At 42.8% G+C, this 144179-nt stretch overlaps 1 protein-coding gene across 1 annotated transcript; it reads right to left on the bottom strand.

Annotated features, from left to right (window-relative positions):
* Window positions 1-25101: 25101 nt before the first annotated feature.
* Window positions 25102-126232, bottom strand: LOC121859901 (chromobox protein homolog 2-like). The gene is made up of 6 exons (XM_042356859.1): window positions 126118-126232; window positions 125970-126013; window positions 125803-125868; window positions 62118-62193; window positions 28858-29631; window positions 25102-27617 (listed from the first exon to the last, which is right to left on the bottom strand). The coding sequence occupies exons 1-6, from the start codon at window positions 126184-126186 to the stop codon at window positions 27441-27443; spliced, it is 1206 nt and encodes a 401-aa protein (XP_042212793.1). The 5' UTR covers window positions 126187-126232; the 3' UTR covers window positions 25102-27440.
* Window positions 126233-144179: the final 17947 nt, after the last annotated feature.

The following is a 144179-nucleotide window of genomic DNA, read 5'->3' as shown; positions in this document are numbered from 1 at the left end:
AACCCTAGTCATAACCCTTAAAGGACGATGGTTAAAGATATCATACTTTGAGGATGATAGTTTATCTTATAATACCTTGAGGATGATGATTTAAAGTGGTTTAAGGATGATAGGTTAACTTTAGACTTTGAGGATGATGATTTAAGGATGATAGGATAACTTTAGACTTTGAGGATGATGATTTAAGGATGATAGGATAACTTTAGACTTTGAGGATGATGATTTAAGATGGTTTAAAGAGGATAGTTTAACAGCTAACTTATAATACTTTGAAGACGACGTTATAAACCATTGTAATGTAAGAACGTTTCAGGTTGGGGAATACCCTTAAGTGTACTCGGGGAAGAAATCTTAAGTGTAATAGTTAACCTTTATTATATACCACATTACCTTGATGATCCCGTGAAGAAAAGAAAAAAAATCACCTGATGATAAACCATCGTAATAACCTAACCTAACCTAACCTAACCTAGCCTAACCTAATGTAACCTAACCTAACCTAACTTAACCTAATCTAACCCTTCCCCAGGTAGCGTTAGGATGATTAATATTCTGGTGAAATAAGATGAAGGGGGGAGGGGAATTATCAGCGTAGAATAAAAATTTTGACTTCTTATGTATGTATAATTCTAGAGAGTTATGTCAGCGGAGTCGCCATTTTTTTATTTTGGGGGTGTGGGGGGAGGAGGATGTACGGGGTGGATGGGGGGGGGGAGGTGGAGGATGTACGGGGTGGAAGGGGGGAGGGGATCATTTGTCTCGCTCGTGCAGTGGGGAACAGGACTTGTCAACCGGCCATATGTTCCACACCACCGGACGTTCTCACAGTGACACTATGCACTAATTGCCTCCCCGATGAATAATTCACCAATAAAGGTGTAATTTACCATAAGGTGTACGGATACAAGTTATGCTAACGAAGTCAATATAATGATCAGCTGAGTTCGGTTCTATCCTTAGTCTCTATCCACTACTCCCCCTCCCCCATAGAGACGAGAGCTACCCCACCTTACCTTCCCCCACCCACCCCACTCCCCTCTAACACAAACACTGCACTCCCCGTCGCTATACCACCCCCACCCCCGCACTACACCTACGTTATACAATTTCACACCCATTACACCCTCACACTATAATTCTACCAAGGCACAACACCCTCCCCTATACACTCGCCTACATATCGTACAACAACACCCTAGTCTACACAGTACACGCACACTACACTCCCTATACAGACACAAAACACCCTCACATACGGTACACGACTATCCTCTCACAGTACATACACTCCCCTCCCCCACATGAAGCCAGATCCCTCCCTCTCCACATGAAGCCAGATCCCCCCCTTCCTCCCTCACACGAAGCCAATTACCTCCCCCACATGAAGCCACAAATCCCTCCCCCAGCAGCAGGAGTGAGAGAGAGAGAGATGGTCCCTTTTGTATTAATTATTTTAATAGCCGTCATCTTCACCTCAGGACCCCACTAATTGATACTTGGAATTACCAGTAAAAGACAGTAAGGGGGGGGGGGATGTAGGAGAGGAGGGAGAGAATGGAGAGAAACAGAGAGGTAGACGGTGAAGGAACAAGGACGAAGGGAGGTACACGGGTGATCATGTGTTACAGCGTTAAGAGATGATCGTAACCTGTGTGTGTGTGTGTGTGTCGTGTGTGTGTGTGTGTGTCGTGTGTGTGTGTGTGTGTGTGTTTTGTCACTCCTAATTTCCGCCTTTACCTGATCCGAATGATTTTTTTCCTTCGCTTGTGGATGGTGTTTTGTTTAGTGTTTCTTCTCAACTCTCAAGACAACCCACGGCTTATTAATGAACTTTTGATTTTTTTTTTCCCATCCTCATCTCCCTTTCCCCTTCCCCCCCATCATTTTCCCCATACTCTTCCTATCCATACCTCTCTCCCTCACTCCCCCCCATCCCTCTTTCCCCTCACTCCTCCATCAACCCCTATCCCCTTCCTAACGAGAAGTCCAATGAAACCTTATCATTCATCCAGCACGCCTCTTTACTCTTTGGTGGAGGCGGGGGCATCAGGAGGTCATCCCAGTCAATACTCCGTAAATAAATGCCCAAAACAAGTTCTTCTGCCTCGTTAATATATTATGAGCTGACCGAAGTATTTAAAAGGTACTGGTGTGGTATATAATATTTATTCAAGCAGCCGACAAGTCTCAGCTGCCAGGGACGAAGCAAGGAAGTGAGTGAGTGGAGGAGTTCAGTGGAAAGGTCAGCTGTCTCAAGACCCCACACCAAGCATATAACAAACGGGGCTTCATAAATGTTATCTGTGTTATTCGAATTCCACATATGAGTATATAATAGCATAATTACCTGTATCATTTTTATTACCGACATTATTTTACCATTATCCTTACTGCATCGTTGTTTCTATTACTACAATTATCGCTACTAGTCTTAGAAATATTGCCGTGGGAAATATTTCTCCTGAGAAACAGTGAGTGGGGGAGAGAGCAGCACTGAGTCTGACAGCACTGTGTTGTTCTGTTGTTCACTCGAGGGAGGAGGGGGTGAGGGGTGAAGGAGGAGAGGGGTGAAGGAGGAGGGGTGAGGGGTGAATGAGGAGGTGAGGGGTGAAGGAGGAGGGGTGAGGGGGTGAAGGAGGAGGCGGTGAGGGGTGAATGAGGAGGTGAGGGGTGAATGAGGGGGGGTGAGGGTGAATGAGGAGGGTGAGGGGTGAAGGAGGAGGGGGTGAGGGGTGAGGAGGGTTAGGAGGGGTGACGGGTGAAGTAGAAAGGGGAAGAGAGGGACGGTTAGTTGAGGGAAAAGGAAGGAGATATTAGGAATGGATGGAGGAGTGAGGGAAGATAGGGATGGATGGGAAGAGAGAGAGAGAAAGAAAGGATGTGGGAAATGGGAAAGAGAATGGAAGGAGTTGGTGGGGGGAGGGATGAAAGAGGATAGGCGAGGAGAAAAATGAGGGGAGGAAAAGGGAAAAAGATGAGAAAATGGAGGAAGAAAGAATACGAAGAAGATTAATGGAAAATGAGGGAGATAGAATGAGGAGAAAGAAGGAAACATCAAGATAATAGATGTCATTCTATCTCTAATGAAACTCAAGAGTGCAAAGCCGAGACACACCGAAGCATCATGAGGTGTTATGCATGTGTGGGTGAGGATGGCCAAACCTTTAGGCCAAATCTGCCACCCCAGGATAATCTAACCTTCAACTTTGTTTTCTCCACCAACAAATTAACCGATTGTAAGTGACTCGTGGAATTTGTGGTGTGTGTGTGTGTGTGTGTGTGTGTGTGTGTGTGTGTGTGTGTGGTGTGGTGTGGTATGGTGTGTGTGTGTGTGTGTTAAAGCCTCTTACCATAACGAAGCTTCTCGGACTCATTGTAACACACTTCTCATCACCAACCCCCATACCACACTTTTTGTATATTTATAGGAACATCACCGTACCTACACAGTATATTCCAGGGCGGAGACCAACCCAAGTACCCCTCCCACCTACCAGACAACACCACAGTAACATCTACTTACCAGACATCGAAGCCCATTTGTTTATGTATATGTGTCTGGGATTCTGAGTGTGTGCACGTGCGTGTGTGTTTACGTGTATGTTTTATCTTACAGATGAGGGGCTAGGGACGATTTCCCTAAACAGATGCCGCCTAACTCCACCCAACTATTACACGCATCGACAACAAACAACATACTACTCACAGAACACAAAGGTCCGTTTATTTGTGTACGTGAGAGACTGAGTGTGCGAGTGTTTTATCCGGGAGACAGTGTTCATAACAGGATACCCCTACAGTAAGGCCTCCTACCTTCGCCTCCGACACCAAAGCCTCACAGAGACAGAGAACCATTTGTTTATGTATATATGCAAGGTCGGGCGGGAGTAAGTGCAGAGTTGTGACCACTTAAGTCGAGTCTAAACGCCATAAAGCAGAGTTTTAATAACCTAAATAGGATCGACAACCCTCGTGGAAAATGAGAACAATGTTAAAGATGATTTTGAAGAGGATTTTAACACCCCCTGTAGTCTAAACATAATCTGCCAGGTTTTATTTTTTGACTACCATATGCATAAGGAATTTTTCTGAACACCTACATAACTTCCACTGTTCCAGTAAAACGTAAACGTGAGTATTGAACTACGTTTCGTTTTTCTTATTATTTTCCGCTAGATATGTTATTTTTCCATTCTTGTGAGTTTTCATTGTTAACTCGGTTATTCGAGAACTAAGAGCCGTTGTCACCCTTGACACCGTCCTTGTTAAGGTAGCCTAAAAGACAGGAGTGTTTGCTTTTGCTCGTTTCAGTTTAATTTGCATAAGCATAATTTTTAAGACGTGTCTTTCTCTTAACCGACAATAAACTTACGAAAGAATACTAATAATTACTGGATCTAAATGGGATTCAGGTCATTAGTTCGTCCAAGCCCCTTCGTTCTTCGGTAACTAAAGTTTTTTTTTTTCCAGCGAAAGGATTTTCTCCACATATTTTTCATAAGAGTCCTAGGTGGACGTACGATCGCCCAGCACTAAAGCACTTACGATCACTTCTTGGCCACCCTTGTGTGATGACTTCTTACACTGATATAATACGTGTTTTACTCTCATATATACCAGTGTTTTCCAGGCTAAGTGCAGGGTGGCAGAACAATTGCTGATCCCCTGCATTCAGCAACTAATGGGTTGTTTCAACCCCTGAGCAGGATGTTAGTCCACTGATAGTGCACGTATTTTATTGCTGAGTGTGCAAAGGTTAGTGGTAAAGGATGGAACCGTCCCAACTCCAGTCGGAAATCGAATCCGGAACCCTTCGACTGCGATGCGAATGTTTTACCAGTGAACTACTGAATCATTATACAGTATATATCCATCAGAACTTATATCTTGTCTAAGACAGAACAATATCTCAGGGTTGTCTACGTGTCTCTGTGTTTATAGTAGCAAAGAACCACACTGCGTGACATCCGCGCACATTACCAGTGAGAGCTATGTCCGGCGGTGTCCAATTAGGGCACACCTGCGTAGCCTGTCCCAAGTCTTGTTGTCCGGTCCCGCCTGTTGGTGGTCCACGACAATTAAGGCAGGTGTGTGTGTGAGGGGGGGGCGGTCAAAATGTATGGTGGAGAGGAGGAAGAGATTGTTTGCAGAGTGTATGCAGACATGGAAGGCAAACATGGTGGCATGAGTAGTCACGTGGGGAAAAGACGGGTCGGAGATTGTATACAGGAGATGGTGAAATAAAAGGCTAGATGGGGGAGGGGAATGAGAGGGAGGGGTTGATAGGGTAGCAATCACGGGAGGGAGTGGGGAGGCATGGCAGGTAGCGGCCTCTGGGGGGTGGTGGTGGTTCGCCAGGGGTGGGAGGAGGTGCATGACTGCGGTCCGCTACGCTCTGATTCACTCACCGGGCAACACTCCAGTACCTGATTTAGAGTAACAACATTCAGAGTACATTCACTCGTGTGGTCTAGTGTACAGTAGCCTGGACCAGCAACGAAAAATAAATATTAATATTGACAAGTATTTTCCACTCTTTAAAGTTTTTTCTATCCAAGTATCGTGATTTTATCATTTACCGATTAATTTTAGGCACCAAATTCATCTACAGCTTTTCAAGTGACGCCATCAAACTTCCGATCCGCCATTTTAAAGAACACCGTACACGTATTGCTGGAGGCCAGAAATATGATAATTTGCATCACCTACCAATGATGCTGTTATGTAATTACAAAGTATGAGAAGCGAGAGAGGAAACAACGACACTTGCTTTCTATAGTATCTGCTAGCCGTAAAAAACGATATTAACGGAATATTAGCGACATACATCACTTGTCCACGTGTGTGTTTTAACCATGTATGAAAGAGTAACATTTGTATAGGTAGTATTTTGAGCTATTTACCCATTCCAAATAATATTAAAAATTTGATGAGAGGTTATCTAGTCTTTTCCGAGCCGCATAACCTTCACTACTCACCGTTATTATGAAGACAACATATTCCATGGTGTAGTTTTCTCTAAAGCCATATTTTTTTTTTTGTGGTAAACAGAATTGAATCACAAAGTAAACACATGTTAAAATAGTAAAAAATATTCATGTATATATGGTACATATTCAAGAGTATCCACTACACTTGAATAATAAAGACACCAGTATAACAATATATTCTCTTGCCTTTTGGGGCCCTATGAAGTTCCACTTAGTCAGGCTGCTGCACCATCCATCATACTTTTTGCCGCAATTCAACAACAAAAATACGAGACTACACTAGGTTGTAATTATACCATGTTGGAAGATATATAAAATCAGTATAATAATATATTATTTTGCCCTTTTAGCCTAAGACAAAAGTTCATCAAACAGTTTATGTTATTTAACTTTAAAGTTTAACATTATCTTAGTTAAAATTATTTATATTCACAATCACAAGTAACATCACCAGCTACCATTATCACAACTCAACTAGACCTACATTTCATTAACTGGGGTAAAATTAACGCTGACGTCGCTGTGAAAGGAGATATAAACTTCTCTTATGCATTCAGTAACAAGTGGCTGCATGTAGGTCTTCAATTTGTCTGCAATGCCTCGGGCAGTTAATACTTAAAAGCAGACAAACTGTGACAGGGTAGGTAAAAGTGGTTATTTATCAACACATATTCCACTTGTTTTTTTCGAACTAGGTTGAGAACCTTGCCACTGTGCAACGATTTATCTGCAGACATAGCTTTTGTGAGTATTGAACGCTTTTAGAGCAATCAACTACTTTGGAAGTCATTAGTACTAGTAACGCTACGACTTGAAACAGGACTGTGTACAGGGCCTATGTTTATCAAACCTATGGCATCAGTGATACTCTATTGTTAAAATGTGGATATCTGCATCGGCCTAAACCCTAAAGATTAATTCTACACCAATTTATGTATCGACTGATTTTAAACAAAAGGCCGACGAGTAGATTATTATCCGAGATAAGGATAAAATTTTAAATGCAACAGCCGACAAAACTTGGCTCTACTTGTATATCCACGTTCAAGATTTATATGATAGCTTTGAGATTACATCCCTACATAAATATACTATAACCCAATAAAACTAAATCTGATTTCTTTTGACAGTAAGCCTTAGTTCAAACTGGGCATTTGATCAAACAGCGTTTAATCTACAAACGTACAGTACATATACACTAGTCATGCAAAAAGTTTCTTCTTTAAAAGAATATTAACGTAAGAGCCTTAGAGCCTATTAAAAAAATTCGCTCATCTCTCATCTCGCAAATTTGCCTTGACAACTCATCAGAACAGTAAGAATAAAGGGCAACAATTTATTTTCCTGCCGATGAAGATTACAATAGCCTATCGAATTCAAAACATACCTATCTCGATGCTTTTTATAATCTTACGATTAAAGCATCATCATACTTTCAATTTACGAATACATATACAGCATTCTACTGGAAAATAAATGAGGAGTAAAATAACATCAACGTTTATCGAAAAAAGCTGAATTGGTTATATTAAAAGCGTTTTATAAAGACTGTAATTATAATGAATAATCATCTTCGAAACATAATTCCCAGTAAGTACAGTGCTGGATTATGAACACTAATTTTCATAAGCTGTATCAGACCAAGTAACACTTAATATCATATCTCATACACGTGCACCTCATTATAGAAAAAAATATACTACTTATGTACAGTTCATGCGTGTTGCCTCATGAGATAATTTCATGGGTAAAATGCATATGCGAAATGTAAATTTAAATAAAAATAAGTGGAATTCCAATTTTGACTATGTTCTCTTGAATTTAAATTTAATCTTGGATAAAAATACAATAAATCTCCAGAGAGCATCATAACTTCCTGGGTATACTAACTAGATGGTTATCTAACAACACTAATATCTTTATGGAGGGTAGCTCATACAATAATGCACATATCCTGTACTTTTAATACAATTATTCTGTATTTCCTTGACACAGTGAAAACACTAAAAATATGCCCTTTCACTTTAAGAACGCGCCCAATGCAATCTGAACATTAAAAGGGAATTGCGTCCATACAACTGTATTATCTAGGCAAAATATTTAGAGAAGTCTGGGCACTGGTGAATATATTCGTAAACTCGTAGCTTGTAATGACAGCAGACAGGCTTTTTCGATACAGCAATTCTGTTTGCCACCGGAAAGTTTGACTGAATTTGTGAGCGGTAGTTTGGACACAGATATGAATAATGGTGCAATACTGCATAATTCGATTCTGTGTAAGTAATATTTCATGAAAGCGTAAAATTTTACCTCACCAAAGAACGACGCCTTACACCACGCGGATCAGTCCATTGTTATCTGTAATATTATCAACTAACGTTTCCCCTTTTTCAGCAATCATATATTGTAACAAATCAATGGACGCAAATATTATTAATCCTATACAAACCTAAATACCTGGCTTTCATTTATACTCCACCGACGAGATCAATGAAGCACGACTCTGCTGCTCAGACTGCAACGTGGTGAGCTTGATGGCGGAGGTTTGTTTATTATTTTGAGACAGAAGGCACGCAACGGGATGCTCAGAAACACATATGTACAGTCGCCCACAAAATACTCTCGACACGTTTAGTAGCATCTGGCAACTAAATACTGTAAGTTATTTTGATATTATTGCTTCGTTTATTACAAGTATAATGTAAACCATTGCTAAAATAATCAATCGTTTGATACTAATCACGGTGGCCTTTATATCCATATTTTACCGACACTGGGATACTCTATGGCGATCAAGCAGTCCTCATATCTGAGTTGGCGACCACAGTCTTCCACGCTAAACGTTTTCGAGCAGTTTTTTACCAATCCACTAAGGTTTTGTATCCCTGGGCGTTAACAGGTACTTCTAGACGTGTCGAAAATATTTTGTCGGCGACAGTACTTCTATGTGATAGGCTATAAAAAAAAGTTAATTTCGAATGCCTTTACAAAATCTAAAACTCCAGGCATTTGTAAGAGGTAGCTAAAGACTCTCTGACATCAGGGGTTATCGGTGATCCAATAATTGTCCCTAATGTCTTCATTTAACGTGTCTTGTAACTATATCTGATTTTTTTCCTGAAATCTTTTCATAATGTGAGTGACTGATTGTGCACATGTATGCATCTTATTAGCCATATTTTTTACATGCCTCGGTATCTGTTGCAGCTCATATGCTTGCCAGACAGCCTGGATGCCACTGAATGAATATACAGGTACTGAACTCTCTTAATATTTACCGTGTCCTTCAGTGCCTCCACATGACCCACTGTATAATATTTAGATCTCTCAACTAGTTTAAGCAACAATCGAGTACTCTTAACTTTTTGGAGGGCAGCCCCACACTTAGGTATTATATTCTAGCTAACGCCTGACGATTTTATTCAGTTGAAGGAAACTTTTGCCCATTAAAGGTTTAAAAGAAAGTGATACGACCACTTTGACTAGTTGGATTTAATGGTCGGTAATCTACTGAGATAATTAGGCTATGATTATGGAAACTGATCTCCGGAGAGAAAATTATGTATCATAGTGCATTTTATTACAATAAGTGTGAAGTTAAAAAAAATATTATTTGTTTTACGATAAGTTCCGAGGATAATTATTTACATACGAAGCCGGGTAACATTGTTTGTACACCAGCGAGACGCACCGATTAATGTGATGCTGCAAATTAAACTTACATTAAAATATACATTTACCTCATGGAACTTCCAGAACATGTAATCAAGAATGGGATACCACCTCAGAACTTTAGCAAGCTTCTCGAAATGCCGTTGTTTGCCAAGCCATTCTGAAGCATTTTAGTCTACTTTTCACACACTCAAGACTCCTATAGCTGGAGGACGATCCTTGCCAAGTGTTTCCTGTTACCTCAGTCATGAACAACTGGAGTTGGGAAGCCCCACAGATTTGCCGAGCAGATTTCGATCACAACTTTGTTTTAAATTTGACGCGTTTCCCTCCTCCAGCAATCCTTGGGTAATGAAGCATTATTTTAATGTAACTGCAGCGCAGTAGAGTATATTGTCATGCAAATAATACCAGAGATAACGAGATTGTTTCAGCTTCAGTCTCGGAGTTGTCGACTTACAACTGCTTCACAATAGGAATTTAAAACTGGCAAATCATGAGAGGCAAATGCACCAACATTTAAAGGACTTCTGACCACAGCGAGATTTGTAGTACAACAATGTCAGATTTTCAACGTAGCTAAAATGCAATTACCTGCATCACTATTGCATTTCTCGCAAAGGAACATGTCGACTCTTCACGTATACAGTAGGTTCAAATACAAACAAATCCCTTTTACAGTATATTAGTTCTGTTTATCTAATGCCTTGAACAATTGATACAGAAGTTACTGTAATTTCAATAACATCGTTCTTAATTACTTTTTCAATAAACCAGAGGAACTAAAATTAAATATTTTTCCTGAATTAACAAGGGTCGGATTCAAATTATAATAACATCGGGAATAAAATTAACTCTACTTCCTGGCTTAACAAGGGGTGGAAATGAGTGAATTATGGTCTCCAAATTTTATTGGAGACTGAAAGTGGTTACAACTACATCAAGGGAACATAACACTGGGGAGTCGCCGGGTTTCGGTTTCCACTTAACGAAGCCATATACAGGTACTTATAACAAAAATTAACCTTACATCGTTACGTAAACTTCGGCAGATTAGGTTACATCTGACTGATTCATTTGATTTTATAAATGGTTTAGTGACCACTCATAGCCACCATGAATAAAATATTTAAGGCAGTTATGGAAATTTAATATGATTATGCATTTTTTCATGCCCTGCACTTTCTTCTGTACAAAAAAAATAATAATAATACTGTTACCAGCCATTTTCAGATCACGCTGATTATTTTTTTAAATATTTTAATAAGGTACAAGCAATTCTCATATCGTCATGTTGGAATTACAGTATTGCGCAAATATTTACAATATGTACAATCAGGTCTTCCCTAATCCTAACTTACTACAGAAGTGGAAACTGTATCTATCAAAACGAAACCTGATCAAATTTGGCGAAACCTAACCTACCATAACCAAATCTAGCTTAATCTACCCAAGTTTAGCTTATCCTAACTTAATCAAAATTAGCCTAGCGTATCGTCGTATAAAATGCTTGCGTATATTATTTTCAAATATATACTTAAGAGTAGAAATCGACTGTCAAATTTAAAATCACACAGGATTTTAAAATCGTGTACAACAATACTTAAGAAAAAGGGGAAAAACTGTTCTTTTAAGATAAAAATCATACAACGGGAAAATTGGTTTTCCTTGCGCGATTGTGTGTGTGTGTGTGTGTGTGTGTGTGTGTGTGTGGTGGGGGGGGGGAGGCAAACATACTACATTACAGATGAGGATATTTTTTTTTCCGAAATTTAGTGAAATCCGTTTCCCGAAACTCAAAATTCTAGCCAGACACGAAATCTATTTATCTAGCGTCCCAATTAATTAGTATAGTTTGGTTAATCTTGAATTTCCCGAACGGATTTCAACGAATTTCGAGCATCTTCATCATTTTGGAATATTAAGAAAAAATCATAATGTTCGAATCTCAACATCATTCTTTACACTGCAGATACCGATAAAACAAACAATGATATACATGATCAATTCTCTACTAAATTGCAGTAATTATTCAACTCAAATTCTTGGCTACAGCCCTGCATATTCATGAAAGACGAACCAATAAATGGAAATGTTGGTGAACCTGCAAGTATTTTCCCTCTTGTTCAACTTGGCCATTGAGTGTTTACCAGACCCACGCGCGCACTATCACTCCAGGTGTAGCGCTCGCGGAGTATTTGCAGATTATTTTTTTAATTTTCATATCTGAATTGCAAATAGCGCTACTACACAACAAATTTCGGTGTCGCCTGAGCTAATTAAATTGATAATTGCCAGCATTATATCAGCTACAATTCTGTTTCTTCCTTCCTTTTCTATCTGGGTTACTTTTGTCAAAATAAAGAGGAGCCCCCTACATCTACATTCATGAGCTCTTATATATCAGATTCAACTGATTATATATGCATATATCAGTTGAATCTGAGTTTTTTGTTTTATGAAAAAGACTTTATCCCTCGACAGAGATAATGGGTAAACATAAGAAATATTGCTATAATAGTCGAGATAAGTTTATTTCTCTAGACACAGGGCCGCCATTTGCAATGACGTCACTAGTTTCAAACTCATCGCTGCAGTCGTAGGTAGTAGAAAGGGGTGGCCTCTTCAGACCCCAAATGCCACGTGCAGGTAAGTTTTAAGGGTGTTTTTTTATGGCCTAAGTCATGGACATTTCGTTAGTGAAGAAATTTGCCGTGAAAAGCAGCTTCAAACATAGGTTGGATGGATATATGAGCGATAGGGGTTAGGTGTAAATGGGACGACCCAGTATGTGCCAATAAACCCGCTGCAGTTTCCTCCATTCTTACTATATGTTCTTTTGAACGTAAAAAACTCCCATTTTCACATCAGCTTTGCTGTCATGTATTCTTACCTGGTAGATTTTTTTCAGTGCATTTACAGAGTATATCAGTACGAGATGGAGATACAAGTAAATTTAAAAGTAATGACATTATCTGGACTGTTTTGAGAATGCCTGATGCTAGGTAACATAACAGCATAGTGCTGTTATTGTTTTGATAATTCACTAATGAACCACTGGGTATATCATTTATATTAATTAATGGGTAAAATTTTACTATAACTACCACAAGTATTTTTATGTTTAGATTCGAGATGGGCTATAGGGGGTAAATGTTAAGTTTTGGTCATCCCTGTACTTAAACATGCAGACTATGTTTGTTTTTTCTAATGGTTTGCGATGTGTTATGAACGATTTAGACCTTCGTTTATATCGGGAATCACTAGTTTTGAGTTACTACCTCCCCTTACTGATGTATGTTAAGTTACCCTTATGACTCTCCAAACCCTAACCTAACCTATGATCTGTATTTTCTTATGTGACCGAAAAATGTTTTGCGAAAAAATTCTGTAGAGATAATGAGTCTTATTGTTTAAAGTACTTAATCCCGTAGTTAGAATCTTAAGGTTCCCCAGATGACCAAAACCAAAATAATGACAATAGTTTGGAATGTTTATACAGGGTGTCCCCAAAAAATGTGCTCACTCTTTGACTGCCCATTACTCATATATTTTTTGTTTTTGTTTCAGGTGCGACTGACCCTAAATAATGTTATTTTCTTTAATTTAACTCATTAGACTTGTATCTATGTCAATAAACACCTAAATCAAAACAAAAAATATATGAGTAATGGGCAGTCAAAGATTGAGCACATTTTTTTGGGACACCCTGTATTATGAAATTTGCTGTACGGGCAGCTAATACCCATTGAATTAGTTTATGTGCTTAGTAATATTTATGTATTCAAAATAGTATCCGTGTTGCACAATTAATTATCTAATATTTATTTATTGAGCCGATCAACCGAGAAGGTTGGATAAATGCAGCTGGCTGATTCTCGCTGGGAAGCGCACCTCAACCTGTGACGTCACAACCAATCGCAGAGCTTTTCAGTCACGTGACTTTTTAGCAAATTTAACCCTCATTTTTGACACTTTTTAGCCCAATTTATTTAAAAATATCATTACCATAGTGAATTTAAGCGTTTTCTTTACCCATTGACCTGCCATCTTACGAAAAAATTCCGACCGTCAACTCGTCCATTGTGATGGTGGCCCGTCTCCAACACACCACGAGGAGACAGGCTGGTGAGACTACTGCCAGAATTTTACGTGACTGCATTTCACGGTGCCACTTCCCTCCAGTATGATGGCTCAGATGTCTGAGAATATGAGTTAGTATATAATGTTGTTCAAAGGTCAATATAAACAAACTATGGGTACGAGTTAGCTTATCGACAACTTGGACACCTACAATGTTATAAAACTACTCGATGACACACACCATCCATGAGGTCAAAAGGCGTATCATTACTTCCAGCGAATATGCTTAATAATTATCTTCGCTAGGTGGCAGGTAAACTTGGAGAAACGGTTTTGTACGTTGCATGTAATTTGTTATTTCCAAGAAAATTAGACGTTTATCATGTATTTTAAAATATTACAGTGAACGCGAACATTAGCCTCATATTAAACATGTAACGATTATATCTATGTAGCGGCTAAATTAAATCCTGAGACTCTTTCATCCGATCACCTGAATCACTAGACTTCCAGGCACTCGGCTTCATTGATACCAGACCAGACCAAACTAGGATTCCGATAACTAAGCTCAATTATTTCAATTGGCAGACTATGCTCAAGATTTGGCGTTTTGCTTTTTAATGGAAAAATATTCAGTGCATGTGATTACAATGCGTTTTCAAGGGACTTCGTAAAAAATAGCTCAACTATACAATGTTTCCCAATGCGTCCACTGTGTGATATATAAATATTTCTTTTGCGTAATATAGTCAAATTTCATGTCAACACAAATGGCTATCATGCAACGAGGGAAAACGTGATTACACCCTCAACACTGAACTTCCGTAATGAATGAAATTAGTTTTATTATACGCTTTTCTCTCGTATTTCCAGTTTAATCCCATAATAATATATAAGTTGTAGTAAAACTAAGAACGATTTGTAGTAATTGGACAAAAATATGCAACGCGTACTCACGAGCAACCCTGCCGCGTCCTCCCTTCTCGACGTTACCAGAACAACTGTTGGTCAACACTCACCTGTCACCTGGTTTAAAGGTTTTGTAAATTGTGAATTTTTTTATTTAAAGAATATTTATAATAACACGTAAGGCTATTAACACTAAGTTCGGCATTTTTTTATTAGTAACTAAACCTAACTGATTGTAGAAAGAGATGGAAAATTACGGCGGTCAGTGCAGTGTTGAACTATCAACTCCACAATTTGAATATAAATCACTAATTATGACCGCTATCTGGAAAATTATGGAGCAACAATAATTTTATAATTATGTCTACGATTTCTATTTTTTGTTTTGTGTATTTCCAAGCGCATCAAGTAATGGTAAACTTATCGTACTCACAGGGTATTAATATTATAATATGGTATTAAGATGCATCGAAACAGAATTGACTACGGTAATATACACAAATATTATTTAAGCTTGAGTTTGTTACGTGCTCCTTTGTCGTCTTGCCGTCATTGTACGACTACTAACAACTATGGCGTTAAAACCAGCGCACGTTAAAAACTTTTAGCTAGGAATTAATGAGTCGGCGAAGTCCCAAAATAACGCAGACCAACCCAACTAAACCTAACTGGAAATGTTTGTTGTCCCCGTAATTTGTTTACTTCCCACGGTTGATTCCTGGAAAAATACGCGATTTTGTGGGATTTTTTCCCGGATCACCACAGCTTATTTGACCTGATGGAAAGGGGGGGGGGGTGGAAAATTAGGTTAAGTTATGTTATATTACGTTCGGTTTGATTAGCGTGGTTATCTACTGGTAAATTAACCCTAGTTGAAACTGAAAACGTAGGACAAACATAGGAGACAATTCTTACCTTTCGCAATGCTGCTCCGTGGAGTTCGCCTGCTAGCAACACTTCTGCTAGTATCCGTTGTCATAATTATTTTAAAATAGATTTGTTTTGTGACGCAATGCCTAGTAATTAGAGTTTCTACAAGATTATTTAACCAAGGCAATGGAAAATATACCAAGATCTATTTATTTTTATAATCTATGGGAGAACCAAGTTATACTGACAGACTACCACTTAATGATTGTTATTTAGTATAGGAGAGGCTCTCTATCATCCTAAAGTTACTGATGATTTACTGTATATAGGAGACCTTAGTCCAGGAGGGAACACAGGTCACTCACTCCTGGAGGCAAAGCCGAATAATCTGGAAAATTACTTAGATTCTGAAGCAATAGTGTCGTATTCATGTTTTGTTTTTGTTTTTCTCGGGACGAAGCTATGAAAACAAATTTGAATTTTTTCTCAATATGAAGCAATCAAGACATTTTTTTTTTATGAATTTCACATGCTGGGTTGATAAAAAAGGAAGTTTTCATTTCTTCTTAATGAGGAAATCACACGTTCTCAAAGTGAATTTTATTTATTCCAAAATTTGTATAAAGTCATCATCCTGTGCTATGTTGCTGAAATACAATGCAAAACTGTATGACGTACAAAAAAAATAGAACGAATGTCGCAAGTTGCACATTCACCCTCAGTAATCAGTTAATGGGACACAAAAACAACAAAGTACAGGAAAATATCTATTTACATAAGCATCATCATTAATTATAACCGTGAATCTATTATACAATTTGTACAGGACTTTGGCCAGTCACTTGCTCATAGTCATCAATAGATATCAAGAAAAATAGCATATACATTAACTCTATAATGAAGGAGAGAGAGAGAGAGAGAAAGAGGGAGAGAGAGAGAGAGAGGGGGAGAGGGACATTTAGCGTGCGTCTGTTTATTATTATTGTGTCGACGCAACCGGCTCAGATGATCCATCCCTTCGTCAACCAGTTTGCCATCCCACCTGTCGCGGCGGGGAAACAACTGACTCCAGGAGGTCAACTAGCGAGCCGTATCACATGTATTGTCCAGCTGTCTCGTGGTCATGAGTCCAAGTCGCCTGGAAGGAGTGATGGCTGCTTGTCGTAAGGTTCACACACGCGTACAGAGTTGCTCCTACACTTCCCATGCCTCCAGGACTAACATGTATAATGTCCTTGTGAAGCTAAACTGGCCATACTTTCATATTTCCAAGATGTGAGTATATGACACAACATAAGGGTTCTTCAACACTGCTCAAAAAATATCTATTAAATGTTACAAGCTCACATCACACCAAAAACTATTTAAATGACAGTTCTCACTTCTGTGTCTTGAGCTCATACCACTGTAAGAAGATATTGTACTGAAAATTAACAATCACGGGGTCAAATCATCCAACAAATGCAAGACGTTGAGAGGATATTTCCACCTTTTTGCTTAGAGATTACACCATGATAATATTCGCTGTTGTCTGACGCCCCACATCACCGCAAAATGCTGGGGGAAGATTGTTTATACTTTGTCTTCAGCTCACATACGGCAATAATGAACAATATGGCCAACTCTCATGTGAAAACCTTCACTCGGGAACACCTAGGAGGCGAGAACCTTATGGGATGTGACCCTCCAGTGACGTAGTCGGAAGGATACAGTGAACCCGGGTGATCTTTGTTGAACCCTGGACACAAGTCGTGAACAACTGAACTGTGGTCAGCCAACCTACGTCTTACCACAAGTTCACTTAATCAGGTCCTGCTTGAGCATGTTCACTAGGGTGTACTACAGAAGGTCCTGTTTGAGTGCAATCCAGGTTAGACTACATACAGCCACTCAAAATTCCTGCTTGGACCGTCACTATGGACACATACCGTACACTCGTCCCAGGTCCAACGTCCTACTAGGTACCGTCATTCCATATCTCGTGATACACAAGCCCCACTCCTTTCAGCCAGGCGCCAGGAACCTTACCACGCTGTATTATTCTTTATTATTGATTATTTAAGGCGTCACAACAACACGGTGGGGCGCTGGCTGGGTCGACACGCTCGAGCTGTCATGGTTATTAACTCATGTATTTTGTGGTTTCTTGTACTAAATCGATTCAGCTCAACCTCATGCACACAGTATAGCCCAAATAAGACATCCGTGCTATCCAGGTGAGCTGAGGAAGAGGCCAGCAGCATTCAGCCAGCTATATGGTGGTGTTGGGGGATTGCTAACATACATCCAGCTATTTTGTACGTGAACCAGGCCATCTTGTAACGTCTTGGGAACTGACTGACATCCTTAAGAGAGCCTGGATATTGTTATCCTGTATTCTGCCCGGCATCGAATAAGACCTGGGATATGTTAAATTGTATCCGGTCAGCTTCTAAGTGGACTTCATAACCGTGAACTCGCATTCAAATGGGTTATTAGTGAGTCAGAGAACTGTTTTAACTTCCAGCCATTCAGCTTCTAATGGGACTACGGAATTAATTATTTGCAAAGGTAGACAGGTGTGCACCAGGTAGTGGGAGGGTAAGTCCTACACCACTCCCGGGTGTTGGGTCACTGTCAGGGAGAAGTAGTTGGATGCAGCTCGAGCGAGTCTCCATGATCCACCAGCTCCACCACACTGGCGACGTGGCCACTACCACCATAAACTTGCTCTGAGGTCTATGTCAGAAACAGGTGGTACTTCTTTACACCGCCACACACACACACACACACACACACACACACACACAGTCGCCATCACTAAGATACTCACAGGAGACAAGCCAGACGCTCTCTGCATCAATATTTACATTCAATTTGTTCATATCGCTTCAACAGACAAAACTCTTAACACGAACGATATATTCAGCATACGCCTTCAGTCACTACTACAAGTACATACGTAAAATCTTCATGAACTCTTATTCACGTGGTTGTCACCTCTGCTCGTCTTCTGCAACATAACCGTGTATCCAAGACATTGGTATGTCAATCATAAGTTCTTTTGTTCAAGTGCCATCTACTAACAAAATAACATATACAGGCGATGCAAATAAACTATTCCAATTTTCATACATGGCTCACAGCTCTTGCCCGAAGCAATCACTCAACAATGACTGCTGTTTACACGCCATCTATTGACAGCAGCTCACACTTACAATGTCAACAATGAGGCGAGGAGATGTAACCAAGGGTCCCAAACTCTTACGCCGGAGGCAGTCACCATTTCTATCACTAACACTCGTTGCCATTCTGTCGCTCGAAACCATTCAACGTAATGAAAAGGGAGATAAAGAGATAGAAGAGGAAACAGGAAATAAATACGAGCGAGACAGGATAAGTTGGGATGGTGAAGGAGAGAAGAGAAGTGAGAGACAATGAGACAATGTAAGAAGAGAGGTAGGACCGACTGAGATAAGACAATGCTAGACAACAAACACTTGGAGGGACACTGATGAGAGAGAGACAGTACAGCAGATTAAGCCCCCCCCCCCACCAATAACTACTCTGCTTCACGATGTCTTACAATAAACAAGAAAGAAAACTAACAGCTGAGTGTGTGTGTATGTGCTGCACGGGCGGTGTGTGTGTGTGTGTATCACCCGTGTAAGGAATGCATGCTGTGTATGTACATATGTGTGTGTGTGTGTGTGATTTGTAGAATGTTACAACACGCGTTCTTCCTCCAGCCAAGCTACCGGTCACATCTCTCCTCCTCTACCGTTCCCCCCATCAAATTTAACTATCATAATAAAAATAGACAAAACTGAACCCATACAATAAAACCCCCCATAAAACTAAGGAACAAACAATCTTTGAAACTGTCAATCCTTACTCAATTATCTACTTACGTCCTCAACAATACGAAAAATAATGAAAAAAGTCGTTGAAAATTGCTTCGTCGATCATCTAAACCCCAATGATACATAATCCTACTACTGGTTCCTCGAGGCCTTTGTAGACAACTTCTCAAAGAATATGGTAAACAACCTTCACGATAAAACCAAAACGCGTCCTTAAATTCCTATAAAATTGGACAAAAAATAAAAGAAATTGCGATAGATATGACAGGAAAAAGGCAAAAGAAACGAGCATAAGAAAAGGGAAAACAGGAAACAGTGAATCCACTAGGAACGCCAATAACATGACCTCAACAAGCGCCCGGTGACAGAAGTTAATGGTGTAGGTGGGGGTGGGGAGGGGAGGGAAGGAAGGGAGGGAGTGGGACAGTCCTCGAGAAGTGAGATATTCAGGTGGGGCAGTAGCTGGTGGGCGGCATCTGCTGAATACCAGTCATGGCCGCCCACCCACCTGTAACACCTGTTGTCACCCTCTCCTTCTCCTCCAGCCCAAACAACAACACTTCTGCTGCTACCTGCGTTATGTGTGTCTTGACCACCTGTGGATACGTGTGTGCTCGTCAGACCAGGTGTGTGAGGCACGTGTGTAATGTGATTACGTGTTAGTCATCACCTGAGGACACGGTGATCACCTGTGTGTCACTCGTACTGCTCAGCTGTGGTGGTCACCTTTACGTCAACACGTGTAGACACGTGAGTGTATGTGACAGGTGAGTGTGTGTGTATACAGTATGTGTCAATATACGAGCAGGTATGGATATATGTGAATTATGAGCATCGTGTGAATGTGTGAATGTGCGTGAGTCAGCGTGAACACGTGTATGATGATCGGTAAGTGTAGCAGCAGACGACACACCCACCCACCAGGAGACAGAAACACTGAATGGCCTCACTGAGCTGCGACATAAACAACACACTTGGGTATAAGAAAGCCACAAGGAGCCCAAGGTAAACCAGGTGGCGTGGGGGAGGTACGGTGATGGCGTGGTCAGTAGCGAGCTGAGGAACACTGTCAAGGGGGAGGGAGACATCCAATTGTAAAAACAGTTCATGTCTTATGGGCACTGAGGGAGGGGAGCCATGTGCCCAGGCCCCCCCTCCTTCCACCTCATCACACCCCTGCTGGGTCCGCTACTGGGCGTGGGTGCAGTGCGAGGAGAGAGCAGGAGGCGTGTGGGCTCATCAGGAGGCAAGGATCAGTGATAGGTGTGTAGGCCAGGCAGTACCAGCCAGGCTCATGGCAGGAACCATCCGTGCATGACCACCAGTCCTCCGGCCACCACACGCTGACGAGGCGGCCCGACTCTCAGCCACCCAGGGTTTTCTGCAGACTGAGGGAGGGAGGGAAACCAATAACATATTTTGTGGGAATTTTCATTAAAGATGATTCCAGGGAGTTACTATCACACTTAACAGAGAGGGGAGGAGAGGGGGTGTCTTAAAGAAGGACTTTTCAGCAAGAAGGGAGGGAACACTTTCAGGGCAGGACCACGTAGGGTAAAACTTGAGGGAAGAATAATAATGAAGAGATCTTATGACCTAACAGTTGACCAGCTATTACAGGAAACAATAACTCCTAGAAGTTAGCTGAAGATGACATTTTAATGTATGTTTATGGGGATGAAAATCATCCGGTGTGTGTGTTGGAAGTGTGAAAAAGGAAAATCAAAAGTGCAGAGTTGCAACTAGTGCATCGGCAACCGTCTCTTGTACCTCATGAGCAGCCCCCGACACGCCCTCACCTCCCTCCCTCACACACCCACAACTTCAGGTGCATTGTCACATTTAAATCTGCCGCCTCTTCCTAACGGCTCCTTGATTCAAACTGCAGTGGCGGCGGCAATGCAAGTCACAGTGCAGGTCGGCGGTGGCGGCCTTGGGGGGTGTTCGCCTTGTATGGACAGGTGGCCACAGACGTGCCTTGTGTGTTGATGCGTCGCACACACCCGCAAGCAAACACACACTCCCTCAACCCAAACACCTCCCGCAATTAACAATAGATCCTGGTCATCATATTAAATTACTACTATTGTAATTTCATAGTTATTTACCTACCTGTACTCTTTTTTAAACCCAATGCACCTCGTGCCTCGCCACAACAAGTGGAGGTGTTGTGGCGTCCGGCCATCAATTATGGCAACCACCGTACCAATTACGACCTCCTCACACCGGTGACCCCGACACTCACTGACCAGGACGTAGCCAACACCAGGAACAAGAGCAGCAGCAGCAACAACAATAATTCCATACATCAAATGGTTCATTGTGGAGTCTTACCAAAGCATCAAAATGACGACTGTCTATTTGCTGCAAAATATTCTTTACTACTTTGCTTCTATTGTCCGACAAATGAAGTTAATGAGTCAAAACTTTTGACTTCTTTCAAGACACACTTATCACCTCTACCAGACCCAAGCACGAGCAGTAAAGAGTGGATGACAAGGTACTGGTGAGGGTGGGACGGATATCGGTGGGAGGACGAGGAGTGTCAGGATGGATGACTGAGAGTGGGTGGGTGAGTGAGGAGCGGGCGGGGAGCGGTGGGTGGGGGGTGCAGGGCGGGACACAAGGAGTGCCCCCACAAGATAAGCTAAAATTCAAACGCGAGTTGTGTGTACCCCGTGGCAGTACAGCCAAGCGCCCGCCACCAGCACCACCACCACCCTCGGCGACGCCCGCATCCAAACGACAAGGAACATACAAGACTGTAACAAGAAACCGCCCACAAACTTCCAATTTTCATACTAAATAAACACAAGTGAGGCTAGCGAAATCTTTAGGAGATAAGCCACTTGATTCAAATGAAGATAATTGCCATCAGGCAGATGGAGGAGTACAGAAAATTACTCTCAACAGTAGCCGAGGGCATGGGATAAATAACTGAGTAAATGGGGAGCTTAGCGCTAAGCACCTGACAGACATACAGACAGGTGGATAAGAGGCAGCATGTGGCGAGCTGGGCTGGAGGCCACGCCACTTCCTCTGATGGCTCAGCTCGGACGCTTCAACCCTCCCTCGTGTTCACCTGCACGGCCAAGACTGCATCACCACATCTCCAAGGCTTCTATCCTCACTCTCCCAAGATATGTATTCCCACTTCTCTGGAGGCGTTCCCACTTTCCTTGGGTTGTGTTCCACATTCCTTGGGGATACATTCCCAATTCTTCAGGGGTTACATTCCCAATATTCCTTCAGGGTTACATTCCCAATTCGTAAGCTATATTCCCAGTTTCCAAGGGGCTGCATTCGCAATTCCCCAAGATTGTAGTCAAGTTAGTCACCAGACACCACGTACAAACACGACTCAAGTAGCAGGAACACATGCTACTCCAAGGAACAAGGACACATATCACAGATGGGTTAGAATGTGGACCTACAATTTTAAAGGTACCACGATGTCCAACTTTTGTATCGAGGGGTGAGAGTCGGGCAGAGTGCAACAAAAACAAACCGTGAATCCTCTACCGTGTTTGTTTATACATGGGAAGGCTAAATCCTCTACGTTTAAAGAGCGAAGCATCAACACGAACCATGACTTGCCAAAACAAATCTTTCCACAATGAAGTTCACACAATAAATAATATGAATAAGTGTAACAACGTTTATTTACAGACAAAAATTGAATTACGAAAAATTGGCTGATAAAACTCAATCAAACAAATATAACCAATACAAATGAATTGTCCAAAAAATCAATATAAATTAATTATCTAAAATTGACCAATAAACCGTGGTAACTGAAAACAACCAATATAACCGAATTACCCCAAAAATTGTCTCCCTAAAAAAATGACTCAACCCAAACTTGCCTCATAAAACTGAATCAACCCAAAATATAAGATACCCCCTCCCCCCCCCCTCTTCGTCTTGCTGGTGGATATCTTAAAACACCAAAGTCCATCAGATGTCACTAAGTCCCTTCACCACTGATACTTCCCACCATAAACAAATGACTAGATTAAGGTTTTGATACACACATATAATGTATATATATATATATATAGGGTGTCCCAGAGAAATGTCCCACCCTGCCCCCCTCCCTCCTTGCCTGCTCTTTCCCTCCAACTTACAGTGTCTCAGGGAGGGAGGGAGGGAAGGAGGCGGAGAGCAGGCATAGAGGGAAGGAGCAGGCATGGAGGGAAGGAGCAGGCAGGGAGGGAAGGAGCAGGCAGGGACATTTTTCTAGGACACCCAAAATATAACACTAAATAAATACAACAGGTCTAAAGGCATAGACCAGACGTTCAATGGAAATCTCAACTTTCATAGCTAATACAAATGGCTTCAAGATGCCTCAGTTTAACTCTGTATATAGTTGTAATTTTGTTCCCCAGCTGACATAACAAAGTATTAGTGAAGATGGGATAAAAGTCAGATAAGGAAACCACAAAAGTTTACAAAATACAGCCAAAAATCCCGTTTTAATATCCAAACTACTTAAACTTTTGCATCAAGAATAATCAAATCACATCTTCAAAGAGAAAAGTCTGAACCTAATAGTGTACAGTGGTGCCAAGTGTTCGATACAGCTATTGTTGATGGGTCTAGTACAGTGGTGCCAAGTGTTCGATATAGCTATTGCTGATGGGTCTAGTACAGTGGTGCCAAGTGTTCGATATAGCTATTGTTGATGGGTCTAGTACAGTGCTACCAAGTGTTCGATACAGCTATTGTTGATGGGTCTAGTACAGTGGTGCCAAGTGTTCGATATAGCTATTGCTGATGGGTCTAGTACAGTGCTACCAAGTGTTCGATACAGCTATTGTTGATGGGTCTAGTACAGTGCCAAGTGTTCGATATAGCTATTGCTGATGGGTCTAGTACAGTCTAGATACAGCTATTGTTGATCGGTGGTGCCAAGTGTTCGATATAGCTATTGTTGATGGGTCTAGTACAGATGGGTCTAGTACACCAAGTGTTCGATTGTTGATGGGTCAGCTATTGTTGATGGGTCTAGTACAGTGGTGCCAAGTGTTCGATATAGCTATTGCTGATGGGTCTAGTAGCTAGTGCTACACCAAGTGTTCGATACAGCTATTGTTGATGGGTCTAGTACAGTGCTACCAAGTGTTCGATATAGCTATTGCTGATGGGTCTAGTACAGTGCTACCAAGTGTTCGATACAGCTATTGTTGATCGGTATGTAAACAGGACTAAGAGTGAATAGACGAGAGAAAATATAGAGAGTTAACTCTGCCTGTTAATTCTAGTCATCATGTATTATACAGTACTGAGAGCTGTAAAATACTGTAGTACCAAGTTTTCAAGAAGAAATATAATAGTCTTCTAAATACACTACTGTAATAATAATAACTGAATCCACACGTGTTTGTTACTCAATTATTGCAGTTTCAGTCATAGGTTACTGTACTGACATGAATCAAATCTCTCCCCTCTAAAGTAAAAGATGAAACTTGTATCTGAAGACAACCGGATACAAAGACATTTCCTAATTCACACAAGCGGGACACCTATACGTAAATTCATACAACACATTTATCTCTTACTTCATATTTGTAACCAATTTATACCTCATATATACAACATACACCTAGAGCTAATTTCATACATGTGACATACCTAAACCTTATTTCATACATGTACCATACACCTACATGTGGCATACACCAGTCTTACGTGGATACATTTACTATATGGTATATAATTATACTAACAAAAAATGCATCATATTTATGTACACACAAACGCAAAGACACATACTGTATTCAGCTCCCGTTTCCATGCACACACTTCACCTGGGAATGGCTCACTACTATAATAAAGTACATTTTGACTCAAGACACAGGTATTTCTTCCTTAAGCAATATTATATGAAGTTTTCCATTAAAATGCAATGCACTGACTTAGGTAAATATTAACACACATGAAGAGAGAAAAAAAACAAGAAAATTAAGCAGACGCCAACAGAAGAAATACAGTCATATATTCGTCACAAGAGTATAAAGCTCCTTATAAATCGTCATGTACAGTACAGTAAAAAGATAAATAGTTTCTCAGGTCACAGTCAAATGTCATGCAGTCACCAAGTGTCAATGGATATACAGAACATAAAAAAGTGGGATGCATATATAGATATATTATATATAATCTATTATCATGGACGAGGAGATAGCCAACTGTCAGATCTTGAGGCGAGGTGGCCCATGAATATCCCTCGGGGACTGACGTAGGGGTAGTGAAGCACAGAAATATATGGACATTCCGTGTGACAGCTGTGACGTGTAGACATCAACACAATGTGTGGACACCAGTACAGTTAAAGGCATCCACATGCAAAAGGCTTAGCCTGAGGGCTTTGTACCACGAGTTCCATGATGGATCATTAGGGTGTAGGAGGAATCCATTAAAAAACAAGAGGGCCACCTACTACCCATGAGGACCACAGTGACCTACCTCGCCCGCCTTCATGATCATCATTATCACTAACTGCATAAAGGGTGCCTTGTGACTCACGTCTAGCGGGTCGTCAAGGCATGGGGGAATCTGTTCCACCACCATTATACCAAACTTTCATCTCGATAGAGTTAGGGTGAGACAGTGGCATCATATTTTCATGGCTCTGTGACACACACCTAATCTTCTTATATGTAAATGACATAAAATAATTCAGAGAGTTTATCAGTTAGAACAATACTCTTTGAAATATGATATCCTCAACTCAGTCGAGACACTGGTTAACCTTTACTTGTTTACTCCCAGGGATGGTTGGGTAACATCAGTCTCTCGCAGGCTCTAGATAGTATCCACAAACACATTATCTGGAAACATAACTTACAACAGTGCTCACACGTGGGCCTTGTGAGTGCATTGTCACAAGTTCACAGAATATGATCACCATAATGGGTCTAACATAACCAGTGGGACCCACACCAAGTGAAGAATGGTAATCACGCTGTCATTTCGCAGACTGAACGACTCGCGTTTCTTCCAAATGTCATGTTTCCTCCTGACTACTGAGGAATGCCAACATTACACCTTGGGTGCTTGTTCTCCACATCTTCTGAATGTTTTGTCCATCCTGCATCATCCCAAGTGCTTCACCTGCAACACAATCTGAATGCTCACTCTTGCTGCTGTATCTTCATAATACACACTCAGTCATCAGAGAGCTTCCTCCTCTCTACAGTACAAGGCTGTCCACCTTTTCTAAACACAATACAAACTTTCTTAGCTACTTATGGACTGACTTTATCAGCATCCATATTTAATTTTTTGATATCTCCCATTTTCTATTTGTTTATCATAAAAATGACAGTCCAGTAGGTTGACAAAAAACACATATTTCACAGTGGAATAAGGACACTAGTACACAGCACGTTTTCTGTAAAGTAAAGCTGCTGGTCTTACATGCAGTCACAGTAGTTAGTTTCCCCATGGCGTGATTCACATGATTTCACTTCAGCATTGTTGAAGTTGGGGTTGATGAAATTTCCAGTACATTAACAAATTTAAGACTAACATAAATGGTCCCAGAACTGCTGTTAAATCATTAAGAATAAATGTAGATTGAACTCGCTTCTACACCCACAACCGAATTAAGTTAATAACAAATTTCTATTCTAGCCAATATACACATTTAATCTATGTATAGTTTTGCATGTACTTGAATCTTCCATTCAAGTACACTCTCAACTGCCAACCACCAATACTGGAAGACTATCTTTTGTTAATACTTTTGGCGTCTCAAAAAACACCAAGAAAAATCACTTCAGAATGCTGGGATGAGTTTATGCAGTAGCCAGAATTAAATCCTAAAAAAAAAAGGTAAAAAACTTATCAATCACTGATCACATCAGTGTTGGGGACGACGGACCAAGAGGGAAGGAAGGATGGCTGCCAGGGCTATGCAGGCCATCTGCACTTCACATACCAGTTTCTTTCTTCGCACTGAAATTATGCAAAACATTTCCAAGGGTATGCACAAAATACACTTAGCGAGTGATTCTTTCAAGTCGTAGGCTTGCTCCCAGCAACAAGGGGTTCCTAGAGGGCCACATCATTTGATGGACGACTGAGAATTCTGGTTCTCATCAGTGCCCTTGAAGAACCCCTGGCGTGTCTTACACTCCCGGATGGTGACGGTGATCAGGTTTGCGGTGACATCGGTGATGAAGATCTCATCTGCCAGAGGGTTCCTCTTGTACCAGTAGCTTGGGTCTGGTGCCACCAACACCTGCGGCACACACATAAAACATTTATTAATACCCAGAATTAAAAAAAATGCCTGCCTGCAGCCATAGATTATGCGACCTTAACAGTTAAAATATCATGTAAGAGCACAGAAAAAACACATCTATACTCTAAGAACATTTACATCTTTACTGCATGCAATGATAATAAAATAGCAAGTACAGTACCATCACTTAACGATAATATTTATAATTTGTGTAAAAGTTATATAAAAACTGAATACAAGCTACGATAAATGCGGTCGGAAACAACGATAGCATCATAAGTTATGTTTTTTTTTTATATAAAGTCAGTGAACTATTTCGCAAAATAGTCTTGAAGTGTTTAAAAGACTGGCAGTAAGACGAACATCAGTAACCTCTAGCAAACATCTGTCTTGTGCTGAACATTCGGTAGAAAAGTTGTGAGCATCAACTTTCCCATATTCAAGCTTAATCCCCATTTAAAACACAGTACATGAAGTAATAATCCCAGCACTTAGTTTTCCACTTTGGATGGTAAATGAAGAACGACAACTACTGACACACTCGTAATATAACACTAATGAGGTGAGGCGCCAACCATGATGCCGACGTCACGGTTCATAAATTCTCCCCCATTTCAAGAACGCATCTTAACACCGTCAGCAAATACACAAACACATGAAGAGATAAAGTGTTGACCTAACCCAACCTCGTGTGGCCTCCCAATTCATAAGGGGTCAATGCAATAATTCATACGTATGTGTGACTGACAATACCAGTTCTACACAATACCATTGTTACAGTGTCAGTACATTGTATCAGTGAGAGAGAGAGAACAACACCTACACTACTACCACCTAAAGAGTATTCCCATGTATTGTGAAATTGCCTCTGGGGGCTATCCAGTCTATTGTCTGTGTAAGCTTAAAGGAGATGTCCCTATATGAGTCGAGACCAACACCCCTAGCTGCATGATCCCCATTCCATTAATGAACCTTCCCTCCTGTCTCTTCCTCACACCTCAACTCTCTACTAAGTCTAACATAATTAGTAAAGGTAATGTTAACGTTGTAAGGCATCCGGAGAATAAGAATATATGTACTATAAGGGCAGAGGTTAGTTACAGGCTGGTGTTGGCGCCACGATGTTACCATATAATAAGTTCCCAGAGTAGAATGAAGACAATACTCAATAGATTAACGATAATTATTGTTGTCGGTAATTAAGAGAGATAAACATGATTAAACTGTAAATGCTTACTTCCTCCTCTTCCTCTTCATCCTCTTCTTCGCCTGCGTCCTCGCCAGTTTCCTCGACGCTCTCACTCTCGTACACACCAGCTTCATGATCTTCCTTGATAGCAGTTTCCGTAGAGTTTGTAACAGGTTCCTCAGCGTCACCGTTGAGGTGTGGGGAGTCAGGCACCTGAGGCGCTGATACGGGAGACTCAGTGGTCACCTTCCCCGCCGGAGATTCTGACGTGGGCGTAGTAGGAGGCGGACTCTTCGGGGTTTTGGGTGTCTGTGGCGCCGGCGACGTAGGGGCGGATGGGGTGCCTGTCGACTGCGGCGTTTTAGGCGACTTGTGTTGATCTTCTCGGGCGTGTGAGGGAGACTTGGGCGAGCTCAGCCGAGGCAACTTGGGCGGCGGACTGTCAGAACTATCCTTGACTATAGCAATACCGACTTTGCCATCGCGGAGTGGTTCTGCTTTACGTTTGCCGGGCAGGGGCGGCGAGACGGCAGGACTGGTAGGGGAGGAGGGGGTGGTGCTCGTGGTGGTTGTGGTAGTAGTGGTGGCTGTGGTTGTGGTGGTGGATGATGACGATGACGATGATGGTGAGGAGGAGGAGGTGGTGGTGGTAGTAGTTGTGGTGGTAGTGGTGGAGGCGGTGTCAACATCGGTGGTGTCGTCATAGTCCTCCTCCTCCTCGGTGCCTGTGTCGAGCTCCACCCGGCTGCTGCTGCTGCTACTGGTGCTACGCTCAGCCTCCCGCTCTGCCCCTTGAGCGGCCAAGGTGCTGCTCCTGCTCTCCTGCAATACAAGAACAACGCATATCAGTAAATGTAAGCTATCCCTCGTATTCTTCCTTAACGTTAACTAATTAAAGACAAACTATCCTCAATCTGCCTTCAGTGTTCTCCTGCAACACATCAGGTAAAAAACAAAACAATACTGTTCTTAGTGTTCTCTGGCAACTGTAATACAACGTCAGGAGTCACAAACTGATGAGTCTATCATACACAAAATTCACTCCACAAGAACGGCATCAGTTATCCCCTCAAATATGCAAATCCTTCCTATATTGGTAAAAAAAATATATGCAAAAACTATATCTGCATTTCAAAAATACATGAGGTAAATACGAATAATAGAAAAATTGACCTGCACACAAAAACCAGAATGTAAACATACATACAAAACAGACACATGCAAAAACACACGACTCAAACACAAAACAGGTGCAAGCACAGACAATAACACAAGCACGAGCACTAACAAAAACAGACACGTGCACACTACACACACAAAAAATGCACTGTTAACTCATAAGTCAAAATATATTTAACAAAATCTTTCTTCATATTCAGAGGCACGACAAGTAATCTCTCCCGCATGGTTACCAATCCCCCCGCATGTTCGTACCTATCTCTGATCTCCCGCAAGCAATGATGAGTCTCCCGCATGCTGCTGTGACCACAGTAAATAGTGAGGTGAGGTATACACCGGGTGGCGGCGCTCTGATCACCCACTGGCTGAAGCACGTCACGTGGACAAACAAAAGGATAACGTCAACACCTGGTGCCATCAATCAATAGAATACTTTCCCAGTGTGGAGGTCCTCAGACTAACAATAAATCCAAAGAAAAAATTTACAATATACAAAAAAAAAAAACCTAACTTGGCATAAATTGGAATGAAAAACATTAAATATAACCAAATTAATGAAATATGCTCATTCAAACCCTCTTGCCGTATAATAAAGGTGAATATTATTCTTATCATCGCCGATTATTTATTTGGCCTCAACATAGCTCAAAGTAGCCCGCGTTCACAATCCGTGTTCACTTGGCTTCTCATGCACTCCGAGTAATGTTATCCCACAAATCTTCAGAGATCATGAAGGGTGTGTTATCTTGCTTTCTAGACACTGCTTGTAACACTGGGTAATAATCACGGACGAGTCGGAATGTTTCGTCTTCAATGTTCACTTCATCGTGGGAGCGACAATTTTGGCGGGAGAAAACCTATAATTCAGAGCAGGGCGCGGGAAACTGGCGAGCCAATAAAATTGTGTAGCTGTTGGCTATTTTATGGTGTAAAGTGATTATAATGAGTGTACTAAATATATGTCTTGATCTTTCAGTGTACGAGATGAGATACAGAAGCTGAGTAGTGTATGATTAGTATTATACAGTTCTGAGCCTACACGAGTTAGCACCACTTGATTATACAATATATTGATAAAGTATATATATATATATATATATATATATATATATATATATATATATATATATATATATATATATATATATATATATATATGCCAACGACAGATATCTAATAGAAGGAAGAGAGGTGGGGGGTGGGGGAACGAGAGCCAAATCAAAGCCTTGTCATTATTCCCGGCGCTCGTAAATGTGCCTTTATGCATCACACAACAACATTAAACCCAAAATTCCCACCTTATACTTATCTCCACCATAAAATATCATCCATTGCTTAAATCACAATCACAAAATTATTTAAAAGGGCATAATACTCCTGATCCCTAACATCTACATGACAAACTGTAAAATACCCAGAGATTTGAAATATAAATTCTTGTCCTTGTCGGTTCAATCACACAGATTCGCAAAAAGGCGTAATCCTCATCATCTCCCAAAATCCACAATAGCAAACTGTAAAATAACCAGGAATTTGAAATATAAATTCTCGTGTGATGTCGGTGCCAAAAGCATGGGCAAATTATCCGAGGGAAAAGGCGGGAAAATGGTGCGTGTTGCGCGGGTGGCGGGCGTACGAAGCTTTGTGGGAGGGCGCGAGGCAGAGCGACACACGCGGCCAGGTTGAGTAAAGACTAGCTAGCGACAGCTGCACATCAGACCGGTCGAGACCTCAATCCCAATCCTTAATCCACCTTTTACTATCCCACTAATGATACAGCAACTTATTCACACGTCAACTTTGAATAATTTTAGAAATTCTGGTCAGATTTCGAGGTCGATTATCGTAAAATTATCGAGGAAATGCGTGTGGTCGAGCTCATGCGGGGAACAGTCGGGACTCGAAGCCAAGTGGGCGGAGATACGAACACTGAGCCAGCTGCCAGGCGAATGGGGCCGTACTGGTGTGATCACGAGGTAGCCTATCATTCCCGTATTTCTTTGTCCCACTCCCTCACCCACACTTGTGTTTCTCCACGCTTGCTATGACACACCAAATGGCCGAATAAACAAAGCGTTACAAGCAAGCAAGAACAGGGCGATGACGACGGACGGAACGAACCATAACGAAAAGAGGCGAAGGACAGCGATGAAAGCAGGACACGCACGCACGCACATACGGCTATGTACACACGCACATACACACCGCTTACCTTGGCGGGATGTCCTTCCATCTCTCCCCAGACTAACTCCCGTGCCCGCTCGCCCGCCTGCCTGCCTGCTTGCTTGCTTGCCTGCCCCCTACTTCTTGCGGTTCGCTCGCCTGCCTGTCTCTGCCTCCTCCTCCCCCTCGCCCCCACCCCCCCATTGCTTGTGCCTGCCCCCGTGCTTGTTTTCCCGGATATTCCCCCCCTGTCTCTACCCGCGGAGGGAGAGAAACTAACACCAACCTTATACACAATACCATAAACCCCCAGTAATTTCACGACCTAACACGATAACACAACAAAGAAACAATAACAATAAACCTGGAGAGAGAACCAAGTTAATCTGTGGTGTTGAAAACTGCATACGTAGGTACATTATCAAGAAAGGTAGAAGGGAGTAAGGGAGCTGTGACCACTTACACGGACACCCACTGGAAAATTGAACAAAATGGGAAAAAAAGTCGTATTAAAACCCTTGCTGTTTAAACGGATGGGTAAATAAGTGGTGGCAGTAACAGTAGCGGTAATAGTGGTGGTGTAAGCAAGGATAATAGTACAGCAGACGTAGTAGTAGCAGTAGTAGTAGTAGTAGTAGTAGTAATAGCAAAATGGTAATGAAATGGTAGTGAAAATTGCTGGCTATTGGGAGACTGGAAGTACGTTAAAAAATAAGTAGTAATAGTAGAGGCTATTTATCGTCAAGCAACTTGCTCACCAGCAATTGCCAAATAACAGACACCAACAGTACCGTAACAGACACACCAACAGTACCAAACAACAAACACCAGCAGTACCAAACAAGACACCAACAGTGAACGCTTAGCAGTACCAACAGTACCCAAACAACAGACACACCAACAGTGCCAAACAACTTAGACACACCAACAGTACCAGAAACAACAGCAGTACCCTTAAGTACCAAACAACAGACACCAACAGTACCAAACAACAGACACACCAACAGTACCAAACAACAGACACCTCAACAGTACCAAACAACAGACACACCAACAGTACCAAACAACAAAAAAAGACACACCAACAGTACCAAACAACAGACACACTATAGCAATGCCATACAACAGACACACCATGATACCAAACAACAGACACTGTGTTTCATACAACAGACACTGTGATGCCATACAACAGACACACCAACAGTACCAAACAACAGACACACCAACAGTACCAAACAACAGACACACCAACAGTACCAAACAACAGACACACCAACAGTACCATACAACAGACACACACCAACAAGTACATGCAACAGACACACCAACAGTACCAAACAACAGACACACCAACAGTACCAAATAACAGACACACCAACAGTGCCATACAACTTGAACTGCACCAACAGTACCATACAACAGACACACCAGCAAATGCAAACAACAAGACCTTTAACAGTACCAAACAACAGACACCAACAGTACCATACAACAGACACACCAACAGTGCAAACAACAGACACACCAACAGTGCCAGAGCAACAGACACACCAACAGTGCCAAACAACCACAGACACACCAGTACCACCATACAACAGACGCACCAGCAGTACCAAACAACAGACACACCAACAGTACCATACAACAGACACACCAACAGTACCAAACAACAGACACCAACAGTACCAAACGAACCCACACCAACAGTACCAAACAACAAAGACACACCAACAGTACCAAACAACAGACGCAACAGTACCAAACCAACAGACACACCAACAGTACCAAACAACAGACACACCAACAATTGCTGGAAACAACAGACACCAACAGTACCAAACAGACCACACCAACAGTACCAAAGCAACAGACACACCAACGATGCCATACAGCAGACACACCAACAGTACCAAACAACAGACACACCAACAGTACCAAACAACAGAACACACCAACAGTACCAAACAACAGACACACCAACAGTACCATACAACAGACACACCAACAGTACCAAACAACAGACACACCAGCAGTACCAAACAACAGACACACCAACAGTACCATGCAACAGACACACCAACAGTACCAAACAACAGACACACCAACAGTACCAAACAACAGACACACCAACATTGCCAGGCAACAGACACACCAACAGTAAAACAACACACCAACAGTACCAAACAACAAACACCAACAGTACCAAACAACAGACACACCAGCAGTACCAAACAACAGAACCTTGCACCAACAGTACCAAACAACAGACACACCAACAGTACCAAACAACAGACACACCAACAGTACCAAACAACAGACGCACCAACAGTACCAGAGCAACAGACGCAACAGTACCCAAACAACAGACGCACCAACAGTACCAAACGACGCAGACGCACCAACAGTACCAAACAACAAGAACACACTGACGATGCCAGGCAACAGACATACCAACAGTATTACCAAACAACAGACGCACCAACAGTACCGACAACAGCAGTACCAGCAGTACCAAACCGCGAACACCAACAGTACCAAACAACAGCACAGGCACCAGCAGTACCAAACAACAGCGAACTTCCAACAATGCCAAACAACAACGCACCAACAGTACCAAACAACGAACACACCAACAGTACCAAACCAACAGACACACCAACAGTGCCAAACAACAGACACCATGGTTTTGACGCAGACACACCAACAGTACCATGCAACAGAAACACCACCAACAGTACCAGGCAACAGGAGTGGCAGCACCACCACCAGGGGAAGAAAGCAGCAACAATAGTAACAGCAGAAGAACAGATAACAGCAGCGGGCAAAAGACGAAATGATCGTTTTTCCTGTTTAGCTACCCAGCAAACGATCGATACATCAAACTCTCTCTCTCTCTCTCTCTCTCTCTCTCTCTCCCTCTCTCTCTCTCTCTCTCTCCTCTTTCTTAAGCTTATCACAGTCAACGTAAAAACTATTTCCCTACGAGAGAGAAAGAAAAGAAGAAAAGATTCGGGCTAAAAAAAAACCGCATGTAAACAACCTAAGTTTTGGCTACAAAATTAAAAATGTCAATGTAAACAAAATGCAAAAAATATAAAATCACATACAGACGCTTGTTTTTATATCGAGTAAACAATATAAGCGACACCGCCTCCTATATTGCCTATATCTGTAAACCACACACTGTGTGGTTTAAATTACGCGAAGCCAGGAATTAAACCCGTACGTAAGGTTGTGGTTTTATTGGCCAGCAGTGTCACTTCAATTATTATTATGAAAATGTTGCGTTTCGTAAATATTAAGCATCTGATGTTATTTCACCTGATAGAGCTTTAAAACCTAGTGCTAACCTAACCTAACCTAATGCTGGTCTAATCTAAACTAATACTAACCTATCCCATCCTAACCTAACGCTAACCTATGTCAATCTAACGCTAACCTAATGCTGGTCTAATCAACTAATACTAACCTAACCTAATGTGTAGCCTAACTCCTTAACAAATCTTATACCATAATAATATTCAACTCAAAACCCATAACCTTTATCAAACCTCCTAAACACAAAAAACAAACCAACATAAACCTTACCCCATCCACCCCAAAGCTATGGGCCATCACTTATAAACCACATGGGTCCCCACCCCCCGCCTACCCATTCAGTCCGGTTTATCAATCACTGGCAAACCAGGGTTGTCTAATGGAAAACTGATATGATAGAGTGGTTCGAGAACTTGAAATAAATATAACACAGCTAAATAGTCTTACTAGTCGCCATCACCTCGTCACACGGGGGGGGCAACATCATCATTCGTCATCATTATCACGGATTTTGAGTTTTAGATAATGATGGAAACTCAAGCTTGTGTCACTATCACCCTCTTCGGTTCTTGACAAATTTGGGAGGTGGGAGAGGGGATGTGGAGGGAGAAGGAAGGGGTGTGTGGTGAGGAGGACGTAGAGAGAAGGGGATGGGAGAAGGGAGAGAGAGAGGAGGAGGTACAGGAAGGGGCTAGAAAGAGAGAGGAGGGGGAGGAGAGGAGTGAAGGAGGAGAGGGGAGAGAAGAACTGGGAGGTGAAAGAGAAGGGAGAGGGGGAAGGGAAGGAGAGGGGAGGGTTGACAGTCTGGTGTGTGTGTGTGTGTGTGTTACGAGAATCATCAAGTAAGGGTAACATCTAACACATACCAGTTTTAACAATGGTAAATTATTCGAATGTATGCTAATGGAAACTCATACACTCTTGTTGACCCACTTAACATGTCGCGAGTCTCCACAAGTCTGATAAGGAAACAAACAGGTCAAGAACCGAGGTTTATCCCCCGACAACTTCAATATAAGTGTCAGTTTATCATTATGGTAACCTGAGTATATGATAATTAAAAGCCAATCTGACACCTACTGTATTTTCGTGGATAATGAATTAGCGACCTGTTGAGGATAAGACGATGGTAATAACGTATCTAACAGGTGATGCCAATGTGGAGGTTAACACTGGTATTCGAGTGGTGTGGTTATAAATGGTAATATACGTAAACCTGTGTCAATATCAAGAGGAGAAGAGGAAGAGGAGGGAAGGAGGGCTGGTGTATATATGAACTTTGCGTATAAACAAATATATAACGATGAAAGTATATATATATATAAAACAGTAAAGTATATTACTAAAAACCATAAACACCGAAGATTGAAATTAAGACGCTGACATTCGAGTATTGGGGGCGCCAAGGCATAAATACTGATTTAGAAACCAATACCGACGATTTTCAGACTCAACAGGCGGGGGGGGGTCTTGAAACGAGGATATGATGATGACAGTGTACTGGAGTGTGTCAGTATTACTATTTATATTTCCTATTAGTTTTATCTGCTATTATGAGAGCCGATACTAGTAATTAACACGTGGTAATAGTGAGGATTCTCGACAAGGCAAGAAGTGTCAAAATTTCAAGTGAGGAATAATTTGCCAAACTATGTATTGATGAAAGTATATATATAACAATTTCCTACAATGGCGAACAATATAATGAATCAGTGAATGTTGTCACCTAACAGTGTACATGTGTGTGTGTGTGTGTGTGTGTGTGTGTGTAGGTGGGGAAGGGATATCGAGCAGAAATTTTCAACATAATTATAACTTCATGCCTATCAGAGCACATTTTAATTACTTCACCAACCGGGAAAACGATGTCAGGGGGGTGCAGTTGGGAATGTGAAAATTGAACGGTAAACGCCCTATAGTATATATAACTATACGGTCAACACGGTCAAAAAACGGCCCGTATCACGAATTCTGGACAAGTGGGGGGGAAAAGGGGGGGGGGTGGGGGGTGTTAACAGCGGTGTATGTACAGCAGATGTAAACAAAGTCAACACGTCCCAATAACGAAGATTTACGATACGCATGAGTTGTGTGTTCTGAAGTTCCCAGGTGATATGAACCTGTGTTGATAATGATTAATTTAACAGTGCCTATTGACGTACATGATGGGCTTTCTGGATGATGATGAGAATAATGATAATGATGATAAAAACCAGAAAAACCACGATGATGATAATAAAAACAACAACAATAATAATAAATAATAAAATATAGTAAAAATAACAAAATAATAATAATAATAATAATAGTAATAATAATAAAAACAAAATAGTAATGTCTTACACGTATAATAAAAGAAGCGCGGACACCAACAGGACATTTAACGCACTGAAAATCTGTCACCTCAACTATGATGTATTTCTGGAGCGAGTTCGTAAAAGTATAATCCCCCCCCCCCTCCTGTCACACTAGCTGACTGTGACACCAAACCTTCCTTCACATGATAGATGCTTGGGTAAGTATATTGAAAAAACACGTTAATACTGACCCATCTTGACACTATCTCGCCACTATCGTGATGGATGTTACTCTTCCACATTTTGGGGGTGGGAGTGAAAGGTAGATTGCTGATAAAAGTGTATATGGAGAAAACACACACACACACACACACACACACACACGTAACAAAGCAAGCCTTCCCTCCCACTCCAGCCACCGCCCACCCCTAAAACTCTTGACCCCTCAACTCCCCCTCACCACACCCTTCTCTCCCCCTCGCTCAACATCCACCCTAATCAAAAATATCTACTTCCCATATCATCGTATATTTTCTTCAAGTCTACACACCCTACGCCACACCATGCCAACACCCACACCCTTCCCCACACCATGGGAACACCCACACACACCCTTCCCCACACCATGGGAACACCCACACACCCCCTAGTCACCCACCGCCGACATCTCCTCCCCCTTCCCCAAGCCAACACTTACTTACCCTTTCAACCCCCTCCCTCCCCCTCCCCAGCGGGCGCCCACACCCGTGCCATCGACCTGTGTGGCGCCTGCTGCCTGCCTGCAAGCATAGGGCCGCTCCCAGGCAGGGCCCACCACCAGCAGTGAGTCGACCAAGCACCCTGGGCCGCCCCCTCCCCTGCACCACACCTCACCTGGTCCTGTGACGGGAAACTACCCTATTAATACACTCAACTGATCCACATCACAACAATGAAGACCTTGAAAGACTTTGTAAATTGTTAGTAATTTTAGATATAGGAAAACAAGAACTCTGTACACACACTCGATCTGAGGAAAAACCCCACAGGACCACCACCACCACCGCTCCATGCGTGACTCTTGCCTGTGCTTGTTTGTGGGTTAACTACTCAGTCAATATCGCCAACCAGGTCATATCACGATACAGACCTTTCTAAATAACCAGGAGCTTTAAATATAAGAAAAATAAGTTATTCACAAACACTCAAGTACATGGAAATAACCAGAGGGACACACGCGCATGACACCAGCCAGCACTAGCACGTGGGGAGCTGCTCTCTATATTTCAACAACAAAGCCGTTCGGGATAATGACCTTTATATATCGTGGGAACTTTTCAATATATACGACAACTACCGCGTCATAAACAATCACCTTTAAAGAAGTTATCTACTACGTCTCGTACTAACTCAAGTCGGGAGATACGACCGCTAAATATCGCCACCTCCCAAATATATGGGTCTGACCACTGACTACCGACAGAGCTGAGAGAGACGACAATATTAAACGGTTATTGACCTTTAACAACCAAAAGGACAGCCTCACTATAAACGCCGTGTTAGTTTCATCAGTCGGAGTATAAGTGAGGGTACAGGGAGGTCAATTACACCGCGACAAATCCTTCACTAAAAACAGAAACACTCGCCTCAACTTTAACAATTAAGTTTATGCCGGGAGTTTGTTTCCAAATGAGGCCTCCACTCTTCCTCGTTAAAATGTTTATATATTAAGAGCAAGTTTGATCAAGTTAATAATAATACACCAACGGAGTTTTAATGATGTTAATATTAGGTTAACTTAATTCATAACGTGTTCCATGTTGACTCGCTACACACTGTGGATTAATCTGCTTAATGTTGGACACGGTAAGAGATGTACACAGGGAGGAGGAGGAGGGGAAAAGAGGTAAGGAAGGGGGGGGGAGAGGGAAGGGTGGTTCGAGTGTATGTATATGGTCATTCTGTCTGTTGTGGTTCCAAGATATTGTTTACCTGACACTCTGAACCTGTGTAGTAGTGTAACCAGTAAGAGTACATAGCTGTGTTGATTCCTAGTAACGAGTGTGGATAGTGACTAAGGTTCCCTGTTACAATTTACTGGTGACTTGGGGCTATTACTGTCGTTACAATCATCTACTGCTATCACTACCACCTGCATCCTCTCTAGTTTAAGTCAGTCACGTCATCACTAGTCACTACACCCCAACTGGTTATCGTCGGCCTTGATATTACAACAGTTTCCCTTTGACGCCAAATTTCTGTAACGTGGACACAATGTTATCACCGTGGCCGTGTGCGAGTTCATGCTATACAAACGTGACAATTCCATCCAGTCAGAAAACTCATATCTGCCAGGCGATTCTCTGGACACTTATGCACAACAGCGTGGTGATCAGGCAGGTAAGAAGTGACCCATGGGATTTGATCATCTATTGCCTCGTATTTTATTTGTATTAAGAGAGCGCATTATCGTGTCGTTATACTGACATGATTCACAATGAAAGGCAGTGTTCAGCATCTATAAACTAATCACATAAATCACCCACAAGTAGATTCCAGATATTGCCAAGTGTAGCGGAGGAAGTCTGTCTCTCTCTAAACTACAAACACCATAAATATACTTGACAAATGTACAAGAGAAACCGTGTACTGAGATACGATCAACAGTTAAAACGTGTATACAAGGTAACAAGCGCTACACAGGTGGAATATCAACAAACTGACTTATAAACGATGTTAAAAGACAGGTGTAAGATCCGTCAGGTGTTCCGGTGGTGGCAGGTGTCTGGTCTGGTGGCCTTGAGGAAAAAGGACAATGGTCTGTGAAGAGAAGGTAAACTGTAGGACACGGAGGAGGGGAAGAGGAGGAGGAAAAAGAAGATGAAGAAAGGGGGAGAAGAGGAAGAGGAGAAATAAGAAGTTTGTACGTATCATTCTGTTTCAAATGGGACACATCACTTACCATGTAAAAACAATCAGTAAAACCACACACACACACACGACACAAACGTATATTCAACACCACGGCACATGAGGTGTAAACCAATTTAACAAAACGCACATAAAACACATACCAGTTACCAATATACACAACATGACACATAGGATGTCAGAAAAAATAGAAAACGACATAACAGATCAAACAGACTCATAAACAGAAAACTGAACACAACGACGACAACAAACACAACAGTTTTCCCCGGACCAGCAGTACAAGGTTAAACAACAACAATAAGATCGACATAATAATGATAGAGAATAAGATGATCGACCAAGATGATATAAAATCCAACTTCTGCGTTCACAAAATCAGCAGGACACACACACACATACACACACACACACGGAAGGAGAAACCCTCAGGTATTCACCCGAGTTACTGCGCTCATAAAAACACTCGGACACACACACGGACGGCCGCCACACTACGAGGACACGTCAAAGAAGACATAAACAAAGTGACGCATTTGACTCCCTTCTGTTAGCTCTCTGCTGGGACGTTAAATATATATGTATGTATGTATGTATGTATGTATGTATGTGTGTATGTATGTATGTATGTATGGATGTATGTATGTTCTATCTATCTATCCACCGGGTACTCTGGGGTAACATTACAGAACGCGCACCAGATTATTAAAATGTGTAAAATAAAGAGAATTTAAACCAGCGATCAAGAGGTTACACAACAAGCCTCGAGGGTAAGACAATGGTGTGTGTGTGTGTGTGTGTGGCATGCACGGCTGTTCCTCTCTCACCCGGTCACTGAGGCCGAACACCCAGGAGGAGGAGGGGCGTTGTGGTGGTGAGGATCGTATCAGTCCACAGGTAGCCAACCAGCCGGGCGAGCACCAGAAGCCCTACACCTGCCTCTACCACCACGCCCTCCACACCTGACCTTCCTCCACCCCCCACGCCCTCCACACCTGACCTTCCTCCCACCCCCACGCCCTCCACACCTGACCTTCCTCCACCACCACGCCCCTCCACACCTGACTTGACCCGCCACCACGCCCCTCCACACCTGACCTGCCCCTACCACCACGCCTGACCTACTGCCACCCCCACGCCCCTCCACACCTGACTTGACTCCACCCCCACGCCTCCACACCTGACCTGCCTCTACCCCCCACGCCCCTCCACACCTGACCTGCCTCTACCCCCACGCCCTCCACGCCTGACCTGCCCCTACACCACGCCCTCCACACCTGACCTGCTCCCAAAACCCCCACGTCTCGATACCTGACCTAGTTCCTCGTCTCCATCCCTGACCTTCAAATACTTCCCAATGTTAACCACCCATCCTTTCTTCTCCCCTGCCTCCTCTTTATCTCCCTATCCTCCTTTACTGCCCCTCTCCCTCATTTCTTCTCTCTGTCCTCGCTCCTACTTTCACCCCTTTCTCCGCCCTTCTCCTGCCCTACCCAACAGCTCGTGCCAGACAAGGGCTTGTTGAGAGAAGACCCAATAAATGGTCAGCACACGCGCCTGACTGGTCATGAGTGTAGGCCTGTTTGCAGACGGGTGCAGTGCTTGTAGTGACTATACCAGGACGTGGGTGCAGTGCTTGTGTGACTATACCAGGACGTGGGTGCAGTGCTTTGTGACTATACCAGGACGTGGGCAGTGCTTGTATCATACCAGGACGTGGGTGCAATGCTTGTGTGACTATACCAGGACGTGGGTGCAGTGCTTGTGTGACTATACCAGGACGTGGGAAAGCTTGTGTGACTATACCAGGACGTGGGGTGCAGGCTGCTGTGACTATACCAGGACGGGGTGCAGTGCTTGTGTGACTATACCAGGACGGGCAGTGCTTGTGTGACTATACCAGGACGTGGGTGCAGTGCTGTGTGACTATACCAGGACGTGCAGTGCTTGTGTGACTATACCAGGACGTGGGTGCAATGCTTGTGTGACTATACCAGGACGTGGGTGCAGTGCTTGTGTGACTATACCAGGACGTGGGTAATGCTTGTGTGACTATACCAGGACGTGGGGTGCAATGCTTGTGTGACTATACCAGGACGTGAGGATGTGAGGCAGCGTCCGGAGGTGTGTGTGTGTGTGTGTGTGTGTGTGTGTGTGTGTGTGTGTGTGTAAATACATCTAGGTGTTGGCCTCATATACACACACAGCAGAGCCAGTTCCCTCCCTTCATCAATATAACAAACCACAACAAAAAAAGTTAAGTCAGGTGTTAAAAGTCGACAAGATATATATATATATGTAAACTCATGTGTGTACAGTATGTTTTCGTTTGAACAATGGCTAGGAAGGACTCGAGACAGTGAGGTTTGTTTGGGGGTAAAATCGACATCATTTGGAGAACAAGACACAAGAGAACATGGTAATAACACGACACAATAACATTTACCACACACACACACACACACACACACACACACACACACACACACACACAACCTAAGAGCGTGGTGAACTTTCATCTCTAAACGCGTGGAGGTCGTGTTCAATATGTCAACACACACACACACACACACACACACACACACACACACACACACACACACACACACACACACACACACACACACACACACACCCGTTAGGTTTTACAGCAGAAAAATGTCAACAAAGCAAAAGATATAACTCACTGTGTGGATCTTATTCTTTTATTTCATATTATATTATTTATGTACTAAAGAGCCTTTGTTATGTCGTCAAAATGTATTATTTATAGAGAAAGTTTACATCACCACACCAGCTTATTTTACTTCAAAGATTAACCAAACCAAACCTAACCTAACATTTAGGTGAAATAAGTTACGTATTATAATTATTATTATTATTATTATTATTATTATTATTATTATTATTATTATTATTATTATTATACTATACTACCACTACTACTACTATTAATACTACTACTACAGGGTATTATCATCATTACTTGGATTACTACCATCAAGGGGCCCACCCATGCCTTTAATCACCCCACCAAAGCGTCTCAGGTGATCCACGACTGGACAAATTACTCGGCCGCCACCAAACCTCAGCGTGTTGGTGGTGTCCATGATATAAGCTTGTCTATACTCGTCTATCTACGTCTTGTTTAACTTATGACCACCAAACACGAATGCACCAGTAATATCTGCCAGGTCGATACTGCGCGCACACACACACACACACACACTTTTATTCTCCAAACTTACTCGCTTAATACGTGTAAATATTCTCCCCATTTTATGTTTTCCAAGCACATAACTTTCCTCCCCAATGAATAATTCGGTATTATAACTATTCTCCCCAATGTCCAATACACGTAACTTTCCTCCCCAATGAATAATTCGGTATTATAACTATTCTCCCCAATGTCCAATACACGTAACTTTCCTCCCCAATAAACAATACGGTATTTTAACTCCTCCCCACTTTACGTTTTCGATGGTTTATGACGCCCTATCGGGATTTCTTTTTGTCTCCAGGTGTGCTAGTGACCTACAGGAAAACAGACCAGTCCCCAACGTCTCCTACACAATAAACCCTCTGAACGCACTCCTTGACGTCTCCTACACACAATAAACCTTTAAACTCACTCCTTGATGTCTCCATACACATAAACCCTGAACGCACTGACGTCTCTACACACAATAAACCCTCGAACGCACTCCTGACGTCTCTACACACAATAAACCCTGAACGCACTCCTCGACGTCTCCTACACATAAACCCCCGAACGCACTCCTCGACGTCTCCTACACAATAATAACCCTTTGACGCACTCCTCGACGTCTCCTAGACACAAATATGGCAGTCAGACGATAATTCTTGATCGACGGAATAAAACGCAAGCCAACAGAGCTTTGTGACCCAGAAGACTTAACCCATCGTCACCCATGCCTAGTCTTCTCCTTCACACAACCTACCGTGATCACCCGGCAATCTATGGTCACCAAAAGTTATTCTCTGTTTTTTCTCTCTCCTCTTTTTTATCTGTTTCTCTATTCCATCTATTTTTACCTTCACATTTCATAATAATTTAAATCTCTGGGCCTAATTCTCTCTTTGTTCACTACACACACACACACACACACACACACACACACACACACACACACACACACACACACACAGGGTCAACCCTTCAGCAGGCGAGTAATCAGCTGACCTACCAACCTCACCACGCCCTCATCTGCACTTTCTCGACTCTATAACTCATTTCACTTTTCTCACGGCACAAATTAGGTTAAGTTTGGGTGGGAGGGGGAGAGGAGGGAGAGGGGAAGGAGGAGGGCGGAGGAGAGAGGGAGGAGGGAGGAGCTGCGTGTCTGCTCGTGGTCAAGACATCACCCATCCCCTTCCCTCCGGTGGCGGCGCGTACACAGCCGACACCTCAAGTTTTTGTGGAGGTGGTGGTCACGCTACTTCTCGCTGTAATGGGTCACTGCTATACCGCTACGCTGTTCCAACCTGCCCGCTATGATGGCCTGTCTGTGTGTGTGGTGTGTGTGTGTGTGTGTTGTGTGTGTGTGTGTGTGTGTGTGTGTGGTTGGATGGAGCACAAGACTTTTACGGTGAGTCCCCAGCACACGCCCCTGTATACTTGTCCCATACATCTCCCACCTCCTCTCTCCCTCTCTAACCTCTTACCTTCACCCTCCACCTTCGTCTTTGTAGTTCCTCCTCTCTCCACCCTCATCATCTCATTCCCCTCTCTCTCTCCCTCATCCCATTCCTCCATCCACCCATCACTTCCATTTCTTGTCCTCTCTTCCACCACCCTCCTCCTTTCCTCCCTCCACCTCCACCCCCCTTAATGCTTAATCAATCCGGGTCACTCCTTTATAGTGTTTGCCGCCATCACACTCAAAACAAAAACTTGGCCCGTACTTAATAGTTACCTGCACTCACACAGATGCCGACCCACCCCCCATCTGCCTACCTGTCTGTCTGTAGGGTATACGTTTATCTGTCTACGTCTGAATGTCTGGCCGTTTATGTCTCACTGTCTGTGTGTCTGTCTTTCTACAACTGTTCCTGTCATCAACACTGTCTGTCGCTTCTCCACTCTGATCACTCAATATGTTTTCCTTCTCTCTCTCTTTTATCTACGTTTCTCCCTCCTCCCCCTGTTCTACCTGCCTCCCGCCACAGGTGGTGTGAAGGTCGCCACCCCTCCAGCACTGCACCATCTGGCATATGAACCACCAAGACCACCCTCCTTCCCACCTACTTACGTCCCACTTGCCTCCACCACTATTTTCACCTCCCTAACAACTACCATCACCAACCTCCTCCTCCTCCCCCTCTTTCTCCCTGACAACTATCACCACCACCCCTCCTCCACCCTCCATCAACCCTCCTCCACCCTCTCCGCCCCTCTTCTCCCTGACCTTCACCCCCCCCCACCAACCCCACCCCACTCACTATCGACCTTGATACATCAAAACCACGTGTACCTCCTGTCACTGCCCTTCACAACACCACTGGGGCATTTACAATTTATTCACTGGTCTTACACTCTGACCCACCCCCCCCTCTCGTTTCTCTTTCTTATTATCCATTATTTCTCCGTCTTCCTCTTATTCCACTCATCATTTTTTACTGTTCCTGCATTGTTTATTCCCTCTCTCTCCCTCTCTTATTACCCATTATTCTTCTTATTCTACTCATTATTTTTACTACCTTTGGACTATTCCTGTTCTATTCCCTCTCTCTTCCTCCCCCCTCTTTCTCTCTCTTATTACCCCATTACTCCCTTGTTTCTCCTTATTCCACTCGATCATTTACAATTTATCCATCTACTCTTTTCGCTGTTGGATTATTGTAGTTTATCTCATTCCCTCCCTTCGTTGACTTCCTCTCTATTATTACACATTATTTCCATGTGTTCGTCTAGTTCCTTCTTCTCCCCTCCTCCACCTCTTATTATCACGTTATGTTGTCTCCCTCTTATGTGTGGTGGGGATATTTACAATTTGTCCGTCTCTCTGCGTTTTATCTGTCTTCTTTATCGTTCCTTTGTTATTTTGTTATTCTTCGTGTGTTTTTCTTTCTTCCCTTGTTATTTCGCGTTATTCTTTCCTCTTTCATTCAGAGAGAGAGAGAGAGAGGCATCAATGAAATGTGTGTGTGCCCAATCCTTCTTTCCTGTATTTCTCTCATCAATTACTTCTATTCCTCGCTTTATTCCCACTACATCACACCCTTAATTAGTCATCCATTAGTCTCCCTGAACACTGTACGCTTACTCAAAACATGAATTCTAACATTGATTATAGCCAAATAAATTCTAGCTTTGTATAATAGCCTAAAAATTCTCTAAAACTAAATATTAACATTGAATAAAGCTAAATAAATTCTAGCTTTGTATATACATAGCCTAATAAATTCTAAAACTGAATATACCCAAATAAACTCCAACTACATCTTTTCTCCATTATTCCTACTTTGTGTCATCTTTATCCTTTTATCGCTATCCATCTCATTCATCAATCTTTCTTTTCTGTCTTATCACTGTTCATTCCTGTTCTTTTTATTCTCTTATATTTATTACACGTTCTACTTCATGCCCTCTTATTTATTCCCGTCAATCTCTGTATTTATTCGTTTATTTATGTCCGTCAATGCCCCGTGGGTGTATTTATAATGCTACCTGTTATAATTTGTTGTCTGTCATATACACGTGTTTTTTTTTATATTTCTTTGTGTTGTTGTTGTTATTACTCCATTTCTATATATTTGTTCCAGCTGTTATTCACCGTTATTGTATCTTGTGTTATTCGCGTTATTGTAAGGACCTTATGTTATGTGAGGCTAGGTTTGGTTAGGTTAGGTTGGGTTGGGTTAGTTTAGGTTAGGTTATATTAATGTTATGTTAGGTTGGTTATGTTAGGTTAGGTTAAGTTAGTTATGTGAGGTTAAGTTTGGTTCAGCGTTAATCAACCAACTCCATATAACCATCCACCACAACCACAACAGCCAAGTCGAACACACGTCATCCTCGACACCCCCCCCATCCTGGTTGAGATAATCGGTTGTGGCCATTATCACACGGTGCTCATGTCTCTTTATGATAATGTAAATAAAACCTCCAAACCCGAGTTATCACGTGCACGAGGAGAGGAGGAGGAGAGAGGAGGAGAGGAGAGAAGGAAAAGAGATGAGGGGGGGATAGGTGGAAGAGAAAAAAGAGGAAACGAGAGAAAAAAGAGGAAAGGGAAGGAGTATGAGAAAGGAAAGGGAAGAGGACCCATTCTGTAGGCTGCTGGTCAAATGGGCCCCAGTCCTATTAGACTCCCAAACTAACCTAACCTAACCTACCTATCAGTGTTGGGGCCTAATAGGGGAGAAGGCAGCAAACGTAACAGTAAAGCTAAATTGGGACCTATTTTGGGGACCTGTGCCTAGTGATCAGAGACGTGGCCTAATGTTTACCTCCATGATCCCTTAATAAAGAGAAGCAGCTGGCAGACCCTGACCCCTCCAGCTGGGTCAACTCAGGTCAAACACTCACGCTAATGGTGGGGGCGGTCGAGAGAGGGATGTCTCTCTTTCTCTCTCTCTCACACACACGTACTTGTTGACCTAGTTCCGTATGTTCACCTCACCGTGTATACCCCGCCTCGTGTGTTGACCTCATATAGACACATCCATTCATATCTTCACTGTGAAATAAATCCTCCACCTCCAACGGCATAAAGCTGGGGGTTACTTATAGGAATGATCATTATTTAAAGACGGACAGACATTATACCATGAAAGTGTTAGACTAGTAGTGTGTTGAGGTACCTTAATTAGTGGGACCTGGTTCTCGAAGATATTAACGCTTATTATTTGTTCCTAACTGTGGTGGGGATATGGGAAGAAGAGAGAGACAAGGGGAGGGGGACTCCGGCAATAAATGCATTACTATCTCCAAACAAAGATAAAAAACAATAGCTCGTGAATCTCTATGATCCTGAACCGTATCATTAAGTATTCATAAACACCGGGCGAGACGCGGAGCAGGAGTGGTGCTGATACACTAACACAACACATCGTCACCGCTGGCAACGTACCTGGATCACACAAGATACCAAAACGGGCCGCCACAAATGGTGATAACATCAGCAACACTTGTAATGAGATAACAGTACTTGCAGGACTCCCCCTTGAGGCATTTAAAACCGTAAAAATATGAGTCAGCAATGCTGTCCAGACAGGCAGGTGTGGAGCATGTGTGTGTGGCCGCCTGGAGGAGGACAGGTGAAGGTGTTGGAGGCACCTGCCAGCCACAGGTGAAACACCACCCACTGGTTTACCACAACCGGGAGAAGGACGAGGGAGGGGGGTACCATGATAACGGTGGTGTGGGGTACAGTACTTATTCCTTACAGCATGTTGACAAGCGCCAGTTGCATCACTACTCTGTGACACCAGCTGCAATAACTAATGACAGCTGCACGCCGGCACATCACTATGGACCCTGGACTTCCAAGAACCAGCCTGCACCAGTAGTATGACACCAGCAGGAGCAGCAAGATGCACAAGAAGACAGTAAGCAGTTTAAGATGTAGCCGACTGGGTACACCAGCAGTAGAGGGGCGTCTTACTAGCCAGTCACACAGCACAGGCACAAGTAGCACCTATATCAGCAGACGATAACCCCAGTTGTGCGAGGAGCTGTAAAGTGGCGGACACAAATGGAGCGAGAGATACTGCGACAATAACGGAAGAAACGGGAACATCATCGACTTGTTGAGACTACCGCCGGGTGGTGCTATCTGAGCTGAGGGTACGGACCACCATACCCGCCCACGGAGGGACTAGGCAAGGAAGGACGCATGGGCATTTTTTTTGCACACACACACACACACACGAGGGACAAAGCAAGGACGGACTTATGGGGACACCCTCACACCCACCCATACCAACGTACCAACCCACACATCTCGCTGACTTCTAATAACCAGGAGAGGAGGCCACATTAAAGCACAGTTGCCTGGACCTCACACTGTGGACGGACGTGTCAAACATAAAACCGACGACGCTTCACTTACCCACATCCCCTGACATCATCCGTCTAGCAAACATAAAGACACACTTACGATATTTTCTTTCAATACTTTTTGACCCCCTTCCCACAAACACCGACAATGACGATAACTGTAAAATTACCGGCGCTTCCAACCCGACCAGTCACCCCCTCAAGATCCCTGTTATAATATACGTCACCGCTACACCAACACTACGGTACGGTAACTGAGCCGCCGGAAGACATCTTTGATACGGTAGGACGGAGTAAAGATGATGAGTACCAATACTGTGTTATTATACTCCCTAAACTCTCAACCTTGTCTATATTTGGTCGGGATCTGGGGTGTAGGGAGGGTGTTGGGGGTGTTGGGGGGTGGGTGTGATGTTAGATGTGGATGTGGTAGGTGTGGATGTTGGGGGGAAGTGTAGGGGTGGATGTTGTGGTAGGGTATAAATGTAGGTGTGGTGTAGTGTGGGTAGGGTAGGGGTGATGGCGAGTGTAAAAAAAAAAAAACACTCAGCAGACAACAGAATAACAACTAACAAATATATTCTTCCTACAACAACAAACACGAGTAACAACAAATCAGAGGAAAGACGACGAAGGACCCGACAATTATTTTCAACAAGTGACCCAATCAACACCAGCAAACCTTACAAGTATAATAGCCGCCAGAACCAAACTTGTAAATAACATGAGTAAAAAAAAATCACCCCAAAAAATAACACAATTACCTTAAACTACAACAACGTGAAGGTTATAGAATGGATATAAATACACATAGGTAAATCTTGCTCCGCCACACCTGATAAACGACAACAGACAGGGAAGCCATAGTGAATGTAAACACGATACGACTCTACTCTCACCTGTTGTGACGTGTAACTACCCCAAGCCTCGACTCCAGTGATCCTTCAAGATAAAACCCACGTGTGTGAGAGACTGGTCAATGTAACCAAATGTGACATACCGTGGGATTTAGCAACGTGCCGGCTTTTAATATTAAATCACCCGAAAGAGATTAGAAGTAGGATTATGGAGGGATTAAGAGGCCTAGTTGGGGAGGGGGAGAGGGGGGATTAAGAGGCTCTGAAGAGGTGTGGGGAGAGGTGATTGATATCTTGGTGGGTGTGGTGCGTCGTGATGGTGAAGCTCAACGCTGACGAGGAATCGAATCCAATCAACGACTTGGGTTCAGGGGTTCAGATATTTCCCGGGAGATTTGGCTCAAGTCTTCCCGAACCTAGTGGAAACACCGCCTCATGTCACCCCCCCCCCACTAAAAATTATAAAGTAAAGGTAAGAAAACTAAAATATCAAAGAAAACAATAAATAAAAATAACTTACATAATATTTACAAACCACACGATAAAACCCTTACGGAAATAATGTGTATGTTTGTGTGTCAAGTAACCAAGTTGAAAAAAAAAAAGTGCGCAGGGCCAAGTGGATAAAGTGGGTTCCTCTTGGGTCACTTGATCACACCCGAGGCACTCCCAGTCCACCAAGCAGTGACTAGGTACCTAAAATTTACAGTAAGGGAGGTGGATACAAATGGGGTGTCTCCTCTTATACCGGAAGTTGAGTGCCCTATGTACTGTAACCGCTAACCGCACTGCCAACAACTGACCGCAAGGCTTATGATACACACTAAAATAAAAATAAAAACATCTAAACTTGTATGTCAAGACACGGGAAAGGCCAAGCAACAATAACTGGAAAGCAGCCAAGTTTAAATTACAAGCACTTACGGAAATGTAAACAAACGCAAGGAAGTTCAAGCACCAGCAAGAGTCTATAAGCGGCGGAAGTGGCTCACACACACACACACACACACACACACACACACACACACACACACACACACACACACAATAATAACACCAGTAGGGAGGTGCCGTAATCACCTACACGGTTCCCTCAGTTTCCGGTTCCTCTCACAACTTTATCAAAAACATCGCCTTGTACCGTAAGACTCAGGAGATATTACCGTCACCGACCACAGGTTGAGAGGGCAACAGCGGCGGATTAACTCAAGAGATAACAGCAGCAGGTGGTAGGTGTAGTGTCCAGGAGGAGGAGGAGGAGGAGGAGGAGGAGGAGGAGGAGGGGACGGGAAGCAACAACAAACAACAACAGATTAAACCAATGGATAACAGCTGTAGGGCGTAATAGTGGAGAGAACAGCAACAACAAGAGTAGAAAGATTAACAGCAGCCAATAACAGCATTTAGGACAGAAGCAACAGGAACAGCAAGAGGCAGAACATAGGGTGAGGGGAGGTCACAACAGCATGAACCAACACAACAAAGACGAGAAGAGAATGGGAGTAGTAACATGAGAACAAAGAAGGGAGGGTGAAGTGGAAACAAGTCAAGACTACATGGAGAGGAAGAGAAGAAAATGGAGGAGAAGTGGATGTGAAAAGGGCAGACGAGGATTGGGAGTGGGGGGGGGGAGTACAAGAGGGGATTGCAACAACATGATAGTGGAGGAAGAGGTGGAAACATGGGGGTGTGGGCCATGGGCGAAAGGAGGAGGAGACGCGTGGGATGTGTGGGGCCAGGGGCAGGAGACATGGGGTGTGTGGGCCAGGGGTAAGGTACACAAGGCTGTTGGGGACGCGGCCCTAACGTACCCTTCATCCTCACGCTGGAGGACAACCAGTGAATCACTGCCCTCGCCCGCCGCCTAAGATCCTACACGTATAAACACTCACGTCTGTGTATAAGTACAAGCAAAAAGACTGCAGATATTTAACACAAAAACATTAATTCTAACACAGTATAACACAAAAGACACGTACACACCTCACACACAAAGACATCATGAAACGTTTGCACTTTGCTGAATATGTGTATAAGAAAAAAAAATATTAACTGACCCAAGCAGTGATTGTGAACAACTCTTGCTAATGTGGTAGAATCAGCCAAGGCAAAACACTAAAATAATCCCACCGACATGGATAGTTAATTGTAAACAGATACAAACTCATACATCTCAGCTGAGTAGAGTGTCCCTGGAGAGAGACAGCTGGAGATACATACAAGTTCTTGAGTACTTGAGAGACAGTGAGAGGGTAGATACTGTACTAAGAACCTTGACATACATTCAACAGACAAGGGCACCCACAACCGTGTTTCTTCACCGTAATAAATTCTCCTTCGACGGACAATGAGTGAAGCTGCCCTAATTAGCTGACAGGGGGACCTATTCCAATGAATGTAAACGACAGGCTCCCGCCCCCTACCAATGTTTCTCTCCTTAACCCCCGTCATCTGCCGTCATATACGCGGGCTGGTGCACACGGGGCCATGATCTACCGAATGTAAACGAAAGACTTCTCCGGCATGAACATCCGTCACAAGTTTGTCTCTCACCGCCAGCCATACACAAGTGACGGTGGTCTGATCACTTGCTTGCTGAGGAAGAACTCGCCGCGACCTTCACATGTCCCTCTCTCTCCTGCCAAACAGCAACATCGTCTCCGGCGGACAGAGAGCCTTAGTGGCAGCTTGTCCCAGGTTTTCATCACCCATCACCATAACCTTCACTTAGGTAGTTATCAATACGTGACCTCTCAGTATCACCACCTCCTTCCTGCCTTCAAGGCCTGACGTCGTCGCTGTCAGCACTGACGCACACTGTTTCACTAACACGTTAACGAGGAACACCAACAACCTTCATCACAGTCCCATCTGATCTGACCTCCCCCTCCCCCACCGACTGATGGCGTCCCAGTTAGCAGACTGGTACTCACTGTTACAAACACATGCAGGAAGATCATTCACACATCACCCCCACCTCCTCTACTTCTCTTAACACTATCGTCTGACTTCCATGACTGGTGTCGTCCACCCCAGCGACCACTACTGCGATATTAACGATTCACTAACATGTTTTAAAAGGACGACCATCCCGACCCTCAACACAGCATGTTATCTCATCTCATCTGGTTAACCCCCTCCCCCCTCACCGCCCGACACCGCCTCTGTACACCTGTCTCACTCACCCAGGAAATCACAGCATCTCATCTCCATCTGATTTAATCCTCTGCTACATCGCCTCCTCCAAGAACCGATGCCGACCCAGGGAGCATTAATGTTACACTAACACGTTCATAATTAAGATTACACACAACCTTCATCACAGCATCTCATCTGATCTTCTACCTCCCCTCCCCGTCATCACCTCCCTCAATGGTGCCATTCACCAAACAGCCCCCCACACACCACAGCCCAGACCTACCTGTTTCTCCATATGACCCCATTACCCTCCTCTCGACGCACTCTTCCACTAACGTCTTCATTATACAAGTGTCTCTACAATCACCGACACTACATTCACCTCGCTTTCCATGACGACCCGATTGGAAAACGTCTCTCCATCAAGACCCCCAACAGTGCCTCTCCACCACCACCCTGATAGTAAAGGTCTCTCCAACATGACCCCGATAATAATGTCTCTCCATCACGACCCCGATAATACACAATTATGCCCCCCACAAATACTCCAGTAACACAAACAACAAGAACACACACCACTCCCACAAGTGCCTCGGGCATCACGCAGCTGGTGCACGAGGATTCTACTTTCAAACCTCCTCCAGGAGCCGTGAAATACGTGGGACACCCCATCGACCACCTGACGGAGGAGGCAGTGTCGCGCGCGGAACCCCCCCCGTCAGAGATGCCTGAGCCCGGATGCTCTCAGATTAGTACGTTGCGTCCCCCCCCCACCTGGTGATAACAGGACGCCACGTATACACTGTACAGGGTGGTTTACTGAGCAGTGCAGGTGACGTTATGGTGTCCTTAACCCCAATATCTGCTGCACCTTTATCACACTCTTAAGATGCGCCATTAAATCCACGGTGACGAAAAATAAATAAACGGATTTTCTAACGTGATGTTCTAACCATAAAGAGAGTTATATTAATTATCGGTCTATTGCCGAGTGTTAAATCATCGTGTTAGATACTGTCCCTAACACCTACCTCACCTACCCTACCCCCCCTTCAGGTAATCCTCAGGTGAAATAAGCTGGATACCCAAACATCAGTAGGTACCCCTTCAGTATTATATCCGGGTTCTGGTTCACACACACACACACACACACACACACACACACACACACACACACACACACACACACACACACACACACACCAATCACCATCAGTGTCATCAAGGGTCGTACAGTCATCTTCATCACCCATAATAATTACGACTCTTCTAGTACCGGGAGGGTTGCAACTGGTGCGAGCATTAGTCATGGGTGGCAAGAGGCTATGATGGGTGGCAAGAGGCTATGGTGGGCGGCAAGAGGCTAAGGATGGTGGTAAGAGAGACCATTATGGGTGGCAAGAGAGACCATTATGGTGGCAAGAGAGACTATGATGGGTGACAAGAGGGCTATGGTGGGCGGCAAGAGGCTATGGTGGGCGGTAAGAGAGACTATGATGGTGGCAAGAGAGACCACAGGAAAAGAGAATAAGGTGACAAGAGGGGCTGGTGGTGGGCGGCAAGAGGCTATGATGGTGGTAAGAGAGACCATTGTGGTGGCAAGAGACTATGATGGGTGACAAGAGGCTATGATGGGTGGCAAGAGAGACCATTATGGGTGGCAAGAGAGACTATGATGGGTGACAAGAGGCTATGGTGGGCGGCAAGAGGCTATGGTGGGCGGTAAGAGAGACTATGATGGGTGGCAAAAGTGACTATGAAGGGTGGCAAGAGAGTCCATGACAGCAGCAGGTGTGGGCGGCTCGGGATAACATTGTTAGACACAACCCCGTTTAACTTAACACTGACAGTACGAAGAATTTGAGGGGAAGAAACTTTTACTGAGCAGGTGGGCGTAGGGGTGTGGTGGGTGTGGGAGTGTGGTGGGTGTGGGAGTGTGGTGGGTGTGGGAGTGTGGTGGTGTGGGAGTGTGGGTGGGTGGGGAGTGTGGTGGGTGGGAATGTGTGTGGCGAGGAGCACGATTCATTCACTGCTACCCACCCACCCATACACACTATGGGCTAATGAAGGGACTAGCTGGGAGAGACATAAGGTGAGAGGAACGGTAGGGAGGGGGGGGGGAAATTTGAAGGAGGGTGAGGGAGAGGATCTGAAGGAGGGGTGAGAGGGAGAGGATCTGAAGGAGGGTAAGGGGGATCTGGAAGGAGGGGTGAGGGGAGAGGATCTAAGGAGGGCAAGGGGATCTGGAAGGAGTGGGTAAGGGGATCTGGAAGGAGGGTGAGGGGGAGGATCTGGAAGGAGGGTGAGGGGGAGGATCTGGAAGGAGGGTGAGGGGGAGGATCTGGAAGGAGGGTGAGAGAGGGGAGGGAGAGTAACTAGAGGGAGGGAAGGCACGAGACATGGGCGTGACTCCAAACTCTACCTCTATGGGTCACGACCTCACGAGTATTCCCTCCTCTCCCTCTCTATCATTATACCCCTTCTCTCTTCTTTCAACTTCCCTCCCACCACCTCTCCCCTCTTCCCACATTACCTCCTCCCCTTTTTCCACCTTCCTTCCCCCATCTACCCCCTGCTCCCTCAATTCCACCCCTCATCACCCTCCCTCAGTTCCACCTGTCTTCCACCTCTCTACACCGCTTCCTCCTCCTCCTGATCTCCCTAACACTCGTCCCCCGCTGTAGTCACCGTGGCAACACCCGGGGCCCGCATGACAGTAATACCACACCACCGTTATTAATACCACACCACCTGGTATTACGCTACCATCGCCCCTCACCAGCGTTATTACAAGTATTCCTCACCACCAACAGTTACGCTAAGGTGATAATAGTCGAGTATTCTCAACCTTCCTTAAGAGATAAATGACATTACCTCAAGATTTAAACCTTAACAACTTATTTCACCTGATGATTAAACACCTTAGGGGTCACCTGCGGGGTTAGGTTAGGTTAAATAAGCCCTAGGGTGTCTAATCTTCTGGTGCTCCAAGAAATGTTAACTCAAAATACATTAAAAAGATTTCAGGTAAGTACAGCTATTGATACAGATACAGTATACGCCCTATGGATCCCCAGAGTACAAAACGAGTTACCAGTTGAGGCGGTACCGATACAAAACATACAGGTACAGGTGATTTCCGACTGATAAGGGTATACAGGTGGAGTGATTCCATTCTGATAACAGTACGCCATCATTATTCATCAACAGATTACACTTGCCGCCAATATTTCCCGACCAAATTTAGCGACATGTTGGCATCTGCTTTTGGGTTATGTACACACGTGATTGGCTGATATAAACAAGAACGCAAAGAAAAATAATACAACGAACGAGAGAGAGAGAGAGAGAGAGAGAGAGAGAGAGAGCACATCAACACTCACAGGACCACATACTTCAACCTTTTTTTTTTATTATTATTATAATTTCTAGACAACCTCTGACCAGACGACCTTCAGTTGTTCGGGTGCCGGGCAGTTGGCAGGAGGGTGGAGGGCAGTCTGGGTGGAGGGTAGTCTGGGTGGAGGGCAGTCTGGGTGGAGGGCAGTCTGGGTGGAGGGCAGTTTGGGTGGAGGTGGAGGACAATTGGGTGTTTGGGTGGAGGACAGTTGGGAGGAGGGTGAAGGGAAGTAGGTGGAGGGAAGTAGGGAGGAGGGAAGTAGGGGGAGGGAAGTAGGGAGGGAGGGTGGAGGGAGTAGGGTGGAGGGAAGTAGGGTGGAGGGGGAGGAGGGTGGAGAGGGAAGTAGGTGGAGGTAGGGTGGAGGGTGGAGGGGGAGGTGGAGGGAGGGGAGGGAGGGGGGTGGAGGAAGGGGGAGGAGAAGGTAAGGGAGAGGGAAGTAGGGAGGAGGTGAAGGAAGTTGGAGAGGAAAGTAGGGTGGAGGGGTGAAGGAAAGGAAGGGTAGGGGAGGAGGGTGGAGGAAGTTAGGTGGGTGGAGGGTAGGAGGTGGACGAAGGGTAGTTAGGGAGAGGAGAAAGATGGACAAAGGAAAAAGGAAGTGGATTGGGCGTGGGAGGCGAAGGAAGGAGAAGCGGAACAGGAGGGTGGAGGAAGGAAGGAAGGAGGAGGAAGGAAGGAAGGAAGGAAGGAAGGAAGGAAGGAAGGAGTTGTGATAGGAAGTAGGGGATGGAGTGAGACCGGTGGTGTGGTGGTATTTGTGGTAGTGGTGTGTAATGGTAGTGGCAAAGGTGGAGAAAAGAGTAGTGGTGTAATGGGGGGGGTAGAGTGGTGTTAGCAGATGGTAGTTGTGGTGGCGGCAGTAGTAATGGTAATAGTAATAACGGCAGTGGTGTTAGTGGTGGTAGTAGTACTGTTGGCATTAGTGATGTTTATAGTAGTAGTAGTAGTAGTGGTGGTGGTGATAGCAGTAGTAGTAAATGGTGATGATGACAGTAGTAGTAATGATGTTGACGGTGGCAGAGGTTAGTAGTGATGGTGGTGGTGGCAGTAATAGTGATGGTGGCAGCAGTAGTGATGATGATGGTGGTGGTGGCAGTAATAGTGATGGTGGCAGCAGTAGTGATGGTGGCAGCAGTGATGGTGGCAGCAGTAGTGATGATGGTGGCAGCAGTAGTGATGATGATGATGGTGGCAGTAATAGTGATGGTGGCAGCAGTAGTGATGGTGGCAGCAGTAGTGATGGTGGCAGCAGTAGTATGATGATGATGGTGGTGGCAGTGATGGTGGCAGCAGTAGTGATGGTGGCAGCAGTAGTGATGGTGGCAGCAGTAGTGATGGTGGCAGCAGTAGTAGTGATGATGGTGGTGGTGGCTGTGGACAAAACACCAGTGGCCCCGGGGGAGGGATCTTGGGCTTGACTGTAACTGGCACACTTACCGCCTCTCCCCACACCACCAAGTACGGACATCCGGTGCTGCTCTCTGAAGGGGGGTGGGGAGGGGGGTGGGGGGAAGGGGGTGGGGAGGGGAGAGGTTACAATGGTACTTGGTGGTGGCGGATGGTGTTATAGGATAGTGGTTACTGGTTAGTTAGTGGTCTACAGCTGGTGATGGTAGGTGGTGGTGGTGGTGGTGATGAAAGGGTGTTAGTGGCTGGTAGGTGGTGGTGAGGGGGGGATGGTTGACACTGCTAGCGGTGATAAGAGTTACGGGAGGAAGAGGAGGAGGAGGAGAAGGAAGAGGGGGAAGATGTAGAGGAGGAGGAAGAAGAAGAGGAGGAGGAGGAGGAGATGGGAGAGAATACGAGAGGAACACACACACGCACCAACACTAACACAACACAGACGACCCTCCAGTAAGGCGACACAAATTGCCTCACTCTCCCAACTCCTGTTACATATAAATCAGTCTAACCTTCTTAACAAATATCTCAAAGAATCACTTATATGAAACTAAACCAACCACGAATAAATATGTGAAGCGTAAGACTCTGTTTCTCTTAAGTCTCCAATATTAAAAAAAGAAAACACCCCCTCTCTCTTCTTTCTCTGCTCCCTCCCTTCCCCCTGCCTCCCCCTCCCTTCCTCACCTCCCTCTCTCTCCCTGCCTCTCCCTTCCCTGCTCCCTCTCTCCTTTCCCTGCCTCCCCCCCTCTCCCCTGCCTCCCTCCCTGCCTCCCCCTCCCTGCCTTCTCTCTCTCTCCCTGCTTCCCCCTCTCTGCCTTCCCTCTCTCCCTTTTCCCTGCCTCCGCTCTCAAGGCACAACAAAAAACGAACTAATAATAAAAAACATACATTAACTTCGGGATCAACAAAAAATACGGAGTGGGGAAAATTGAAACCCCCCAAAAAGACTCCGTAAACTACTGTAACATCTTAGTGTCAACAACTGTACAAGGAATACAAAAATCAACGAAAAATCCATGAAACTACAACGAAATATCCACGAAACTACAACGAAGAGAAATAAGAAAAGAAGAAGAATCAAGTCAAACACCGATAAAAGAATAAAACAAGAATAAGAAGAATGACGAGAAGGAAATGAACCGAAGGAGAAACGTGAGGGAGGAAGGAGGAGTCACAGCCCCGGCGTCCAGTGTCCAAAAAGAGTGAAGGCAGAGACCAAGTCAATGTAGACCAGGTTCCGCCACCTTTAATATCCACAAGCAGCTGCACCACCACCACCACCACCACCCATAAAGATGAGTGCTGGTTACTGTAGTGGTGGTGGTGGTGGTTACTGTGGTAGTGGTGGCAATGGTGGTAATAGTGGTGATTACTGAGGCAATGGTGATAACGATGATGATAGTATTAGTAATGGTGGGAATTTGGGTCATCATCAGTAAGCACCGTAAAATCATGATAACTCACATGAATTTGGCTGTTAAATTATTCCTGTTTTTTTCGACGACAACAAGACCATCACATTGCCATTTTTTAGGAGGACTGTGTTAAACCTGTTGAAATTATAGATAACTCCTATTAATTTACCTGTTGATTATAGATAACTCCTATTAATTTACCTGTTGATTATAGATAACTCCTATTAATTTACCTGTTGATTATAGATAACTCCTATTAATTTACCTGTTGATTATAGATAACTCCTATTAATTTACCTGTTGATTATAGATAACTCCTATTAATTTACCTGTTGATTATAGATAACTCCTATTAATTTACCTGTTGATTATAGATAACTCCTATTAATTTACCTGTTAAGTCTAGTGTTTAAGCGACAGTATACAGACGGGCATTGATAGGGGTCGGCTGGAGCCATATACCTAACGAGGGTAATGTAATGTAGATACAAGCTCTGACAGGTACGCATGGGGTAACTAGTAAGTATTTACCAGTGAATGTTTATACCAGGACAGACGGCAGCGGTAGTAGTATCAGAAAACATTATCTCTTGAGTTTATATTGTGTATATAGTGGGTTTATATATTATGTGTGTATAGTAAGGTTGCTTGTGGGAATTTATATATATTAGACCAGTTTGAGACGACGAATTGAGATGACGACTACTACTACTGCTACTACTACTACTATTATTTCCACCACTACTAATACTACTACCACCACCACCGTCATCACGTCACAACACCATCACTATAACCACCATAAACACCATCACCACGTCACAATACTGCTTCTCTCCCCAGACTACTGTAACTGTTTTAATCTCTTCATCCCTACCAGGATATAATTAATTAAGCCGGGGGGGAAGGAAATTTTCAACATATTTTCACACCTCCTTATTACCAAGTTCATGCATCATGCCGGGAGCGATGACACACGATCAAAAATAATAATAAAATAAAAAATAAAATAAATAATAACAAGTGCAGCTTTTTCCTCGTCATACTCCAAAAGGATGTAAACAAATAATGTAAACACGATAGTCAAGTAAACAGTCCACCATGACAAGAGGATGTGTGTGTGTGTACTCTCTATTATTGCCCCAGCTGGTCTAATGGTCTTTGCTGTGACTCGTGGCAACACCTTCAAGCATAATAACAATAATAAACAGTTGCGACAGATAAACAGACGGAGACACATATATAAACATTAAAATATATATATAAATAGATAAACAGCAACTATATATCCAGATGCAATACTTACCGTACACAGAATTAATAAACAACGATAGATGAACACAGCCCCGACGCACAAACAATATAAAGAAGAATAATAAACATAAAGACTGATAAACAAACATACAACAAGCTTTAAAACAGAGAGAACCAACCATTAAAACACACACACACACACACACAAGCAGCACGTGTTCGTTTGGTGTTTTCAGACAAACTAACCTACTCTGTCTAACCTTACACTGCTTGTTTTCTCTCTTCCTTTACAAACAAACATTAACTTAGGAAATTTATATAAATACGTCTAAATACAATGCAGAGGCTAATATAATTCGTCGTAAGCGAGACAGCTATATACTGTACCTATATATGAGTATATAAGACAATTATATAATAAATCTTGATGTGAACAAATTATGTGTTTCAATATGTACAGGGCGTCGTGACACAGTTTGACGCAAGTAAATATGTAACTCCACGCTCTTATATGTAGCTACAGTCACCCCGCAAACGTCCTGCCACCTCTTCTCCTGAACCACGAACCCCGAAATTCAGACTCGTGAATCCGAAGCATTTATGGACAGAATAATACATCGGTGTTTATGGCTTCGGATTCACGAATTTGGGGTTCGTGGGTGACTGTACAAGAGATGACACAGCTTCTGGGTATATAACTGAAATACATATGTCTCTCTATGTAACTCCAACATGTGTTTATGATTGTATACATATAGACAAACAGGCAGACATATACCTACATAAACATAGGCAGACATAAACTCACATAACATACAAAGCCAAAGCAGGACGTACATGTAGACACAGATACAGACATTCACCCACATGTAAAATCAAGACAGGACGTACACAGACATAGACAGACAGACAGACAGACAGACAGATAGACAGATAGACGCCACTTACCCTGACTTGGTGTGGTACGTCTCTCCCCTTGTTCTTAGGCTTGGGTCCTCTCTTGGCTCCCCCAGACTCACGTTGGCTGTAAACAAAGAAACAAAACAAGTTAGCTCACTCATATAACGTTCTGTAAACAAACAACAAATTAGTCCACTTATATAACGTCACGCAAACAAATAAACAATCAACAAATCAGTCCTTATAAATCGTTACATAAACAACTAAACCCTCTCATCTAACGCTAGGTAAACAAACAAACAAAATAACAATCCACTCCTATAACGTTATCTCTGTAAACAAATAAACAACGACTTGGTTCGGTATAACACGAATCCTGTAAACAACGAAAACTTTACACTGAACAAATATTTACTGTGACCAAAGGCTTTATTTTTAAGAGGCCATTATTACCTATCAGGGATTCAGAATTGCCACGACACTTTAATTAATCTCTTTGTACACATACATACATACATACATACATACACACACACACACACACACACACACCAACATACACACATACATAGTTTAAAATCCTCAAAGACTAATTATGTGAATGTATGTTTACAATATAGGATAACATCTATGTAAAGAAAGATATCGTACTCAAGGGGTTAAGATATCGTACTCAAGGGGTTAAGATATCGTACTCAAGGGGTTAAGAGATCGTACTCAAGGGGTTAAGAGATCGTACTCAAGGGGTTAAGATATCGTACTCAAGGGGTTAAGATATCGTACCCAAGGGGTTAAAATATCGTACTCAAGGGGTTAAGATATCGTATTCAAAGAGTACGAACTACAGTAATTCGCTGTGACCCGAAGGTTAACATAGTACAGGAGATTACAGTACCACTAAGTAATAACAAACTGTCATCACAAAAAATCACTTGAATAATCACCACAAATGAATAGCAACCCCACATGAACAACCCCCCCACATGAATAACCACCACATGAATAACTACCCCACATATATAACAACCCCACATGAATAACTACCCCACATGAATAACTACCCCACATGAATAACTACCCCACATGAATAACTACCCCATATGAATAACTACCCCACATGAATAACCACCCCACATGAATAACTACCCCACCTGAATAACCACCCCACCTGAATAACTACCCCACATGACACAACCCAACTGCCTTTCAACATAACACAACTAATCTCAAAACATTTATAGCATCTCGTCCATAATTTTGTTGACTCTTACCAAATGCGCCACGGTACTATTAAATTACCCTGCAATTGCAATCTCGCCGTGACTGCATTCCAAAAGGCGTGGTAGAGACTTTCCCCAGCCAAAACTTTCAGTAGTCAATTAAGTGAAAAGGCCTTAAAGGGATCCCACGTTGGAGCTTTTCACAGTGTCTGGAGGCTACACCACTCTGAAGATAAGTTGTATTTGAACCGATCAATATATTCTGCCAAGTGAGAGGGAGAGATGAGGGGGAGGTGGAGAGAAGGGGGTGTTAGGGGAGAGGGAGAGAAGAGGAGAAGAGAGGGGGGTAAAGACAGAGAGGAGGAGGAGGAGGAGGACAAGCAGGGAAGAAGGGAGTGGGAGAGAAGCGAGCCGGGGAAGAGCGGGAGAGAGGTGGAGAGGAATAGAGGACGATGACCGAGGGAGAGGGAAAGAAGAAGAAGACAACGAGCAGGAAATAGGAAGAGGAGGAGGAGCAGGAGGGAGGAAGTGAGGACGAGCAGAAAAGGATGGGGGAGGGAAGAGGAAGGGGAAGAGGGAGGGAACAGAGAGAACAAAACAATACCCCCTTACTCCCACCACCTCAACACACACACACAACCCGACGTCAACCTAACCCATACCCACACCAACACAAGACCATCCATCCACTGACTGACCAATAATACAGGTGTGCTCAGGTGTGCTCGATACATCACTATACCCACACCTGCACCAGTCAACAAGGAGACCAATTTCAAACACCATCTATGAACTAAGTCACCTTTTTCCTGAGTAATGTCCATAAATTCGTAAGATCACTATATCGAATGTATAATACCCAGTAAAATAATAATAATACTCACTAGGAAACACAGCCCCTTAACATATGCCTGGACGGACTCAGAAATCATAAGAACATTAAACTTGTATATAAAACCCACTGTGATGACAAACGTCTACTACAACTAAACCTTCCCCGGGTACATAAACTGTAGTGGGGTACCTAAATTGGCCATCAAATTTGTACTGCACCACAAAATTATTAAACCAACCCCGCCCTGATACAGACACCACCTGGGTAAATACTGTACCCGTATTTTATGTATAAATCTGTATTTTCTTCTTCTAAATAAACATCCTGTGCGTGAATCTATCCATTAACACCTAAATTATACTAGTAATTATAGCTCTACAAAATGTCAATACAAGTTTATGTAGAAGAAAAGCTTGTAAATGTGACTTAGCAATTTATATCATATTGCATCTACCTAAACTGTTATTTGTGTTGTCATAAAAAAGTCTGAAATCTACTTCTTAATTACGTAACCCGTAACAGCACAACAACGATATATCAGTATAAAGTTTCAGACTACAGAATATTCATTGCTACTGTATCTATATGTTGTAATAGTACAGTACTGTTTGAATCTGCTGTTTAGTTATATTTCAAAATTTAGTTTCTGGCTAAATTAAATCTACTAATACGGATATCTGTAACAATACTGTAATTATATTTCTGTACCAATCTGTATTATGAATAAATATCATCTATATTACATTTATTACATCCTGAAATACAACTTTTTTTTAATCTCAATCACAAATCCCCTTCCCCAATAAAATATTTCATCTCAGTAATTATTCCCGTTTCCCTAATCAAAAAAAAAAAGTTTCACCTGGCCTCGGCATTCATCAATTAATGCCGAGTGCCTTTATTTACATTCATTATACATGCAAGGATCCATCTCAAATTCACCAGTACGCGAAACTCTGCAAATTCATGTCAACATTAATCTTGTTCGAGATTTGTTCAAAATAAAATGATAAATATGAGGGTTTTTTTTTTTTTTACAGTGTCAACAGAGAGGCTGGAGGGATGCACTATAACAAGACAGGATGGACAACAGAGGTGACACTATATCTCTCTCTCACTGCTTCTGTGTGACGAGGAATATAAACTGAGAGAGAGAGAGAGAGAGAGAGAGAGAGAGAGAGAGAGAATAATAATAAAAATAACCTAAATAAAACAAAGGAGATACGAAATATGAATAAAACAGACGACAACAGTACAGAATAAAGTATTAGAGAAGGGCCACTGTACTTGAGCGAAGATAACCAGCAATTGTAAGAAATCAACAAGTATTTACAAACAGCAGGTGTGCACATCAACAACCCAAACAGGTGTACACAATAACCCAAACAGGTGTACACATCAACAACCCAAACAGGTGTACACATCAACAACCCACACAGGTGTACACATCAACAACCCAAACAGGTGTACACATCAACAACCCACACAGGTGTACACATCAACAACCCACACAGGTGTACACATCAACAACCCAACAAGTGGAAATATCAAACACACACAACAAAAACAAGGTCATTAACAATACACAACACCACAACAAGATCATCAACACAACACCATAACAAGGTCATCAACACAACACCACAAATATCAACACAACAACACCACAATTATCATCAACACAACAAAACCAGCAAGTAGAAACATCAAACACACACACACACACACACACACACACACACACACACACACACACACAAACATCCCCTACAAACTTCACTTCCAAAACATCATTTATCACCCACACTAAAACTCTTGAGACGAAAGGCAAACACATCAACATCATCAGGAGAGGAATACCAAGGAGGGGAATACCAGGGAAGGAACAGGGGAGAGGAATACCAGGGGAGAGGAATACCAGGGGAGAGGAATACCAGGGGAGAGGAACAGGGGAAATACCAGGGAGAGGAATACCAGGGGAGAGGAATACCAGGGGAGAGGAATACCAGGGGAGAGGAATACCAGGGGAGAGGAACAGGGGAGAGAATACCAGGAGAGGAATACCAGGGGAGAGGAATACCAGGAGAGGAATACCAGGGGAGAGGAATACCAGGGGAGAGGAATACCAGGAGAGGAATACCAGGGGAGAGGGAATACCAGGAGGAGGAATACCAAGGAGGGGAGTACCAAGGAGGGGAATACCAGGAGGAATAAGGGGGAGAGGAATACCAGGGGAGAGGAATACCAGGGGAGAGGAATACCAAGGAGGGGAATACCAAGGAGGGGAATACAGGGGAGAGGAATACCAGGGGAGAGGAATACCAGGGGAGAGGAATACCAAGGGGAGGGAATACCAAGGAGGGGAATACCAGGAGGGAATACCAGGGGAGAGGAATACCAGAGAGGAATACCAGGGGAGAGGAATACCAAGGAGGAATACCAAGGAGGGGAATACCAGGGGGAGAGGAATACCAGGGGAGAGGAATACCAAGGGAGAGGAATACCAGGGAGAGGAATACCAAGGGGGAGGAATACCAAGGGGAGGAATACCAGGGGAGGAATACCAAGGGGAGAGGAATACCAAGGAGGGGAATACCAAGGAGGGGAATACCAGGGGGAGAGAATACCAGGGGGAGAGGAATACCAGGGGAGAGGAATACCAAGGGGAGGGAATACCAGGAGGGGAATACCAGGGGAGGGGAATACCAGGGGAGAGGAATACCAGGGGAGGAATACCAGGGGAGAGGAATACCAGGAATACCAAGGAGGGAATACCAGGGGAGAGGAATACCAGGGGAGAGGAATACAAGGGGAGAGAATACCAGGGGAGAGGAATACCAAGGAGAGGAATACCAAGGAGGGAATACCAGGGGGAGAGGAATACCAAGGAGAGGAATACCAAGGAGGGGAATACCAAGGGGAGGGGAATACTAGGGGAGAGAATACCAGGGGAGAGGAATACCAGGGGAGAGGAATACCAAGGGGAGGGGAATACCAAGGAGGGGAATACCAGGGGAGAGGAATACTAAGGGAGGGGAATACTAGGGGAGAGGAATACCAGGGGAGAGGAATACCAGGGGAGAGGACACCAGGGGAGAGGAATACCAGGGAGGGGAATACCAAGGAGGGGAATACCAGGGGAGAGGAATACCAAGGAGGGGAATACCAGGGGAGAGGAATACCAGGGGAGAGGAATACCAGGGGAGAGGAATACCAGGGGAGAGGGAATACCAGGGGAGGGGAATACTAAGGGGAGGGGAATACCAGGGGAGGAATACCAAGGAGGGGGAATACCAGGGGAGAGGAATACCAGGGGGAGGGGAATACCAGGGAGAGGAATACCAAGGGGAGGGGAATAATAAGGGGAGGGGAATACCAGGGGAGAATACCAAGGAGGGGAATACCAAGGAGGAATACCAGGGAGAGGACACCAAGGGGAGGGGAATAATAGGGGAGAGGAATACCAAGGAGAGGAATACCAGGGGAGAGGGAATACCAAGGAGGGGAATACCAGGGGGAGGAGGAACAAGGAGGAATACCAGGAGAGGAATACCAAGGGGAGGGGAATACCAGGGGGAGAGGAATACCAAGGAGGGGAATACCAGGAGAGGAATACCAAGGGGAGGAATACCAGGGGAGGAATACCAAGGGGAGAGGAATACCAAGGGGAGAGGAGCACCAAGGGGAGAGGAATACCAAGGGGAGAGGAATACCAAGGGGAGAGGAGCATAAAGGGGAGAGGAGTACCAAGGGGAGAGGAGTACCAAGGGGAGAGGAGTACCAAGGGGAGAGGAATACCAGACACAGACATTAAAACTACATAAAAAAAAAATAGAGAGACGGCCATAAAACGCCAACCTCCTCCTCGACACTAGTGGGAGTCAACCTCTTCCTTCCTTCCTTCAACACAATGGCAACAAGTAGTCCCTCTCCTCCCCTCCTGATAGTAGGGTGCTCCCTGAAGTATATGAATGACGATGTTGGGCTAGAATATAGGATAACTGAGAATATATACGCATCGGTTAACTGAGAATATATACGCATCGGATAACTGTGAATATACGCATCGGATAACTGTGAATATACGCATCGGATAACTGTGAATATACGCATCGGATAACTGTGAATATATGCATCGGATAACTGTGAATAGACGCATCGGATAACTGAGAATATACGCATAGAATAGCTAAAATTATACGCAAAGGATAGCTGATAAATTATACGCATAGATAACTGAGAATATACGCATAAGTTAACAGAGAATATACGCATAAGATAAGAGAATATACGCATAGAATAACTGAGAATATACGCATAGAATAACTGAGAATATACGCAAATGATAACTGAGAATATACGTATTGGATAACTGAGAATATGCGCATCCAATAACTGAGAGCATACGCATAAGATAACTGAGAATATACGCAAAGGATAGCGGTAAATATGCGGAGAGTAACACCGGCAAAATACACATACATCTACAACGTTGCAGACACGAAAAACAAAACAAATAAATAAATAAACTAACAAATGCAAATAAATAAATAAATCCGTAAAAGGTATTTGAGGGGGAAAATATTAACAGGTAGACAGACACACAGGTAAAATCAGACAATAACGATAGATACAATAATACTGAAAACATGACCAGTTATTAACCTCACCCAGACTGACTTCATAAACGGTTAAACACACAAATCACTCTTTTCCTGCAGTATTTTTTTCCTTAACATATGTTTATGCTAAAATTAACCTTATTCAACCAAGTAGGATAATAACAGTAATTAACCCCAGGAGATTTACCATTATCCACTTGCCTTACAAATACAAAGCCATTACTGTGGTTAATTTTATTTTTAACTCACAATATTAACCTAACCTAACCTCTATTTAACGGTCAATATAGATAAGGACGTCCGTTATATCGAAGGTCGGTTTGAGATAAGTCCGCTCTATCGACAACTGCTTCTCTCTTTCGTGTGTATGTACGTATGTATGTGTGTATGTATGTATGTATGTATGTATGTATGTATGTATGTATGTATGTATGTATGTATGTATGTATGTATGTATGTATATGTGTGTAAGATTCTAGACAAATCACCTCATATTATCAACTGATTAGGAGATACGCTAACTAACCTATTACCCTCTCACCTGTGCAGCTTACTACCCTCACCTGTGCAGCTTACTACTCTCACCTGTGCAGCTTACTCCCCTCACCTGTGCAGCTTACTACCCTCACCTGTGCAGCTCACTACTCTCACATGCGCAGCTTACTACTCTCACCTGTGCAGCTCACTACTCTCACATGCGCAGCTTACTACTCTCACCTGTGCAGCTCACTACTCTCACCTGCACTTACTACTCTCACCTGTGCAGCTCACTACTCTCCTGTGCAGCTTACACTCTCACCTGTGCGCTCACTACTCACGTGTGCAGCTCTGCTCTCACTCACTACTCTCACCTGCGCAGCTTACTACTCTCACCTGTGCAGCTTACTACTCTCACCTGTGCAGCTCACTACTCTCACGTGTGCAGCTTACTACTCTCACCTGTGCAGCTCACTACTCTTACCTGTGAAACTAATTAATTCAGTCACTCACCTACTAACTCAACCAGTCCCGGACATTAACCCACCAATTACCTTAACTAAACCTGCCCAGAACAACATAAAATCCTATTCTAGTCTTTATGCACATACACACACACACACACACACACACACACACACACACACACACTCTCCAACGACTGATTCTCCGCCTCTGAAGGGGTAGTTAAAAGATCAGCCCAACAGCTGGGATCACCCTAACGACCTCCTGAGTCACCCCCCCCAAATCCCTTCCCCAGCCACCACCGCCATTCCTGGAGCTGAAGGTTGAACTACCCAGACCCATGGTAACGTCCCCCGCGAGATGACGTCCAGACGGTCGTTAACGCTAATTGGGATCTCCCAAGGTCGAGGCTAGGGTTATGGGAGACTTGTGTAGACCTACTCTCTGGGACAGGAGGAGGAGGAGGAGGAAAGGAGCAAGTGGGGGGAGGGGGAGTGGGAGGGCGGAGCGGGGCGGGCGGGGGGGGGGGTATGAGGGCAGAATCCCATCACCATAAATCATTAAGTTACACATAATCCCACTACCGAAATAACGGACAGTCCCTCACAAATATAGTGGACAAGCTCCTGCATAAAGCGGACACAACCCATCACCATAAACACTACAAACTTGGTTAAAAAAAATAGTTCAGCTAGTTAGGGAAACAGTTACATACGTCAAAAAATTAGGTAATTAAACTTTATTTTCTCTTGGTAATTACAATTAATTTTACATATACAATAAACCTATCTCTCTTAATTGTCAGAATGTTCAATGAGCATAAACTTTAATTCTTGAACTACCCTGAGCAACACCAACCCTCAACCACTTGCAGGAGAAGAACACAACATAACACCTTGAGTCTCTATCTACTTCACAATCACCTCTTGTATCAGGTATTCACTGCAGGTAGCTGTACAAACACCTGGGGACTCAACACAACTGATCAATATTCTCCCCAAATACCCTGGAAAGTTATCTCACACATTTCTCTACTTACGTGAGCCTCAAACGTCGTCCAACAACGGTGTGGGGTTCACCAGGTGAGCCCTAGGGATTGTGGGACACGAGACCCAGACTCAAATGCACTTAATTGGACACAGTTTAATAATACCGTCCCGATGGGTGGTAATCTACGTCACGCGCCTCTCCTCTAAAATCATTCACTCTATCACCTGTTTACCTGTTCTATATACATGTCTTAAGTTCGTCTGGACATTCGACGTATAGAATAACACGTGTCACCGCCCACCAGAGCCAGAAACACACAAGAGATAATTAAGATAAGCGAACGAGTAGTTTATCAGCGGTGAATGATGCAACAATATCACCTCTATTTATCAGAGGATTATACACACATACACTTATTTAATGCCGGACATTTCTCATAGCCTACACCGATGTGGTCCACCACACACCCGCAGGCCACGTGCACCACAAGAGATCACTTACAGCCACACACACACACACACACACACACACACACACACACACACACACACACACTAAACCGTTAAATAATGAATATCATCAGAGCAAACTTCAAATAAGTTACCTAATACTCCATCTCCAGGAGACTTAACAATGCTGTAAACACTCGTCGTGGGGACTGTATTAAAGACCCCACCAACCTGACCTCCACTAAGCTACTTAAATTCTTAACCCTATATTAGTGAGCTTCCAATATTCATCAACCGCGCCGCAGCCAAAAGCCATATAGAAACTGAGCTGGAGCCATCCATGACGTAGTTGATCCCCGCTGAGCACTACATCACACACCAGTCAATGAATCATAATCTTGACATGATGCGCTACGACACCTAAACCCGGCGTCACCAGACCGTATGCACCGGTAAAATGACACAACTTACACTGAGAGTTAGAGCGTAAACCATTTATCTAGGGACGAACGAACGGACAGACAGATAGCACTGTAACGACCGTAAATCCTCTGAACATTACTTTGGAGCCCCCAGTATAAATCCCCCATCCCTACACTCCCCGCCAAAGGAAAAATGGTGACCGTGTATTAGCAATTGACTGTATTATATCCCACTTTAAAAATATATATATATATATATAAAATCCCTCGCACGAAAACACTCTATCAGTCATGTTAGGAAAGGCTGGTGGTACTGGACTGTTTAAGGTATCGTACTCAAGGGATTCTATCATCGTACTCAAGGGGTTAACTCATTGTACTCTAGGGGTTAACTCATTGTACTCTAGGGGTTAACTCATTATACTCTAGGGGTTAACTCAGTGTACTCTAGGGGTTAACTCATTGTACTCTAGGGGTTAACTCATTGTACTCTAGGGGTTAACTCATTGTACTCTAGGGGTTAACTCAGTGTACTCTAGGGGTTAAGCCATCGTACTCTAGGGGTTAAGTCATCGTACTCTAGGGGTTAACTCATTGTACTCTAGGGGTTAAGTCATCGTAGTCCAAGAAAGTCTCTAGATGGCCACGCCCCCTACCTCGGTAAACAACGAGACTAACCTGCACCGTATCTTAGTAAACAGAGCGGTGGAGGTAAAGACCTGTTTGTTGTCTACCTCAGTAAACAAGAACAATATTTTCAGTTCTGCTTCGTTCAGTAAACAGAGAGAGGATGATCAATGCCTGCGTTACAGTCTCACTCCCTCAGTAAATATCAGTAGAAGTTTAGTCTGATTCTTACTTCAGTCAACAGCTTAAATGTAGTCCTAATTACTTCAGTCAACAGTATAAATCGTGTTCTAATTACTTCCATTCATAAAATAAATCTTTACGAAATTATTTCAGTAAATAAAATAGCTGAGAGATTTACTCCTCCGGCAGGCAAGCAGTATCACTAAACACGACTGGGGAGCATTACTTGTACCCCAGCTCGGTAAACAAAAGCCCACGAGGTACCCTCTCATCCACGTGGACTCCGCTTACACGTCTAATGGAGCCCCCAAAAGTCTTAACAGGCCCCAAGTTTGGGTGTCTATTAAATCTAAAGGGCTGATTAGTAAGTGATTCTAAATGATCAGGGTAAGTCAGGTTAGATTGGGGGTCAGGGGGTTATCAGAGCAGGGGGGCTATTAAGACAGGGATGGCTATTAGGGCAGGGGGCTATTAGGGCAGAACTACAGGGCAGGGGGCTGGGGCAAGACTCTAGGACAGAGCTAGGACAGGGGACTATTATAACAGGGACCCCAGCTAATCGCCCAGTTCAACATCATTTCCTTGAGCAAGGGAAAGGAGGTGAGAGTGAAGAAGGGTGTGGCAGGGAGGGAGTGGAGGGGTGGGGGGTGTGGAGGAACTGGGGAGAGGTGGCAGGGGAGAGTGGAAGGTGGAGTGGAAAGGGAGGGGAGTGCGGGGAGGTGTGGTAGGAGGGGACCAGGAGGAGAACCACACATGACGTAGGTGATGGCGTGTTGGCGTGTCTGTGGTCACGACAATTAACCAAACGTCTCTCTCCTAAAGGCTGCCCCGTTTTTTTTAGGCGTTCTTGTGGCTCAACTCTAATACATACGCACCCCCCACTCCCCCCCCACACATACGCCCTGTAGCCCTCACACGCCCACGCTCAACCCGTGTGTGTGTGTGTGTGTGTGTGTGTGTGTGTGTGTGTGATTATTACCTGGACACCGATACTCTAATAGCCAGCACAACAACACTCACTCTCACCTTTTTTCCCCTACCTGATTCTTATGACGGAGGCCTGTATGTGTTATGTCAGGTTGTAAAGTATGTGTGTCAGGTTGTAAAGTATGTGTCAGGTTGTAAAGTATGTGTGTCAGGTTGTAAAGTATGTGTGTCAGGTTGTAAAGTATGTGTGTCAGGTTGTAAAGTATGTGTGTCAGGTTGTAAAGTATGTGTGTCAGGTCATAAAGTAAGTGTCAGGTTGTAAAGTATGTGTCAGGTTGTAAAGTATGTGTGTCAGGTTGTAAAGTATGTGTGTCAGGTTGTAAAGTACGTGTGTCAGGTTGTAAAGTATGTGTCAGGTTGTAAAGTATGTGTCAGGTTGTAAAGTATGTGTGTCATGTTGTAAAGTATGTGTCAGGTTGTAAAGTATGTGTCAGGTTGTAAAGTATGTGTCAAGTTGTAAAGTACATACAGTAGGTTGATTTCTTTTTCATCGGAACATCACGAGCTTTAAAAGCCAATTTATTCCAAGTTTTCTTTTTACTATCACAAATAATATCATAATCTAATCTAATAACAAATTATTTCACTCGTTATAGTTTTTTTTTACGATTATCTCTTGAGTACGATGAATCATCCCTTGAGTACGATGAATCATCCCTTGAGTACGATGACTTATCTCTTGAGAACGGGAATTAATTACTATGGCATTGAAAGGACCAAGACATCACACTTTGGGGATTTAGTCATTGTACTCTAAAGGTTGCGTCATCGCACTCAGGGGGTTAAGTCATCGTACTCAGGGGATTAAATCATCGTACTCAGGGGGTTAAATCATCGAACTCAGGGGGTTGTCATCGTACTCAGGGGGTTAAGTCATCGCACTCAGGGGATTAAATCATCGAACTCAGGGGGTTAAGTCATCATAGTCAAGATTTTATGAACATCAAAAAAATTCTTAGTTTATTATGAACGTTTAGGAGTTGTCTGGTCAAAGGTAAAAACCAGGTAAACAGTGCTCATTAACCTGGCCGGAGCAGAGAGAGAGAGAGAGAGAGAGAGAACGTATGCGTGTGTGTGTAAAAACTACGCTGAATAATCCTGGTATAGTACATAAACAATAAAACAATAATAAGAACAATAACCCTTCTAGTGCTGGGGGGTGAGGAGGGGGAAGGGGGTGAGAGGGAAGGGTGAGAGGAAGGGGGTGAGAGGGAAGGGGAGAGGAAGGGGGTGAGAGGGAAGGGGGGTAAGAGGGAAGGAGGGGGTAAGAGGAAGGGGTGTGGAGAAGGGGGTTATGAAGAGTTTACCAGAAATACGTTTTGACCTTTCCTGGTGTCCATAAACAAAGTTGTTGAAACGGCGCCAATTACCTGAAGTAGTCAGGTCATTTACCTTCACTAGAAATTAATTTGGTTCTGTAACAAGTGTGTGTGTGTGTGTGTGTGTGTGTGTGTGTGTGTGTGTGCGCGTGCGTGCGTGTGTGCGTGTGCGTGCGTGTGTGCGTGTGTGTGTGCGCGTGTGTGTGTGTGCGTGAGAGGAGAGATAGAGAAGATGATGATGATGATGCTTTTGATAATGATTTTAATTTATCCCTGGCAGCGTAAAAAGTTTATTTCCATTTCCTAACTAACCCACAAATCTTTTAATTATATAACTTAACCAATCAACAAAATGCCCAACAAATGCCCTTAATTTACCTTGTTCACTTTAACCAGCCCTCACAAACCTCATCTATAAAACACTCACAAAATAAATAAATAAATACCTCTTTTTTTTCCAATTCCACTCCATTATTATCATTTACCTAACTCACTCCCGGGGATTTTAATTACATTCCCTAACCAACAAAAGACCTTGAGAGTGGCTTTTGGTCCGACTATCTTCACCTTACTAACTACTCCGATAATAATGCTTTTTTTAACTTTTGTTTTTTACAGCCCAATATAAATCCTTCATACTCGCTGTTGTTTCGCCATGACTGTGTTTACTTGACTGCCGTATGGGTATTTAATATATCAATGGAACGAAACAAAAATTGCCACGGGCTTTATTATTTTAAATACCTAAAAATAATATCACAAACACCAATAATAATAATAATAATAATAATAATAATAATAATAATAATAATAATAATAATGAACTCTAGAGTATAGTTCTATAGCCGTGTCGGAGGGCCTAGGAGTAAGACAGGTGATTAAAATAGAAACAAAAGGTAATCCTACATAAATATATTTCTTATAGATAATGTTAAGTCAAAATAATGATAATATTCAACTGGTTAAATCATAATACACAGGAAAGGTGACTTTACACAAACCGGTGTCAAGAGGTAAGCTACCACATTGCCTCTCATAACGTTGATGAGTTAACGTTGCACTAAAAACTATTACTGACAAACGTTTGATGTTATTCGGTTTCCGCTAAAAACACCGTTGGCTCACAAACGCTGTTGAGTTGCTTGACGTAATGTGTTGGTGTAACATGTCGAGGCCCGTCAGTCAGAAGGAAAACTTGGCTAATGAATGTTTCCTGGTGAGAATGTGTAGAAAACAAACTGTTTGTTTGGTAAACGTTTGTCGAAAAGCTTCCCATAAAAACACGTTTGTCAAACGTTGGCCGTCAAGCCTCGCGTAAATAAAACGTTGGTAATTACACCTGCCAGTTGCGCGGGACTCTCACTGTCAAAAAATACCATCGATTTTGTCACCAGGCGGGAGTGACACACGATGGCGGTGTGTCATTGAGCCGGTGGCCCTGGTACTGCTCCCATGCTCACCTGGCTGCCATTACCATCATGGTGCTCCCTGCCACCAGCCAGGAGAATACAACCATCACTATGTTACGCTGTTCTACACGACCAACACACAACAATGACACCATCACCACGATAAACAAACCACCATCATACAGTATCTCTGACGCATTCATGACAAACTGCACCACACACACTATCACCATCATCATTATCACCTCCATCACCACAAAACCAACCACCACCACCCCACATCTCCCTTTCACACACTTTCGTAACAGACGGAACCATACACTAACGCAACCAAGCTCCACGGAAAAGGTTAGGTTAGGTCACGATAGGTTCTGTGACCACCAACAAACAGTCAACCCACCATAACAACTAAGGTTAGGTTAGGTTAGTTGCCAGCTGACCCGACACCTGGCCACTCCCGCCCACACAAAATAATCACACACCCTGCTACCAAAAGGCCGCGTTCCACACCCACAGATATCGACTCACGCTGACCGCCACACAAAACATTCACTAGGTACACAAAGGAATGTATCCCACCGAACGTTTACAGAGAATAACACGGGACAATGACTGATAACCACGTAAACATCTCTCTATTTAATCTTGTAAACAGCTCGTGTGTGTGTGTGTGTGTGTGTAATTGATTACCCTGTGTGCTCATGACAGTGTGTTTGTTAAGGCTGATCAAATAAACAAGGCTGATCAAATAAACAAGGCTGATCAAGGAAACATGGGTGATCAAAGTAAACAAGGCTGATCAAAGTAACCAAGGCTGATCAAGTAAATCAAGTAAACAAGACTGATCAAGTAAACAAGGCTGATCAAGTAAACAAGGCTGATCAAGTAAACAAAGCTGATCAAGTAACCAAAGCTGGTAAACAAGGCTGATCAAAGTAAACAAGACTGATCAAAGTAAACAAGGTTGATCAAGTAAACAAGGTTGATCAAGTGTAAACAAGCCTGACATAAATTCCCGAAAGACAAAAATTACAGAAAATAGGTTTATCCCACCGTATTTGAGTTCACCTAAAGATTAACCTCCCAAACACTATTTCGGGTTAGGTTAGGTTGAGATTGGATTAGGTTTTGTTAGGTTAGGTGAGATTAGGTTAGCAGTAGGTTAGGTTAGATTAGCATTAGGTTAGGTTAAGCTAGGTTAGCATTAGGTTAGGTCAGGTTAGCGTTAGGTTAGGTCAGGTCAGGTCAGGTTAGCGTTAGGTTAGGTTAGCGTTAGGTTAGGTTAGGTTAGCGTTACGTTAAGTCAGGTTAGCGTTAGGTTAGGTCAGGTCAGGTTAGCGTTAGGTTAGGTCAGGTCAGGTTAGCGTTAGGTTAGGTCAGGCGTTAGGCTAGGTCAGGTTAGCGTTAGGCTGAGCCAGGTTCGCATTAGGTTGAGGTTAACCTTAGGTGAAATAAAGCTTCGGGGAGGAGGGATCTTTCATGTCAGCCCCCAAAGTACTACAACTACTAATTCACCCTTAATCCCTATGAAAAGACACAATATAAACAAGAGGTTGTCGGGGAGGAAGGGGTTGTCTGGGGAGGAAGGTTGTCTGGGGGAGGAAGGTTGTGGGGGGAGGAAGGTTGTCTGGGGGAGGTTGTCGGGGGAGGAAGGGGTTGTCTGGGGAGGAAGAGGTTGCCGGGAGGAAGGGGGTTGCCGGGGGAGAGAGAGGAGGTTACCGGGCCTTGGTAAGCCATCTGCCCGGCAATCATCGGAAAATGGTTAGGGGAAATATGCGCCGCGGTCCGTTATATTTCTAAGCGTTTGCATTTCCGACATATAAAAAATAAATAAGATATACCGAAGCAAATATGTGATGATACAGCTAATAAAAAAAGAGTCAGACAGCTATAATAACAAAATAAACAGCTAAAATAGTTCAAATAAAGCTAAAGATAAATAATTAAACGGAGGTAAAATAGAGTAAAAGTTAACAATTTATAAATGCAAAAAAAAAAATACAGATGAAATACCCAACGGAAAGGCTACAGCGTGTGGTGTAATTAAGTGCTGTAGAGATATACAATACGCAGAGAGAGAGAGAGAGAGAGAGAGAGAGAGAGAGAGAGAGAGAGAGACGCTACAGCACCGACCAATCCCCTTATTATAATCAATTACTGGCAAATCTTGAATACAAATTATCTATAATCCACCTAATTCCCTAAACGAACCACCAAAAAAATAATTAACCCCAGCTTGATAACTACCCTAAATCTATTAACTATCTAATTGGCCAAACCTCCTGTTTTATGCACCTCACAATTGGCGGTAATCAGCAAGCAGGATAATTATTACTCATGGTGCTTGTTGGCAGAAAATAACAAGTTGTATGCTCGCCTCTCGGTACTACGGGCTCAGATTCTAGGCTCCATTATCGAGCGATTAATACTAGTGGTTTATCACAAGGGTAAAATGCGCTTATCAGGGATTTCTGGCCTAAGTGCTCTTGAGAGGCTGTGTGTGTGTGTGTGTGTGTGTGTGTGTGTGTGTGTGTGTGTGTGTGTGTGTGTGTGTGTGTGTAAATAAAGACAAAGCTAAGTGCATCTCCGTCAACTTTAGCTTATCAGCCGTTTCTGACTTAAGTGGTCCTTTATACAAATTAAAGTTGTCTACACGGGCTAAATAGCTGATGCACCAAAGTCACTTCAACAACTTTAACACTTGGGATACATCTATTTAAAGACGCTTATTGAAGATTTCTGGCTCATGTGATATTTAAACCCTGTTAGCTAAAACAGAGCTATTAAAAAAACCCAACCATATTCTACGTACCGGTACCTCAGTAAAAATTTACATAATACCTAAGTAATTTCTTTAAAAGTTGTCTGTTATTGAAGAAGGTCCACCATAAACAACACTAGTGGGTGTGTAAAGTAAACAATAAACCAACAACATCTGGTGTTATTGGTTACTTTACAATTACCTGGTGTTGAAACAAGGATATAATGCACGGTGTTAATAACCCTGACAGCTGCACCCACAACAAAACAACAATATTTTCACCCCGCCATACCCCCCAACCCCCCCTCGAGTGGGTTCCTCAACACCTCCGACAGCCACAAAATACAATACTAAATTATGCTAAAAATATTCCCTTAAACCTCAAGTTAGAACAAGAGACATCTATTAGCATGTCGTCAGCCCACACACACTTACCTCATCTAACGTTCTGTGTTATGACTTATTCAACACTCATAAACTAGTGCCAAGCTTCACAAACAAGTAATTGGTTAAAATCGAACAGGGTAAACAACACGACTTTTAATACTGTGTCGTAAGTTACACCATTGAGAGTGACGGGAGCTGCCGACAAGATAAAACTCAGTTCCAGGTCTTTTAGTGTTCATCCAACTATCGTAAAACACACAACTAACACTTAAACACACACGACAAAGAACTCTTCACCTGTTGTAACACTTGGCAAGCAGTGCTCCTTAATGGCGTATTAGGTAAGACCAGCATCTCCAGGTGTTGTCAGATCACTCCAGGAGACGGAAACTCTCCAAAATACGGTCACAGGTGATGAGCAACAACAAGGTGCACCATTAGCCATCGTTAAGCCGCCAAACGTGTTTATCTCTCACTTTATCGTCGACCCGCCAGACATTTACAACCACTAATTGCTTACCGCTAGTTATTATTAGTGGCGCTAACTAGCTAGGCGGGTCGCTGGGCCAACCCACTAGTACATCCTAGACACTCTTTCGTAACCAATACACCCAAGTCTTTCGTAAAGCAACTTTTACTTTACATCTTTAATGGGGGGAATATAATACTGCCACGTCGATAAAACCAGGTAGCTACGTCAGGTACACCTTCAGGCACTACGGGAGGATATCCATCAGTGACCATCTCATAATGATACGGCTGTTGAAGGAGGACAACTACAACATATATAACTGCGGGAGGAAAACGCAAACTCACACAAGAAAAACTCATCTGTTAAGATAAATGTGAAGGGCCTTGGCATAACAAGATCTTCCTTAAAGCGCGTAACAATGGCGCCGCACCATCACACCCAACTGCTGCTAGCGCCACATATTATTTTCCCCGGGGCTTGAGATATATATATATATATATACATGTTGAAAATTCGCCTTGCATAAGTTGAGTGTTATTTTAAAGTACCACGTTTGATATAATCCTTCGCTATGCTGTAGGAAAAAGCCGGACCACCCGAAGATTACACACCCTAGCTTATTTCAACTGAAGATTTACCACCTTAACATTAACCTAACTTAACCTACCCTAAACTGAAATAAACTGGGTTCACCACACTCTGGATAATCCCTCACACCGCCTTCTCCTGAATTCTTGCGGCCACCTGCATAATTACATAAGCTAATCTCACCTTCATTCACCACAACAAAGCCACCCAGCTGATCGAGAAACAGCGATCTTCAAACTAATAAAAAAAAAAACTCCCTAACCAAGTCATCGCCGCGTCTTAGTTATCACTTTCTTGTGTCCTGGCAGCTCATAGGACCAACAAAAAGCTCAACTACCACATGTATAGAGATGACTGACTGACACACAAACAGAAGCAGTAACAACCACCACGAGGGCTGAAGATGGTCGTAATAACACGCATAACAACTTGCCGTCAACACACCTTCATCACCAATGCAACATGTACCGACAAACAAAAGGGGAACAATAATTTATCCCTGCAGTCGCTCTCAGGAAATTCTTGAACAGTCTGCGCTTCTTATTAATGCCAAACAATTCACCAACAATTTCCTAGGATAAAGGGAAGCGTATACAAGTCTCACACACAAATATTTCCGGTGGTGTACTGTAATCCTGTGGGGTATAAGTACACTACACGGCCCCCTCTACTATCTACCTGGTCTGAGTTCCTGTGTTGGTCGCCGCCCCTCAGCTCAGTCGATAGGAAAGTCATAAACACACCTCCTCTAACCTTCCTGACTATTGTTCTATACCTATATCTTTACATTATAACCCGTCTCATTAGTTATATATCTCGCCCCCCCCCCCCCTCACTCGGGAATACAAAACGCTCTAGTTTAATGAGTCGTAACATAATAACAACTTTACTCATGGCTGCAACAAAGACCTTAAATATTATGGTGAGTTACAGGCACAAATGCGTCACCAGTTTACGTCAGGGAGTAAATTTATCCGCGCGTCAGAGGCACCAGTAAGAACATCACCTCATTAACAACAGTGTACAACGTCTCTTAGGATAACAGCACTGATTTTTTTTAAATAAGACTCGCGAGCCAGACACAAATATGTTAACCTATAGTGAAGATTAGGCACCCCAGTGTATTTTACCTGATTACTAAACACACTAATTTAACCTAAGTAGCGTTTGGGTGTTTAATTATATGAAATATATTAGCGAGTCTAATATTCAAGTGATCCAATAATGCAGAACAAAATTAGTATACTTCACATTTGTTTTACCATAACACACACACACACACTTTAGAATTTGACCCGCGAGGGGGCTAGTTTATTGGGCAACCCCCCCCCCCCTACATCCTGTGCAAGGTGAAGCGCAGAAGCGTTTACAGCGCCCATCTGGGAAGCATGCGTAGTTCATGCTTACCAAAATGACTCATGCATTAAGGGCGTAAAAGCCTGAAGGGTCATGGATTTTGTCAGCAAGTTACATAAAGTGACAGAATGATGAGTGTTTGGGGGGGAAATTCCCGGTACAATTCATCTGTTTATGGCAAAGTGTGGCAGGTCCCTAATAATGTCAAGTGCCAGGCCTGTCTCACACTCACTACATCACTGTAGGTAGAGCCAGGTTATCGTCCCCGCGACCCTTCTAGCCAGGCAGCAGCATCCAGGTGTACCTCCTATCTTATCGTTATCACCTAACGACCCGGCGACCGTTGGAGTGACGCACACCAGCTAAATTATAGTAATTATCATAGAGCAGGTGAACTTTCCTCATTTAAAAAACATCGAATGAAACACTGCCGTGGCTCTCTCTCACACACACACAGTGGACTACTGCACGCACCATCCTCATCATCGCCACCTCCTGCCACCTGCAGCCCCCCGCCCATCTCGCGCAGTCCGCCACTACAACAAAATTCAGCCCATTAGAGCCCGCACCGATAGATATGGGAACAGCACCATCCCATCTATTGTTAAAATAATAAACAACTCCTGATTTATGTACTGTACAGCCCTGTGAATGTATTGAACGATATCATTATGTCTAAATCACATGTAAGTTTGTATATTTTCAGCCACCGGCTGCAACTCTTATTAATAAACCGTTTATTATTATTATTATTATTATTACACACACACAAGTTACAGCTGTACCAACATTAACACGAGAAGTAAACTAAGCCCCAGTACACTGAACAACCTCCACACACACAGGTCTTGATATTAACAAAATGCCTTTATAACAACCCCATATTTGCTTCATACCAACAATACCGTCCAGCACACACAACAGACTATAGCTCCTTAGAGGGACGTGTAGGGCTGTGTTAGTAGCCTCCAAGACCTGCCACCACTATGTCAATGATCATTACTGGTGATTACAGGATGCTAAATATATGTTTCGAAGTAGATTTTGGGAATCGGTAAAAGTAAAGTTCGCACAGTTAACGTAGCCGCAGATTATTTTACAAGAGTTAATATTAACAACTCGTGATTGGTAACATGTGGAAAGAAAATCTGCCAACACATTAAAAACTAGGAACAACATAAACGGCACGTCAGCCCCGATAATAAATGACCATAACGTAAAAATTACTTGGGTTGTCAACACACCGAGTGGCCGGAGAAAGAGCCTGTCATAACACACCCAAGATGGAACCCAATGGAAACTTAGCGAGGAAATGAAATGTGTCAAGAACGGGGAGAGGTGTAGTAGGGGTGTGGGTGTGTTTACCTCTCCTCAAACACCTCAAAGGAGACATGAAGCACCTCGACCATCAGCACACGACACTACAACAACCAACCAACCAACCTCAACACATTAGACTCGTAAAACCCTAAACAACGTGATCCAGTGGCAAAAATACTCAGCAATTCCAACAACAATAAGAAACACACGTGGTCCGCAACATACATTAACAGGTTTAGGTTAGGTTAGGTTAGGTTAGGTTAGGTCTAGCTAGTCAAGATATACCGAGAATCAATGTTAATACCCAGACCTAGTAAGACCAGTTTTGTGTTTATACTTCTAAAGGATTTCATGAATTTTTAAAAGATAAACCTCAAATAGAACCCCCCCCCCCTTTAACAGCAACAGTACTCTCCCTCAAACACCACAGCAACAACCTCTCTCAAACACCACAGCAACAGAACCTCTCTCTCTCTCAAACACCACAACAACAGAACCTCTCTCAAACACACAGCAACAGAACCTCAAACACCACAGCAACAGAAAACACCACAACAGAACCTCTCTCTCAAACACCACAGCAACAGAACCTCCTCTCTAAACACCACAGCAACAGAACCTCTCTCTCAAACACCACAACAACAGAACCTCTCCTCAAACACACAGCAACAGAACTCCTGTCAAACACCACAGCAACAGAACCTCTCTCTCTCTCTCTCAAACACCACAGCAACAGAACCTCTCCTCAAACACCACAGCCTCTCTCTCAACAGCAACCTCTCAAACACCACACAACAGAACTCTCTCAAACACCACAAAACAACAGCAACAGAACTCTCTCAAACACCACAGCAACAGAACACCACAGCAACAGAACCTCTCCTCAAACACCACAGCAACAGAACTCTCTCTCAGCAACAGAACCTCTCTCTCAAACACCACAGCAACAGAACCTCTCTCTTAAACACCACAGCAGAACCTCTCTCTCAAACACCACAAAGAACTCTCTCTCAAACACCACAGCAACAGAACCTCTCTCTCAAACACCACAGCAACAGAACCTCTCTCTCAAACACCACAGCAACAGAACCTCTCAAACACCACAGCAACAGAACCTCTCTCTCAAACACCACAGCAATCTCTCTCAAACACCACAGCAACAGAACCTCTCCTCAAACAAATAAACACACAGCAACAGAACAAACACCACAGCAACAGAACCTCTCTCTCAAACACCACAGCAACAGAACTCTCTCAAACACCACAGCAACAGAACCTCTCTCTCAAACACCACAGCAACAGAACCTCTCTCCTCAAACAGAACTCTCTCTCAAACACCAGCAACAGAACCTCTCTCTAAACACCACAGCAACAGAACCTCTCTCTCTCTAAACACCACAACAGAACCTCTCTCTCAAACACCACAGCAACAACCTCCCCTCAAACACAGCAACAGAACCTCTCTCTCTCCTCAAACACCACAGCAACAGAACCTCTCTCAAACACCACAGCAACAGAACCTCTCTCTTAAACACCACAGCAACAGAACCTCTCTCAAACACCACACACCAACAGCAAAGCACAGCAACAGAACCTCTCAAAACACCAGCAACAGTCTCTCTCAAACACCACAGCAACAGAACCTCTCTCTTAAACACCACAGCAACAGAACCTCTCTCTCAAACACCACAGCAACAGAACCTCTCTCAAACACCACAGCAACAGAACCTCTCCCTCAAAGCACCACAGCAACAGAACCTCTCTCTCAAACACCACCACAGCAACAGAGAACCTCTCTCTCCAAACACCACAAACAACAGAACCTCTCTCTTAAACACCACAGCAACAGACCCTCTCTCAAACACCAGCAACAGAACTCTCTCTCAAACACCACAGCAACAGAACCTCTCTCAAACAACACAGCAACAGTACCTCCCCGTCAAACACCACAGCAACAGAACCTCTCTCTCAAACACCACAGCAACAGAACCTCTCTCAATTTCCCCGAACCTCTCTCTCTCAAACACCACAGAACCTCTCTCAATAAGCAAAACACCACAGCAACAGAACCTCTCAAACACCACAGCAACAGAACCTTCAAACACCACAGCAACAGAACTCTCTCTCTCAAACCACAGCACACCTCTCTCAAACACCACAGCAACAGAACCTCTTTTCAAACACTACAGCAACAAAACCTCTCTCTCAAAAAAAACACACAAACAGAACCTCTCTCTCAAACACCACAGCAACAGAACCTCTCTCTCAAAAACCACAGCAACAGAACCTCTCTCTCAAAAACCACAGCAACAGAACCTCTCTCTCAAACACCACAGCAACAGAACCTCTCCGTCAAACACCACAGCAACAGACACAGATTACCATAATGAAGCAGTGTATTAAAGGGGGTTAAATAAACACTGATAATGACTCTAACACTGGCTGGGGTCTCGTGTGTGTAAGGACGGGGGCGAGGTAAGTAATCTTGGGTGTCTGGCGCTACCTAATATATATAATCCACCAGCCTGGCTCATACCGCTGACTAACCGGTACTCTTACACGGTGCTCCCAAGCTCCCTTGATGTTTGGGTTTACATTGTCCCCCCGAGGATGTCCGTGACGTTCTTTACACTTCCGTCTGTCTAAGGTAAATATCACAATGGGTATGAGGAGAGCGAATGGTCGTTTAGGATGAGTAACTTCCTCGAGGGACTGTTAATTAATACTGTACCAGGGGAGTTTGTTAACACACTGTACTCTTGGTAAAATTAACACCGACAACTTTTCAACTTGTTACCTACATAATAAAATATTATTGGGAGGAGAGTTGCAGATGACTTACAGGTAGCAGGAAGCAACAGTTTGGCTGACCTAAAATCAAGGTGAAGGGAAGCACGCGTCCAGCCTCAGGTGAGGGCTTGTACCACAATAACAAGGTGCTCCCGCACAGACACGCACGCTCGCCTAGACACCACCCATTCTCTCTAGTACACCACCCCTTCCATATGACCGCTCCCCCCGTCATGTCTCTACACAAGGATTACCTCAGTTATGAAACTCCCTGAATGGGAGCTCTACCCTGGGTCTCCTACCACACTATTTATAGCCGTAATCCAGCAGGCGTGGCCTAGTTCTGGGCTGGACAATGTGGCCGCTTCTGCTCCTGCTGCTCTGTCCTGCCACAGTCAAGGATTACTCCTATATACAAAGGTTTATACAGTCATCCCTAAGCCTACGTACACAGGTTTAAGTAAACCTAACTGTACTATATACACGCGTTTATAAACTATAGCCTAATACAATGGTTTACTTGTCTGTCCTACATGATCTATAAAGCAATATTTAAGAAAATTATAAATTATATTCACAATAAAAGGAAAGTTGTACCAAGTACATCTAATTGAGAGAGAGAGAGAGAGAGAGAGAGAGAGAGAGAGGACTATGACACCCAGTATGTAGTGCACAGCCACCATGCATCAGCTGGGTCGAGCTATGTCACATATACAATATTCACGTCCTCTTCCTCGCCTCCCTGGCCTACTTATAACATATATTGGTGACATATTTCGGATCACTTAAAAACTAAGCACCACAGATCATTTCCCCTAATGTTTAAACACCCTAACCTAACCACATCCCCAAGTAGCATTAGGGCGTTTAAATATCAGGCAATCCTATATTTCTTTTATTATTATCACAGTAGTATTATGAATCTTACTATCATTATCATCACCATCACAATACACCGTGCCACACAAGTTACTGCCCCACTTGGGAAGTTGTATACACTGGGGGCCAGGTAATTCCCCAGTCCAATGGTCGAGTGTAATCCTTGCTGCCCACTCACCCGACACTCTCCTAATACACCCCCAACACCTGCGACTGTGTGTGTGTGTGTGTTGTGTGTGTGTGTGTGTGTTGTGTGTGTGTGTGTGTTGTGTGTGTTGTGTGTGTGTGTGTGTGTGTGTGTGTGTGTGTGTGTGTGTGTGTGTGTGTGTGTGTGTGTGTGTGTGTGTGTGTGTGTGTGTGTGTGTGTGTGTGTGTGTGTGCAGTCATAATTCACACCACAAATTTCCTTTTACCCCTCAAACAAAGCGTTCGAGGTCGCGATGAAATTAAACTGATTCCATTACGGCGCCCACGTGTCTAGGTTTGGCAGGCTTCAGGTGCGCTTCTATCACTATCTAGGTTACGGCACCACCTATATGCTGCAGTCGGGGGTCCACGTGCATGTTAAAACTGCGTCGCTGCTCGATAAACCTCAACCTAATTTTACTTGTATTGACCTTTCAGGGAGAATTAGTCTGAATCCGACTAACACCTCTTGCCCTCCTTCTTCAACACAACAAACTTCCCTCCCTCCCTCCACTACCCTCCTCAACGCCAAACCACTACCCTCCTCAACGCCACAAACTTCCCTCCCCTCCTCCCTCCTACCCTCTCAACGCCAAACAACCCTCCCTCACACCTCCCAACCTCAAACTTCCCTCCCTCCCTCCTACCCTCCTCCAACACTCCACAAACTTCCTCCCTCCTCCACTACCCTCCTCAAAACAAACTTCCCTCCCCTCCCTCCACTACCCCCCCCTCAACGCCTCAAACTTCCCACCCTCCCTCCACCTACCCTCCTCACCTCAAACCACCTCCTCCCCTACCCCCCCCCCTCAACATACAAACCACCCACACCCTCCCACCTCCTACCCTCCTCAACGCCACAAACCACCCACCCACCCCACTACCCTCCTCAAAGCCACAAACCACCCACCACCCTGTTATCTCCTCCCCTCAAAACCACATTGCTTCACCCATCCTCCTCTCCCTCCCTAAAACACCCACATCCTCTCACTTCTCCCCTAAGCGTCACCTTCACCACAACTTCACCCCATCACCTCCCTACACTAATCTCCCTCCCCACGTCTCATGACCGCCCTTTCATCTCCTTATACACCCCGCTCCTACCCCCCCCAACTCCATCTCCTCCTAACATAATCTAACCCCACACAACAACCACCCTCTCTCCACCACCACACCATCACACACCCTCTCTCCACCACCAACCACACCATCACACACACCTTCTCCCACCATAACCACACCATCACACACACACACATACCACCACAACCATACCGTCGCACATCCTCTCACCCTCCAACAATAACCTTACCGTCCTCTGCCACAACAACCTGGCTGTACCCCCCCCCTCTCTCTCTAAAGCATCACCCCCCCCCCACCAGGCCCCCGGCAGAATGGTTACAATGATCCCTGATAAGACACGGGCCTCGTGCTGGGGAATATTCAACTCGACAAAAGTTAGCGGCATGAGACATGTAGGCCATAATTAATTACCCTAGTCTAGTAATGACGTGGTTTACGAGGTTTGCGGCCAACCTCTGGTGATGAAGTTTACCCAACAAGAGGGAAACAAGTTTAATTCATGTTCACAACACGTCGACTTTTTTATTTTAAACTTGGGTGCGGAAAACGAGTTTGATTCGTGTTTAGAATACTAAGACTAATTTATCTAAGGCGAAAAAGTGTGTAGTTCATGTTTAGAACACGTTCAAACAAGTTCTATGGTGGGGTAAACAAGTTTTTTTTTCAGAACACGTTCCCACAGGTTTTCGTGACGACAAAGCAAACAAGTTTAAATTAGTTTTAGATCATGTTCCAACAAGTTCTGAGCCGAGGCAAACAAGTCTATTTCACATTGAAAACATGTCAATGCAAGTTTACAGCTACACGAAATAGCTGATCATTTAAAATACTGGCCGCATCAGGTTCACCAATACTGAAGCTTACTTATTGAGTTTACAATGTTATTAAGGGATACATCAGCTGGCTATCAGATAAAACAACCTCACTACATGGGTTACCTGGTAATCTGGACAGCAAGAAAACAAATATACATTATCATTGAAATTCGCCAGTTTACATTCATAGCAAAGTTTAAATTCGCAAAAAACATCAAGTTCATCAATATTAAGTTCCTCTAAACCCGATAACTTTAAGTATCATCAATGTTTACGTCGTCTAAACCCCGACAATCTTGAAGGCAATCCGCGTTTACTTTCGTATTAACCCAGTAATCCAGGTGTTAATCCACGTTCACGTTTAGCACACTATCTGGCGACTGTTTGTACAATGAACTGATGTAACACGAGGTAAAACTAACATCCTGTGGAGTTTACGTACTAACAACATTCCCACTCGTCAAATTATTTTATATCTCTGTGTCAATAATTCCAAAGTTACTCGACGTTTACTGTTCTGTCGAGTCAATTACGCTACAGCTAATCGATGTATACGTTCATTAGAGCCAATAATTTACAAGTTAATCTAAGTTCATCAGAGCTATGAGTGTCAGCGTTCATTAGAGCCAACAATCTAAAAGCTAATTTGTGTTTATGTTCCTGAAGGTCAAAGAGTGACATAGTTTATCACACAGTTCGCCATCTCGGAAAACTGAGCGGGTCATCCGAACTGAACTCAGGCTAATCCCCAGGGCAAAACCTACCTATCTACCTACGACCTACCTATCTCTTTACCTACTGTACCTACCTACCTACTTACTTACTGTATACCTGGATAGACACCTAAGCAACAACGCAGAAGAAACCCAAACAATGCCTCAGACAACAATATATCCAACAGCCTGAATCAACACACGCCCCCTTAGCAAAGCCTGGTAATATATAAACACAAGTAGAGGTTAAAAAAACATGTGTCTCGTTACTCGGTCTGGTAGCAACCTGGTTAATTAAGCGGACTGTTCCTGCCTGTCTGCCTGCATCACTACGGCCAGGGGTGATCAGCTGTTCACTTGTAAACAAATATGACAGCTGATGCAAGATTCCCTGAATATTAAGATTCGGTAAATAACACAGAATTATATGAGACATTGTGAGCACTAAGCAGATATGAGAGTACACAGGGTGAACAGGAAGACGAACAAAAAGGTGAACAGATAACCAAACAACACCGTAAAGAGATAAACCAGAGAGGAAGGAAGGAAGGAAGGAAGGAAGGAAGGAAGGAAGGAAGGAAGGAGGTGTATGGGTGATTGACTCCCTCCCTCACCACAAACCAGCCGGGACACACTCCCTCCCACAACAGTTACGCCCACCCTCACCACAAAGAGCTAACAAACACGGGTCATCCTCGCAGTATTATACACTATTAATACTTATTTACAAGACTAAGTGTCGTTCGCTATTGTGGAAATTGACTCTTAATAACTAGCGAGATGTATAAACTATTGTACTAGCCTAGTGTACATAGTTACTAGTAGTGAATGGCCTAGTACATAAACTCGTAATAAATAGCCCAGTTCATCAGAAAACAGATGGGTTTTACAAATGAGAAATCTAATGTTACTTTTTATTATTGTTATTATCATCACCATTGTTATTGTCATCATTATCGTCATTGTTATTGTCATCATTATTGTTATTGTTATCATTATCGTCATTGTTATTGTCATCATTATCGTTATTGTCATCATCATCAATGTTGTCATCATTATCGTCATTGTTATTGTCATCATCATCATTGTTATCATCATCATCATCATCATCAATGTCATCATTATCGTTATTGCTCATATTACCACCCATTAAAGTTGTCTCCATATCATTTTTATCGGAAATATATAAAAAAAATTGTGTCGCCAGATATGACAGTCAGTCAACCACACAACTGCGTTCACAAAAAAAAAAACCTTACACACACACTCGTCCAAACCGAAACATAATGACCTGACCTAGCCTAACCTATACATGATGACCTAACCTAACCATGACCTGACCTAACCTATACATGATGACGTAACCCAACAACACATTATTTAACCCCATCAACTAGAAAACAACACATTATTTAACCCCCATCAACTAGAAAACAACACATTATTTACTCCAATGAACGAAAATTATAATTAAAAATGAGAAAACGAAGAGAAGTACAGTATTTACTCGTCACAAAAAGAGACAATCGTGTTTCTCTCGAGTTGTAGTACTCTCGAGATGGACTTGAACTTGGTGCGGTCAAGGTACAAGTCATCCACCCTAGCAGGAACACCATGACGTCTCTCTCTATGGTTGTAATAGCTTCATATAATAAACGTCTTGTAATGATCATTGAACACTAACTTAACCTAACCTAATCTAATCTAATCTTACTTCACTTAACCTAACCTAACCTAATCTTACTTCACTTAACCTAACCTAACCTAATCTAACGTAGCCTAACCTATTCTAACCTAATCTCACTTAACCTAACCTAACTTAACCTAGCCTCACCTAATCTCACTTAACCTAACCTAACCCTATTAAACCTACCCAAGCTTGACCTAACTTAACCAAAAACGATTAAATTTAACCTACCCCGGCTTAAGCCAATTTTTAATCTAACCTAAGCCAACCAAACCTCGCCTAAACCAACCAAACGAAATTAAACCTTAGCTAAACCAACCAAACAAAATTAAACCTTACGTAAACTAACCAAACCTAAACCAATCGACCAAACCTAAAACATTTAAACCAACCAAACGAAATTAAACCTTAGCTTAACCAACCAAACAAAATTACGCCTTACATAAACCAACCAAACCTAACCTAAAACATCTAAACCAACCAAACGAAATTAAACCTTACCTAAACCAATCAACCAAACCTAAAACATCTAAACCAACCAAACGAAATTAAACCTTAGCTAAACCAACCAAACAAAATAAACCTTAGCTAAACCAACCAAACAAAATTACGCCTTACCTAAACCGATCAACCAAACCTAACCTAAAACACCTAAACCAACCAAACGAAATTAAACCTTAGCTAAACCAACCAAACAAAATTACGCCTTACATAAACCAAGCAAACCTAACCTAAAACATCTAAACCAACCAAACGAAATTAAACCTTACCTAAACCAATCAACCAAACCTAAAACATCTAAACCAACCAAACGATATTAAACCTTAGCTAAACCAACCAAACAAAATAAACCTTAGCTAAACCAACCAAACAAAATTACGCCTTACCTAAACCGATCAACCAAACCTAACCTAAAACACCTAAACCAACCAAACGAAATTAAACCTTAGCTAAACCAACCAAACAAAATTAAACCTTAGCTAAACCAACCAAACGAAATTAAACCTAAACCAAACCTTCAGTATACACTTCATTACTTACACCTCCCCCCCCCCCGAATTAACACACACACACACACTACATGACGCAACGCAACAACAATTACCAAATGCGTCATACTATTGGTCACGTGGGCTATTTATGGGGGCTATTTATGGGAGCTATTTATGTGAAGTCCTTTATTATGGGTTTTAACGGCGGGTGAAGATCGGTGGTGAGGGGTAATCTTGTCGGATTATCGCTCCTACGTCTTTGACCTTCAGATGAATCAATGAGTTACTGTACGCCGTCTTAACATACACACACACATACATACATACATACATACATACATACATACATACATACATATACACACAAATACATACATGCATTCATACACTCACAAACATACATACACTAAGTTTGAGTTCTGTGATTAGTTCGTATAGGAAGGTAAAGGGTGGGATAGGTGAGGTGAGAAATACGTACATGTGTGTGTACCAGCTGTGACTAGTACCCGCACGGTGAGAGAGACTAGTGAGAGCTATGGGGGCGGGCGTTAAGTTGAGAGCGGTGAGAAGCATTGAGTGAGAAATAGGTAGGTGAGAGACGTGTAGTGTGAGGCATGAGTAGTGAGAGACATTTATTGAGCAGTGTAAGAGGCACATTAACACAGACGCGAGAGGTGAGGTGGTGAGAGGGGTTGTGAGAGGGGCGGGGACCACTCCGGCTACCTGCTCCAGATGGTATAATATCATACTCGTGTTTCAAGTCGCAGTATAATTATCCTGAAAAACTGGCGACGCCCAGACCTGTACTGACTTACCCCGCCCCGACCTGTACTGGCCTACCCTTGCCATCACCGCCCCGCCCCGCCCCGCCCCGACCTGTACTGGCCTACCCTTGCCACCACCACCACGCCCCGACCTGTACTGGCCTACCCTTGCCAGTAGGCCCCGACCTGTACTGGCCTTCCCTTGCCACCACCACCACACCCCGACCTGTATTGGCCTACCCTTGCCGCCAGGCCTGCCCTGACCTGTACTGGCCTACCCTTGTCGCCACCACCACACTCCGACCTGTACTGACCTGCCCTTCCTAACACCACCACGCCCCGACCTGCACTGGCCTGCCCTTGCCAACACCACCACGCCCCGTCCTGTACTGGCCTACCCTAGCCACCACCACCACGCCCCGACCTGTACTGGCCTGCCCATGCCAACTCACCACTAGTAGCATCAAACCATCACCCTATTAATATGAAACTATCGTTATCCCAAGAATTAAACCAACGCCAATGATTAATTAAACCATTCTTCTAGAGGCGTTCCACCATAACATTACCAAAACATAATCTTTAAATGAATTAAACCAACGTCAATGGGTATGTAATTAAACCACCACCCAGTTCAACCACAGTCTAGCCCACGGAACATTAACTAAACCAGTCTAAACCCATAACCGGATTCACTAACCTCATATCAATACCCTTCGCTAGGTGTCGCCATTAAACAGAGTATCTGATCACCACAGCAGCAGGAGGGAGGAGAGAGACGGTGAGATAGAAGGAGAGATACTGTAGTGAGGTTGTTAGCTAGCTTATTGTAAACGAGGCGGGTGTTAATAACCATCTAACTGAAATTGGTTACCGGGTGAGGAGGGGAAGGGGGGGGAGGGGGGGCTCTCGTCTCTTGAGTAAGTAGCAAAGTAAGGAGAGGATAGAGACAGACACACGACAGAGATACATGCAGACACACGACAGAGATACATACAGACACACGATAGAGATGCATACAGACACACGACAGAGATACATACAGACACACGACAGAGATGCATACAGACACATACAAACACGACAGATACAGACAAACACGACACACACATACAAACACGACAGACATTCACACACTCACCATCATTCGACTCTTAACACTCATCTGCCGCCGCCTACAATACCAACCAATCCTTTACCTCGGGACATATACTGTACACTGCCGACACGAAAATCTAGCCTGGGATTATTACTCGTTAGACCAGACTTGGCCACTTAAATCTGCATCACCGTGTTTAATATCTCTAGTTCGTTTAGGAGAGTCGTGTGTGTGTGTGTGTGTGTGTGTGTATTTTGCAGGTAAGATAAATAGAATGCCGGCACCATTGAAGGGCGTGACAAGGAGGTAAACGAAGATGGGAGGAAGGAAGGAGAGAAGGAGGAAAGAGAAGGAATTAAAGGAGGTGAAGGGGAAGGAAATTAATTAGTGGATAGGAGTTGGAGGAGGCAAAAGAACAGATAGACTTGAATATATATATATATATATATATATATATATATATATATATATATATATATATATATATATATATATATATATATATATATATATATATATATAAGGAGATAGAGTCAAAGGAGGAGAAAAAGAAGTAAGGGATGTTAAAAAAGTAAAAGAGAGAGAAAGAGAGGAATTAGAAGGAGGGAGAAGGAAACAGTAGTGGTAATATAGGAGAGAAGTGAGAGGTAAATAGATGGAAAGCAGAAGGAGGAGGAAGAGGAGGAGGGGGGGGAGTAGTTGGCAGTGTAATCATGAACTCTCCGGGATGTAGCGAAGGCATTTGACAAAGTCTAGCATGAAGGTCTAAAATATAAGACCCTCCAACTCGGACTTCCCACCAACATTGAAAAGTTGCTTTGCAACTTTCTTGACGGCAGAAATGCCAGACTGAGGGTTGGACAACACACAGGAGAGACCTTCCCACTCATGAGCGAAGTCCCTCAGGGGAGCGTCCTCTCCCCCACCCTATGTATTATCTACACAAGTGACATCCCGCCTCCCACTAAAATAGGTAACGAAGGTATTATGCATGCAGATGACATCACTCAGATAATAACACATCAAGGAAAATTGCCAGCGTTACAGGTCGACTACACCAGGCGGGAATTAGAAGGGGTAAATAATTACGAAAATCAATGGAAAATCCAAACCAGTCTCCCGAAATTCAGTGATACCCTTATGCAGAAGGAAAACCCATCCATTAGTAACCAATAATGCCCAGATAGAATACAAAAGCAGAGGCACCCTCCTGGGCCTACATATCACGACAGGTTACTCCCTTCATGTAAACACCAGGAATGAAAAGGCAAGAAAAGAGCTGAGAAAACTATACTGCTCTAAAGCGCTTCCTGAGAAAATAAAACTCCGCCTGGTGACATCATTTACCACACCGATATTAACTTACCCAGCAGTAACTCTTCATACTATGAGCACCACTCAAATATTAAAATTACAAGTGGTCCAAAATGAAGCCCTAAGATTCGTCACAGGTGAAAGATACCCCTTCACCAGAACCACCCTGGCCAGCAGAATCTGGCAAAAGATAGAACGATCAGAGCAAGAACTCCTTCAAAGACTCCCATCAGATAATGGCAACAACCATACATGGTTCCCAAAAAGTTACCAAATCTCAAAAGGTCCATTACCACCCCCGATCTGCACGGCCAGGCAATAGACAGCCTCCCTAGACCAGCATCCGCCAGTAGGGTCGGCGGATATGAAATAAGGCCCTTAAAACACCCATATATGGGACAGGGTAGAATGTCTAGTGCCTGTACCGACAGACAATAACTAACCCATGACACAACCCTAACACACTATTAGCTTAACTAGGAGGTCAGCCCGCCCTCTCTTACCTCCTCCTAAATTTCTTCAATTTCCGAACTATAACTTCCTTCCCCCATCTCTAATCTTCTTTCACCCCTCCTTTCTCTACAAAAAAAAAATTAATTAAAATAAAAAATAAATGGAGAAATAAAGAAGATGGGAAGAGGCTAATTTAAGTGGTGATGGGATGAAGAGGACGTGGTGTAGAGAGGGGAGAGGAAGACAAGAGAACAAAGAAGGGAACATAAATAAGGAGGAGGATGGTAGGTGGGAAGAGGAGGGTAGGGGAGGGATGGTAGGTGAGGAGAGAAGTGGGAGGAAGAGGAAAGGTGGGGGGGATGGTAGGTTGGGGAATGAGATGATGGAGGGGGAGGAGAGAGGGAGGAGGTAAGGGAGGTGGTGGTGGGATGGGTGTGTGTGTGCAGGAATGGGGTGATGGAGGGAGAGAAGGAAGGATTTGTGCAGCTGATGGAGAGAGGGAGGGAAAAGGGGGGGGGGAGATGTATGCAGCAAATTGTCAGGGCGGAGAAGGAGGGATGGAGGGAGAGATGCATGCAGCTAATGGCCAGGAACGGAGGGAGGGATTTACACAGTCGATGATCTGGGTGAAGGGAAGGGAGAAGGAAAAGGGGTGGGGTTGATGGGGGAGTGTTTGATGTGTTGCCCAGGTAGGACCAGCCCAACCCTTTCTCCCCCATCCCCCTCTCCTCCCCTCCGACCCGCCCCTTCCGCCACAGCCTTGACCTTTGCAGCTGACTCACAACCTTTTCGACAAGCCCTTCATTGACCCAAATCCCACACTTGGATGTTGCATCTCAAGATACACACGCATATACACACACAATGCGGCAAATCCCATTTAAACTTACCTGCAAAATACAGCTGCAATGTGAACTGTTTTCTATTATCTCAGGGTCGTAATACAAACACTTCTCTCCTGCACCGTGAGGCTGTCCCGTAAATATGAGTCCAGGTTCGAGATTTCCGTGAGTTCCTTCCATAAACTACGCACACGGCGAGATAGAGAAGAACGCCTTGCTGGCCTCTATCACCCACACCGTATTATTCACTTTAACATTAAGACAAGACACTTAATACCCGCTAATGCTGATTCCTACACGGCAACCCGTTAACTTAAATAACTTCACCTTCCACTATTTCACACGAGATTGGGAGATGCAGTTACATAGTGCCGACAAAGGCTACGTTCACAGGCGGCAACACCCAAGCTAAAGCTACTATTTACCACATTATTTCAGACGAGACAGAGAGATCACATACTTCAAGGCTAAATGATACTGATGAACAAGTTAGCATTGTAGCTGAAGTAACTTAATGATGATGCTTAGCTGTGAGTTACTAAACATTCAAGAGCCGCGGACACACATACTGACGCCCAAGTAACCACAACACCTCCACAGTAAACACTTCTACCATCATAAATACAACACGTGTACTACAACATCTCTACTACAACACACATGTTTACAACACCACCACAACATGCTTACTACAACACCGCCACCACAACACACACTACACCACACCACGACGTTACTACACCATACACACACACACACATACATCACCCATTAATTACTTATTGGATTAACTGCTTCTCCTTCCTCAATCTCAATGAACTTCTCCCTCCCTCATTCTCCTCGACTCAACGGAGAGAGAGAGACCCCCCCCCCCCAACAAATTTCGATCACGGTCTCCTTACAATCATATGTCCAAAGTCAACGAGAGAAAAGTTGGAAATATTTGTGGTGTACCTCCTTCATGTTGGTTGAGCGTCACGTACACACGAAGCGGCTGTCAACAACGTGGAACCCAGGAACGAAGAATAGACCCGGAAAGAGAGCACGAGGGTCTGTCTCAACAAGCATAAGCATACATAATGGGATAGTGGAGGTGAGAGAGATGGAAGGAAGAGATGAAGATGAGAGATGAAGGGAACCAAGAGAGAAAGGGAAGAGAACGGAGGGAGCCAAGAGGGAAGGAAAAGAAACGAAGGGAACCAAAACAAACAGTAAATAACAGAAATGGATGATGTTATTAGTACAATCATTCAGAAAACAGGAAGAGGAAGAAGAAAAAGTAGACGACGATGATGATGAAAGATAATGATGAAAAGATGATGATGATGAAAAAACAGAAAGAGGAAGCGGGAAAACGACAAAATTTAAAAAAAAATACTCACTACACATAAGAGACAGAAAACGGTGATTAAAAAATATGATCACGATGGAATTAGAATGGGAAGCAGCACACGATAATTCTCATATACAAACTATATACATATGCAGGGGTAATAAGTCATATATGGAATGGTTATAAGTCACATGTGTAGAGGTTATTAGTTTTGGTATAATAGAAAATAAAACAAAATGAAAAAATAAGCGAGAAATAACGAAAATAGAGAAAGATAGAATGAGCGAGAACTTCCAAAACAATTAACGAAAGACCAGGAAATGACAAGTAAGGAATAAACACAAAATGAGACGACGAAGAGAACCAAAAACAGGAAGGAATAAACGAGAATAAAGGAAAATAGTTAAACGACTTTGAACAACAGAGTGAAAAGTATAGGAATGAGTGGCCGTGGGTCTACAACAAACCATGGAGGTAAAAAACAAAACAAAAAGGCCAACCTCATTATCTCACCCACGATCCTACTGTCATGGGTAAGGAGGGCTGTGAAGGCCAAACTACTGTAAACCTCACACTACAGTAGTCTACGTTGTCCTCCCCCCAGGCGTAATGACCACCCATTGAAGTCCACTTTAAATGTCAGCCTTTAACCACTTTGCAATTAACCATCTCAAATATTCAACACTTGTCCGAATACCAAACTACAACATCCGGGACTAAAAAAAAAGAAAAAAGAAATCTCCCAACTTTTGACAGAGATTTCACCCTCGACCTTCTGCTGTAGACTGGTGGTGTGGTGAACGATACATGTATACATGTATATATATGGCAGCGATCAATGGGTACTGGCGTGTGTTACTGGCCAATCACAAACCAAGAGGAGAAAAAAGGGGCGGGGCTATATGACATTTCCATAATGAACAGACTATTATCTAGAGGAGTGTTCATATTACCTAGCAGCGTGTACACATGTAGAACACTCCTCGGGGACCCAAGTGACATGAACATCTTGGCACGCGTTGTGTTATTGTTACAGTCATCACCAACCATCATGACCACCAACTGTCCGCCAAACTAAACTTTCTCACACACGTCTCCTGAATGATAACACGACCCAATTTAAGTTTGTGTTTCTGTTCGTAAGCTTAAGAAATAACGGTGCGTGTGTGTGTGTGATATATTCTTACCTCTTATTTTTTGCATAGGTGGTGTGTAAATATCATAAGCATTTCCCGTTAAGTATCTCATCTGGTGTAAACATGAGCCACAAAGCATGCTAAACACCCACGTGTCCACGATATAACTACTCCTGTTATTACAATACATCCTTAAGTCATATTTGACGTTATAATCATGGCTTTGCCTCGTAACTTTTAACGATAGCGATATTCTTCAGGGCAGCTCCTTTTAAATAAATACCAGCACACTGGACGGGCAAAACTGAGGTGCCTTAAGAAACATTTCCTTCCTGAGGTGCCTTGACGCCTTACAATAAAATCTGACGTTATTTCGGGCACGACCTCATCCACCCAAGAAAAACTTTTTATTATCCGGCCCAGCTGGTTTATAATATGAGAGCACCGCAGGAAGCACCGGGCCTTCACTTCATCACTACTGTTTGCTGGACAAAATTCAGGAGGCAGCCCCTTAGAGTGAAACATACAGGGTCGCCGTGTTACAAGTTGGCAATACATGTACTTCAAGGTGTAACAGTACCAGTTATGGGGGATACAGTAACGATGCCACCAAAAGAGGGTAACCTACTCACACACTTTAGTTTCTCACTTCCGGAGTAACTGTCAACAGCAAGAGGAACATGAGCGTCAGAGGCAAGCCATATCTGTGTGTGTGTGTTAACTGATACTGCACCGGCGAGACCTTTAACGCCTGTATTTTGACAGTTCTCTGAACCAAGAAACACTGAGCCTGATGCACTAACTACAGTAGCCTGTTGATAATCTGAAGGCCATCCTAACGACAACACAGCGACCTTGAGCGTCAAAGACAGGCGATACATAATGGGGTGGAGGGGGGTTACTGTACCGGTGCGTCCCTGAACGTCGAGACGAAACAAGGCCGCCAGACAGTGGGCATCACTTGCACAAGGCCATCAGGGCACACCATGGGCGGGCCAGCCAGCCTCTGTAAACAAAAACACGTGCGCGGGATTTCCGTCACTGGCCACACTCTTTGTAAACAAATGCGCAAGGAGCTGTCTCGGTTCAGTCATCACCTCTTACACCAGTAATAGACAAGGGCCAGCCAGCCTCTGTAAACGAACACACGTGCCTGGAATTTTACGTCACCAGGAACACTCATGTCAACAAATACGTGTGCGAGGTTACCAGCACATGAGTCACAACTATAACCCCCTACATACGTGTGAGGGATTTATACAAGGTAGAGGTAAACAAATAAGTGTGAGGAACAGCACATATTGTCACCGTCATCTCTAAGAGCCCCTATGTACACTATACGGCCAGGCCATCCTCTGTAAACACAAACACAAGCGCGGGAATTGAGTCATCACAGCTACTCTTGTCAATAAATACGTCTGAGGCATGACACATGTTACCAGCATCACCTCCAGGTAAAAATACACAAAAAAAAAAATTAAAAGTCCCCCGTAAAAAAAAAGTGTGATACGTTAGAAAACTTGAATCTACTCTTGCGGGTCATTGAGAGAACTGCCATCACACCACTTAGGTAAAATAGTACCGGTACCTTTATCACAATGTATAGACGATATGAAAGGTATTTTAATCCTACAATAAGAAGTCACTCCCATAAATATAATAAATTAGTCCAGTGAGTATGAGATCTTAACCCCTTGAGTATAAGTTAAACCCCATGAGTACAATAAAAACCTCACCTAATACGGTACAATAACTAAACACTTTAAGTACGATGCCTTACCTTCTTAACGAGAAACCATTCCCTTGAGTACGAAGACAATGTACTCGTGGGTTAGGCTATCGTACTACTCAATGGGTCAACATTAAGCTACTTCATCATAAAAGCCGTCTAAAAACATCCCACAACAGACATAAACGTAGACGAGACACAAAAGTCCACTAACTAAAAACACGAAGCAGAAGACACCATGCAGGCAAGACGGGGGTAACACATTAACTCATTCCTGAAGTGATAAATTACACCCCAGTGGTAGTCTATAGCCATTAGCAACACAATAGATCAGTGAGTCTATCATCTGTAACGCCGTGAATGACAGTGTTTGAGTTAAGGTGAGAACATCTTACCTTCTCTCTATCTCAAAGATTCGGTAGACGGGGTGACTTCTGATACCTTGGATGGATTTCATAGTTGACAGATGACACCGTGATTGATAGTAATTGATGTTATGCTGACAATAACTTTAAGCCAACAGCAGACTCCGTGATTGACAATAACTTCTGTAATACCCGGAATAACATAAGTCAATAGCAGACTCTATGATTGATAATATATCTGGCTACGAACATCTGTACTAACACAAGGTAACTCCATGAACGTCAATGACTTTTTGTCGTAGTTGTAGGTAGCGATAAAATTTGAACCAGATAACATTCACCACAAAATACCGGTGGTGGTTAAAACGCAATACACCTCTCGCCCCCTCCCTCCATGATCAATACTATCACCTTTCTCTTACAGAACACTGTCAATGGCGGCGGAAACTGACTCAAAATATACGGGTCTCTCTCTCTCTCTCTCTCTCTCTCTCTCTCTCTCTCCTCAGTGTGGCTGTGGTGGTAATCTTGGCCTTCAACTTTGCCATTGTTGCAGCCCTTTCGCACTTCCTCCTCGCACCGTTTATCCCGAGTAAAGGTTCCCCCCACCACCACCCACCAACAGTGTCCAACTCAACCTCCTCTACCACACCAGGTTCACAAAGGTTCGTTCCTCCGATAATGAACATCCCTCATAACCGATAAACTAATAACACGTCTACTGTATACACACTTAACCACAAACACTAAAATAAAAATTACACTAAAATAAAAATTACACTAAAATAACAATCACACTAACATCCTATCCCTATAAGAGTCACCAAACTTTAATTCTGTCTTCTCACTGATGTCATTTCCCGATGTAACTTCCGCCTGTCTCACACAAGTCACGAAATAATCTTACATCTCCAATTACACATCACCTAACCTTTAAGCGTTCCGATCCTTCACTAAACCCTATCATTACTGAACTCTCTTTAACAGCAGTATTCCGTGATCATTGACTACATCTCGCGACATTTATTTGACCCAATTAATCAATATTACTTACCTATAATGACAATCAACATTAGCTACCTATAACATTAATCAATCAACTTTACCTATATCTATAACAACAATCAATCAACATTACCTATATCTATAACAACAATCAATCAACATTACCTATATCTATAACAACAATCAATTAACTTTACCTATATCTATAACAACAATCAATCAACATTACCTATATCTATAACAACAATCAATTAACTTTACCTATATCTATAACAACAATCAATCAACATTACCTATATCTATAACAACAATCAATCAACATCACCTATATCTATAACAACAATCAATCAACATTACCTATATCTATAACAACAATCAATCAACATTACCTATATCTATAACAACAATCAATCAACATTACCTATATCTATAACAACAATCAATCAACTTTACCTATATCTAAAACAACAATCAATCAACATTACCTATATCTATAACAACAATCAATCAACATTACCTATATCTAAAACAACAATCAATCAACATTACCTATATCTACAACAACAATCAATCAACATTACCTATATCTATAACAACAATCAATCAACATTACCTATGACAATCAATCAACATTTTCCATTCTATCAACACCAAATAACCATTACAGTCATTCAACTCTCAACCACAATTCATCCTTACACCACTAGCACTCTTTCAACACACCAACCTATACCACCCTTCAACTCTCAACTCCTTTCTATCCTCCAGGCCACTTTTCCAAACAGGTTAATCGTGAGCATCGCAGTTGAAGGTTACCATACTGAAATATGCAAAGGAGGTCCACCGCACCGAACAAGACTTTAACAGTTCTCTTTGGCCACCACTGAAAGCCAGGGTCACAATCGTTACTTCTGAGAGAGAGAGAGAGAGAGAGAGAGAGAGAGAGAGAGAGAGAGAGAGAGAGAGAGAGAGAATTACCTAGCCACAACATTGAGAAAGAAAAAAAAGTAAAAGAGAAGCTAACGTGAGGCTTTATTATTATCAGTATCTCATCTGGTCTTCTTTATCGTTAATTCTCTTTCTTTTTTTATTTATATCCTTTTTTTCTTCCATATTCGTTGTTATTCTTTGTTTTCTGGGGTTTTTTTCTCGCACGTTTTCCATTGGGCTGATCTGTTGTGTTGACCCTTCTCATACTTCGATCCACCATGCAAGATAAAGTAGGTGGGAGGAGGGGGGAAGGGGGTTGAGGAGGAGAGAGGAAGGGTGTGGGGGAAAAGGGGTGGGTGTGGATGAGGAGAAAAAGGGGGTGGGGAGGAATGGGACGGGGTGAAGGAGGTCATACTAAGCCCATGACCCACACCAGAACTCCACACTGGGTTCACATCTTCGTTAGGTAAGGTTGAATTAGGTTAAGGGTTAGTTAAGTTAGGTTATCTTCAACCACGATTAGCGATTCGTTTGGTTAGATTATGTTCAATCACTATTAGCGATTGGTTAGTTCAGTTTGTTGACATAGGGTTGAGAGTTGGTTAGGTTAGATTAAGTTAGAACCACGATTTAGTCAGTTGAAGTCGACAGGTCACGATAACTCCTGATTCACCCCCAGCTTATTTCACTTGAAGATTAAAACTACCCTAACGTTAACCTAACCTTATCCGATCCAGGTGTACTTAGGATAGTTAATCTTCAGGTGAAATAAGCTGAGTAGGGGGAAGGATGAGGGAGGGAACCTTCAGGTAATCCCACACTACCACTGTCAGGTGCTCACAATTAAGAAAGGATTAAGACTGTTGATTCGTCACGTCTTCCTCCGTGACGAGAGCCAAGAATAAGAGGCAAATTCACCACGCTTCCTTAGTCTGTTATACCACCCAACAAGCAATGGGTATAAAGATGGCCGATCCGTCACTCTTGGTATGCGAATTCACATAACTCCTGCCTGGAGGTCATTACCTATAGTGACAGGTGGTCATTACGCCTCACAAAGGAAGCTGGTCATGTCCCGAGCAGCATTAGTCGAGACGGGGAGGTACACACTTTTGGCCAACATTCTCAACGCTTGGTAGTATCTGGCGTCAACCTTCTAGGTCATGTACTCTACGTGATTGATTGGTTGACAGCGAGTGGAGTGTGCTCTTCATTATAAACTATGTCAGCAAAACACACAAAAAAAGCTTTTTTATAAAACAAAGAAAAATCTGAACAAATAATTATTAAAATCCCATTCCATTCACCTACATGGCCTCAATAGGTGCCGGCGAGTGCAAGAAGTGTCCGGGAAATTTTGGCTGCGACTGTACATTTCGCTGATGACGTCTAAACACGGGTTTCCTTCATACCGGAATGTCAAACATCGTTAATCAAACTTCAACTTTCTTTACTGCCAAAAAACTAATTTAAAAACCTCTTCAATAATTAAGAACTTACCCTTAGGTCCGTATCATGAAAACAGTGCCAGCACGAGCAATCAGCGGTGCTTGGCGTTTCATTACATTTCGGCCCGTGGCAGGAGCGCTGGTTTATGGTCACACAATTAGAGTAATTCCGGTACCAGTGTTCTTCAAGGGCCAGGACTCAGGTACTCCATAACACATGAGCCTCGAGACTACACTCTTTATCAAGCCAAGATAATAGGAATTGCTTACTCTCTCTCACACACACACACACACACACACATATAATTAACTTAGTATTGTTTGTACAGTGTGCACCATGGTAGTGAAGTGTCGTACGTCCATTACACGACATAACTAGCAGGGTGTAATAGTCCTGCAGTCATGGTAAGAGCGACTATCTGTGACACCATCATCACATGGAAATCATTCTACCTGTGTCTGTACCTAAACCTTATCTGTCAGCTGCTAATGTTTATGAATAAGTCGAATTTGAATAATAGGATCTAATACTATGGTGAGGAATGTATTTACCCGGCAACAGTGTATAAGTGGCAATAAAGTATGGCAGATATTTTAACTTAAGACTGTTATTACCATCTTGAGTGTGTGGTGTTCCAGCCAGCAGGTGGTGGTGGGAGGGCAGACACAGGTGGCGACGTAACCAGCCAGCAGCTCCACTCAGCCACGCACCAGCTACACCACCACCACCACCACCACCCGCCCTCTTGGACACAGGCCAAGAAGGAAGTGAAACCCACACCTCCCATCCAGCTTTTCTCATCCACGCCGTCACCGCCTCTAGGAGCTAAATCTCTCTATACACCATCACGTTATCCACCAGAATGTTACCTACACACACACGCGCGTCCACAAGTCTTTTTCACGGTCACAAATGAAGACTCGAGAGATGAGGCTATGTTCTCCCGATACATGCATGGTGAAATGGATATACCAACTCATACTCGAAGAGGATACTCCCCCTTCAGGACAAAGAACCACCGTCTAGAGGAGAAACTACATCACATCCTCTGGTCTACCTTCTCCGTCACCGGGCTACATTTCAGTCCCAATTAACATCGTATCCATGAAGGAGGTGAGACGAATACACCCAGCACCGTGGTTCCATCTCCAGGAGGTATATAATCTGTCTTGACTCCTTCATACTAGCCGTCAAATAAATGAAACTCACACATATCCTTACTCACTAACCTTCCTCCCCAAAGGCTCTCTGGTCTTCTATAACCCATCATAACACACGCTACAGGAAATGGTACTCAACAATCAACAGCATCTAACCCTCATTACTGCCACCCTGAAACTACTTAATACTCTGTTATCTCAATACCTCGAGATATTATCACCCGCAAAGGGAAGGAGAAACTCACACCTTTTATCAAACACGTCTCACACACACACAGTCACCCCCTCCCCCCCCCCTCAAGTGCCCACCTCACTACACCCAACACCAATGAAAGGAACAAAAAAAAAAAACCCTAAATACACCTGCCATCCAGCTCCTCACACAGGCGAATAGAGAATCGGCTTTCAGGTAGTTCATCCCTCCACACTACCGCCACTACAGGTTCACACACACACACACACGGGACAACAGGTAATGGAGGGGGTAAGCCTGGTCTGGGAGTTTTAATCCTTAACACTACGAAGAACTGTCCGTGACGCGTCAGAGCCCCAGCCACCCATCCGTCCTATCTTCACACTCAGCCAATTTTACCCATGAAAACAAAAATATATAAATAAAAAAGTACATATTTAAGTATAAGGTTTCCAGATATACATATAAGTAACAAGGTACAGTAATTCCCCATATATGACACCAAATTACTTACCACTTAACATAATCATTTGCATATCATCGTCCTTTACAGCTACCTTGGAACGTTTAACCCCCACCACTACATTAACCTCTTGGTCTATATATATATAGTGATGAGGGCAACGTACTCTATAATTAGCTCAGCGGAGATTATACCAGCACCACATATAAGATAAAACGATATGACTAGTATCTGGTACATCTATACACACACGTATATGATAGTAATGGAACTAACCGACTTAATAACTCTCAATCACATACGGTGGGTACATTGAGGAGATAATTTATTAATGGCCAAAAAAAACTATTTTTTTTATTTGCTAATAGACTAAACCTGTTCAACTCATTTCCAAAAGTAGTAATACATTAATCCATTTCACATCCCTCTCATCCAAGGACAGTAAGGCCTATACCCTTTTAGACCTATTCACTAACACAAATAATGGCCATAACCAGTTTGATAATAATCTTGAAGTGATTAACACCAAATATATTTAAAAAGGTTAAGCCTAAAAAAAATAAAACGTATCCCATTCCACAATAGTGAAAAATAATCTACTGATATGGAAAACAGATCCACCAACTCTACTATAACAAAATCTAATCGTGTTTTCCACCTACACACAGTACAGTACCAACTAACATTACTATCTCATCCAGCCTGTCTTCACCATCACCTCCTAACTCTTCACACAACCCATGACCAAAGGAGAAACTCAGCCCCATAAGCGAGACCATTTCTCCGCACCTACCCCATACAACTCCCCCTCCCTCCCCTCCCCCTCACCAGACTTTCCATCAACTTTCACACGGTAATCCAACGAGAGAGACTACTTATACGGCGGTGGACTTGGCCAAGTTTGAATAGGATGCCTCCTCTTACACGCTGGGAAATGACTTAGAGGGTATGTAACTATTAGCGTAAAAGGTAAAGGGATATACTGTATATAGCAGGTGTGTGTGTGTGTGTGTGTGTGTGTGTGTGTGTGTGTGTGTGTGTGTGTGTGTGTGACAGGCTCCACGTGTATCTAAAGACTATGTACACTTATATTAAGATTACTCAAAACTTTTCTCGTATTCAACCTCAATGTCGCTCGCACGCATACGAACACCAAAGAATTAACATAAAAACAAACATAACAATCTTTTTATACATTCACCTGGAATATATTTTAAAGAGACGAGAAGTGAGGAGCATATAATTATGAAACATCAACTGTAATTACCCTCAATAAAACACCTGACACAAAATTAATACGTGACACAAACACCTGTATGTTTTTCCATTAATATTATTTCTTAAGTGGTAAAGAGGACATGAGAAGTGAAAACAGTGATAAGGTCAAACATACAGACGCATAACATAATACTTATCAATATTAAAACTCTCTCATACATAAAACTAAAACCATTACTGAAACATACAATACATTACCGGTACGAGGCGCTAACACCTTCATGTAGTGTGTTCAGCCCATGATCTAACTACAACAGGTCTGCCGAACAGCGAACCAAACTACAAGCTTTCTCTGGGCATAACGTCATGAGAGCCCCTCGCCTCGTCACGCCCACCTTTATTATTCTTAGTGACAGTATCAGTTTGTTTTGTTGAACATTCTTTATACATATCTTCTACTTTCCTATTACTACTAATTATAGTTTACTCCATCAAAAGAAGGTATTGTTAGAAGTATACAGTGACCATTGTGTACGTATATAATTATAGTTGCGGACAAAATTCCCTTAACTCTTGGCAATATTTGGCATCTAGTTCTGGGTCCTATATATGATTGGTTTATATCTAATTACGTTGCTTTTCATCACATATTATGGCGGAACCACAAAATAGAAACAAAACCTTAATTCAGAGAAAAATCTTATAAAATACCATTGCCAAGTGTCTCGGAAATGTTGTCCGCAACTGTACGTGCAGTATATAATATAAACCGTAATGTGTTCCCTCACAAGATACCAGTATTTTATAAGCATATTTTAACAGAAGACTCTACACCAGTATACTGTAGGCCGGTATACAATACGTTACAAACTATAGATCTATAAAAATATAATCACCTTACATCCCTTGGGAAAAAATGTGCCGGAAGCTATTGTCTTTCTTGTTGTGTTAAAGCCCACCAACACAGCACAATTATTCGTCATTGCTATAGAATAATGTCTCTAATGTGTATGAGTCTTCCTGAAAAACAGCAGTGACGTCTATGGCCCACACACCGCCTGCCTCAGATCAAGGAGGAAAGGAGCTCTTGCTACGCCATTAAGATGTGCCCTGGCAGATCTGGTGTAGTTAATGGTTCAACTTTAATGGGCTAAATACTAAGACCATTAAATACACTGAAATACTACGATAAAACACACAAAAATGTCCTTTTATTTCATCATCCGTACATCAACTAGACTATATACAGCTAACTTTAGAGAAACGTAACTTCAATAAGAGTTGCGTAAATAAACTCCTTTACTACATTCCACTTCTGTTTAAGCTCACTACAACTTTAAAAGACACGTACGAAACTCTGACATCAATGCGAAATGTAAACAAACTCCTGTGAGATTGTCTGAAGTTGAAAAAGTCTTATTTTAACCCCGTATAAAACAAAGTCTCATTTAACCCCGTATAAAACAATTTTAACCCCGTATAAAACAGTCATTTTAACCCCATATTAAACAAAGTCTCATTTAACCCCGTATAAAACAGTCATTTTAACCCCGTATTAAACAAAGTCTCATTTTAACTGTATTAAACATAAAAAGTCTCATTTTACCCGTATAAAACAAGTCATTTTAACCCGTATTAAACAAAGTCTTATTTACCCCGTATAAAACAGTCATTTTAACCCCGTATTAAACAAAGTCTTATTTTAACCCCGTATAAAACAAAGTCTCATTTAACCCCGTATAAAACAGTCATTTTAACCCCGTATTAAACAAAGTCTCATTTTAACCCCGTATACAACAATAACAAAATTAACAATAATACAATAAGCGATATAAAGTAACTATCGGACTGCATTACAGACCAATCTACCTCAACAAAAAAAAATGACAAAAAACCATTTCGTAATAAGCCTTTAGCGTTTCCCCCGACAGACACACAACAGTATTTGCAAACCGCATTTAACTACGAATCACGTACTTTATTGCGTCATAAATTACAGTTACATAATCACCACCTATTAGCCACGCGCCACACAGCACACACATCTGGATCTTTAAAATGGAAATAAAACCTATTAAGGAACATGAAAGGGTTTACAGCTAAGAGTAATGACCCCAAGCCTATACTGCCTTCAGCTATGCTTAACTCTTCACCCTGTGTAGCTTTATAGGCATTTAAATGTCTCCTAATCTGCAGCTTAACTTATTTTTAAATGTCTTGTGTGTAATTTTTACTTGCATTTAAATGTCGTCAAGGTTGTAGTTTTACTTCTAATTAAATCTCACCTCATTAACAGAATTCCCAATGTACTAAAAAAATTTAAACATCTAATTTTTCACTTGTATTTAAACGTCACTTACTTTTAACCTGTACTTAAAAAAAATTAAATCTCAATTATTACTTTATTAACAACCTAACCCACCCCCCACCCCCTTTCCCTGCTAAGGTGTGACCGAACTCTCAATGGGTCTTGGTGTTGATTCTTTAACCTAAATGGGAATATGAGAGACCATCTATTTACATTCTTGTCTCGCGGCGTTTTTGACTCCGTTCTTAGAAGAGGATGTCAACACACCTACGAACTTTTGAGAATCCATCCCTGGGTAACATCTCCCTATGATTTTTTCCTAGTATCTCCCTATAATTCTTACGTTGTCTATCTCCCTATAATTCTTACGTTGTCTATCTCCCTATAATTCTTACGTTGTCTATCTCCCTATAATTCTTACGTTGTCTATCTCCCTATAATTCTTACGTTGTCTATCTCCCTATAATTCTTACGTTGTCGATCTCCCTATAATTCTTACGTCGTCTATCTCCCTATGATTCTTACGTTGTCTATCTCCCTATAATTCTTACGTTGTCTACCTCCCTATAATTCTTACGTCGTCTATCTCCCTATGATTCTTACGTTGTCGATCTCCCTATAATTCTTACGTCGTCTATCTCCCTATGATTCTTACGTTGTCGATCTCCCTATAATTCTTACGTTGTCTATCTCCCTATGATTCTTACGTTGTCGATCTCCCTATAATTCTTACGTTGTCTATCTCCCTATAATTCTTACGTTGTCTACCTCCCTATAATTCTTACGTCGTCTATCTCCCTATGATTCTTACGTTGTCGATCTCCCTATAATTCTTACGTTGTCGATCTCCCTATAATTCTTACGTTGTCTATCTCCCTATTGTGTCATATACCTTCCTCTTATGTTCTCTCTTATCTCCTCAATTTACTTATCTTTCTACATTCTCTCATTTATTCTATATACCTTCGTCCCTGGTATTTATTTCTTGGCTGACCTTTGTATCTACATTTGGCTAGTCATTCCTTTGGCCTTCTATTTATTTCATTCATTCCCCTTTGGCTTATATTTGCTATTCATTCTTTTATTTTGGTTATTCATTTTCCTTTGGTCTATATTTGGCTGTCATTTTAGCTTATATTTGCTATCATTCTCCCTTTGTTATTGTATTATTTCTTCCTTTGTGCTATTTCATGTATTCTCCCCTTATATTTGCTATTCATTCCCCTTTTGTTTATTTTTTCATTCCCCTTTGGTACTATATTTGGTTATTCATTCCCCCTTTGGTACTATATTAGGCTATTCATTCCCCCCTTTGTATATTTTGCTATTCATTTCCTTCCTTTGGTACTATATTTAGCTATTCATTCCTTCCTTTGGTACTATATTTGGTTCATTCCTTCCTTTGGTATATATTTGTATTCATTCCCCCCTTTGGTGCTATATTTGCTTATTCATTTCCTTCCTTGGTACTATATTTGGCTATTCATTCCTTCCTTTGGTACTATATTTGGCTATTCATTCCTTCCTTTGGTACTATATTTGGCTATTCATTCCTTCCTTTGGTGCTATATTTGGCTATTCATTCCCCTTTGGTGCTTTATTTGGCTATTCATTCCCCTTTGGTGCTATATTTGGCTATTCATTCCCTCCTTTGTGCTATATTTGGCTATTCATTCCTTCCTTTGTATATATTTGCTATTCATTCCCTCCTTTGGTTTTTTTTTTCATTCCTTTGGTATATTTGTTGCTATATTTGTTTCATTCCCCTTGCTATATTTGCTATTCATTCCTTCCTTTTGGTACTATATTTGGCTATTCATTCCTTCCTTTGGTACTATATTGGCTATTCATTCCTTCCTTTGTGCTATATTTGGCTATTCATTTCCTTCCTTTGGTGCTATATTTGGCTATTCATTCCTTCCTTTGGTACTTATATTTGGCTATTCATTCCCCTTGGTGCTATTTGTATTCATTTCCCCTTTGGTCTTATTTGTATTTTCCCCTTTGTGCTATATTAGGCTATTCATTCCCCTTTTGGTGCTATATTTGGCTATTCATTCCCCCTTTGGTGCTATATTTGGCTATTCATTCCTTCCTTTGGTACTTTATATTTGTATTCATTTCCTTCCTTTGGTGCTATATTTGGCTATTCATTCCTTCCTTTGGTACTTTATATTTGTATTCATTTCCCCCCTTTGGTACTTTATATTTGGCTATTCATTCCCCCCTTTGGTACTATATTTGGCTTCATTCCCCCTTTGGTACTATATTAGGCTATTCATTTCCTTCCTTTGGTACTATATTTGGCTATTCATTTCCCCCTTTGGTGCTATATTTGGCTATTCATTCCCCCTTTGGTGCTTTATATTAGGCTATTCATTCCTTCCTTTGGTACTATATTTGGCTATTCATTCCCCCCCTTGGTGTATATTTGTATTCATTCCCTTCCATTAGTGCTATATTTGCTATTCATTCCTTCCTTTGGTGCTATATTTGGCTATTCATTCCTTCCTTTGAATTGCTATATTTGTATTCATTCCCCTTTGGTGCTATATTTGGCTATTCATTCCCCCCTTAGCCTATATTTGGCTATTCATTCCCCCCCTTTTATTTGCTTTATTCCTTTGCTTAATATATTCATTCCTTCCTTTGGTACTATATTTTTTATTCCCCTTTGGTGCTTATATTTCTTTTTCATTCCTTCCTTTGTCTATATTTGCTATTCATTCCTTCCTTTATGCTATATTTGGCTATTCATTCCTTCCTTTGGTGCTATATTTAGCTATTCATTCCCTTGTGCTTTATATTTGTATTCATTTCCCCCTTTGGTGCTATATTTGGTTCTTCATTCCCCCTTTGGTACTATATTAGGCTATTCATTCCTTCCTTTGTGCTATATTTGGCTATTCATTTCCCCCTTTGGTACTATATTGGCTATTCATTTCCCCCTTTGGTGCTATATTAGTATTCATTCCTCCTTTGTGCTTTATATTTGCTATTCATTCCCTTTGATTATATATTTGGCTATTCATTCCTCCTTTGGTGCTATATTTGCTATTCATTCCTTCCTTTGAGTGCTATATTTGTATTCATTCCTTCCTTTGGTACTTATATTTGGCTATTCATTCCCCCTTTGGTCTATATTTGGCTATTCATTTCCCCCTTAGCGCTATATTTTATTTTCATTCCCCCCTTAGCTATATTTGGCTATTCATTCCCCCTTGGCACTTATATTTGCTTTATTCATTCCCCTCTTTCGTACTATATGGTGATTCTCCCTCTTTGCCGCTACATCGTCTCTTCCCCTCTTTGATGCTATAATTTATTCCCCATCTTCTCCCTACTCAGTTCCTCTTTTATACACTAGCTCCCCTCTTCACCTCTTTGATACACTAGGCTCCCTCTTCACCTCTTTTATTACACTATCCCCTCTTCTCTCTTTGATACACTTGGCTCCCCTCTTCACCTCTTTGATACACTTGGCTCCCCTCTTCACCTCTTTTGATACACTTGGCTCCCCTCTTCACCTCTTTGATACCTTGGCTCCCTCTTCACCTCTTTGATACACTAGGCTCCCTCTTCACCTCTTTGATACATACTCCTCTTCTCTCTTGACACTAGGCTCCCTCTTCCTCTTGATACACTAGGCTCCCCTCTTCACCTCTTTGATACACTTGGCTCCCCTCTTCACCTCTTTGATACACTAGGCTCCCTCTTCACCTCTTTGATACACTAGGCTCCCCTCTTAACCTCTTTACACTTTGGCTCCCTCTTCCTCTTTTTACATAAACTCCCTCTTCTCTCTTGACACACTGCTCCTCTTCCTCTTTGATACACTGGCTCCCCTCTTCACCTCTTTGATACTAGGCTCCCCTCTTCACCTCTTTGTGCACTCGCTCCCTCTCCTCTTTGTACAGCTCCCCTCTTCACCTCTTTTGATACACTAGGCTCCCCTCTTAACCTCTTTGATACACTTAGCCCTCTTCACCTCTTTGATACACTAGGCTCCCCTCTTCACCTCTTTGATACCTCATCCTCTTCTCCTCTTTGATACACTTGGCTCCCCTCTTCACCTCTTTGATACACTAGGCTCCCTCTTCACCTCTTTGATACACTAGGCTCCCTCTTCACCTCTTTGATACACTAGGCTCCCCTCTTCACCTCTTTGATACCTTGGCTCCCTCTTCCTCTTTGATACACTAGGCTCCCTCTTCTCTCTTGAGACACACTAAACTCCCCTCTTCCTCTTGAATACACTAGGCTTCCCTCTTCTCCTCTTTGATACACTAGGCTCCCTCTTCACCTCTTTGATACATAGCTCCCTCTTCACCTCTTTGATACACTAGCTCCCTCTTAACCTCTTTGATACACTAGGCTCCCCTCTTCACCTCTTTTGTACACTAGGCTCCCTCTTAACCTCTTTGATACCTTTGGCTCCCTCTTCACCTCTTTGATACACTAGCTCCCCTCTTCTCTCTTTGACACACTAGGCTCCCCTCTTCACCTCTTTGATACACTAGGCTCCCCTCTTCTCCTCTTTGACACACTAGGCTCCCCTCTCTTAACCTCTTTGATACACTTTGGCTCCCTCTTCACCTCTTTACACTAGGCTCCCTCTTCTCCTCTTGGACACACTAGGCTCCCTCTTACCTCTTTGATACACTTTGGCTCCCTCTTCCCTCTTTGATACTAGGCTCCCTCTTCTCCTCTTTGATACACTAGGCTCCCCTCTTCACCTCTTTGATACCTTTGGCTCCCTCTTCACCTCTTTGATACTAAGCTCCCTCTTCTCTCTTAGACACACTAGCTCCCCTCTTCACCTCTTGATTTTCGCTCCCCTCTTCACCTCTTTGATACACTTGGCTCCCTCTTCTCCTCTTTGATACACTAGCTCCCTCTTCTCCCTCCCCACACTAGCCCTCTTCTCTCTTGGATCACACTAGGCTCCCCTCTTCACCTCTTTGATACACTAAGCTCCCTCTTCTCCTCTTGATACACTGAGCTCCCTCTTCCTCTTTGTGCACTTTGTCCCCTCTTCTACCTCTTTGATACATAGGCTCCCCTCTTCTCCTCTTTAGACACACACTGGCTCCCTCTTACCTTTGATACTTTGGCTCCCCTCTTCACCTCTTTGATACACTAGGCTCCCTCTTCTCCTCTTGGACACACTAGGCTCCCTCTTCACCTCTTTGATACAAGCTCCCTCTTCTCCTCTTTGACACACTAGGCTCCCCTCTTAACCTCTTTGATACACTTTGGCTCCCCTCTTCACCTCTTTGATACACTAGGCTCCCCTCTTCTCCTCTTTGATACACTAGGCTCCCCTGCCTCTTTGTTCAGCTCCCCTCTTCACCTCTTTGATACACTAGGCTCCTCTTCTCCTCTTAGACACACTAGGCTCCCCTCTTAACCTCTTTGATACACTTTGGCTCCCTCTTCTCCTCTTTGATACACTAGGCTCCCCTCTTCTCTCTTGAACTAGGCTCCCCTCTTACCTCTTTGATACACTTGGCTCCCTCTTCTCCTCTTTGATACACTGGCTCCCTCTTCACCTCTTTGATACTAGGCTCCCTCTTCACCTCTTTGATACACTAGGCTCCCCTCTTCTCCTCTTTGATACACTAGGCTCCCTCTTCCTCTTTGATACACTTGGCTCCCCTCTTCACCTCTTTGATACACTAGGCTCCCTTCTTCTCCTCTTTGATACACTAGGCTCCCTCTTCACCTCTTTGATACACTTGGCTCCCCTCTTCACCTCTTTGATACACTAGACTCCCTCTTCACCTCTTTGATACCTCGCTCCCCTCTTCTCTCTGATACCTCCTCCCTCTTCACCTCTCTTTGATACCTGGCTCCTCTTCTCCTCTTGGACACACTTGGCTCCCCTCTTCCTCTTTATTACACTCGCTCCCCTCTTCTCTCTAATACACTCGCTCCCCTCTTCCTCTTTGATACACTAGCTCCCCTCTTCACCTCTTTGATACCTTAGCTCCCTCTTTCTTCTTTGATACACTAGGCTCCCCTCTTCACCTCTTTGATACACTCGGCTCCCCTCTTCTCTCTGTCCACTCAGCTCCCTCTTCTCCTCTTTGATACACTAGCTCCCTCTTCACCTCTTTGATACTGAGCTCCCCTCTTCACCTCTTTGATACACTAGGCTCCCTCTTCTCCTCTTTGACACACTAGGCTCCCTCTTCACCTCTTTGATACCTTGGCTCCCCTCTTCACCTCTTTGATACACTAGGCTCCCTCTTCACCTCTTTGATACACTCGGCTCCTCTTCTCTTTGATACACTCGGCTCCCCTCTTCACCTCTTTGATACACTAGGCTCCCTCTTCACCTCTTTGATACACTAGGCTCCCTCTTCACCTCTTTGATACTAGACCCTCTTCTCCTCTGAGACACACTAGGCTCCCCTCTTAACCTCTTTGTTACACTAAGCTCCCTCTTCCTCTTTGATACACTCATCCCTCTTCTCCTCTTGGATACACTAGGCTCCCCTCTTCTCTCTTGGATACACTAAACTCCCCTCTTCACCTCTTTGATACACTAGGCTCCCCTCTTCACCTCTTTGATACACTAGAGCTCCCCTCTTCTCCTCTTGGGAACACTGGCTCCCCTCTTCTCCTCTTTGATACACTAGGCTCCCCTCTTCACCTCTTTGATACACTTGGCTCCCTCTTCACCTCTTTGATACACTAGGCTCCCTCTTCACCTCTTTGATACACTAGGCTCCCCTCTTCTCCTCTTGGACACACTAAACTCCCTCTTCTCTTGGACACACTAGCTCCCTCTTAACCTCTTTGATACACTTTGGCTCCCTCTTAACCTCTTAGATACCCCTATAATCATCTATATACCCTCCCTATAATCATCTATATACCGTCCTTTAACCACATATATACCCTCCCTTTAACCACATCTATACCCTCCCTTTAATCATCTATATACCCTCCCTTTAATCATCTTATACCCTCCTTTTCATCTATATCCCTCCCTTTAATCATCTATATACCCCTCCCTTTTAATCATCTCTATACCCTCCCTTTAATCATCTCTATACCCTCCCTTTAATCATCTCTATACCCTCCCTTTAATCATCTATACCTCCTTTAATCATCTATATACCCTCCCTTTAATCATCTATATACCCTCCCTTTAATCATCTATATGCCCTCTCTTTAATCATCTATATACCCTCCCTATAATCATCTATATACCCTCTTTGGTGACAATTATAATCTCCCCCTCAGTCCGCCTTAATATACGAATTCAATGTTTTTTCTATCAATCTAACAAAATAAATAAAAAACGTATATCTTGCCGAGGTGGTATCAAATTTGTATTTTTTTGGGTCTAGTTATCCGAAAGTTCGTATTTTTGGCTTGGTTGTTATCCAAAAGCACGCATTTTTCTCCCCCATTTCCCACTATGCCACACAAACTCTCTATTCACAACCTTCCATTGTTCAGTACCTCCATGTATTAGCAACATCTCTCAAGCCTTCTTTAATTAACCAAACTCTTTTTCTTTCACGTTTTCATCATTAGTCACTTTACAAATCATTCATCATTTTTTTATATCATTACTCTTTATTTTTCTCTCAAAATAATAGTTTCTTTCATTAATCTCCCTTATGACTTTTTTTTTTCGTTTTCATTCAGATATTTTAATTGCGGTTTCTAAGTTAATTATTTCGTAGTCTAGGAATTTTTTTTTTCTTCGCCTTTATATAGTTTTTCATCTATCTGTCTGTCTATCATCCATCCATCCATCCAACCATCTGTCTGTCTATCATCCATCCATCTAACCATTTATATTCCAACCATCTATCATACATCCATCTATCTTTCTATCTTCCAACCATCTATCTATCTTCTAGTCAACTATATGTAATCCATCTATCGATCTGTATCTATCCCTCTATTCACCCACCTACCCATCAATCTAAACCTATTTATCTATCCTTGGCCAATTAACTATAAGTGTGCATTCTTAACCTTTCTCCTTAACTCCACACAAGAGACCAATCTCTTCACTTTTCTTTATATAGCACACTTACACAATCACTTATAACCACACTACACTTAAACCTCGTGTCTAAATAAAGCATATAATTACTTTCTTCATTCCATCTATCTCTTTTTTCCGCCTCCCATTATATAGCTATAGTTTATAAGGTATTTTAGTTCAGCGTTTCATTTATATACCTCTATGATATTTCTGAGTTCCATTTATTAACTATTTCATACTTTATTTTCATGGTATGTTTCCCTCTTTTAACTCCTCGGCAAGCTCCTCCTTAGCTCTCAACTTACATTAGCCAGGTGGACTAACACACTTGACCTGTATAAAGTACCAAGCGTCTTTCTTTATCCGCGAGGCCACCACCAAGGTCTTTACCTTACCAATCCTATTTAGCTCCTACCGTACCATTACTAAGCTTTTATTTTTATGTCTCGCGGCACGTGCTGTACAGGGCACTTGCTAGTCTCTATCTGTCTCTGTTAAGTTTCTAAACGTACAGTTAATTGGGGTAAAAAAAAAATTCCCCTTTTTTTTACTAAAGTTTATTTTACGCTGTACAGTTTCTCCTGCCAAACTTTTGTGTGTGGGTAACAGATGTCGGGGCTGGAGACTTATAATATGGAAGCCAGACAAAATGGCTGCTGAACACGTACAGTACTTCCAAGAATCTAAAACAAATTGTTTTACTCCACATAAGGGTGAATAAAAGCCTCCAGAGGAAAAACATGCCACACCACAAAACCCTTCATGTGGTGACATGTGCAGTGTTATAGTTGTAAGCTTAACTGATACACACACATATTACTTATTATCTCAATAAAATTAATTAATGTATAAATTTTTTTGTTAATTCTTAATCTTTCTTACTGGACAAAACTCTGTTCTAATGTTTATTACAATACAGTGCACGCGAATTCAGTTTAAGCAAAAAAAAAACATCATTGCACCTTGCACACTGTACTATAGTAACTACTGTACGTCTCCGCCCCTTGCGTCAGCATCACCTTCCCGACCCTGCAACAGCAGCACGGTACAAACCCACAGAGGGAAGGAGCGAGTTGCATCATACCCACCACCACAGCACGGGCCAGCCTTCAACACCTGTCGTCCCGGAGGCCTGGTTATCTTTTATTGCAGGTCGTTTAAGATAACACCTACATCCTCACTGAATGTTTTAAACCCAGGCAACATATAAAATGCGATAGCGTGGAATCTTTATTGACATTTGTTTACCTGTATAGGCAACAGTAATTGGTCTGGATTATATTAGCACCATACATGTAGGCTAGCCACGACACACACACACACAGTAAACAGTACCGTACATGTAGACTAACCACGACACACACAATAAACAGTACCGTACATGTAGGCTAACCACGACACACCCAGTACTGAAGGTCACCAGGCCCCGACAACAAGGCTTCAGGAAGGCGCCAGACCCTGAGGCAAACACCGAAGAAAAACAATCACAACCACGACACAAAGACCCATTAAGCCGCGTCCCCTTAACGTTCTCGTCTTGTTAATAAGATGAACGTGGACTACTAATGTGTGGTGCTCCTGGGTAATGTTTAATCTTTCGGGTACCACGTTGAAATACCTCTATACATACATGTACCTGTACCTAATACTGGTGTCTACCTATACTTGTATCTGTGCGTATGACAGCATAATAAACGCGCCATTACATGTATCATCACCCACACTGTCGTCTATGAATAAGTGAAATTAAATGCTTGGGATATGAAATAAACGAAGTAAATACAGTACTTACCACGCGTACATATTTCAGCAGTGGCGGTAAATGATAAAGAGAGAGAACAATAATAATAAAATCATTACAGATGAACAGGTATGTTTACGGAGCCCTTCCTAGAAAACATATTTCCACGTTCTTCCACCCCCCCAGGCGTCAGTTCAGATGTTTACTTAAGCACTAGATATTTTCCTTGTTTACTTGGCATCTATTTCGAGGGGAGGACTAATTCAGCTGAGGGCTACTGAAGCGAGTATACTGTGACGGTTTAGAGAGTATTAATGACTTCCTCGTTACCTGTTGCTGACTGAAAGCTACTGAAGCACGACTCACTGGGCGTTTCAGAAGTACTTGTATATTTACTGAAACATACCGAAGGAAAGACATAACATTTCAATATGCACTAAAAGATTCCCTTAAAGTGTGTGCCGAGGCTCACACACTTGACGCTACAGTCTACAGAGCGAATTTTTATGAGATTCTGAAAGAAGAAAACAAGGAAGGTCGTGTCTCCAAACGTGATGGCCTTCTAGACAAGACGACAAGAACCGGGCGGATCATGAGAGCATTGACGATTACAGATCTCCGGATATGAGTCGCCGAGACGCTAATGCCGTACAGGAAGAGTATCATCTGGGTATACAGGTGTACAAACTTAAGCCAGACCGAACACAAGTATGTGACTCCCCTTCAAAATACATACATAAAATAAAGATGATCCGACCATCAACTTATTGTTTGCTGGAACAACAGAGGAAAGATGTGAGCAAGATCAAGCCCAATTTCTTCCCAGTTACGAGCAACAATACACGAGAACACCTCCACCAATTAACCCCAACACAAGTGAGAGAGCTGGCGTCAAAAATTCACAGGCACAGAAAAAACCCGCTAGACTATTATTTGTGGAGACAATCATAGCCTCGGTCTGCACTCACACGAGCCAAGCGATTCATGGCCCAAGGTTCACACGCTCAAGTGAGCTAACCCCTCCCCCTCCCCTCTCTCTCAGTCCTCGCTATACGCCATTTGTCTTCATACAAGTATACGCATCGACTTAATACTCTTTTGTTATAAGCGACAAAGGTTCATTTAAGCAGTTATTAAATACGCTTTTCATACTCGCGACTGTGTTTATATGAGCTTCATTTACTGTACAGGTGACTTTATATACCACCCACTAACAATGGTTTTGTTCAACACGTCGAAACAACACTCATTTGTTGCAGGTGCCTTCACACACACGGCTAGTGATAGAGCTTTCGTTCAATATCTTCATCAAATCAAGACCTACAGGTAGATATACTTTAGTTACACGTGACTGTAAGCCAGCATGCACCCACTACAAACAGTACCTCCATTAGAATGCGTTTAGACAACTACTGGACGCTTGGGTTACACTAAACTGTGTTCATTTGCACAATTAATGGATAGACTTGGCTTTGTTATATGGCATCATAGTCGCACCTACGTGATAATGTTACTATCAACGGTGTTCACATACTCACCAACTGGAGACTCGTTAACCTATACAGTATACCGGTACGTAAAACTCTTAAATTAGTTTGTCTTCACTTAAGAAACAGGATACGCTTTCCTAGTGGTGGGGTTCATGTAAACATTCAATAAACACAATTTCCTTCGGTCTCGTTGTTTTCAATGTAAGTTTCCATTCTTAACTTTGGTTCATGACTCAAGCTCGTCCAGTGATACAACAAATGTAAATAAAATAAAGCTGAGTTAACACATACGTCCTCCAAATCCAGTGTCATGCTAGTACTGTATAATATCTCACCGTATCTAATTTCCCCAGCACCCACACTTTCCTATACGCAACTCTTTAAGACACCAAGGGGCGACTTTGTTCACTAAATTACCCAGTAGCTACGCATCTTTCCTCTATCTGCCTTTATATACGCACCTCCTAACTTATTCTTCATATACGCATCTTTCATTACAGACAGACCTCCAAGACCCAACTAGTACAGACCTCCAAGACCCTACTAATACAGACCTCCAAGACCCAACTAGTACAGACCTCCAAGACCCAACTAGTACAGGCTTATAAGACCCTATTAGTACAGACCTCCAAGACCCTATTAGTACAGACCTCCAAGACCCAACTAGTACAGACTTATAAGATCCTACTAGTACAGACCTCCAAGACCCTATTAGTACAGACCTCCAAGACCCAACTAGTACAGACCTCCAAGACCCAACTAGTACAGGCTTATAAGATGCTACTAGTCCAGACCTCCAAGACCCTATTAGTACAGACCTCCAAGATCCTACCAGCACAGGCTTATAAGATCCTACTAGTACAGACCTCCAAGACCCTACTAGTACAGACCTCCAAGACCCAACTAGTACAGACCTCCAAGATCCTACTAGCACAGGCTTATAAAAAGACATACCTTACCTTTGTTCGACACCACCAAATGCTGACCCACGTTGCCTCATCTTCCCCAGCTACCCCTTGTAATATATCTCTCTTCCGTGTAAATACCTCTTGACACCATAATATAATACATTGCAATAAGCTCCTTCAACGTAAACCAGTACTTTGCACAACTTATCTTCATTTAAGCATCTCCCACCCAACAATATCTCTTCATATACGCACCTCTTAAGTTACCTACCTCCAGCAAAACTCGGGGTGTTGATATACATGCTTACTCAAAATACTGTAAGTAGACCCATTCATTATAATTACTTAGGGGTTTTAATGTCTACACTACATGGCTGGGATCTTTAATATATTACCAGTAGTTTATATAATGCTCTCGACCTTATGATGTATAATGTAATATAGCTACATAATTTCTTTAAGTATTAGGTATATATATATATATATAATGTTTTCATAATACACACACACACTTGAATCCAGGCTGTCATGGCAAAGACATCCCACATACCTACAGCATTCATTCATAGTAAATGTTTATGTGTGCTTATTCCAGATACGCCCCTGTTGTGTACCAATAATCACCACCCATGCAACATACCAGCTTATATCAACTCATGATTAAACACCCTAATGCTACCTCCGGGGGGGGGGGGGTTAGGTTATTGTTACGGTGTTCAATCAGGTGGAGTGTATTCTCTAGGTGACCTTACGCATCATGAAAAAAAAATCAATATACGACTGAAATATATGCGTTATATATGTTCATTCACTCTTGATACACGGTGAGCGTCTGCTATACATTATTACAACCTTTAATAGTACACACTGGACAATATACGCATGTTTCCCCAAAGACATCGCGAGTTTGCACATGTTTTGACACACACACACACACCCCCTCCAACAATCTATCTTCATAAATGTAACTCCGACAACAGGTGATAATTTACTTACATCCTTAAGATACGCCTGTGTCCTGTACAATTATCTTGATATATTTATGCATCTTCCCAACAATCTGTCTTCATATACGCACCTATGAAACCAAATGATAATTTACTTGAGCTTCTCTAATACCCTGTGTTCTGTACAATTAGTCTTGATATACGCACCTTCCCCTGAACCATCCGTCTTCATATACGCCGCTGTAGGATACCCTCGTCAGCTCGCTACTAACACAAGATAAACTTGACACTCTTGCCTCATTACCCCCACACAACCCTCCACCAGCACACCTATCAACAACCATAAATCACCCGGGCTGTAACCGACGCCATAACTGTGGTATTATACAACCCTGATTCACCTTGGCGCTCCTGATTTACTCACAAAGCCACCCGGAGTTTACCTCAGTTACGCTTGGTTCATCTTCTTGTTGATGAATTTGTAGCTGTGTTAGTCAACATGGCGTTCTGACACTTTTCTACGTGTTGCTCGAAAATGCAAGAACACAAGACAATCTGTGAACATTTCAGGAGAACCAGAAGAGTTGTTTAATCATATACTGTACCTGGTCAAACAGGCTGTAATAAATATGCTGGCCTGGACCTGGTGGCGGCAAACAGCAACAGTATTGTCATCAAGGACGCTTGGTTTGACAGAAAAACAGGCCTCGGAATCAAGGCCAGGTCGAAAGCCCGTAGTGTGACGACGACTCACCATCACCGTACATTCGTTATGTGACAACTTCATATATACAACACTCACATCGTAGAGAACATCCCGACACATTACCCTCTGGCAATTCATGTGTGAGGACGTCGTGGCTACACGTACTGTCTATTAGGTTGACACGTGATGTAATTTTCTACTATTAAATTCACCTGAACACTGTTACACACATACTAATTTTGAAATTCACTAAGTTTAAATTGTTATTAAACCTTAATTATTTGTCCTAAACAGCGTCCTTGAATCACTTGCGAGAAGATACAATTGTCTAAACCTGAACTAATGTCTAGTAATAAACGAACAAATGAACCCCCAGATGTACACGAGTCTTCCCCCTCACTCCTCTCATCCATACAAGCCGTGATGAAGACGTCAGAGAAGAAGAGGGAGATGTCATCCACGGCAATAAAGGTGATTTAGCCAACACAAGCGTAATATTATCATTACTACACAGATGAGGACTGACGCAACAGCTCCCTGAATGAAGGGCTTAATGGAAGGGGTACAAGTGGAAAGAGGAGGAGGAAGCCTGAGTCGCAGTGAGGAAAAGAGACGAAGGATGAGGATGATGGAGGAAGGATACAATGGAGGGAAGAGACGATGAAGGGTTGAGGAGGGAGAAGACGATGGAGGATTGAGGAGACAATGAAGTGGTTGAGGGAAGGATAGAGACGACGGAGGGTTGAGGGGAGGAGACGAAGAGTCGTGGGGAGAAAGGGGGCGGGTTACGCTACCATCAGTAACTCCAGACTTGAATGAAATCATCGTTTACCGTTGCATGCAAATACACTGTTCAGCTAAACGTTGCCATAACACAAGAGGCACTTCTTACCACAAACGAAGGGAGTCGCCAGTAACTTAAAAAATATTCAATCTCGGTATCACATGGTGGAATACACGTGGCATCAATGTATGGTATAAGAATATGGTTTGCTACAAACTACTGTAATGCACGGGGTTTATTTATCTTTAGTGGTGTCTGTATACTGTCGTCAGTTTGTAATCAGTGTCTATAGCTATATGTTTAAACAGTTAAGATGTATATAAAAAAACTGTACAAAGTCTTACTACAAAGAGGAACCAAGATGGGCATATGCCATATATATCGGTTCCCTACGAAATGTTCAACTAAGAATAATTGGTAACCTGGACAAAATCTGCACATTGAAGAAAGATAACGACATACTAGACAGCGAGACTTCTCATTCAATATGTAGTCGGGAGATTTATTAAGAAACCTCCTATGCGTCCTGCACAATTAGTCAATATCCCATCAAGGGAAGATGAACCAGGCGAATGTCGTAAGGGAGGAGGATCACATAATCAATAATCTTTCGAGGGGTGAGCAACTACTCGGTATTCAAATCGTGGAAGAATAAATGCTAACGTATCCTGACTTACAGTTCAATTCACCAACATCCACTCTACAGGGAACACGTTTTGACATCATAATGTGGGAAGATAAACAGGACAGTGTCATTCCTGCCATTGACATGTAAGCAGTATCTTGTCGTATACAATCAATGACGTTCCAAACACTCTAATAGAATCATAAAACAGAGAATGCTGTTTTTGAGGGACATTAATGTGCAAAGGATGAGTCAATGGATCTTACTTGATAGATACTTTGACGAGCACGACTGTATTTACAATCGTGGGCACAAACAAAACTCTAAAGTACTGGAAGGCATGTATAAAGATTCCTTTATCAACTTGACAGGCCTCTGCTTGAGAAAAAATCACAGTAGTAGTGTTGGCCTCATGACATGTCCAATTTATACGTATACAACACATCAATGCAAAGTAAACATCTCTCAAGCAGTAGGGTTCAAGAAGCAAAAACTCGTACATATTTCCCATTCTGAACCTTTGAAAGCTCTCTCTTACAGACACATTTCAAGAATACATCATCTCACCACCATTCTCTCCCACACCCACACATCAATCATACCTAACCTTGCTCAAGGCAACAATATTTCCTCCTATCACACACATGTAGCGACAACTGGTGTTACCGGGTGTGGAAGCCGCTACACACGCACGCACTGGAGGGGAACGCATGCGCTACCTACCTCTCCTCGAAGGCCTCTAGCAGGCGCACGTCCAAGATGTTTTCAATCGGCTCCCATGTGTTGTGTCTGAAACACAACATACAGCAGCGTTAGATCCCTGTCAGAGGGCATACGTGAGGTTTTTGACATTTATATATGAACAAAATGGATGTCAATGATTTACTTACTTGTTAGACCAGCCCTTCCATTTGACCAAATACTCCACACGTCCCTGCAACGGAAACCAAAACAAATGAGTTGAGTCGCTTAGTACCGCGTTATTTTTCACTTTTCATTAGTATTTCAGGCGTTTTACTCTTAATAAACTACACGTACCCTCCTCACTCTTTTCTTCTGTATGCATTCTGCGGCATAAACCCTATCACCCACTAAAGAAAGCTCCATGATGTATCACTCGGGGATGAACGAGTACGTCCTCTCCCCACCACAATTTCACTCAAACTGAGGAGTTTCTGGCGCCTTCGCCGCAAACCGCTCGAGTACTACGTCACGGCAGGGCTGCCAACACTTGAAAACTCATCGGGCGTATTTCAGTTCCCAAATATTTTATAACTATTTCCCCAATAATTTGAATGTTATTGTACTAAATTGTAATAATATGCAATCCAAACTTCGAATTGGCATATAATATCATCGTATACTTGGCTACTTGTGAGTTATACATGAGTCATCGTGGCGTACGACATTTTTCCCACCACAAGTCCCGTACCTTCATGAAGGATCTTCTAACTCGGAAGTAAAGGACCTCATCACGGCACCGTTTGTTTACATCGCATTCTTTCCATATTTCTCAACCATTAATCTTACTGTCATCCACCTAACAATTTTAGTACCATTTATATACGCGGGGTGTCTGTTTCTCCCGGGAAAGTTCACCGCGTATGGTTAGGAAACATCTAGAACAGATATGTTTTTCAATAAAAAGGTTTATAAAAAAGAAATAAGAAGGGGAGTGGAGCTGGGAGTGCGGTAGAGGGGATAGAAAAAAGTGGAGCTCGTTATAATGTATCGTAGAGACTGAGGCTCCCGTACCCGCATGTGAAGTGCTTCTGACCAACTTTCACATGATCCATTGTGGATTCGTGAGGCGTTCGCGGAGGACCTCACTTTGAAGTGAATCCGCTTACCAAGTTCCTCGTAGAATTGTTTATCCCAAATATGGATTGTTGTTTCAAGTTATTTTTACATTATAAAAAAGGTTATGTAGGATGCTTTGAACCCAAAAGACAGACGTTTAAATTCATTTATATAGAAAAAGGAGGTTATGAAGGCTACTCAGTATCCAAACGATAGTGTTGAATTTCAAATTGAAGAATCTTAAAGAATGTTGTTCCTTGGTAGTGTCAACCAAAAGCGGCATTTATGAGGTCGTTTGTCTCAGTACTATCGTTGGAACCCTTCTCACCTACTCGAGACCCCGCAAGGACCCTGGGAGTGTACATGCCTTGGCTGTACAACATCTACCTACCTCTACTCACACTCATTCACCTGTTCACATCCCCCCTATTATAATCAGTTTTCCACAAGCATTCGAACTCTTGTTGACAGGAGACGCCGTCAAACACCACCGTTAAAGCATTCGAAAAAAAATATACTGTCTATCCTTTGAGCTGTACGTCTAATTTTCAAATATGCTTTTCATTATGAGTACTAATAAGCGTAGTGTGTAGCGCCATTAGTGAAGGCTTATGTGAGCATCCATCATCACTTGTGTCAGGTAGTGGCTGCTGCATCTTTATCACGGACACACACACTCTCTGACAAGGTGCTAAAAGGAAGATGGATCACTGAGCCCCGGGCAGGAGTGGTCCGAGAAGGTGACCGGCCGCTCGTTACGGACAAGGACGTTTTTAACCTGTTCAACGTTTCAGCCGCCAACGTTTTGTTTACTCATGTCCCTTCTGGAGGAGGCCTTCGGGTGTGTGTATTCAGACCTTCAATTGTTTGTACAACACTCTACTACACTAACACAAGCGGGCTGCTGGCTTTGCAACATTCATTCTCAGCTCTTCATTGATACACGATGTCTTTATCTACTAAAACATTCGCTTCTTTAACGGTTTAACGTAGAATGGTGCAGATGCATATAGTTTCGTCTGTCATACTCACGCCGAGGATGCTTTCAATGATGGCCGTTTCGATCTTGGAAGTTTTTATGTTGGATTAGATTAGATTGTGTTAGGAAACGTTCAGGTCAGGTTAGGTTAACTAAAGTATCCTGAACCGACACGTCTACTGTTGCCGACGGTAAACATTATCGTGTGTGTGTAGAGACGATGAGGAGAATTACATGTTACAGGTCCCTGCAAGACCCCGACCGCAAAAACACTGCCAGAACGAACAATCAGCAGCGCCTGGCAATCAGCAGTGCCAGGCAACTATACGGAAACTACGCCAGACGAATGGTTCCCCTCCTTCTGCCCGTAGTGCGGCGCTGTTAGGGGCCTCAGACCATTGTTAATGTATGGAAGGTAGTCAGAGGGGAAGACTAATTACAATACAAAGTGGTAATGTGGATCTGTACGAAGGAGGAAAAAAAGGAGGAAGAAGGAAGAAGAAGAGGGGAGGGAGTAAGAAGAAGAAGGAGAGGAGAAAAGAAAAAGGGGGAGGAAGAAGAAGAGAAAGAAGAGAGGGAGGATCATGGAGGAAGAGGAGAGGGGAATTATAAGAGATGAAAAATTTGGAGGAGGAGGGGGAGGGACAAAGGACCTGGAGATGCTGGAGGAGGGGTGATAAGAGAAGGAGATCATGGAGGAGGAGGAGGAGAGAGAGGGTGAAAAGGGAGATCTTAGAAGAAAGGAGGCGAAGGAAGAAGAAGTGAGGTGGGGGGGGGCCTCCGGGAGACAGTTGAATGGCTGAAGAACGAGAGAGAGAGAGAGAGAGAGAGACGGGAAAGGAGTAGTAAAGTGATAAATGGATAAGAAGAACTTGAAGAAATAAGAAGAGGGGAAACAGGAAAAGTAAAATAATGAAGGATTAAATGTGTTGATGAAATATGGAGAAGAAGAACAAGAAGAAGAACAACAACAAGAAGAACAAGAACAAGACGAAAGTAAAACACAAAGTAACTAGAGAAAATAATGAAAGAGGAGAAGCAAAATAAGCAGAATAAATTAGAGATATAAAGAAGAACTTGAGATAACATGTACTTGAGGAGGAAGAGGGTACAGTATAGTGGGCAAGGTTGAGCAATAACTCGAGGGGGGGTGTGGTAGTGGTTTCTTTGTCATGATGATGATGATGATGATGATGATGATAATGGTGGTGGTGGTGGTGATGGTAGTGGTGGTGATGATCGTGTAGGTATGTCTTCACTCAGTCACTAGGAAAGAATGAGCAGTGAAAGAAGTGTGGTTCGTATCTTCTTTCTTTCAACCAACAATGAAAGAAGGAGCAGTGACGAAAGTGTGTGTATGTATGACTGATTTCTTTTTAACCCCACAGCCCATAATGAATGAATGACAGATGAAAGAAGTGTATTTAGACCTGCCTTCAATCAACCCCACAAGAAGCAAATTGAAGGAAGTAAACGTAAAATATCACTCAAACCCATAATGAAAGCAGTGAATCTAGACTATTCATTCACTCCATAATGAAAGAAGTACAGATGAAAGCACTACATTCAGACAGGCAGTACCTTCACGGATTTTATACAGACATGATTGTAATATCCGATTAAAAGAGTCAGAATTAATTTAAAAAGTTGAACACGACAAAACAACATTCAATATTTATCATATCTTACCAATGGCTTTTAACCTAACCTAACCTAACTAACGTAACCTGACTTAACTTAATCAAACATAACTTAACCTAACAAACCTAACCTAACCTAACTAACGTAACCTGACTTAACTTAATCAAACATAACTTAACCTAACAAACTTAACCTAACCTACCATAACCAAACATAACCTAACCTAACCTACCACAAAAGTCATTATATTCTCCCTGTTGAAATAACCTAACCTAACCCATCCTAGGATAAGTTAGGTTAGATTAGGTTAATCTTCAGATAATCAGATCAGATTTACACTTTGAATTTAATTTCTTGCTATCCGTCTGTCTGTTCGTCTGTCTGTCCGTCTGTCTGTTCGTCTGTCTTTCCGTCTGTCTGTGCATTTATCTATCTATCTGTCTGTCTGTTTATCCACGTCTATCTGTATGTTTGTTTGTCTATTTATCTGTCCATGTGTTTATCTAACTATCTATTCATCTAACAATATATATCTCTATCTATCTATCCATCTTCAAATCTATCTTTGTCTATTTATCTACCAATCTACTGTGTACATTGTATATGTGTCCTTTGCATATACCAATCTATGTCTGTCTATCAATCTATCTGTCTATCTACTTATCCATCGCTCTATCTATCAGTCTACAATATATGTGTCCTATATATCTCTCAATCTATTTATCTACCAATCTATCCATGTCTTCCACTCTATCCATGTCTTCCTATGCATCTATCTGTATTTCTATCCATCTCTATCTCTATCTATCCATTTATCACCTTTTACTCCTCTTCCTCCTTTGTGTCTAGTGGATCAGAGGATAACAGAAGCCACAAAGGAATGAAGAAATAACAGGGGGGGTGATGCAAGAGGGAGGGGGGGGTGATGCAAGACAAGTGTGGAACGCGACAGGAAAAGGCTATGATAACACACACACACACACACACACGGACACCCTTAAATACACATACACACACTAATACACAGACACGTGCACTAACATAACCTGATACACACACACACACACACTACACAAACACACACACACATCCTCAACTTAACATAGAAGATAAAGCGAATCTGACCAATCAAACTGATTTACATCCTTCCACATGAAATTATTATACAGCATAAAACAGTATGTAAATTAGTATAAGGAAGCCATATATGTTTAAAGAAGCGTTCTATGATATGAGAGGCAGTAATGTTAAGCTATAGTATGATGAGAGGAAGTAATGTTAAGCTATAGTATGTTGAGAGGAAGTAATGTTAAGCTATAGTATGTTGAGAGGAAGTAATGTTAAGCTATAGTAAGTTGAGAGGAAGTAATGTTAAGCTATAGTATGATGAGAGGAAGTAATGTTAAGCTATAGTATGTTGAGAGGAAGTAATGTTAAGCTATAGTATGTTGAGAGGAAGTAATGTTAAGCTATAGTATGTTGAGAGGAAGTAATGTTAAGCTATAGTATGTTGAGAGGAAGTAATGTTAAGCTATAGTATGTTGAGAGGAAGTAATGTTAAGCTATAGTATGTTGAGAGGAAGTAATGTTAAGCTATAGTAAGTTGAGAGGAAGTAATGTTAAGCTATAGTATGATGAGAGGAAGTAATGTTAAGCTATAGTATGATGAGAGGAAGTAATGTTAAGCTATAGTATGTTGAGAGGCAGCCGAGTACACCCCTTACTACATACAAAATTACGCAGACATACACAGTCGGGTGACCTTGGGATGCCTGCAGGGGGATTCGAACAAGCAAGCATAAAAACACAAAACGAGTAGTTTATCCATTTGACAGCTACACATATACATATTTATACAAACACTTATTTACATACATACATGTTTACCCACATACAAACAAACATACATAGACTCCAAAATACATATATACATATACACCACCACACTCACATACATATATATACATACATACCCTCCTACATATATACACACACACATACAGTAAATACATACGAGCATACACGGTCACATACATACGAGCCTACACACACTCAAACAGTCACACCCAACACTGAGAAGCGACCCACCAGGTAGCAAGGCAGTGTTCTCAGGTCTCAAGCGGTGACTGAGACACCCAGTTTTACGAGAAGAAGAAGAGTGAGTGAGTGAGTTAGCAACATACCACGCACGACGGCCGCTTTATGGCCAGTCTAATTCACACTAGTAATTAATTGTCTTGCTCACAAAAAATCTGCCTAGCAATCAACACTGTCGCCTCTCGGTGTACTGTGTGTGTGTGTGTGTGTGTGTGTGGGTTGATGTTTTTTATGTGTGTGTGTAAGTTAAAGCGTTTGTCTGTGTGTGTGTTTTTCTGTTTCGTAATCTAAAAAGTTTTACGAGGGAAAGAACGACCTTCCTAATCACAGACATAAGTGAACGTGAGAGATGACTGCCTGTGTGGGACGGTGTGGATACAACACTGTACAGTAAGCCTTCCATGTGCACCACTACAGCGGCTACATTAGAACAGATAAACAGTTGAGGATTCTTATTGTACTGGACAGATATAAAGAGTTTATTTCAAAGTTCATGCATACCTTAAATACAAAAGTAATACAAACTTACTATACTTTTAAATACAGTGCTTCGACATAACTGCTTATATATACAAGCATAGGATGTTAAAATTAATACACACATATGTATAACAGTATACTAAAATGGTCATAGTGTATATATTTAAATCAAATTGTTACCCTGACCATCCAAGTATCACTCCATGTTTTCATAATATTTACTTGTAAATAAATAAACGAGAACATGTAGAGATTGTTGACACACACAATATTATACAGTCTGTAGTGTACGTCACGAGGGCAAGTGTATCCAAAGAGCGTTTTTGTGTCTGTTCACGAGGATCCGGATTTCCCTGACATGTTATTTCCCTGCAAGTCAATATAAGCGAGCGCACTTAATACCTTAGTTTGTGAATGATATTTAGCTGCCATATTTGTTGTTAGGTTTGTGTCATAGCTTAAATGAACCAGGTAATCTCGCTCAGACATCTTACGTTACGAGCGAAAATTTACACAAGAATTTTAAGGAATAAAATGAACACAAAAATTGGTGAATATTGCAACAACCAGACCAGATGAGCCCCTGCTAACACTGTCCTGACTATCTGATGGGTGGGGTCAGGGTCAGCCAGGGTCACTCGCTAATGACCACCGGGTAGGTCTCCTGCTCGTGGAGGTATTCACTGGGGGCATGAGCTCCGGGGTTGACCTGACCTACTCAGGTCATTATAGGTTATGTGGGGTAATACGGACACTCCCGAGGGACTTCCATCTGTCTGTGGTTGGTGGTCACCTTAAGCTACTCCGGCGTGGACGTGGGGTGCGGGAGGAGGTAGCGTCCCACCTAACACACTTGAGGGTCCAAAAGGGGAGAGAACCTTTCCTGGAGGGTTGGCTCACTGCCAGGCTACGTCTTAGTGCACAGCTACACTCACACCACCCACTTAAGGGCAGGCTTAACTGGGCACTGTAGAAGCAAGTCATTTCTCCTCGCCCTGGGCACTAGTGAGGACTGTGCCGTCACGTGGGTTATCAGGTACTAAGCCCCGATAACAAGAGAAGCGACCAACCCACTCACTACAGCTTAGTTCCTCCATTATCATTTACAAAACACAAAGTCAAAATAGCGTTTCAATGAGCCAGCAGAAACGTTGTAAAGAACTAAACCAAGTAGAAAGTAATGAGTCTGCCTCACCACTCTTGGCTCTCCTCCACACATAAGGCACAGTAAGTTTCTTGCCTTTTAACTTACAGTAAAACATTGTACTGACAAACATAGATGGCCAATACACGGATCTGACGCCAACTGTGAGAGTTATACAAGAATAGAATATATCTCTGAAAATAACCTCTTTAATTGTCATTTATACGAAGATGTTAAAATTACACAGAAATGAAATTTAATATTATATCTTAAGTGAAAGATTAAAAAAATATCTAGATGGGAGGGGAAAGAACGGGGGGAAGGAGGGAGGAAGGGAAGGATGTCAAGCCTCCATCTTCCCCTAAAGTTCCTGACTATACTATATACACTGGTGGCCGTTCACTGCATGGATATATTCACACACCTTTACATAACGAAACCTAATGACTGTCATACTGTTACTGCAATAAAGGCTCACCGTCGTTCATCCTGGGGGGTTTCTTCCTTCACCCACCATGTAAACAAACGTCTGTATTATGATATTCTCACGTATAAAAGGACGGGACTGGTCTTAGTGTCATCAGTCAATATTACAAACTGATGGCATGAAGACAAGCCCTCCCTCCCGCTGACCCACCCCCTTCCCGGCCCCCCTCAAAGATTATTCAGTTCATCTTATTTGGAACTCCGGGTAAAGAGAGTAGAATAATTACACAGGTAGGGAGGAAGTCTAGGTGTAATATTGACGCCTTCCTTAGTGTCGTAATAGAGTTAGGGGTTAAGCCTATAGCGTATATGGACTTCTTGTGAATTCACCTCAAAGGGTTAAACCATTTCAAAGATCTAAATCATGATCTTCAAAGAGTTAAGCCATCGTCATCAAAAAGTTGGTGCCACTATAGCGTGCGGTCTACCTGGGATCTAACCTAACCCACCTCTGTCACGTTTTTTTTCTAGCATGACACTACCACATCGATGACAAGGCTCTGCTTCTTGTGGTGCGTCGAGAAGATTGTTTTCACGTAAAAATGCAACCGTTGTTTCTTCTGTCAAGATGACAACTCTGTAGAAATCTTTCAAGAGCATTGTAGGAGTAAAGTGTGTTAGACTGGTGTTCTCGGCTTAAATTTTAGGAAAATACTGGTGTTTGTCTTCGTTGATCCCCCTTTTATAAGGTTGGTTAGGGTCCTGGTGTTCAGGTAGTCAGGTCAGGTCAGGTCCGTAGACAACGGATATTGAGGTAGACCGCACGCTATTGTAGCACCAAAAAGTTAAACCATCGTCCTGAAAGAATTAAATCATCGTCACCATAGAATTAAACCATCGTCACCAAAGAATTAAACCACCGTCATCAAAAGTTTAAGCGGTGTAGCGTAAGTAAGCAGGAGTTCGGTATACATTCTCACATCACCAGTTTAAGACGAAAATTAACCCAAGAACCTAAAGAGATTGTGAGACCAGGCGACGTATACAACAATGGTGTGTGTGTGTGTCTGTGTCTGTGTGTGCGTCTGTGTGTCTGTGTGTGGTTGACCTTGTGTGAGCGTGCTTGTGCGTTATGTGTGTGTGTGTGGTTAACCTTGTGTGTGTGTTGTAGAGTGTTGCCAGCGTGTACTGTTTTCCCGTGATTTCTTGTTCTCACTCAGGGGTCAGGTTAAAGCTCCACCGTCAAGAGACAGTCCCGAATGAAGCTCTTTGTTACGACCAGCTGCTGTTGTGTATGTATGTGTGGATGTGTGTGGTTATCCTTATGTATGTGTGTAACCTGCAAACGCCATGCACTGGACCCCTCGCCCCTACATGAAGTTGCTCAGTTAAGTACAACATTATTATAACAATACTCAGCTATTTCACTTTAACACCAAAATTTTTATAAACCTCTGGTCCACAAACACACACACACACACACACACTGAAGACTGAAAAAAAAAATCATTGGCAATATCGCTACAGTATGGTCCCTGACTGTATTGCAATAACTGTTGGTTCATTAAATACAACAAGCACAATTAACTACTTAAGCACACTCACATATAAGACGGTCGAGGGTCACTGTGTGTATGTGAGAGAGAGAGAGAGAGAGAGAGAGAGAGAGAGAGAGAGAGAGAGAGAGAGAGAGAGAGAGAGAGAGAGAGAGAGAGAGAGAGAGAGAGCAGTAGTAGTAGTAGTAACCCTCCTCCCACAAACACACACACACCAGGGGCGGACGCTGGGAACGGCACCACCATTTCCGGTCTTCCCACAGCTACTTGGCAAAAGGAACGACAATAAAAACACAATCATTAGTGTTCATATAATTCCATACCATTAATAAAGGTCTCGAGTTTTGACTGGTTCATAAGTGTGGCACTATGATTGGTTCAGAAGGTGTGGCACTGTGATTGATTCAGAAGGTGTGGCACTATGATTGATTCAGAAGGTGTGGCACTGAGATTGATTCAGAAGGTGTGGCACTGTGATTGATTCAGAAGGTGTGGCACTATGATTGGTTCAGAAGGTGTGGTGTGATTTGATGGTACCAAGGTGTGGCAGGTGGAAGGTGTGGCACTATGATTGGTTCAGAAGGTGTGGCACTGAGATTGATTCAGAAGGTGTGGCACTATGATTGGTTCATAAGGTGTGGCACTATGATTGATTCAGAAGGTGTGGCACTATGATTGATTCAGAAGGTGTGGCACTATGATTGATTCAGAAGGTGTGGCACTATGATTGGTTCAGAAGGTGTGGCACTATGATTGGTTCAGAAGGTGTGGCACTACGATTGGTTCAGAAGGTGTGGCACTATGATTGGTTCAGAAGGTGTGGCACTGAGATTGGTTCATAAAGAGATAAAACTCCCGGTATATACAATGCAGCAACAAAACAAAGATGGCGTCAACATTACACAGAGACTCTACTATAGCTAAACACGTTCTCCTATGTTCGTTATGTTCATCAAAAAGTTCATAATGTTGTACCAAAGAACCCCCCAAAAAACAAAGATGGTTCGTATTTGTTCAGGGTATATAATTGCACCAGAACCAAAAATTAAGGTAATTCTGTTTGGTTCAGTCTCATAAGCTGTTCACGGAGGTTCATATTTGTTCATTGAAGTTCATATTTGTTCATGAAGGGCATGATTTTGTACACGAACATTCATAGTCGCTCGTAGATGCTCACGGAAGTTCGCATGTTTGTTCATAAAACTCTACATTTGTTCACGAAACTTTCACAATTGTTCAGGTACAACGCGTGAGAACAATGACTTCCGAGATCACAAATTACAAAGACGAAAACAGGAATAGAAACAGACACCATCACGTCTGTCTCTCTTTGTGTATAGCCTGTGATTTACCTCGTCTGTGCTGCAGGTACAGAACTGGTTGGTGATTAAAATGAACCACTGTGGGGGAGGTATAGGAGAGGAGGGGGGGAGGAGAGGGAGTATTGAGGGAGAAGGTGTTGGAGGAGAGGGAGAAAGAGGAGGAGGTAGAAGGAGGAGAGATGGGGGGAGGAAAAGAGAGGAGGAAGGGGCCCAGGAGGGGGTGGGGGGAAGAGGGGTCAGGCGAAGATGGGGGAGGGGAGAAAGGAGGTGGTGGGGAAGAGGGCTGAAGGGAAGATGGGGGAGGGGGAGAAAGAGGAGGGGGAGGGGGGGTTATGGGGTCGTCTTGCAGGGAGCTGTTTAGAAAGTTGCGTCTGGCCTGAAAATATTGAGTTTAAACTGTGTTAGGCGAGGTGCTCAAGACCTGAGCATCTGTTAACGTACATACACACGTCACGCATGTAGACCTGAGCATCTGTCAACGTACATACACAAGTCACACATGTAGACCTGAGCATCTGTTAACGTACATACACAAGTCACACATGTAGACCTGAGCATCTGTTAACGTACATACACAAGTCACACATGTAGACCTGAGCATCTGTTAACGTACATACACACGTCACACATGTAGACCTGAGCATCTGTTAACGTACATACACACGTCACACATGTAGACCTGAGCATCTGTTAACGTACATACACAAGTCACACATGTAGACCTGAGCATCTGTTAACGTACATACACACGTCACACATGTAGACCTGAGCATCTGTTAACGTACATGCCACAAGTCACACAGGTATATTAGGAGCCCAAGTGTTTGCGCCTAATTAAGACATTTATTATTTTGTCATTTGTTTCTACTAATTCATTCATGCTGATCTATCTATCTATTTATTTGTTTGTATACCTGCATTCACTATGCGTATGGTTATCTGCTCGATAATTGCACTGTCTATGTATACACTGTTCGGATACCTGCATTGTCTATTTGAATGCTGAATCAATGTGTATTATTATGAAAATTTTACCGAATCTCTCTCTCTCTCTCTCTCTCTCTCTCTCTCTCTCACACACACAAGAAGAAGAAGAAGAAGAAGTAATAATAAATGGGTGATAACAGGGGGAAGAAACTTAAAAGATACTAAAGTTGTCATTGTGGGAAAAAACAACAACAACAACGTCATTCGGCCAGTTGAACAGTTAGTATAGGAACAGTTAAAGAATTAATAGAACAGTCAGTCAAACAGTTAGTATTAGAGACAGTTAAACAGTAGGACAGTCAGGCATACAGTTAGTAGGACAGTTAAAGAAATAATATGACAGTCAAACAGTTAGTAGGACAAATAATTAATAGGACAGTCAGTCAAACAGTTAGTATTATAGACAGTTAAACAGTCAAACAGTCAGTCAAACAGTTAGTAGGACAAATAATTAATAGGACAGTCAGTCAAACAGTTAGTATTAGAGACAGTTAAACAGTCAAACAGTCAGTCAAACAGTTAGTAGGACAAATAATTAATAGGACAGTCAGTCAAACAGTTAGTATTAGAGACAGTTAAACAGTCAAACAGTCAGTCGGCAAGGTTAATAATGTCTCAGATTCTCCTTCACCCTGCAATAAAACCCTTCCCTAATCTACGCCAGACAAACGTTCGCTCGCCGTCTGCCTGCAGTGGCGTGAAACACAATACGTAAACACGATACAGACATAAAAAAAAAGCGCACCCAACCCAACTACCCAACCCGGAACACATAACCTAACACCTATTAATCCTCGTTAAATACAGATGACATAGAGTATCTCACCTGAGCTATGCCACACCTGTACAGACTCTCAAATAACAACAAACTTCCTAAGAAATAATAAATAAACACACAAGCGGCCGCCATTTTGGAAAGCAAACGCGTTGAGCCAGAGAGAGAAATGATTCCAATATTTTCTTCTTGAATTCCAGACCTAAGAGTTAAATATGTTAAAATGATTATTACCGATGGGAATATATTTATAAACGAGTATTAAAGGTGTAATGGCGTTTGTTAAATGAGTATTAATGGAGTTATTTATGGGTGTAGTGCGGTGTGTAGGTGTTGGCTGGCGGTGTAACGTGGAGTCAGTATACCAGCAACACACAGTGAGGAGAAAGCCGGGGAGACCTCCATCCTGTACCACACACACACACACACACCTACACTCCTCGTCACACACACATAAATACACACACTCCTTGTTACGCACACACACACAAACACTCTTCGTCATACATACACACAATCTCTCTCTCTCTCTCTCTCACACACACAGGTCGCCAGGGTGGGAGTCACAGGTGAAAGTGTCAACACAGGAGCCTGGCTGAGTGACCCTGATTCTTGCCTCTCCATTGAAATAACGAGAACAAATAATGTTTCACCTGATGATTAGCCACCCTGAAACTAACCTAACCTAACCAAACCTAACGTAACGTGACCTGACACTAATCTAACCAAACATAACTAATCTTGTCACTAATCTAACTTAACCTAACCACCTCAGATAGCGTTAGGGTGTTTAATCATCAGGTGATCACCATTAGATAAGCCAATATGATAATAAATCAAAGTTTATCACTGACTGTGTAACCAAACACCGGACACAAACAAACTCAATTAACAAAACGCTTGTATAGTTGACATGTACAAATTAACAGCGTAAATACAAGGGATAGTGGGATGTGGTAATTAAAATATTGTCTATTATTTAAATGCGCGGTGAAGCTTGTGGTAAAATGGTATGAGCATTGTTTACATGTGTTAAATGGTGTTTACAATAGGTTGGGCAGCAGTGTGTAGGTATTGGTCGGTAGAAGATGTTGTGGGGTGAAGTGGGGGGACTGGTAGTGGGGGTGGGAGATCAGATGGTGGGAGAATTTCATGTGGTGGGGGGATGGTAGGGGGAACCCCCAAATGTAGGGGTGTGTGTGGAGTTGGGGGAATCTCTAGTAGTGGGGGTGGAGGAACCCTCAAGCAAGGTTGGGGGTGTCTATTCTTCAGGTGATCAATGAGAAGCATATGAGTGTACAGTATATCACTGAGGTGTCCATCACTGCCCTCTGACAGCACACACGAGTCCAGGAAACTGTAAGAGCTGATTAGAGGACTTGAAATGGAGGGGGGGAGGGGAGGATGGGGAGAAGGGGGAGGGAAGGAGGAGGATGAGAGGGGGAAAGGGGAAGGGGGAGGGTGAGAGGGAGTAGGGGGAAACAGGAAATACCAAGAAAGGGGGTGATAACTGTGGTATTTTTTTCGTGGAAATTTATGTGATGACAAATGAGACTGTGTGTGTGTATGTGTGTGTGTGTGTGTGTGTGTGTGTGTGTGTGTGCCAAGGTCTAAATGCCCATATGTGTGTTTCTGTATGTATACGTATTATGGCACTCGGGTAAAAAAATGGCCTAGTCAATATTCCTGAACACACACACACCATATTCTCAAAGACACTTAATGTTATTTTACCCCATAACCAAAGATACGATAAAGAGTCTCTGTAACATTACGACGCCATATTGTCCACCATCATTGTGCCTTTGATGAAATAGGTCATTTAGATACGTTCTCACATCTCCAGCTGGCGGGGGGGTGTGAGGTGGTGTGGGTGGGGGCCGTGGATGAGGGGGTGGAGGGGTATTTGACGTAAGTAAGTTTGTTTGAGAATCGCATGTCTAGAGTTCACATGGGACTAAGAGGAAATATTATTGTTTGTGTACGTGTCGTGTGGTGTATGGGAACGAGGTTGGGTCATGCGTCACTGGCCTTGTATATTAGGTTATTCTTGGTTAGGATAGGATAGGTTAGGTTAGGTTAGGATAGGATAGGTTAGGTTAGGATAGGATAGGATAGGGTAGCGCAAGGTTAATATTAGATGAATTTAAATTATGATACACACACACACACACACACACACACACACACAAATTAGTTATTAAGCCAAGACAGGAACCCAACAACGACCAAAGAATGTTGATCAGTATAACAGACGTAGCAGTAGGGAAGGGTGGGGGATAACCACCTACCTAGGGAGCACCTCACTAAAATTACATTGTATATAGCTACTCGAGTTAGGTGCCAAATCACTGCACACACACACCAATCACCGCCTTACTCACACACACACACACACACACCAATCACCGCCTTACTCACGGCCTAAAAAAAAAAAAAAAAACATATTCTCTTCGTCAGTGTCATACCGGGAGCCGCTGAGTCCCCATAGTTATGTGGCAGCTTAAAGTGAGGCTATTAAATGCGTCCTCACCCCACGCAGCAGCCAGCCAGGCGGTGTAAGGTATGGGACTAAGGAACACCCGTGCTGCTGAACCTGAGAGCAAAAAATATATCCTCGGGTAAAAAAAAAAAAATGATTTACTCTATAACCAATTGATGATTTTATTATGTCATTATTATATATATAGAGTTTAATGACCTTTTTGGGGTGTTGGTAGACTGGTATAGTTCTTAGCCGTGTTACGAGTTTAAAGACTTTAGTTGTTAAAGACCCCAGCAGTAGTTCCTCCCTGGTGATCCGGTGATACGCCTCCTGGTCTATAGCAACACACACACACACACACACACACACAGTCATGAAGTATTGACCGAGTTAGTGTGTATTTAATGAAGTTTTATTATCAATATACAGAGTTAAATTTTTTGTTTGTTTGTGTTCTGCTGCTCACGTGTTTAATGTAAGGAGGTGAGGAACAATCACCACTACCAAACGATATCACCCCAACAACCACCACCTATTACCCTAACAACCACCTATTTTCCCTAACAACCACCTATTATCCTAACAACCACCACCACTACCACCTATCACCCTAACAACAACCACCACCATCTATCACCCTAACAACCACCACCACCTATCACCCTGATAACAACCACCACCACCTATCACCCTGACAACAACCACCACCGTAACAACCAGCCACCACCACCGCCACAGGACGCTGACAAAGCCAGGCTATACCAGGAAGCAGGAGGGGGCGAGGACCCCCCTCCCAGCCCCTCCCACCTACACAGAAATCGTAACCTCCTCAGCTGGCTGGATAAATTTTATGGAAGTTTCTCGGAACACTGTCCATGGACCTATTGTGTGTGTGTGTGTGTGTGTGTGTGTGTGTGTGTGTGTGTGTGTTTTAATAATAATGATAAGAATATGAATAATAATGATTAATAACAATAAAAGTCCAATAGTAATAACGCAAATAATGACAATACTACTACTACTACTACTAATAATAATAATAATGAAGTATGTGTGTTATGTAGACCCAAAACGCGCCATCACAACCCACACACACACACACACACACACACACACACACACACACACACACACACACACATCAAAACAACCGCCATCACCAACAACCATCCCCCATCACCCCTACTACCACAAAGACAATAGGTGACTAGCATCTCTTGTGCAAGTTATTGGCATTTCAGCACCAGCCTCCTACCTCCTCCTCCGTCCTACCCTTCCCTCCTCCTTCCTTCCCTCTTCTTCCCCTCATTCTCCTTCTCACCTCTCCTTTCTTCTTCCTTCTTCTCCTCCTTTCTCCCCATCCCCCCCTCCCTCCTCCCTGCCTGTCTGTATGTCTATCTGCCTGGATACCTTTCAGTGCCCCCTTCCTAATGATGCTGGTGAAGGGGGGTGATACTGTCTGTCTGTCTGTCTGTCTGTCTCTCCCTCCTGTCTGTATATGGGAATGAAAGTATTTGTTTGTCTATGTGTGTCTGTGTGACTGTGTGTCTTGCAGTATAATTTTTCCTGTTGATGTGTGTGTGTGTGTGTTAGGACGATTCTACCTGTTGATAAAGTCCTACCCAATATACGAGTACGATAATATTCTCTTTGCGTGTAACAGGTGAGTGTCCGAGGTATGTCAGGTGTACTGTATGGTCCTTTAGAGAATCGACCTTTGTGTCTTAACTTTAATTACTCCAGGTAGACGTGTTGATATGTTGGTCCGTTTTCGTCGAAGGCAAATTCCTGTACAGTTGAGGCAGAATGTGATCGGGTTCAGTGCCAGGAATGGATGTCAATGGAAGTTAGTCAATGTAATTCATCTTCGATGTCTGGATTACATTTCAGTGATGTGTGGAGGAGGGCGAAGGAAGCAGGAAAGTTGTGGTGATGGAGATGGTGGTGGTGGAGAAGGTTGGAGGGCTGGATGAAGGAAAACTGTGGTGGTGTCATCGTGGCGCAACAGCTAAGCGACGTCCGCTCTGTGATTTAGCTTATACACTCCCACGCGACACCTGCATGATGGAGTCTTTGGTGTGCGTGTGTGTGTGTGTGCTAGTCTGCTGCCACACTAACACCACACAACCTAATAAGAACATAAGAACATAAGAAAATAAGGAGTCTGCAATAGGCCGGTTGGCCTGTGCATGGCAGCTCCTGTCGAGAGTTACTACCACTCTCTATCATCCATGAATCTATCCAGCCTCCTTTTGAAACTTTCCAGAGTTCCCGCACTTACTACAAAGTTGCTAAGCTTGTTCCACTCGTCCACCACCCTATTTGTGAACCAGTTCCTTCCTATCTCCCTCCTAAACCTAAACTTATCCAACTTAAATCCGTTGTTCCGAGTCCTATCCTGCTCGGATATTATAAGAACTTTATCTATATCTCCTTTATTGATTCCTTTCACCCACTTAAATACTTCTATCATATCTCCCCGCACTCTTCGTCTTTCTAGAGAATGCAAGTTTAGTTTCTTTAAGCTATCTTGATATGGAAGGTTTCTAATGTGGATTGTTGCTTTGCTACGTAAAGATTTAATCAAGAACAGACAAAATACCTCCTCTTTTTCTTACTTAGTAGCACACACCACACACACACACACACACACACACGCACGTACACACACACACACACACACACACACACACACACACACACACACACACACACACACACACACACACACACACACACACACACACACACACACACACACACACACACACAGTATACTGGAGATAATAGTCTTAATATATCAACAGGTATAATTATATTATATATCACCTTATATGAGTGAGTCGAGCATTAGAATAACATTGTTACCGCAAGCAGTAATGAGTATACAGTATACAGAGTATTGAGATGGTGGAGATGGAGAGACCCAGTGTTGGGTGGTGTAAGGGGAGCTTGTTTGCGTAGAACACGCCTGACGCAGCAGTGCACCGCCACTATAGCTATCACCATTATAGAGCCAACACCTAACCTGTTTCTCTTGAGACTTTCAACACATAAGTTTAACTTGTACTTATTGTGTACACAGGTAAGCTGTGTCCATTGCATCGTTCATCATTGTGACAACATAAAAATATGGCAAATTAAGTACTCATTGTAAGTGTTAAGATTAGACTAATTACACAGCCATGATTGTTATGTAAATATATATTGGATTAAACATTTATGTATGATTGCCCATGTATGATTTATTTGAAATACTAAAATGAATTGTATTCAACATGTTTGACCGAATTATAACGTTCGAGTTTAACGTGAAGAGTCTGATTAACCTTTTAACGCCCGGAAGGCGTTTACAAACATGTAGTTGGTGATGTTGGTAATATGCACTGTGGTAATGTGTATAATTAT

The sequence above is a fragment of the Homarus americanus genome, unplaced genomic scaffold (genome assembly GCF_018991925.1).
Source record: "Homarus americanus isolate GMGI-L3 unplaced genomic scaffold, GMGI_Hamer_2.0 scaffold44110, whole genome shotgun sequence".
Lineage (NCBI taxonomy): Eukaryota > Metazoa > Arthropoda > Malacostraca > Decapoda > Nephropidae > Homarus > Homarus americanus.
This window is presented reverse-complemented; position numbering and strand designations above follow the sequence as displayed.

Coding starts and splice junctions, on each gene's coding strand:
- LOC121859901 (XM_042356859.1), bottom strand. CDS start 126,186: ATGGAGCTTTCTTTAGTGGGTGATAGGGTTTATGCCGCAGAATGCATA. Junction 126,014..126,117: donor AGAAGAAAAGAGTGAGGAGG/GTACGTGTAGTT, acceptor TTTCCGTTGCAG/GGACGTGTGGAGTATTTGGT. Junction 29,632..62,117: donor ACGTACCACACCAAGTCAGG/GTAAGTGGCGTC, acceptor CTTGTATTGCAG/GAGAGCAGGAGCAGCACCTT.